Source organism: Bombus huntii, chromosome 5 (genome assembly GCF_024542735.1).
Source record: "Bombus huntii isolate Logan2020A chromosome 5, iyBomHunt1.1, whole genome shotgun sequence".
In the NCBI taxonomy this organism is placed as follows: domain Eukaryota; kingdom Metazoa; phylum Arthropoda; class Insecta; order Hymenoptera; family Apidae; genus Bombus; species Bombus huntii.
Genome location: NC_066242.1, coordinates 12,258,206 through 12,368,325, shown reverse-complemented (window position 1 = coordinate 12,368,325; position 110,120 = coordinate 12,258,206). Strand labels below are relative to the sequence as shown.

Sequence of the window (110,120 nt, the reverse complement as noted above, 5' to 3'; positions counted from 1 at the left end):
ACTAAATAAAATAAGAAACTATATTAAATTTAATTTGAAACAAAATATATATGTATATCTTAATAAAATATTAATGTATAGTTTACAAATCTTATCTGAGATTCTTTATTTTAATTAATATCAATGTGTACTAGTTTATTCGATATTATTGTTGCCTCACACAACTATCAATGTGTTTCCTTTGTTTGCTAGACGTTAGATCGTAGCGTCATCTGTGCATAAGTAATAAAATTTGATATTCAATAAATATTGGCAAAAATATATAACCATTTACAAACGAAAATTGAATAAAATTTATTTGTACATATACGATACATATTGCTATTTTAAGTAAACTTATATGTCGTGAAAAATTCGTTATACGTTCTCACAAATGCAATCAGACGTGGCGCTGCAAGCAGTGTACGTTTAGATCCATTTTGATTCCAGCGACCAAGCTTGAGTAGCAAACAGACAGTAGCGTCGTTACAAGTTGCAGTAGGATTGCCAGTAAATGTTCTGATTTGGTGTTATACACGCCTAACAGTATGAATAATGTTTTTGTGTTCCTGTTTTTATTCATTACATTAGTAGATACTGGATATTGTACGCAAAGGACTGTAAGTAACATGATATATTCTTGTTATTAGTTTATTAATAAGAGGAATTCGATTCGATTAATTTGGATCAGCATCTTTTACGAATGTAAAACAAAGGTCGCGCGTAATGTGATTCATCGTCTGATTGTTTTATCTTGTGGGTAGAGTCGATTTAGAAATTATTGTCATGTCTCAGTTCATTGAATGACAATTCGGTGGTAATTGGAAGCAGTACCTTACTTAATGAGGAACACGAGTTCCCATAACCCATTTATTAATTAACGTGAGAACCCTAATAATCAAGCGATTAATAATGATATAATGTATGGAAATTTAGTAATAAATTTGCTTAAATGATAACAATAACAACAACAATAACATTCAATATATTATACTAAACAAATAGATGTTTGTATTTTTTCATAAAAATAAAATAAAATTAAAAATTCTACTAATGCTTCATTTAATCATATTGTAGTTAATGTAAAATATGATATATAGAATTTATAATTATATTAATGCATTACTTAATTATTGAGTTGCAAACAATATATTTACATTTTTTTATATAAAAGAATTTGCCTGGCACTAGTTACGATCATGGCTGAATCATGACTGTGGCGCGATATGTAAAGACAGAAATTTGACAACAGTTTATCTAAGAGCTGATGGCCCCAATGACACTTTGCACTATCTGTGGGATTTTGATGGTAATCCATCTGTACTGTTAGCACTTACTTCGCGTTCAGCTACTATAAACATAAGTTGGAAGGACTTTCTTCTTAAGAGAAAAAACTCTGTAACATTTACAGAAGAACCTATTTATACTTTTGGAGTAGTTTTTAATAAGGTCAGTATATATGATATCGTAATACATATTGTTTTGTTACTATATTAAACCTTAATAAATTAAGAAAATTAACAATGTTTTTAGATTATAGAATTCAATGACGCAAATGACACAGCATTAATAAATATTGCTAATCTTGTAAATACCAATAGTTTACATCCCATGTTTTTCCAATGGGACCGTAAGACTCTAATACAAAATAATGAATTTGTTACATTAAATATGGAAGGTAATTCCTATAACGACAGTATTATGAATATCAGCAGAATGGGAAGCATAAAAGTATCGGTAGGTTATTTTATTATATTAAAAATATACATAAAATTTATAGTTTATTGATGTGATCTTTATTTATTTTTCAGCTGATGGGATTTTGTTCTCTTGATCACTCAGAATTTATGCCTCACATGTTACATACTGAGAATTCCACACAAGTTGATATCATTCTTGATCATTTACAAACTAATAAAAGTTTCACTAACAGCAGATTTGCTATCGAGCTGTTGGTAGTAGGTGAAGGAAATCCTGAAGTTCCTATGTTTATTAATCCAAAGAAAAGTTTGGACGATGAACATACACCTGGTATATTTGATGTAATGTATCATGATTTGTTTTCTTTACTAAAATAGATTAATTACGAATTTAATATTGTAATAATGTTAATATTATATGTTTTAGGTTGTTGAAGTCAGAACACCACCTTACAAAAGTATGGATAATTATGAGACAGAGGGAGCTTATTTACAATGGAGACCAGTTTCTTACACAACTATGTCTAGAGATATAACAGATTCTACAGAAACAATGCAATACCCACCACTAAAAGTATCTAATCACACGAGTACTATCATAGATTCTATGTTATACTGTTACTATGGAGATAAGGTTGACAATTTGCTCACTCAACGAATCATTGTGTCATTGGGGAGTAAAGGAGATGGTTTCTACAAAAGAACGTACTATTCTACATGGTAATTTTATTTCAATAAATATTCTTGCCTTTATCTTAATAAGATTTTGAAAATGAATACGTGACATTAATATCCTTTCCAGGACATTCTTGATTGGGTATGGTACACCACCTGAGGAACAATTTTCTTATTTAGTAATCCTGATCATATCAACTGGTTTTGGCCTTCCGATAATTACTTTGTTAGCAATAAGCTTATATTTTTGTATTTGCAAACTGCCGAAACAAAGTGGCCAGGCATATTTGAATCAGTGAAAATGTGTATGTGAATTGTACAAAATTTTTAACCGCGTGATATTTGATAGAAATCCGTGCACGTTTAGTTGCATTATGGACAAACCATCGTTAAACATGACAGAAAGAATTTTCCTATATTTATACATAGCACATATATTTTTTACACACATTTTCAAATTGATATAAATCAATTTGAGGTATATATTAATGCAATGCATATAGATTATTCTGTACAAATTTATACATAGGTCATTAATAAACTAGAAAAAAACAATTTATAAGGATTACTTTTTAAACCAGAAACTTGTATACACTCCATATATGATACTTTACAACACTTCAAAACATTTAAATGGAAATTTTATTAGAAAGACATCTAAAATGTAAAATACGGATAAAACATAAATAAAAAGGATTATAAATCAATACCAAACAATACATTTTTCGAAAATACTTTTGTGGAAACGTGAAAAACTGCACGATATCATAATGGCGACGCGTGTCGAGGTGACAGTAAGATTGCAGCACGATCGGTGGTCAATAGGTAGTTCCTTAAGGAAAGACTTGCAGCTTACGGTACGGGTGAGCTTGTAGAGACGATTGGTTACTGTGAAAGGCGGCAAGCGAATGTTTTTAGGCGAAGGTAGTAAGGGTGGTGCGGTGTGGTACCGTGTTTTTCGCTATCACAGGGGTGGCGGGTGAGGTGCTGTCAGTGGAAGGGTAAATTTTCATTGATCCATTCGTGGTACGGAAGCAAGGGGCGTACGAATTTACGAATCCTAACCGTGATATTGACTTCGTACCATTTTTTGTTTCGAATCGAAGTTACGATCGAAAGAAAATTTCCCTCCGCCGAGCTGTCGTTTCCATCATGGACCGCGCTCGCGCGAGAACGTCATGGTGGAGGAACGAGCGGAACGCCGAGGAACGGGCTCGATCAAAGGTTCATAGAGAAGAAGCGTATACCGCAATTGTCATTGGGTGAGTACGGATTTGTAGTTGCGACAGTCTCTCGCGCAGGTTCGTTGAGCGTGGTGGGTGGTCAGATAGGGTGGGGGGGTTGGTTCATGTAGAGGCGTTGCGAATGGTGCGGATATATAGTGGGGCGCTTCGAAACTAGTTCTCGTGGAGTCCGCTGCGCGAGATTGGCGCGTGGCGGTGCAATAACGTCCGCGTCGGGTTTGTCTAATCGTGACACAGTCCTCGAGAGAAGCTTTTCATCTAGTAAAAAGTGTGCACCAGACAGGGAGTGTTCTAAGAGACTCAGACTCAGTGTTAACGGGGGACTGGTGAACGGTAGTGAATTCCCGTGGTCAGGTTAGCTGGATAAAAGTAAAGGGGGTGAAGGTAGGAACGCGGACGAAGAAGAGACGTCGACAAGCGGGGGAGAGTGCTAGTGGCAACTAAGTGAGCGAGATAGGTTCAACAGAAAGGAAAAGGGTGTGAGCGGGAAAGAGACAGACAGTCAGTCGAAGGGGAAGGGGGGATTTACAGGGGGTGAAGAAAGAGTGAGAAAGTGTTAGGTTGGTATATAGCGGTAAAGGGAAACAGAGGAACTGAGACGCGCGCGCGCGTCTATGTGCCAGAAGGAACTGACAGACAAAGGAAGTGGAAAGGACCCGGTCGGTCCTTCGGTCAGGAAAGTTAAGGGTACGAAGGACGGTAGGAAGGCAGGAAAGACGGAAGGATCGTAGTCAGACGAAGCTGCGTTACGGGGTGACAGAATTACGAGTGATAGAACGCGTCGGGTCTGTCCCCCAGGAAGGGACCGTCGCGCGCAACGCGATCAATTTTCGTTGCGACGCGGGCGGCGAGACTGGAGGAAAGGAAGAAATGACGACTGCAGCAAGATACCGATAACCGGCCAGATAATGTTGTCGCAGAGCAAGTTTTACGCTCTCTTTATCCACTACACGTTTGTGTAGCGCGACACGGGGCGGGTCCTTGCCGCTGCGGTGAAGAACAGAGGTGCCGGAAGAGGAGGTGGAGGCGCGAGGAGAACAAAGGATACGAAGAAGAGGAAGAAGAAGAAGAAGCGGAAGAACGAAGAAAAGCAGTAAGAGAATCGAAGATATAAGATAAGGGAACGGAGATATTCGTTTGGAATTTTCCGAGGAAAGCCACGAAGCCTCGTCGTGATTCGTACGTCATTTATAATTATCGCGGAGGAAGAAACAGAAACGAGGAAAGAAACGAGCGAGAAACGAAAGAGAAAACGAAGAGAGCAAGAGAAAGGAAAGAGACACACACTACACACACGCACGCATACAGAAAAGACAGAAAAGTTTGTCGTCGTACGGTGTGTTCAGTTTACAGTGTCGTTGCTTGGTAGTGTGCTACCCTTGCCGAAGCTGAACAAGTAAGGCCCGCGGAGGTATCTCAGAACCCGCCCCTCCTCGACGTCGCAGTGCCTCTTCTCCATATCGCTACGTCGTGCTTCTTTTCGTTCAAGCCGCGACTATCCCTACGCTACCGGAGAAACTCCTCGACCGTAAGTGAAAAAAGATTCGAACAGTTTTATTATATCTCCTCTGTGCATCTGAATCGATCTGAACTTTCCTTTTATTCGATAATAATTGAAGTTATCAGGACGGTTCACGTGAGTGGACGAGTTGGCTAGGGTAAACAGCGTGTAAGATATTTCGTTGATTTTACTACTTGGTGACCGCGTGCGCTTCCTCTGAGGAGGCGCTAATGGCGCTACCTTGTAGCCCAACCACATAACGAATAATCGTTGTCGCAACATCATTTCTATACATCTGTCTGTTACTTTTTTCTATGCTTTAATCGCCAATGAAATTTTTCATTTCACCGCCGTATACCATGACGATCCGTGCTGTGACGTAAAAAATATGTTCGTCTCTCTCGTTCTGTTCCTCTTACTTCCTCTCACTATATGTATATACAGACATATATGTATAATCAATTACCGTGACCACCGTACAGTTTCGATTAGGTTGGACACGATAGCACGAATCGAATTGTAAGGTGACATATACGTATACGGCAGCAGACATACATATACACACACAAAGCACGCACATACAAATGACATATATCTACGTATAGCGTGACGCGCGACTGCTGTTCCATTCCCGATATATCGATCGATAACTGCCTCGGTCAGGGATCAGTCAGGGGTTCACTCTCGCGATGACGATAAGCGCTTGCTCTTCTTCTTTGCTCTCTCTTCTCGAGATTAGTCGCACGTGAAATAGCTTCGGTTGCCTTTGTGTTCGTGGTCGACGAAGGTCGTATTTGCCGGCGCGCACACTACACATCGGTTATATCGTGTTCTTTCGCTCCCGTCTATGCTCGACTTGTGTTCTTGTGTGTCTCGTGATGACCTTCCTCCGCGCGAAAATTGCCGGTCAATACGACGTGCACGATCCGCTTAAAAGTCGTGCCATGGTATCGATCACCGCCTCGTGCACGACCACCAGGCTCATTGGGACTTTCCTTGATGTGAAGGAAACGCGTGAATCGTGCCTACTTCGGATGTCGATTCTTCGAGAATGATCTTCCGCGAGTCCTCAATCGGCGAACATTCAATCTTTCGGTAGAAATTCATTGTATTCCTATATTGCTTATGCACGTTGAAAATGTCACTGCTATATTTTTATGTTTGTTTCTGTCATTAAAGATAGGAATTTGAATTGAGTTAAGAAATACAGAGATATTTGGATACGATATATTACGATATATCAGTAAGAGGTTATTATTAATCGGAATTGAATTAGAGATGGTATAAAATCAGATGGGTTAAAAATTAGATTATTTTTATGTTCGTTGGTTCGTTGGTTGCTCGTGAAGTTCTGAATATGTATATATAAAATTAAATGCTACACGTGTGTCTCGTAGAATCATATATTCGCATCGTTTAAAATTTGATGAACTATTTAGCTTAATAAATAAAAGATCGATAGAGTATAGCCGTGTAATGTCAAAGGTCGTATCAAAGCTACATTGTCTGTAGCTCAAAGGAAGCGTATTTTCCCGTCCGTTCGTCGTGCGAGAAAAGCGTGACGTCAAAGTCGATTTCTTCGACTTAAACGTTCCCTTGCGGTCTGGAAACCCTCTGCCTTTTCTTTTATCATATTGATATTTCGATTCATTAATGCAATTCTCGTAAACGTGTTATTTGGCATTTGGCATGCAACAGTTTAGCAGTTCAATCAGGTGCTTATTATTATAAATGTATAATAAGAGTCACTGTGAAAGTCGAAGAAAGAATTGCCATTTAAAAATTTGTAATCTTGAGAATTCTTGCTACTTGAAAATGACAATTATAGACTATATAGCTTTCGAGAAACATGGTCTTTCAGTTCGTAATTTTCTAGGACCGTGATTTCGGGCTATACAATCTTCCAGAATTGTGATTTCGAGGCTTTCAATATTCTGAAATTACTATTCTGAGATTAGTCTCTATTCGAGAGTCGTAATTCTGATACTAATGATTCTCAGCGATTCTAATTAAAATTTGTGCAGCTTTGGAATATATATATATAAGACAGTCATTATTCTTAAGAACTTAAATATCAAAGTTTATAGTTTTTGCTAAAAGTAAAGTTTGAATTTCAAAGTTTATAACCGTAACTAAATTTTACAAATTTTAAATATGTCCTAAATATTATCCATTATTATAAATATGTCCTAAAAAAATCCGAAATACGAATCTAAAAATTTATCCTCCACGAGAATCCTAATTACTAAGTTCTACATAATCCTAATAATGCCACTGCTAATCACAGTTATTAAATTACCAGTAATTACCAGTAATGCTCTATATCTCTAGCCATACTAATTACTGAATTTGTAATCGAATTATCAATCTGAAAATCTTCGTTTCTTAAAAATCTCAGTCAATCCAGTCGAGTTCGTTATCCTTATATCAGCGATTAGAGAATTTCTCAATTTTCCGCCAGGAGCGATGATGATTCTGCAGGAGGCCTGTAAGTAGGATATAACTGGAGGCCTCGCATAGAAATGCTTTGATGGAACGTACAAAGCGATTTTTGTCGTAGTCACGTAGTCACGTTCATGGTAGAGGTAGTATCTAGAATAGGGAGTTTAGAGGTAACCTCTTTCGACGGTGATCCGTATCTCTCTGATCCTGAATGCGCCATGATAAGCAACGGCGCTACAAAAGCGCGCGCATGCGCAATACGAACGACGAGGGTAAAAGAAGGAGGAAGATTTTGCAGGGCAAGCGTTGAGCAAACGCAACAGGTGCGATATGCTCCGCATGACGTTTTAAGTAGAACTGCATCCGAAACGAGTATGCGTGGACTTTTCTGAAGCTTATAATATGCATATTAAAGCATTTCTGGGATTTCTGGCCCTTGTGTATCCATGCTCCTATGTAATTATTCGTAGAATTGGTATCAGACTGAGCGGAGTTGATCTTTTATAATCTGGTACATTTGGAACTAGTCCAATGTCGAATAAGATTAATAAACGTGAATAATTGTTGAGAGACTAATTTTAGAATTTTTACTTATTTTCAATACTTTTTTGGTAACTTCTTTAACATTTTAATATTTTCAGTAACTTTTTAATATATTTAATTCACATTTTGTTACTTTTTAGTAAATTTAATTATTTTCAAGTTAGGGTTTCAGTACGAATATTGATTAGTGGCCAAATAGGAATTAGAGAATGTTGATAATTAGATCGTTCTTTATAAAATAGCTTTCGAATCGTGTAAGATATTAAAATATCAGTCATGTTCTCGATGCCTAAGTTTAACTTAATGGGATTATTGAACTTGTCATTTCGATCGAGTATAATATCGAATGTAATATAATTATAACTTGGAAAAATGACATATCACAATTTACTGTGATTCAATCGAAGATCTAAATGTTCTATCATATTCCTTCAGTTCTATAATAAGAAAAACGATAACTTGGTTCGCTTTTTCGGTCGATCTAATATTAGCCCATAGACAAAGGGGGCGAATTGTCCAGGAAGGGCTAACATACTTCCTCTAGGGGAGGAAGATATCGAAGTATATAGAGAAAATGATGCAGGGTTCAAGGTTCTATCGATTGATGAAGAACACTTGATCGAGATCCCATCTCGTCGTAGACTAGTGTTCCGAGGTGTAATGGCAAGTGAAAATCCGTAAGAGAAGTCAGGCGTTAGGCAGGCAGGCAGGCAAACGGGCAATCGATCGATTGTCCTCGCAAGAACGCATGGCCCTGTTCTGCACTATACTTTAGCTTCAGATATACTTTGTCTTTTGTGGGTCGTGTCAGTGCAGCTGATGCCGTGAGAGCAACAATTTGTATTATGTACTTAATATTTTTGTTAGTATCGTGACATACTTTTGAAATAGTACACACGTAGTAGTATACACGTCATTGAAATATGACAATATTATTTCTGGAAATATAAGTTTAGATATTATATTATATTTTTAGCTATACATATATTCTACTATGATTTCTTTAGTTGGATTTTTTATTCGATGAAATATTCTATTTAAATGAAAAAATAATTCATAATTAATGTGTAATATATAATTTAGTACTATGTTTTTAAAAAAGGCACAGTAACTTATGTAATTAATACTTTTATTACTTAAATTTCGTTTTCGTTTAAGTTATAATCAATTTTGTGGCAATTTTATATAACTGAATTTTTTATATTAATTATTGTAATTGATTTTGAGATACTTGAAGGTTTTGAAAATTTGTTTAAATGTCGGTCGAAAAGTTAGTTGTTGCGAACCTATGTATGCGTTAATGATGATCGATTCTGGCTTCTAATACGACTATTCTAGCGATAATAATCTTTTAGATGTCACGCTAAAACAGTAGGCGCACCCAATAGTTATCGCTATTTTGCCGTCCACCATTGGCGGCGCAAAGTAACTTTGTACTACTGCCACGCGAACTTTTATCATCTTCTACTTGCAACTTGTTCTTCGCAGCTTGTGAAGCAAAAACGCTTATGTGACTCTATTATACTATAATACAGTACTCTAGCTATAGTAGAAAGCTTAAGTAATTTCTTAACGTTGTTTACTATATTTTAAAATTATAAGGCAGATTAAAATCATATGGTTCATATCAAAATCATATGGTTAATTATTGCGAATGTTTTTCTTATCGGCAACATGATCTGTAATGCTAATTTTACTTCAAACATTACGTTTTAAATTTTACGATTTCAATTTTCTATTCTATTGAAGTTTCATTCAAAATTTTACGATACGAGTTCTTCAATCGTTTGTATTGTAAATTTAGGAATTACAATCTTTTGCTTTCGTAAGTCCAAAAATTACAGTATCATAATTTCAATTTTTCAGAACTTAATAATTATGTAGAATTGGTGAAATTTTTATGATGAGGAGTACAAAAATATTAGGTGATTATATCAATTGATAAATTCAAAATTGTGAATTGACATTTCAAATTTCTGTATAACTCGTGTACGACGTATGAGCAAATTATGTATTTATAGAATCTAAAATCTAGAATTTAGAATCTAGAATCTTCCAACTTATGTGCTACATATTTATTTAAATCCATTACAGAGAAAAGAACAGTTTTCAAATTTCCCATATATCGTTCCCGCACTGTACTATGCGCTTCTAACTGTATCCGAATCATACCCAATTCCAAGCATCAAATTCTTCTATTCCAAACTATATACCATTTCTTAATTACTACAAATTTACAATTAAAGACGTTTAAAATGTACAGTTTTTTCGCGATTTCAAGATATCACAGCATAATTATTCTCATTTCCCAGTTTACAATCACGTGTAAGCTCTCCAATCCTCTTTGTAGTCACGATGTATTATTTCTTCCAATTTCGCTCAATTCTTCCCAGTATCGTTTCCAGTTCATGCCAAACGACCTACATACATCGTCCACTTCCGACTCATCCGAGCGTCCGGTAGCCGGAGTTTCCGCCACGGATAGGAGGATGATATACCATATATGGAATTAGGTGTTGGAGAAAATTCCTAAAAATCATGTGTAATAAATACATATATGGATACAGATCATTCTTATTCAGCCTTCAGACTGTGTTTTTGCCATTTTCAATCCTTGGCATTGGCGGATGTGGGTTCGAGGAATAGCCTCCAAGGATGGTGGTGGTAACGACGGTGCGGCGACGGTAGCGTCAGCGCTCGTTGTCATGACAACGTTTTTCCGCAACGTACCCGGCCTGGTTCGTGACGTCACGCAACGTCGGTATCGGTGTCGGTGTCGGGTCGCTGCTGTGCCACATCACAACGTGGAGAAAACGGTTTCCCGTCGCCGTTCCTCTTCGATGGCGCCACTGTGCTCTCTGGTGCTCCATCAAGATGGCAGCCGTGCAATTACAGGGAATGCAGTGGTCGCCACCAATTGCACGATACCTATCGTTTCACGTGCGATGGAACAAGTTCCACAGAGAGATTATCTTTCTCTGTTCGACTTCCAACCACGACAAGAGTTTGTTTCGCCTATGGCGGTTTAAGAAAGAGGGATATGTGGAAGGAGTTTCAGGCGATCGACTTTTTAAACCACGGGTTAGGGATTTACACGGCCGAGGTTTGGCTCGATTCATGCCAGCATTCGAAGTAGATCATGCATTCGTTTCGGACCACTATATGCATCGGGACTAGCTTATTGATCCGTGATTCGAGCTTTCGAAAAGACCGTTTGGAACAGTTTCTCCCGACGACGTTTCTGTTACATTCGATTGTTCATACAATGGTTTTATATAGAGAGTAATCTAGATGGCTTACATTTTATAAAGAATAGAATTCGAGACTAGAATATTTAAATATTTGGGATATTTTATTTTAAACATCCACTAAAATACTCAATTTTAGATATTTATTATCATATTATATTATGGTATATCGATAGAATTTTTGTTAAATTTTAAATATTTATTCCTCGATGAATATACACGATGGCGTTAAAGTTTCCACATGTATAGGATAATGATTTTTCGAATATCTATAATTTTCAGCGAAAACTTGTAACGTTTTCTTATGTATAGGGGACTTTTTCTCTATCCTATAGCGTTTCGATCTACTCTATAAATATTTGTAATGTGGCAATTCTTATAAATTGTCATTTCTGAAGCGTCCTTGCAATTCCATACTCCGTACACATACACAGACTCACACAAAAAAACTGAGTGTTTAGACTCTTTAACGGGGAGCTCTTGTAACGTCGAATGCTTTTGTTGATTTCTCGATGAAGGCTGATTTACCGTAGACATACCTGACCCCGTTTCTCTCTAGCCTGCGTGTTGGCAGAGTGCCGTTTTTATTGTAGTCATATATCCGCAGGATAAAAGCTGCAATAAGCAATTAAATTGAGCTTCATCGCATTCCATGTCGCCGGATTATGTATCTTCTTTTCCATAATGTTTATTGCACTTTTCATGATATGTCCAGTATCGTAGCATGTAGGTACCTCGACTTCTTTACACACAAGTTATTTACTTCAAAATTTATTCAGGCCAAGGAAGATAATTATTGTGTATCTTTCTGAAAAAAATAATGAGTACGTATGTGAGCATTCGATGTTAAGAAATTTCGTATTCTTGGAAATATTTATTAATGTTGAGATCTATTCTATCTCTTGAATAAAAGAAAATCTAGATATATAGGCGTTTCCATTCAGAAGTCTCAGAGTGATTCCCGTTTATGGTAAAAATTTAATAAAAATTGGGAATTCGGATTGCGTGTATTTTTCATTAAAATTTTTAATAAATCAGTAGTTTGTATTTCCTTTCTCACATAAAATGTAAAGGCGAATGATATTCCTTTATATTTCCATAAATGTTTTTGTATATTTCAATTATTTTTTAATTTTCAAACAAATATAATAGATATTCCAAGGTTTTTTGAAGTTTCTGTGCTGACATTAAAAAATTAATTATTATCTGTCTCTTATTTTTCCAACTGGATTTAATTCTTTAGTATTAAACTGAAATGATGATAAAAACTTAACGAAACAACGGAAGTCTAAATAGCTTTTACAAATAATTTTATTAAAAGTATTGTAAGATTAAAAAATTTCTGTACGTAATTCATATATAAGATTGTTTGCAACAAATAATCAAATTGTGTTGAGGTTATACCTACTGCTCTTTTACATAGATATATTACAACGTGTCAAATTGAAACAAGGAACGAACGAGGATTAAACTATCCATCATCCGGATTAAACATTTGCATGATATCGAACGTTATATATGTGATAACTAGTCGAGCTTTTCTATAGATCGATGTTGCTAACCTTCTTTGAAACGCGTGACACCCTTTTATAATAACCAACTAACCTGCAATTCCTTACATTTGCATAAAATGAACATTTCTAATAAGTTTATATACTATCGACTACGATCGCTAGTAAAATATCTTAAATGCAATCGTATTAAAGTAACCATGAAGTTTCGACTCTCTTACTTGCGATGCTTTTACTATAGCAAGCTTCAAGAATATCTGAGAAAAATTCCGCCATACTTACCAACGTTGCTACTCTATTATTTCTTTCTTAAATCATATATATTCAAGATATTTTTCAATAAAAACAAAACTTCTTTTTATAGTATTAAAAAAATTTCATTTCACAAAGAAGGGTAAAATTCCTCTTGCCTACGGATAGTTAATATTACAATCTTGCGTAAAAGTAATTTCTACTGGAAAGAAAGAAACTCAAAGGGATTCAGACGTAACATTTCGTTTGTCTGCAGAGAATTAATTAACATTTTTTATAATTACAAACCAAAAATGCCCGTTAGAAAATCTCACGTTACTCCCTTAGAACTTCGCAATCGTCAGATTTAGCGGTCCGGAATTAAAACGAACAAAATTGCACGCTGGTGCAATTAGCATAATCGAATTAAGTTGCAATTCTCCTGTGTGGTACGTATCGTTAGTTGGTGGCCGTCCTTAAATTGCCTCGGGCATCTTCGTCCTTCCTCGGGCGGCTACTCGGCGCTGTCCGATCCTGCGTATACCCGTTCCACTGGCAATCAACCGTTCACTCTTACTTTTCCTGGTTTGCGTATGGGCGCGCGCGGGTTCGCCCGTTGGCGCCGCGACGACGACACCGATGCATAAGCGCGTGACCGAGTTCCGGCGGAATATGATCGACCGCACGAAACTCGGTCAAAGACCACCGACACCCTTCCTCGAGCCGCCTCTATATCGCATGCTCCGTGTACATTTTTGTTGTCGTGAATATGCGTGAACACGCCGCACTCTTTCACGAACGACAAAATTCTCGAGTGGCCGCTCGCTGCCAAAAGATATTCCGCCCGAAAACGTCGTGTATACGTATACGATCCTCGAGGCTGATTTAAGTTTTTTGTTTCTCATGTTCTTTCCTTTTTTTTATTATTATTTCTACCTTTATTTTTTTATGAGCTTTTTGTTTGTTGAATTATAGATTGATGGGATGTTAGACATGGGAAGTACTTTTTGCGGGATTCTCGTTATTTGGAGGGGTTCGGAGGAAAAGTGATACGAGTGATGAAATTTTCGATTCGAGGAAACCGTGTTAAATCTGTTGCAAATGTTTCGGTCTAATGGTAAAATATCTTTCTTCCTGATGTTTTGCGATATATGTATAAAATTATACTTTTGGTACATACACCTTTGGTATGTAGGATTTTGTCACGTTAAAGAACTAAAAACTCGGGATTTGATATATTATAATATCTTCTCTAACAATTAATATTAGATACCTTATGTAACTAAAAATATTATAAGATCGCGTATACCATCCAAAGTATGTATTACAAAATTCCGATACTATGATTAAAATTTTGTTTCCAATGTTAAAATAGCTATACCTTGTCTGTGAGAAATCTGTATGCTTGCAAATACTAAGATACCTTTCTGTATGTAATTATAAAGATTTGAAAATTCATAACTAAATTCTCTAGATAAATATGGATATTACAGTCCCTTGTATCTGTATATTATTACTTCTTTTTGGAAAATATACCACTTCTCAAGTTTTTCATTCATTGTAAAAATATATAAAAATTTTTATCATGTATCGTAACAGTTTGGGTATGCTGAATGTTATTTGCGAATTTCTATGGGTGTATTATGGGTGGTTATTAAAGAGGTGCATTGAATTTTGGTTTCTGACTCAGATTTTTGCTTCTGTTGTAGATAAGTATCGATCGACTCGAAGATCAGACTATGTTATTTCGAATAACGGATTGATCACACCCGTCGCTTCATTCACACGTGAGTATGACACGAATGGGTATATGAGGAATGTGGATGTGATCTTATATGTTTTCTATGTGCACTCTTTAAGAAAATATTTGATAAGTAATTTGGAGGTACATACTTGGAGATAAATATATAATCTTTCTTATCAATAATTCTAACAAATAATTCTTGTGCAACTATTTAAATGATACATGAGTCGATTCTTTTGAACGAAGTATTGTGTCTGTTCACTGATGGTACGAATCTACTTGCACTTAACAGTGAACAACAGTCCACAGTAGTTTACTCTCCTCATCAGACAACGCGAAATGTTAGTTGCAATATTAGAATAGCCTTTTCGCAAAAAAAAAAAAAAAATTATACATTAAATGACATAGAATTCTGAAAGTTTTTGACGTAATATTAAAATAGCTTTTTTCAGGATATTATTCACTATATAAACTTAGATTTAAACAAATGTGTATCATAAAATTCCTAGAGAAAATCTATAGGTACAATGTTAATACAACTGTTTCACTGTATTATTCAGTACAATATCTATATATACGTGTACCATATGTAGCAATCCTAAGAGAATTACAAATTTTTTCAGAAAATTTCAAAATTCTTAAGACTACATTAGAATACATTAAATATATTACTTTCTACGTGTATTTTTACAAACACGTACCATAAAATTTCATGAAAATTCTCCTCATAAAATCCCCAAAACTGTTGGTACAACACGGTCATAACATTATACACTGTATAATCTCACACTTCTACAAACATAATACCATAAAATTGTGTAGACTTTTGCTACATTAGAAAATTAAAAACCAAGAACCTTATATTACAATACTCTTTTTAACAATTAACATTGTACGTTCTATAAACCTAAAAACACCACGAAATTGCCTATGCTATTACAAACATATACAATGACTACAAAAAGTATTTGCACATATTCTTATCTTCCAATAATGCGATTCTTACCAAATTCTATTATTACATATTTTCATAATATGTAATCATGAGAGAGTACTGCTAAATGGTACGAAATTTAACATACTTGGACTTTATTGATTATTATATTGATACAATAAATACAATAATATGTAAATACTTTTCGTAGCTACTGAAAGATTTCTTATCATATATTCATACATATTAATTGTAAAAATACAAGAATTCCTTAGAAGATTCTAAAAAATTCAAACATCAAGAGAGCGTCCCGTCTTCCCCGAAGCAAGAAACAACAAAAGACCAAATCATTTTAGAAGTAACTGAAAAATACAGTGGTGTATTCGAATCGTAGGTCGGACATGAAAAATCTTGGTTCGCGTTGGACGGTCCCCGACATAGCACGCACTGCCGCAGCGCGTTCGTCATTTCTCGTCGCCATTTCGTCGGAACGAGATTCAGGTAGCAGCAGCAACAGCATCATCATCAACGATAGGAGCAGCAGCAGCAGCAGCAACAGCAGCAGCAGCAGCAGCAGCAGCAGTATTAGCGTTAAAGTCAGAAGAAGCATCGTTAGAAGTAGCGGTAGTGTGCGCAGTAAGGAAAATATTATCAGAGGCGTCACGGCGATCGAGAAGAATAAGAGGGAAACGAAGAGCATCGGTAGATCGGCAGTCGACGTGCTGCACGAGTCGCATTTATCCGTCCGATCGTACGTAACGGCGTCGTCAAATCGGTTCGACGGCACGACGCATTCCGAATCGACGCCCACGTACCGGCCTCTAGCCGGCAAGTCGCGCGGTTCCCAGCATCGGTCTCGTCCTCGTCAGCCGCAGCCGCAGCCACCACAGCAGCCACTCTATTACCCCCCCGCATCGTGGGACACGCGCACATTACACTTCAGGAACTGTTAGCACCGATCAAAAGTGAGTATCTTCTGGAATTGAAGCACGTTAGATTGGAAATGATATACAATCAGAGTTAAAAGCGAGTATATACCATACTAAAATGAGTAGAATATTAACTTGCCTGTATACGATACACTTATTTTGTACTGTTATATGTTCTTGTACTATTCGTTTGTATTAATACATACAGTGTATATGTTCTCATCGAGTTTCAATTTATGCAGAGTACGTGTAAGAGTTTTTGAATAAATTTGGCAACTTCAAGGTGTATACTCACTTTTTACAGAGTATTCACTGTTTCCGTGTTTCGATCGGTCGTAGTTTTAGTGGTACGTTGCTCTTTGTTCAGAAACCCGAACAATATTTGTAAAATAAACGATAGGCTATTAAGAGGCTCGTCACAGTCTCGTCAGTGTATGAAGTGGAATTGGTGCGCTGCTTGAGAGACTATCTCGTTCGTAATGTTTAAAGGAGCGTTCAGGGAATCAGTATTATTGTCAATATTTAAGGTTCTTAAATTATTATCGATACCCTCGACGATCAATGTCGTATGTTGTCGATACACCTTGTTGAGAATCTTAAATATTGTCAATGATATTGACTGTTTAAACGTTCTTTAGGTTGTTAATATACTTTTTTTTTACCATTAGTCTATGTTATACTGTTTGGAAATTTTCCAGTAATCTTCTAAATCTTTTCACCAGAATAAGCGATAGTTTATATTTATAAGTTTGAAGGCATCAATTTTCTGGTGCATATTTACTAAGAATTTCCTCTTCTATTTGATTGATATGTACTCTCTTCCTTTACAATTCTCAATCCTCATCTTTCCTTTATCGTATAAGTCGAGCTTCATTCGTTTGTTGCATTTGGGGGATATGGTTTATATGACTGGAATTCATATAAATTTATTTATTTTTTCTACTGATATAACAGGAGTTAACGTTCACATAATGAGATTCAATCGGCAGGAATTCCTTTAATAATAATTACAATAAATAAATACTCGTATACAGACTACTAGAAAAAAGGGCTCCGAATTTGAAAGGTAGTTAGTACTCTTCAAACGTCCTGATAAATATATATTAAATAACTATGTATAAACAAATTTTTGTTCAGATTGTGGATTATTATAAAATGAATTGTTTTACTATTTCTTTTTTTAATGATTATAAAAGATTTTCCAACCACGTAACATATTCGAATTAAAAAAAGAAAAAAATACAAGAGGCCAGTAAAATAGTCAAAACAGGATAAAAAGTTTGTGATAGTATAAAATAGTGGTAAAAAATTTCGAAAGATTTTGAAAACTGGTAAGGAACATATTAAGAGGAGCAATCGATGGTAGTTGGTAGTTGGTTCAAACTAGGTTGAATATTGAGGTATGGTACAGCTAGGATGAGAGATATTTCAGAATCTCAAGGTTGCCATCCCCATCACGTGCTAGAGGCGATTTTCTGCTCACGTTTTTGGAATTCTGTTGTGTATATTTTAGAGTTCTTATCTGCCATCTTTTGTTAGCGTTTTATTTAAAATCGTAGATAACTGTATTTAGAACTGTATTTTAGTGTCTCTAAAATTGAAAAGGTGGTGGAGGAACTGGATTAATGTCCTTGAGTTACCGAAATTTTTGGCCCTGACTATACAAATGTGGAGCGTTATAATATAAGAGAGAAATGGAAATGGGACAACGTGATAGCAGCCAAGAGTAATTACGCGTTAATGCTATATAATACTATAGTACACGATTGTATACGATTGAAAAAGAAATATAGATACATTTGGTTTCGTCAAATAATAATTTAAGAACTACGAATATCGTAATGTGGAGCAAAAAGTTTAAGAAGTAAATTTTCTTATGATATTAATGTTTCTCGTCTCTGTTTTAAAATATTTTTAACGTGTACATAGAATATATCCCTCTGAGTGAAATGAGTTTATTATTATATAAAACGAACACACATAGTTGAAATGCAGAATAATAAATTGTCTTTATCTTGTTATCTCCTATGATCTGATCGTTCCAACACGATTTTGAGGACACTGAATGAGCTTGAAAGTTGACTGTTCGATAAATCTCATGCATACTTAATGAGCTTTCTATTTCCGTTTACAGGCGTCCTCAGGAACTAGATATTAGTATGTCTATTTAAGGTATTATATTGTCCATTTAAAGCGAATCTGAGACGTCACGTGAATTGATGAAACTTTACATCGAATCACAGAAATTTATTAAAATTTGTTTAATTCTCTTAATAATTTTTACATTTATAAATTAGTCTAATTAAAATGCATTTTTTAAATAATATCAAAAAGCCTCAAATATAACGTATAAAGCATTATAAATTCTTGTTGTATCACTGAAACGAAGCATTCTTTAGTTGAATACGGATTTACAACCTTATATTTCCGATCTAATTCCTTATTCACAAAAGCATTCATCAGATTCAACTAGTGTTTTCGTGCTTCATTCTTGTGACTTAAACTCGGTCTTACATTGTTCATGGCTTTTCAATAATACAATGTTTAATAATTCAGTTCTACAACGGGGCTTTTCGTTTCAATGCGATAAAACTCGTGTTGGCGGTGCTCCAATTTTTAAGCGCACCAGACAAATCAGAATGTCGCGACAGATCCTCAGATCGAAAAAAGTTGGACTACTTCGTCGTGCACCGATGCCTACCATTGATAAATAATAGCTTTCCGTACAGTTGACTGATTCGAGAAATTGTAAAAAATTTTAGTTCTACATTAAGTTCGAATTCCACAGGAATTTTGAAAGGGGGAAAGATAATTATACGGAAGAGAAATTTTTTGGCAATTACACGGTAACCTAGCGTTGATAAATAGTACTTTTTCATATATTTAAATAGTCAATTAATTAGAAAATGTAAAAAATTCTGATTCCATATTAGACTCTAATTTTATATAAATTTTGAAATAAAGAAAGAAGATTTTTGGATATTATAGATAATATATTAATTAATATTAATAAAATATCAACGATATATAATATATAATAAATAATATCGTAGATAACATATATAGTTAGTTGTTTCACGGTTAATAAAGATTTCTTAGAGGTATAAGAGCGGATAATTCCAGTTTCATGGATAATTACGGATAATTTCAGTAAAAGAGAGCAAGGATTGAATATAAATCCAAAGTTTGAAGCGTTTTAAGTTATAAAAGAGCATACTTACATATACTCTCAATTCCTCGCATTTGAGACAATTTAACACGAAATTCTACGATATCGTAGCATCGTGAAGTTTATTACTAAGTGGTCTGAGACATAGACCTGGGTAAGAGGGTCTCGAAGTGTGCCATCCCATTATAGAAATAAGTTCAGCCTACAATTTCTTTAGAGTCGTGTATAACCCTGGCTTCGCGAATATCCATCCACTTTAAAGGAATGCCTACAAACACTTTCCATTATTGGTTTTTCCACTTACTTAGTAATTTGTTATTATCAATTTATAATTACAGCGGTACAATCTATGGTCAATTATGGTCAATAGAAGTGAATAAAAATAGAATTATTAGATTGGTTGAACTACTAGCGTCGGCCATAATAGAACTCAAAGGGAGAGAAAAGAATTTATTGACATCTCTTCGATAACTAAATTTAAGGTCAATTATAGATATTTTAAAACTTTGAGAACTCTTTTCTCGTTGTAATAGGTGAAATATTGATTACTAAAATGCAATTCTTTCTGCAAGGAAATATACCGATTTATTCATTTTTCTAGATGAAAATAATCACGCAAGAGATAAATTTTAGGCTAATTACCGTTGGAAATACGGGGATAATTTGAATCCCGATTTAATGATAATTATATTAATTATATTTCCTTTCGCATGCCTGAAACATCCGATAGAAACTGAATATCAAAGCACAATGAACGAAAACCCCAATATTAAAACCTAAACATTAAAAACGATATTATCTAAGACTAATGTTATTAGTATCAAAAAACGTGCAATACTCTTAGTATCAAATTAAGGATGTTATTTAACGCGTTAGGATGATTAACATCGAAGAATAATATCCTTAATGATCAAATTAAGAAAATTACTTAATACGCCAGAACGAAGAACATTATCTTACACACCTAGAATGATTAATATTAAAAAACAGATATCTCTAATATCAAGTCAAAAACATTATCTAACTTCAGAAATAAATATTCTCAATACACCAATATAGATGAACAGTATTTTTAATAACAAATTCGCAACATTATCTGATATACTGTAATAATTAATATCAAAACAACAATATCTTATCAATGTGAAATTATTTAATGGAAGAATTATTAATGTTAAAGGACGATAATTGACAGTTACATAATTAAAAAGCTACAATTGTCGTGTCCAGGAAGGTGGCTCAGCTGTGTGCAGCTTAGACAATGTCCGAAGATTCTGACTCTGTATCAGAGGAAGAAAGAAGTTTGTTCCGTCCGTTCACGCGGGAGTCCCTGGCAGCGATCGAGGCTCGCATCGCCGAGGAACATGCCAAGCAGAAGGAGCTCGAGAAGAAGAGAGCGGAAGGCGAGGTAAGAACGCGGCCGTGTTTCCTTCAGTCTACTTTATATATGTAGAGTCGCGAGCATCGATTCGAAAGGACCGTTGCTGGCTAGAAACTAGGATTCTTTCATTTTTCTTTTGTCTTTTTTTTCAATATATTTTACATTTTCAATTACCAAACAATCTATACTATTCTTAAGTTTCAGTTCTATTTCCATGTTTGGCGATTTAATCGACGAACAATTTTCACGAGTGTTTCTCATCCAATGACATTTCTTTATTCATCTTTTTTTTTCTATTGAGAAATTCGAATGATTTATTGACTCCTACAGTTGAATATGAGATAGTATGATTCATTAATGGATCTGTATTCTTTGGTAGAAGCAGAAATTTCAGAGAAATTTAATAGTTAATAGTTCGCAGAAATTTCGTGTTGCAACAGCTTGTCTGATTTACATAGAACTGGAGGAGTTTGTATGATTCATACAATTTAACGAGAATTTTTCAACTGTTATTTTAATGGACGTGAATCATTTTCGTCGATTATTCGAGCAATCGTTCTTAGCATCCAACTCAATCTCCCATAAAACCACATGTCCCTTTTACGTGCTACCCACATACATGGCCAAAAATATGTGACCATTGACACTGTAACGTGAACGATAAATCTCTGGATATAGCGTAGGATGATGAAAATCCGATTGAAAGAAAAAGAACGACCGTGTTATATTCGGTGATTCGCGTTTCCAGTTAGACGAGTTCCAAGAAGACACATACGACCGTTCTACGTAACGTGCTTATTAACATCGATACACAGGTTGTTCTACTTTACAGATCTCTATAGCGAGACCTCGAACGTACAAGCATCGCTGTTAAGTGCGTTACTAATGATTTTCTTCACCAGTAATCACGTTTGTTTACTTAAGAACCGATTGATATCTCTTCATAGAAAAAGAAATTACATTCAAAACGATTATCAGAACGAGCATCGATAGCAACAAAGAATGTCATGAAAAATGAAAAGTAATCAGACGATAACATTTTTAATAACTTTACTTGCGTAATAAATTTTATACTCACGGGCTGGTCAACGATTTTTCAATGATGAAATATTAATCGATCTTAAATATGTTAATTAATCACGGTGTTGTCCGTGAGGCTCGATGGACGTTTACAATTATTGTTCGTCTTTTTCTGTACTTTTTTTTCTTTTTTTTTTGGACGTACCTTTATTTTGCGTAGCTGCAGTGCCGTATTTTGTGAGATCTGTTTCTTCATGTTCACAAAACCATATCTCTATCTACCTATATTATATATATACATATATAATTATACGTCAAGCTGCGGTGTTTCTACCTAATCCTCTTGTGAACAACCGATTGTCGCTACCCGTCGCGTTGATTGTTTGCTTGATTTACTGCTGAACGTAGTGAAAATACATGCCTATCCTATCGACGACTTTTGTCTGTATCTGTCTATATACGTCTATATATATAATATATATGTATGTAATATATAATCTATATATATATATAATATATATATATTAAACACGACTGTCGTCGACTAATGTATTGTTCTCTGTGTTACCAAAGATATGTTCGCGTACGAGCTCGATGTCTGCAGTGTCACTTATCTGTGCCTGTTTCTATACGTACATATACATATAAATATCGCTGTGTCGTAGTTCTCTCTCTCCCTCTATGCTCTTCGTTGTATTGTAGTATTTCCCGCCCCTTAACCGTATACTTACGTAGCCACCGTATATAGATAATATTAATTGTGCTGGGTCTTTCACTGGTAAGTTCATTATGGAACGATCTTTTCATCAATGTACTTATCGTATCGGTGTTAATTCTCTTCCCTTTTCAAGAGATTTTATTTGTTTGCCGAGTTTTATTCGAATTTCTTCTTGATCCAGAAATTCATTTGTTTAACGAATGTATCAGTTAAATGTATTTTTCAAATTAAACATACTTTAATCTTTTTACCAGTTTTACACGTATAGGAAATGTTAGTTAAATTAATTTTCGATTTAATGATTCGTCAATTAGAGGTACTACAATTAATTAGAAATATTAGTTAAACTTGCCTTTTCGTTCAATCTGGTTTGAACGTTATTTATTTCGAAAAAAGATACTCATTTATACATGATGCTAAATGCGTTTTCATTTAGTTTTAGAAATTTATCGCGTGGCACAGTAATGAACTGAGAATTTTTATTCATCTCCTTATATTGTTAATCAGACACTCAGGAGTTTTATGTTTATTATTGATTTTTTTCTTCATTTGCTTTTATAATGTTTAAAGATTATGTTAATATTGTCATTACTTTTATTAGAAAGAAATCTTAAAATATCGCACGTATAGAAAATTACAGGAAAATGTATTTCTAGTCATGACGTTCTTATAAGCGCGTCTGACTATAGACGGTTTGCTTCCCCTTGCATTGTTCCACGCTCTCTCCGCTACATTCTAGTAGTGTGGGTCAATAATATCTCTCTGTATCTTGCTTAGCTTCGTATACGTGCGTTATCGTTAACATTTTTGCAATAAATTTTACTAAGTATCCTTACGTTCTATTACCCTCTATTCTATTACCAAAAATCTTTTTTATTTTTCTTCTATTAGAAACTGAAAAAGAAAAAAGGAAGGTAAACACTGATATTATGAATACATTTGAGGAAAGAATTCCGTAACAAGATTAGTGAAACATCCTCGATATTAATCCAATTTCTCGTAGTATTATAATAACTTTATTGTCACTACGTGAAGCAAAAAAAGGGTGATTAAGTGTTTTGAAGAATTTTCGTAGAAAATGTTTTGCTAGAGAAAGTTTCTTAAAACTTATTTGGAGTCTGTTATACGATCGGAAAGACCTTAAAAATGTTCACACACGCTTACCATAGCTCTAATTACAATAACTCGTATATTTACACGAATGTGTTCGTTTATAATTAATTAGAAAATATTCTTATATATTTTTCATATCTCATGTAAAATATGGATCGCATTTCTCGATTTGAGACCTACATAGTTAAGAGTGTAAAATTCGATCTTCCCGATTAATTAACAGAACTTCTTTTCACTATCTCTTTTATATAACCCCGTAGAGTAAGACTAGAGAGGGAAAGAGAGAAGCGAGATGGTATCAATTGGTACGCTTCGATCTCTATATCCTCCTCTCTCACCTAGCTTGCCTGATCCCGCGATCCTCTCGCTTGAATATCCTTCGTATCGTATATATATGTATGATCAGATATATATATATATATATATATGATATATGTATAGATTTCAACGAATATAACTCCGCATATGAAGTTTATATACATATATCTGTCTTTATATTAATATGTATGCACACTACTGTTTGTAAGTATTGGATATTTATTTATGATGATAGAATATCGCTCAGTTATTTAATGAAGGAAGAGAAGAATTACAATTACTATCCAATAGTATAATTTTCAGTAATAAAATTGAGAAACTCCTTATAGTCAAATTATTTAATTTTCTAATTATGAATTACATAAAGATTTTTTAGAAATATATATATATATGTAGAAAGTACTGGAATTACTTCAGGCAGCGATATTTAAAATCGACACACACATTAATTAATTACGTATCTTGTTAGAAAACAATTATACTATTGCTAAATTATTTTATGAACGGCTTGAATCTATAGTCTGTCAATTCCATTAAAAAATTAACAAATACTGCTTTTGATCGTTAAGAAATTTCTAATTAATTTAGACTAAATTTGATAAAATTCAATGAAATTTTGTATTAGTATAAGGAGTGCGCTAAATTGTCCAGAGGCTTATGAACGGTAGTGTAATTTCTGTTTCGTATTCTCACTTTCTATTATATTTCTCAATCAATCCCAGCTTTATGATTCAATCCCAGTCCTCTACGTTTACGTATAATATATATTAACTGTATAGTTAACTATTACTCCTTCCGATAATCGTGTATTAGCGAGATTTAGTATTTTTTTATAGTATTTTTGTATCTTCTTTCTTATCCCAAACCTGGTCCCCCGTCACTGTAACTCTCTACATCCGTATTCTGTGTTTTTTCTCTGTGTGTAACGACTGTTTCTCCGTTTCTCCAATTTCAGGGAGGTTTTGGACGGAAGAAAAAGAAAAAAGAAGTAAGACGTTACGTCACGCTAAGTAATAACTGCACACACATACACCACACACCAACAAACACATGCACGTACACACCTATACAAGTATTCTCTTTTCGTTCCAACTTTCTATACACCTCATGATCATGGCTACGATTAGTGTACATACACACATATATTGTATATAAGGTGAAGTTGGAAATATTGTGCAAAAGATGATTCTTTGTACAAAATTAAGTCAAAAATGGGGACCAACATTTTTTTTGGACATTTAGATTTGGAGGAAAGCAATTTTGAAAACTCATGCATCTATACAGTTAACAATTATCGTTATTTCAATGGGAATTTGGAATAGGACAGTTTTTTGAAAAATATTTCACACGTGTTTCTTTTTATTTTGCTCTGATATTTAATATATAGATAACGTATTTGTGTCAATAGCTCGGCAACTATTGCAAATCACGACAATAAATGGACGAGCTTAATATTTTTAGAGGTTGAATTGGAACACGTAAGCAAATTAGAAAAGGTCCATTTGTTTAAATGTCATATTGAAGCTTATTTATCTCAATCGTATCGTTGATGAAATTTTCCTTTGCACTCTTCTGCATCTAATAACACGTAAAAGTTATGTAAAACCATACTATGAACGTATATATCTACGAATACGTAACAACGAGTTTCCAATATGAATTTCCTGAAAAAACTAAACTTCTGCCAAAAAAATGTTCTACATTTTGAATCTGTTATTGCACGTAGAATCATCTGCTGTCAGTTTGTACATAGCTTTGACCTCACCCTATATACACACGTGGCCCACAAAACGTATCCTATTTATACGTGAACGAACAATACGCCGTGACATTACACAATTTCTACTTTGCATTGGTCGAAACGACCATTCGATTGGCCACACACACTTCTGTCACTCACTTGCCCGATGGTGCGCAACGTCTACCCACCGAGACACCTAATTTTCACCAGTGCCACGGTGTACATCGATTCCCTTGCGTTTGTTTCGTTGCCACGTGTCGATATATTCACCAGATTATTCCTGACAAGTCGTTGACTGGAGTTTTCTAATTAATAACACGGGATAGCTTTCCATCTGTGTCTCATTTAGACTACAGTTCTCGCTTATTTCGTATCGACACTTGTATCGATTTAATCTCGTGTTTGAGAAGCGTCAGCTTTTTTTGGAAGTATCGTCCAGTTCATTTGTTTGGTCTCTCGTGCTGGTACGTAGTAATTTGTGTTGCGATGAAAGTGATTTTCATGAGTTTATGCATTCGTTGGAAATACAATAACATTGCACAGAATGTATATAATATACGAAAATATATAATACATATTTAGCAGGTAAAGGAAATCTCGGTTGAGATCCCATTTCTATGTCTGTGTGTATAAAAATCCACAGTCTAATGATTACATTGCGGATATGTTTATACAAATGTTTATATAAATTCATATTCTGTATGAATTTGCTCTCTAATAATGTTACGTATTGTTCCACCGTGTATTTCTTAATATTAAATAATTAAATAATTTCTATAAGTTTTAAACGGTACATATCAACCTTCTTACGTCTTTATGAGATATAATCTTTCTCGTTTACATCGAGAAAAATTCTTACTTAAAAAATTGACCATTTGTATCACTTGAAAATTTCTGTTCGTTTATCAATATACCTAGCAATTTCTAAAAATCATTCGAGACATCACTTTCACCGCAACGTCCTCACACGTACACGGCTTTTTTTCTTGTCAAATTGCGTCGATTTGTGAACCTATTATCGCTTGTTGCGTTGTTATGTAATTAAAGATCGTCGTTGCTACACAAATACCATTTATCAATTAGTCGAGAAAGATCTCTGTCGAGGCTACATCGTGGTCACAGAGGAACACGTATCACACTCATATGTGTATATACATGTATCATACATAAGTTGTATCACGCTGGACACACCATTTGTCAAAGAAACAACGCGCTTCTTGTGGTACTGCTATGACACACGCTATTTCGCGAGTTGTGCTCGCAACGTCTTGCAACAAAAACGAAACGAGCCCTGCCTGTGCTTCGATTCTGTCACAGTCTGCTCAAAGATTGCTCGATCTTTAACATCGACGATATTTGAGTTTAAGAACGTTCGTTACGTGTTTTTAATAGAAAGAGAACATCGAGAATAAAAGTTTCGTTCACTGGGTCAGGTAAATATGGAGATTTCCATGATATTTCAGCGAATACACCGGTCAAACGTGATCATAACGAGTTGTTCGCGTTCGTTTGGTGGCACGATTCTGTACACACGCATTTCGAACGGGCTTTTTGCTAAGAACTACGCATAATTATACACGGTACTTGACGTGACAAGTTGGACGAGTCGCGGTTATTAAGCGCTCGTAGGGAACTATTTGCGGAATGAAAAGTTGAAAGAAATGAAAAGGGATCGATATTGAGACAAAGATTAATTAAAAGATACTATTAAATTCTGTATAGTAACATCTTTTATACTATCTAATTGCAAATAATATAGCAGTAAATATAATATTTTATTTTTATCGAAGATAAGCAAAAACTCATAAAAATTCGATAACTAAAGGTTACAAACTTGCTATACAATTTAAATAGAGAAACAACATTAAATTCGAAATTTCGCTTCTTCGTGTAAAAATCTATGTTCAACGATAAAGTACTCCGATGTACGATTAAAAACGAACTTCGTCGAAATTCGATAACACCAGATAAAAAGTAAATTTCAATTCTATTCTACATCTAAATGGAAAAGATAAACGAAGTAAAAAAAAAATTCACTGTAGCTCCAGTTATAGCGTGTATTTTCCGTAATGAAGCAAGCACGATACATCATTAAAGACGAATATATTCAGAAAAATCCGTCGCGGACACGACATTCGAAGAATGAAGAACGCGAACGCGAGAAGCTCGCAGAGTCCGACTTGTTTTTCTCGTCAAGTGCTGCACGTCTGGTTTAGAGCTCGCAGTCGCCTGGAAACGCTTCTATAGATCGTATGCCGTATATCCGCAATGCTTGGAGCTGACATTCTTTGTACGTAATCCTTTTTCTTTTTTATTCATTAAATTGCGCGCTTCGATAGTAGCAGCATAAGCGCGTGCAAGCGAATTCGCAGATGATCGCAGCGGCGTGGCCATTCTCCTGGAATCGTATTGATTTATCGTTGATACGTCGCAATACAGTCATCAGGCGAGACGATGCTCTCTCCTATCGAAGAACATTGATCGCGGCCGATTTTCATCCGCGGAATTTTTCTGATTCCTCAATACAGAGAAAGTCAAAATATCGCGTCTCCGATATGTTTGATTTTCGAGATGATTGAATCTTTTGGCGGAAAGCTTCGAAAGATAAATCTCGTGATCGTTCATCGAACGAAATTCTTTCTCCCGATTTTTCTTTCCTCTATCCTCGGTTTTGTTCTTTGTTACAAAGATGAGTATTCGTTTAAGTGGTTCGAGAAGTTGATTAATTGTCGCGAAACTAGAATTGATACGAAAAACAGAAGATAACAATGGAATTGACATGGAAATAAGCGAGTATGATTGAGATTTTAGAAACGTTTTCATTGAAGATAGCGTCGTATTGTTTTCAGTATGCGCAGGTTTCAGAGGTCGTGAGAGATCGATTTTTAATCTATTAAGGGCCAATGTCGACGAAACGCTTCCTTTGGGATTTTTTTTTTTTTGGTAAATTTACATTATTAATTCCTGTTCTTTAACATTGTGGTGATGAAAAGGAATTCCAAGGATATCGTTGGTTATTTTATACCTACTTAGATTTACGTAGATTGTACAATTTCATAAAGTTCGACGAATCTTTACAGAACTACTTCAATTTATAGTGCCACGATAAATCAGTATTTCGCCGATTCATGGAAATTTTAACTTACAACGCTATAATAAATTATTGTTTCTTTAAATAATGAACATTTCCGTTGTGTATCTAATTTGTCCAATATATGTTTCTCTAAAGAATCTCTAATATCTTGATAAAACAATGTGTAAATTACTTGTACACGTTATTTTATCACGTGGTCCTTAATGGGTATTCTCAAAGCAACTTGCCATGTTTTCATTCAACTTCTCGAACAACAAAGCAAGAGGAAAGAAAACAGAGGGAAGAAGAAAGGAAGGAAAAAAGAAAAGAAGATCAATGAGGAACGTGTTTTGCTGCACCGTGTGTTCTGCTCTGGCCGTGAAGTTCAGCTTGAATATTCATCAACAGACACTTCTCGCTTGTGTAAATTAGATTTAGGTAGATCTTTATACATATATATTTAACGACCATAGTATATAGTTGGTTATTAGTAGTAGGTTCGTGTATGTGCATCTATAATAGCTTCAGAGGATACTATTATCTATTGGAATTTTTATAAAATGCTTTCCAGATAATCCAGCTAGATTAGGTCACGATCTAATTAATTTTCAATCGATTTTTACAAAAGCCGTGGCACAAAATTTTCAGCAGACCACTGACATCGAAAGAATTTTTATTCTTTGGCTTTGTATAAATGTTTCGTTTGATCGATACGTTTAAAGATTAAAATGTCTTCGCGGAACACCGTTTAGTATCAAAACATCGATACGTAGAAAAAGGATTACACTGGTGGTGAATATACATTTTTCACATTTCTTTCTTCGTGGTGCTAATTATTATCGCCAGCCGAAGGTTGCTGGTCACGCGCTGGTAGTTAACACTAAAACCCTAAACGCTGTCATTTTGATGTCTTCTTCTTCGTTATTTTAGTATCCTTATTCATAGAACTCTCTGATGATCTTTTAGATATTTTTAAATATATAAAATTTTGAATACTCTACAGACAAAATTATCCAGTTGTAGATCTTTTTTTAAGCAATCAAAAATCGATCGTACGTGAATTTAAATTTCTACGAAGTATGGTAGAACGTAAATTGAAGAGAATGTTCATGTTCTCTTAAAATCTCCATTTTATTTCATTCTGTCCATGTATCTTATTAACACGATCGATAATTCTTCCATAGAATAATTAAGAAGTATTTAGTAATGTTAAAAGAAAAAAAAAAGAAAGAAAGAAAGAAAGGAAGAAGTATAAAACGAAGAAAATCGTACACGATCAAAGTGGCGTTCAACGAGTATCTGTGAAATTCCCGGGGTTCTAGTGTTAATGAAACGAGAAAAGAAAAGAACCAACGTTAAAGGCAGGTGGGCATACTTCGAATTTCTAATAATCGCTCGGCAGAAAATTCGCGGAGAGAGAGCGGAAACGAGCAGATCACGTGGACCTTACTCAGGTTCGTATGTTCACGACCCGCTTTTAGCACCAATTTCGTACTGTACACACGTATATGTATATAACATGTACATATAGCCGCCTTCTATACGACTAGTTGCCATAGCTGCTTTTCAGACTAGACGCGGAATAGATGTTCCCGATGCTTCCAAAGTAGGAGAGAGAAAAAAAAAAGGAAAGAAAGGAGAAGAAGAGGGGGGAGAAATGTGGGGCAGCGTCGCACTATCGGTAAAATACACGTAGTACGTGCAAAAACGAAAACCATCTCCGTAATATTCGTGGCGAGTACCATGAATATTTTATACTTTCGAACGTGCAGCATAATGAAACTTGCTACGTACTTCCTGATAATTATTTAATATTTTAAATTGAAAGGGATATTTTTTGTATAACTTGGAGTATCACAGAGCAAACTTGGTAAGCTGCGCGGTGGTTGTTTAATATTTCAGCCGGAAATTGGCACGTGTACGTTCGAGTAACATTATCGAACTTCGAGAAGCACGTGACGACTATTTAATTAATATTTAATAGCGGAGAATATTTAATACGTTGGAGACCGATGACACTGGATATAAACAGTTTGACACTTCGAGTTAACGACGGATAACGTCAACTTTATCGGGCAAATTGGAATTTTCAATCAAAATCATCTCCTTGCGACTAAGATTTTATTTAATGGATTAATTGGCTAATTTATGTTCTATATTGTATGAATTATTTTGTTTCGTAAGACCTTTTCGTAAAAACTGTTCGTATCTTACCTGTACGGCATAGAGATTTATATAAAACAATTAAGACAACGATTAGGACAGAAATTAAGTAATCGTAACAGTTTTGAATTCTGTTGCTTCCCCTAAATTGTATTATCACGATTATAAAATCATAGCTACATTCTAATTATTTCATTTCTATGTAAAAACATTTTCTGATTCATATTGAACAAATCGTTCTATTCTAATACTCGAACGTATTAAAAATTGCCTTTGCCAATAATCAATGACGCTAATGCGGTAATGAAAGGTGCAACATGCGACGGATTTCACGGAGTTGGTTATATCCTCGGATCAGCATCTAAGAAATGGCGATAACTTTGATCCAGAAACGCCTGCCAAACGAAGCTCGGGACGTTCTTTTGCGATGCATAATAAGCTGTGGAACGATTAGGAACGCGTAGAGCTGATCTAGAAGCGGGTTATGAATAACACCGGTGCACACATAGCGGACAAGTATATATACAAAATGAATATTTCCAATAGATGAATAAATAATCACAAGACAATTCTCTGTTTCTAATCTTTGCATAAATATACATAAACACTATATCAAGTTGTACATTTCGTACGGTTAAACTCTCTCTATATATATGTGTATATCTTGGAAATATTTATTTCATTAATCACCCTCGATGATATCTCGTTAATATCATTTTTTTCTCTTTTTTTTTTCAATACAAATCTATATCCTCGCGCAAATAATAATACGTAGCGGGGGTGTAATTATTTATTTTCTTTTATCTGTATATAATTTCTAGCACGTCTATACGAAAGAAAAGATTATGGCAATGATGATTCGATGCAAGACGACAAGCAAGACGGAATCATATGAGAGAGACAGTGGTGTTTAGATGTGTTTCGTTCGCAGGTTCGGTATGACGACGAGGACGAGGACGAGGGTCCTCAGCCGGATCAGATGCTCGAGCAAGGAGCACCGATTCCGGTCCGACTGCACAACGAATTTCCACCCGAGTTGGCCTCCACACCTCTCGAGGATATCGATAGCTTCTATCATAACCAAAGGGTATCGATATTTTATTACGAAACCGGAAAAGATAGAATCGTATCAATTTTACGAACGAGAGATGTCCTTATCGGATATTATCTTCTATGTATTGCATGGAAGGTTTTAGTTATTTTGTAAGAACGTCCTGCACCATTTTCTAATAATTACGTGTTTCTTCTCTAATGTTAAAATTGAATGTTCCTTATGCGGAATATTGTTTGTTAAAATCATATTTAGAACAGGAAGAAATTTGCGTTTGACGAAGGAAATTTTTCATAAAATCAAGGATCTATTTTGCGATTTAATGTGCTGTTTAAAATATCTATCATGATCGCTCCCGATTGAATCCCAATCTTGTATAACTCGCTAAAGTTAGTTGTTAAGTAAGTAGTAAGTTATTAATTAAATTAAGTTGTTCAACAGAGGTTTTAATATCTCGTTTGAAAAATTCGAATTTTACCAAGATACAAGAAAGGAAGTTCTTCCTGCTACTTGTATCCTTCTTCGTTCAATTTAGAATATTTATTCGTTATTTCGCAATAATCTGTACGATGTACCTCTATTTGAGAAACAAGAACGCGAAGAATCTCAAATATTTCAACGCATTTTAAAAATGAGAAACAAAAGCTAGATAAAAGAGGTTTTAACTAAAAACTCTTTTAGCAACTCTTTGCGTATGCTAATGAAAACAATTTTTATCGTTGTATGCACTGTGTAACGATCGCTAATGGGTCTATTACTTTTGCTATTTTCCTACTGTAATATCCTTTGTTTTGTTATCTTTCCGACCAGACCTTCGTCGTCATCAGCAAGGGAAAGGACATATTCAGGTTCTCAGCGACAGATGCGATGTGGATCCTCGACCCGTTCAACCCAATACGACGTGTGGCCATTTACATATTGGTTCACCCACTGTTCTCCCTCTTCATTATCACTACAATATTGGTTAACTGCATACTCATGATCATGCCCACTACGCCCACCATCGAGTCTACGGAGTGAGTATCGTTCGTTTTTCTCGCCCTCGATCTAGTGAAACAATGGCGAGAACATAATTTACATTTTGCCTACGTTCTCCTTTTTTGTCTTTTATTTTACGCGTGTAACGGCTGCAACGTGTGCACGAGTATCGGTCTTTGCGAAAGCCTCTACTTCGTCTTCTCTTTGCGAGCGACGAAAATTATTGTTTATCGTATTCGACTTTGAAAGTCTGAAATTTTTCCATGTAAATTTCACAAATCGAGCGTTTCATATTTTTCTTTACGAATTTAAGGAATCTAAGATTTTCAGCTTCCTCTTTGCAAACTTAAAAGGCTGTCAGTTTCGAAACTTTATCGTATGTTTCAGAAATTGAAAGTTTCAAACTTTACCTGGCAAGCTTCAAGAATCGGAAGTTTAAAATTTTTCTTTGTAATCTTTCAAGATTAAAGGCTGCCTATTCGTGGTGACTAATATGTATCTTTTTCTAGTAGCAAGAATTAAAAACTGATCTCTTCGTGGAAATTGAAATTCCTTTTGTTAACTATCGATTAACTGACCTCTACTGTTACTGAGCTCTACTATTTGTATTTGAGTATTGCATCTTGAAGTTATGTTATTTATTAAAGAAGATCGACATTCGTGCGCTGATTTGAATATTCCAAGTCTTCGATTTTGTATGATTCTTGAGTGGATGGAAGCGAATCAGTAAAAGATGTAGGAACAGGAGTTCTGTATTTTATTTCAACAATCTTATTGTACCTTCGAATCTTTAAACACTATAACTGTTTGAATAATTTCACAATTATCTTCGAGATGAAACTCGTGTAAAGCGATTAAATGACGCAAGTGTCGGAAGTGTCGGAAATTACAATCAATTTTTTACTTACATTTTTGTTAACTTTATCGGACAATTATATATTTACGCTTGCTCTGCAGTGATTGTGAATCAATGTAGCTTAGCGTGCTTACGAGCCTAAGCCGGAGATGAGTCTCGTACAATTCTATTTTGCTCCTTCTCGATCATTTTTTTTTTTTTTTTTACAACATTCCTAAAATTTTTTCGTCTTTTCTCTCTTTGTTTTTTTTTTGACTCGATAAATAAGATATTCGTTGAATCAAATTTTAACTACGAGTCATCGAAAGCTTAGGGCGAGTACACGTTGCTCAAAGTCTATCTAGATATTTCAAGCAATGTTCTACGTGTTATAGCTCTAAATATATGAGTAGACACTGTGATAAATATGTATAACCGTTGGTAAGTTTTGTTCTAGTCTCTCTAGAAGTAGCTTAGAGACGTGCGCGACCTGTGCGACCAATAAAACTACAATGCAATTAGACTGCGGATGTTTGTGCAAATATCGATTAACATATTTTCTATAAAATTGCTCCCAAATGTCAGTATATCGTGTCTTCTTAACAGAGACGCGACTCTGCAATTTTTTTAAGAAAAATGTGACTCTGTAATGAAATTCTTTTATGATTAACAGAAAAATAATTCTTTTCGCAATAAATAAATGTAAATCTCTGTTTAAGTTTCGTTCGCGAAACTATAAATTTGTATAAATATCCGTGATCTAAGTACAAAAGGAAAAGAACAAAGTAGAAAAGAGGAAATAAAAGAAATAGAGAAACCGTATCGAACGTAACATCTGCCTTGTGTGAACGTTTCGTTCGTTGGATGGAAGAAAAAAATTGTTCGCTCGGGTCCTGCTCGACGATAGCTGACTTGTCTACGGCGATTTGTAATCGATTAGACGCCGATAGATAGCGATCGGATGCTATCGCTTAGTTTAGCAAAGACTCGTGTGTGTGTGAGCGCGCGCGCCAAAGAAAAAGAAAATCGCATTTAAAAGCTGAGTGGTGTGTTTGTTGTTTTCAGAGTGATATTTACGGGCATCTACACATTTGAGTCCGCCGTTAAGGTGATGGCGAGGGGTTTCATTCTGCAGCCTTTTACCTATCTTAGAGATGCATGGAATTGGCTCGACTTCGTAGTTATAGCTTTAGCGTGAGTAGTTAAAAACTTATTTTTTAACTAAAAAAAAAACACAAAAAAAAAGAAAAAGAAAGGAAGGAAAAATGGAAAAACAAACGAAAAGAGACGAACGAGCAAACGAAAACCGAGAGGACCATACAGGCAGAGAAATGATGTAAAGAAAAACGAAGGAAAAGAGAGAATACCATAAAAAAACGGTAGAGTACAGCGTGTGACGAAAGAGAATATCACGAGACTTGTACAAATTTGAATTTACCTTAAGAAATTAATATTTTGCAAGTAATTGAAGCAACGATAATCGAAAGAAAGGAAAGTATTTTTATACTTGTATAATAATCTAATTTTTTCGATTTAAATATATTCCATCTTTTCAATCAGACAAAATGGAATAAGAAGTAGAAAAAAGAGAAGAACGATAAAGAAGTACGAATATAGGATAACTCTACTTAGGCTTGACGAAAGCAGAATCTGTGACGTTAATGAAAAAGAGGATAAAACATTGAGCACAGTTTGGCCGCGTTGTAATAATCGACGCGTCGATTCGAATCGAAGAAGAGAAAAGTCGTGAAATCGATATGTCGTCCGGTGGTAAGATCTGTTGGGTCTCGTGAAAGCGTGAGTTCTTCCCTTTCTTCAATCTCGATTGATTCTCGGAAAAGTTCACGGCGGAAGTTACGAGACAAATCTGATTTTCTTCACCGATGAAAAAATCCATTCTGAGCAATCTACGTTTGGAATCGAATTGTTTAAAAAACCAAAAGAAACCTAACGATGTGGAGACAGCGAAGTGTAATTCACGCTTTTCCCGGTGAATCATTCACGAATCTACCTGACACTGTTAACGATGTCTCTTGCTAATTTCCATAAATGATTTAGTCATAGATTGTTCATTATTTCTTCGGTCTTCTATCGTCGTGTAATTATGAAAAATATTTTTAATGTTTTACTTTAATCGTTACATTGCAAATATTTTTCGTATTCTGAATATTTTCACCCCGACTATTAACAATATTTTATGTCGATCACCGAAGCTGTGTCGTGAGAATAATAATAAAAATAATAAAAATATTGCTACGTAGAAATGTTTTATAGCAGGCTTTGTTTCGAACAGCCTGAGAGACACTTTGTGTTTTTTTCCCGTGTCCCTTAGTTCCACGGGTAGATTCGTATAACACGATGACGATGATCTTAGCCGTACCGCGTCGACAGGACCGATTTTGAATGAATCACGTCGTCGACGTCCGTACGACCAGAGTTGGTGCAGTGAAGCGTTTATCCACGAGAACGCTAATTAGTATACAAGATTAGAATGTGTTCAGGTTATTAAACGTAGATCTTATTCATCTATACAATACATATACTTATATAAAATACATAATATTTATTTGCTAGATACCTTGGCTAACGCTATCTGTTTGAAACAAAAATAAAAAAAAAAAAAAAGAAAGAAGAAACAGATTTGTGTAGCGAGACGAATCTTAACTCTTCAAACTCTCTTTTATCACACTTACACACACGTACTTCTATACAATATATTACATACAAAATATATACTATATGTATATACCTACATATACATGATATATACATATATTATACAATATTATGTATTAACACGTATTGTTACACAATTACATCGAATATACATATAATAGATAATGAATTAGTTTACTTAGATAGGGATTAGAGATTTTTTATTATTACATTATCATCATTATCATTATTATTATTATTATTATGTCTAGTTACCACAATCAGAGTATTTATTGATTAATTTATTTATTTATTTATTATCATCGTAATTGTTGATTAGAATAGCGTAATTATATCTATACTATATATATATATATATATAAACGTCGATTCGATCTAATCCATTTATTATTAATTGTTGTAGATTTAGTACATTATTATTATTATTATTATTATTATTATTATTATATATGTGTGTGTGTGTATATATACATATATATACATCGTATTATATCACATATACATATATATTACGTAATTGTTGATAGATGGACAAATTACGTGTATCTTACAACATTAACGAGTATCCGTTTGCGACTCGGCATCACGAGAACGATATCACTCTCATGCTCCATTCACATTAATTAAACTAGAATTTAATCCTGTCATTATTACTACTACTACTACTATTACTACTACTACTACTACTACTACTACTACTACTACTACTACTACTATTACTACTACTACTACTACTATTATTATTATTATTATTATTATTATCATCATTATTATTATTATTATTACTACTATTACCATCACTGTAACAAGAGAACAAAAGAGAAAAGTAACGACAGTAAAAAAAGAGGAGGAGAAGAACGTGATTTGCAATTACATTCCCGTGATACCGTGGCATATCGAGCAACATCGAGTGCATGCAGTAATAGCTACCTGTAAAATATATATAAAATATATATTAACGTATATATTTTATATATATATATACCTTTATTTTTATTATTATTATTATTATTATTATTATACAAGCAGTTTTCAAAGCAGACGTTTTTTGGTAGGCAATAGAAAAATCTGGTAGCGAGTAATCGTTTGAGTATTATATTTAACTTTTTTACTTATTCTCTTCGATTCTTTCTCTCTCTGTCTCTTTCTCTCTCTCTCTCTCTTTCTCTCTCTCTCTCTCTCTCTCTCTATCTCTGTTTTTTTTCTATAAAATCGTTTTGTTTTTTTGTTTGTATCACTGTAATGTGTGTGATGTTCGGGTGTATTGCAGTTATGTGACGATGGGCATAGATCTAGGCAACCTTGCCGCTCTCAGGACATTTCGAGTCCTCCGAGCCTTGAAGACTGTCGCTATTGTACCAGGTATGCTTAGAGAAATAGATCAATTGGGTGTAGTCGCAGATTATTAGAGACTATTTCATTTTTATAGACACACTTTTGCCGCGGCTCGCTGTTTACACACACATTCTCTCGCATCATCACCGACAACGCCTATTCTCTGTTAATAATATCAAATCTCTCTATTTCAAACTCTATCCTTTATCAAAATGCTACCCTATACCTTCATATAATACCATTTCGTGTGCCACATTTTTTTGCTCGCCAGCCCCCTCCATCTTTTACTCGACTATCGGTTCAGTGATCATTTTTACCAAATTGAACGTTCGTCTAAGGATCGAACTTTTCCAATGTTGATCACTGAAAACAAAAAAAAAAAAAAAATAAAGTCCCTTATTATTTTTTGCCAGCCACCTATCTCGTCCTTCGTCCCTCGTCTCCCTCCATCGATGTTTCTCCTTTTAATAAAATAGAGAAAAAAAAGAAGCTCCTTCCATCTGTTTTTTTCAGTCAGTTCATCATCTCTCTTTTTCTCTCTTTCCACACGCTGAAACGAAAAGCGGTGTATTCTTTATTAAGATAAAAAAAAAAAAAAAAGAAAAAGAGAAAAGAAAAAGAACACATACGTAAGAAAGTTTACGTCCACGCCCGCCACTTGAACGTCGTCGTCGTCGAAAGTGTCGCTTATTTACTGACAAATCCATCTGGTTCCCTTTTTTTTTGTTTCGCTCGCCAGGTCTGAAAACCATTGTCGGCGCTGTGATAGAATCCGTGAAGAACCTGCGCGATGTGATAATCCTGACGATGTTCTCTCTTTCCGTCTTTGCGTTGATGGGCCTCCAGATTTACATGGGGGTGCTCACGCAAAAGTGTATAAAGAACTTTCCCGAGGACGGCTCCTGGGGCAATCTCACCGATGAAAACTGGGAGCGATTCGTTAGCAATGAAAGTACGTAATTCATTTCATGTTGATTGCCTGCACAGTTTGATATACTACAAGATTCAAAAGTTAGAGATTGGTAGGTGTTTCAATGGAAGTATAATAATTTTCGGAGTTTTTCCTCAATTATTGGGTAGTTTATTATAGCGATCATTGGGTAGTTTATTATATCTACGCTATCGAGGATAATATTAAAACACTGAAATAATAACGAGATGATTTAACATAATCGAGATAATCTTTATCAATATAATATTTTTGGATCGTTTTCTTTGAAGATATATTTTTACTTTTTGACGATTACTTTTTACACTGTATGCATAATATTCGCAAGTTTTCAATGTTTCGTGAAACTTTTCTTTACTAATAGGCTCCATGGAAGCATGAATAATTCTCCAAAGAGTTTTTCTTCGGCCATTCAGAGTCGTTCGAACGTTCCGTCTGAAATTTTGTCTAAATAAAAACTAAAGTCCTAAATAATTTTGCATATGGTGAAGTTCATGAACTCTAATTAATCTTGTTTGTTATTTCGTTTAGCTAATTGGTACGTGGACGAGGCGAAAAACATGCCTTTGTGTGGAAATTCATCTGGAGCAGGGTAATTTAACCATTTTTTTCTAATTCCTACATTATCGTACATCATTTATTGCACGTTACCATATTTAATGAATATAATTTGTTGAATGTAGGCAGTGCCTTCCTGGCTACACGTGTTTACAAGGATACGGTGAAAATCCGAATTATGGTTACACGAGTTTCGACACCTTTGGCTGGGCTCTACTCTCCGCTTTTCGTTTGATGACGCAAGATTATTGGGAAAATCTGTATCAACTGGTTCTTAGATCGGCCGGTCCATGGCATATGTTGTTCTTTATCGTGATCATTTTCCTCGGCTCCTTTTATCTGGTTAACTTAATCCTCGCTATTGTCGCGATGTCTTATGACGAGTTGCAAAAGAAAGCTGAAGAAGAGGAAGCTGCCGAGGAAGAAGCCATAAGAGTACGTATCCCTAAGAAAACTATGACTTTGTAAGTGAACAATTTATTTTTGAGATAAAAATCGACTGTTATCGACTATTGGGTCAACTCTATTTTCTAACATAAGTACTCGATCAATATACAGTTCTCAAAAAATAAATGATTCACTCTTGTAAGTTGGTTTATCAGAACAATTTCTGAACTATAATTAATAAATCTACTTGCAAAAATCGATGGAACTATAAATTTTACGTATTTGTATTGTAACAGGAAGCCGAGGAAGCAGCTCTAGCGAAAGAGAATAAGCTGGCGGCGCAGGCGGCGGCTCGGGAGGCGGCAGCCGTTGCGGCGGTGGCCGCCGCCGATCAGATCGTCAAATCACCGTCAGACTTCTCATGTCATAGCTATGAACTGTTCGTTGGTCAGGAAAAAGGGAACGACGATAACAACAAGGAGAGGATGAGCATACGTTCGATCGAGTCAGTCAGCGAGCATAGAGTGAAACAGATCAACAATCACACGGCAACCACTAAACCACGAAAAGTCAGCGCTGTAAGTGTCTGACTGGCCGATGTCTCCCTCTTTCGTACCATCGATTTATCCTCCTTTGACGTAATGTACTATCTTTTGCCTCCTGTTATCGAACTTGTCCCCCTTGACCTCGCTTCTACGAGAGCGATTCACGCGAGGCTGTTCGATCTCGACTCGACTCGTCGGTAAAACTTACGAAAGTACACGGTTTTTGTTCGATTCCTTCCACTTGTTACAGAACTACGTTTTGATGATTGTTCTTATGGTCTACAGGCCTGTCCACAGGAGATTATGTAATCCTTAACCATCTGTGTTGGAACTGAAGTTACTATGATAGGAATATCAGAAAATTAGCATCATTCAGGGGTAAATCTTACAGCGTAGAAAAATTTACAAGACGAGTGTACTATGCATAGAGAGTGCAAAGAACATATTTTTTTTTCAAGTATCGAGTATTACGTTATATTAACCATGTCACATATCGAAAAGTTTCGGAAGCTCTAAACTTTCAAAATTCCAAAATCTAAAAATTGCAAAATTCCCAAAATGTATTGAGTAACAAATTTACATAAAGACAATGGAAAAAACATATTTGCAATGGAATTAATTTGTAACAAATGGAGCAGGATGAAGGAATCCTCATGTGGACAGCTCTGTTCTATCAATTTACGTATGTACAATGGTGCATTGCAAGCCGTTTGAAGGACAGGGTTGGCGTAGATTCGTCTTGTTGAGCGTTCGTCAACCGATGATGGTAAACTGAGTAGGAATGGTGGATTTATCATGGTGTGGTTGATGGCAGTTTAGGGAAATGGAAAGGAGAATGCCTTGAGAAACAAGGACGGTTGATGAATTATGATGAGGAAACGTCCTACTTAGGCTCAAGTTAGCGTTCGAAAGCGACGAGTCGAGCCCCTTCATAAAAGTCTATCGCTCTGTAGCATGCTTGTCGTACATTACTGTAATCGATTGTTAAGTAATGATCAAATTTGGTAAATCGTTAGGACGCTTATTGAAATCCTTGCTTTTCGTTGCGTTGAATTTTCTTCACTGATTCTGTCTTGGTTTCGAATGGTGTTTGATGATTTTTGACAGCGTTGCATTCGTTTTGGTTTCATCATCACCGATGTGGTTTCTCGCGGACGCGTGTTAATTACAAATAGGATCATCATCGTTCGTCGACGTAAAGTAACGTTTCATTCTGTGCCGTCTTGCATGGTAACGCATGTGTGTAGTAGAGAAAGGAGATACGAATTTTCGGTTCAAATAGGAATGTGATTGATAAATCACACAGAAAATATGCAGGTCTGTTTTCAATAAACATCTTTTAACGCTTTCAACATTTCTGTAATCAAAGATGTTACTGGTGGAGAAATGGTTAAGAAGGTTGACAGATGGATAAGATTTCCATCGTATGTATAGTAAGACACTTTATTTCCATTTTATTATATGTTGAACAAGATACTTGATTTCCATTTTATTCTATATCAAAATACGTGAACACAAATTGTTAGAGATTTCCAAGAGTAAGTGTGTATTTCTGGAGAGTGAATCTGTTGTTCATCAAAATCTTGAATATAATCCGTTTTATTTTATTTAGTACTACTATTAGTGGCATTATGGTACCAATATTAATAGTTTATCATATTTATAGCAATATCGATACTGGCATGATAATATTGGTACCAAGAAATACTCTGTATCAAGATATCAGATTCACATTCCAAAGAAACATACTTTAGACCCAGAAATCTCTAATAACTCAAACTGCAAGGACCAATAAAATGAAACCACGAAAGTAGCCATGATAGCCAAGTTATACTATGTAGATACCGCGGATCTTCGTGTCTCCCTTACATCCGTTTCAACAACGACGACATTTGATCAACATCGTTTTACCCTGATATGTTGCGACGACAGTTGTTAACATCATGCTCTATCTTTTTATCTCTCTATCTCTATCACTTCTCTGTGTATGTAACGCTTTTGCAAGTATTTATATAAACATATATATCCGTATGGAGTGCCTCCTTGGTGTACACATTAGACAACGTTACGAGCCGTTTGGTAGGAGATATCTTTTCTTGTTTTTTTCTTAAGGTCTCTCGCGCCGCTAATGGCCAGTTTACTTATGCCTACCAGGAAAGCCTGCGGAAGGTATGTGTGTCACGACGTGTCTGTCACCGCCGACCGTACGTACTAAATAGTTGTACAGGATCCATGATCCGAAACTTCATGTCGATACACCATTCGATCGTCGAAGGTTTCACGCGTTCGGAACGATTTTTATCAAACCGCCAAATTTGCCATTAGAGGACCATTATTACTGTCATTCAAGAATGCTTGAAGATTCGATCGACCACTAGTGCAATGTTCTATGTGACAAATATATTTCCTTTTTTATTTGCATTCGTTGCCGTGAAGTCGATCTGAACAAAATTAAAAATGTTGGAAATTTTTCAAAGGATATTTTTAAAAAAGGAAAATGCAGTGGTCATTGGTTTATTCAAAGTAGAATACCTAATTAAATTAGATAATTATTTATGAAATAGAATACTCTTATTAATCGTTAACTTCATTAAAAATATTTTAATTAGATTGTGGATATCTCTGCAAACTCATATTTTATGAACACAACTTTTTATTTTATGAAAAGAGCAGGACTTAAGCAGGTCCAGGATTGATTTCACTCGAAAAGTGCAACTGCAGAATTAATATATTCTTACATTAATATATTCTTAATATATTCTAGTACGGTTCGATTTAAGATCTTTAGAATCTCAAACATTCTTTGTTACGAATTTCTCTAACAAGCTGTCTCAATATTTAGAACCATCGAAACTACCATATCAATTCATGAACTTCACCACTGAAATACTATGTTGAGCTTCGCGTAGCCTTTAAGCTCGCAATAATAAAATTAGCAATGTCAGAATTACTAGATAGGATTTGTCTCTCCATGAAGGCATTGAGCTTCCACCTTAATCTCAACATGGTGATCATAACTTCAACGTTCGTTGTAGGGATTAAAACTCAGATAAAAATGGTTACCGGCTTTCGTGCGACCATTCTCATTTCATAGACCCTCCGAAGACTCGTCGATGAGTCCCCGTAGGAGAGTGGATTTAACCCTTTCGGTACAGATTGCTTTTTATACCACACATTAAACGTCGACAGAATGTCTTAGAGTGTCTTCGTAGCCTGAATAAGTTTTTGGTATTTTTATGGAGACTGTGAAAAATAATGAAAAAGTAAGCTGATTTTCACATAGTGGTATGCAGTATTAAAAGAAAACCAGATTTTCTCAAGATAACCTGCATACGTATCGCGTAGAATTACTTGAGCAATAAATACAAAAATCAACAACTACTATTAAATTTTTCCACATAATATGTACAGCAACAAAAGTGCATCACGAACGATGTAACTATCAATTACAACATATGTAAATCTATCAACTTATGAAAGAGAACAATTCAAACTTTGCGATTATTGCAAAGAAGATTTAAATTACTGTGCATATATTTGTCCAACGAAAATGATCACAGACTTTCTGAAACTCGCATTAAACGCTTTATAAACTAATGGAATTTCTTCCATTTCGAATGCACAGATGCAAATATTAGAGAATGGACTCTGTTCGACGCACATAGGCGTTCACAAGGTTCGAAAGGGTTAACCCTTTGCGGTCGGCGTACTTTTCTAGCGATACTATCAAATAAAGCTCAAGACAATAAATATTTATCTTTAATAACAATCAACATCTATCCGATATTCAAGACATATTCCTCTTCTTCTTGAACAGTAGTCTCTAAGCCCAAAGACAGATCCACGAGCCTTGAAATTACATAATTACAAATAGTAAGTGCAAAGAGAAATTTTGAATGCGGCCACTGCGAAGACATCCGACCTTGAAGACAAATTTTAAATGCCCAAACTATGGCGACGCCTGGCCGCAAAGGGTTAATGTTAACGGGGAAAAAGAACGAGGAGGAACCCGCCTTGTTCCCTTAAACGTGTATCCCTTGACGTCCACGCTTTTCGAGAGAAACTCGAGAACAGTGAGAGAGAAAAGCGGTGGTCCGCTTTGTTGTAATTTCAGGCGAGTCTTAGCCTGCCTGGCTCACCGTTCAATCTCCGTCGAAGCAGCCGCGGTAGCCATCAGTTCACGATCAGAAATGGCCGGGGCCGTTTCGTCGGACCGCCAGGAGGCGACCGGAAGCCGTTGGTCCTGTCGACGTTCCTCGACGCCCAGGAACACCTGCCATACGCGGACGACTCGAACGCGGTCACGCCAATGTCCGAGGAGAATGGCACGATCGTCGTGCCCGTCTACTACGCGAATCTTGGGTCCAGGCACTCGTCGTACACGTCACACGCATCACGGCTTTCGTACACGTCCCATGGTGATTTGATCGGTGGGATAGCAAACGCGGGGAAACCGATGACGAAGGAGAGCCAGCTGAGAATCAGATCTGTCAGGCCACCATCCGTGAATGGCCATTTCACGGATTCTAATCAGAAGTATCATTACGTGAGTAGGCGATTTTTGGGGGGCTTGTACTAATTTCAAATGATGGAATACGATGGGGACGATTAAGGGGTTTTTGTCTATGAGCTGTGTTTAGGCGATGGTGTTTGATAGTATACACGAATAAAATGCCCTCTTTATTTCTATGTTGTTTTATGTTGCTGTATATACATATGAGAGAGAATGAATATTTTATCCAATTACAGGATAAGGCTTCGTTAATTTAGTAAATATAATTTAGAAGGTTTTAGTTTTAGTTCATTTGCTATTTATCTTCACTTCCTTATTATTTTATTTGTTCGTTCATCGTTGTATTAATATTTATTTGTCTCTGTGTTTTATAAACGTCGAATAGTAATATCCATCTTCTTTTTCCTTAAAGCTGAACATCCTTGAGTACACTTGTCGAATAGATTTTCTAATTGATTATATATTACGGAAAAATTCTGACGAAGGAATAAAGATTTTATTTTATGTTCAGGAGGGTGATCTAGAAGATCCCATGGGCAAGGCAAAGCAACAAGACAATCCGTTTATAGAGCCTTCACAACAACATGCCGTAGTTGATATGAAAGGTAAATTCATTTAATAAAAAGACAATAATTTAACGATAGTTATTTTGCATATTCGATAAACAACTTTTCTCTGGAGAAAACATAATGTGTCGTTTTTTTTTGTAGACGTGATGGTGCTGAACGATATCATAGAGCAGGCCGCGGGTCGACAGAGCAGAACACCGGAGCAAGGAGGTAATGTCGAGTTTCAGCTCCTTCGCTCACATTACTCTTCTTTCTTACAGTTTTCTATCACCCTTTATCACAGATGTGTATCTCTTGTGTGATGAGCATCCTGTCATTTTGATGTACACCGTTGTTAAGACTCTTGTACAGTTTTTCTCCATTGATATTCAGTGCTGAAGATTTTTGTCTGAGCGCCTTGTACATAGTAGACCGACTCCTACATACGTTATATACGTTATATACATCTATCTGTATCTCTCTTTTTTTTCTATTATTTAATTTCAATTTATAATTACGTCCAGACTCTCTTATATCGAAATAACCAACGAATTATTTTTATTTTATTCATTATTGGTTATTGTATTAATACCACAGTGTATTACAGTGCATGGTATAATTCCCGTTGGTCCTAATAAGTTCCATTTTTTGTTATCGTCTTACAAAAATTTAAAGGAAAAATGTATGAAATATAAAAGATAGAATTCACAGATACACGATACAAATAATCTTCTAAATCGTAATAAATAAATTCATCGAAATAATTGCAGTGCGTAAGCCCTCGAACACTTGGATGGATAAATGAAACAGAAAAGCGAAAAAAAGAAAGAAACGAATATAGATGAGAACCGTTTGTGATAGTTTCTTTTGGGGAAACAGAGTTTGTTTCCTGATGTATACGACACAGATTAAACATCCTCGCTGCAGCTACACGGTCCTGGTCGCTTCGTGCCTGGATTTCGCCTCAGCTCCTCGTCCGATCACCGACGTACACTGCAGCGAAACTTTAATTTTACCATAGTATTTTTTCGCGAAGGCACTCGCTTCGAGGGCACCACCGCGTTTACCTGCGTTGCACAATGAAGAATGTAGAATCAGAAAGCTTCATCGAGCGATGATTACTATCATTCGCCGTATCATCGACACTCAGTGCTCTAGAAAATGCGATTAGCGCTTCTAAAGTGACATTACTAGCGAGAACACCAAGCAGCATTATCGCACATTGACCTTAGGTTCTTGCAAAAGCCAATACAGCAACGTCTAAAAGAATCCAATCAGATCAATTGTTTTTATCACGTTCAATTTTTCCCTCCAGATTCTTTTATTCCTGTTATTTGTAATTATTCTTTGTTGTAATTGAGATTTTATTCCTGTGTATACTTAATGGTGTTCACGTTTTTTTATGATTTTTATCCACCAATAGTTGAATGAGGTTTTTTTTAAAATTATCGCAAAAAAAAAGAGATTTAATATTTGGAAAGATATTTTAAAGAGAAGATTGAATTTTTGAACGATCATCCGTATTTTAAAGAGGAGATTACGTTCGTGAATTTGAGTAGGTCTTTTGAAAATTATATATAGCACGTTTCTTTTATCCTAATTTCTTAAAATTCAATTTATTCCATTCTACCAGTACTATGTTCCATCAACTGAGGATTAATTGCATTTTGAACGTCCAAGAATTTTATTTGAACTCGTTCTCATCCCTTTCTTCCGCATAGCAACTCATGCAGCACTTTTATTCTCCACTTGGCCGCTTCGATTTTTCTGTTTACAACACTCTTGCACACAGCTTTTGGGCTGCGCGTGTTCTTGCTGCCTGCACATTCACGTAAAACGCTTTGAATGCGCACCATTTTTATTTTCTCTTCTCATTTTCTTTGCTTTCAGGAAAGGTCTGTAGTGTTCCTGTATTCTGAATTTTCTTCTTTTCCTTTCGTTTTTGGTTCTGTTTTGCTATGATATATATACACACACCTGCCTGTTTCTCGTATTTGATAATCTGTGGTCTAATGAGCTAAAAAGAATATATAAAGAAAACAAAAGGAATGTATAATAAAAGACTATGCAAGCTTGAGAAAGAACGAGAAAACCTCTTTCCCCAAAAAGAGTGGTGCCAGACAAAATTACTAACACGCGTTACAGTTTCGACCTATTACTTTCCGACAGACGACGATGAAGAAGGGCCAAAGTTTAAGGACAAATTGTTGGCCGCGGTGCTGCGTTGCATCGATATCTTCTGCGTGTGGGATTGTTGCTGGTTGTGGCTTGAGTTTCAAAAATACGTGTCTCTTGTGGTGTTCGATCCATTCGTAGAGTTGTTCATCACCCTTTGTATCGTCGTCAATACATTGTTCATGGCGCTCGATCATCACGATATGGACAAGGATATGGAAAAAGTGCTCAAGACAGGAAACTACGTAAGTAACATGACTTTTAATAATATATCCTATGTGTAACAAAATTTTAATTCGTTTATAAACTACCTATTTAGATATTTTATAATTTTGAAGAGATTATTTTATTCTTGATCCTTTAGACGAATAATATCGTTGTCCGCTTATAATATTATTCTTTTTTTATATTTGTAGTTCTTCACGGCAACATTCGGTATCGAGGCAACGCTGAAACTGATAGCAATGAGTCCGAAATATTACTTTCAAGAAGGATGGAATATTTTCGACTTCATTATCGTCGCTCTTTCGCTTCTGGAATTGGGATTAGAAGGTGTCCAGGGTCTCTCCGTATTGCGATCGTTCAGATTGGTAAATCATTTCATCTATTTATATTATTTGTAAAGCAATTTCGGTATAAAATATCCTGAAAATACCGAGCATCTATTTTTAGATAGATAAAGAAAAAAACAAATAATATATTGTATAATGCGAATAATAAGAATAATGAAGAATCTATTATGTTTTTCTTTTTACTTTCATTTAACAAATTATAATAAAAAGTACTGAATAATCATTCTGTTTCCAGTTAAGAGTGTTCAAACTGGCGAAGTCGTGGCCTACGTTGAATCTGCTAATTTCCATCATGGGCAGAACAGTAGGCGCGCTGGGTAACCTGACGTTCGTGTTATGTATCATCATCTTCATTTTCGCCGTGATGGGTATGCAACTGTTTGGAAAGAACTATACGGACAACGTTGATCGGTTCCCCGATGGAGATCTACCGAGATGGAATTTCACCGATTTTATGCATTCGTTCATGATCGTGTTTCGCGTACTCTGCGGAGAGTGGATCGAGTCTATGTGGGATTGTATGCTTGTGGGAGACGTCTCTTGCATACCATTCTTTCTGGCTACTGTTGTCATCGGTAATCTGGTTGTAAGTATATTTAACGAGCCTTACTCGTAACTGATACTAAATTACTTTCAATTATTAAATTACTCTTCACAAGGTTTGTCTAATATCCTTCTATTTTCTTCTTATTAATTCTTAAACGAGGTCTAATAAATTATATTTATTAGCTTATTTTCAGTGATAATTTGTAACGTTTGTAACTGCTCACGAATTTCTAGTTTCAGGCTTAATCTTACAAAGTATGTTGAACTGAAAAAACTGAAGACTGAGGAAAAGAAATTTACTAACAAAGAATCGGCAACGACACTGTATTTTTTCAAGCAGATCTGAAATTTCATCTTTAAGAAAAGTCATTAATTCTTCATATTAGTGTCCTAGCAAACTAGATCTTTTAAATCATTATTCGCCTTCCTTACGATATTCTTCACCTGCTTCTCTTTTTTTCTTTTTTCAATTTCTTCAATTCAACATACATACACTTTCAAAATATGTTCTAGAAATTCAATTCTATCTCTTTTCAACATATCCTTATCAAAAGATTAGATTCTTCCAATTATTTGGTGTTTCGAATTCAACACTTCATCTCTGAAAAATTAAGTTACACATCCATTCTCAAACCAAAGAATCCTTCGCTTCCTTCATAAAGAGCATGTACGTATTTTCCAACGCATTTACCAACATCCTTCGCAAAAGGATTCTACATTCTTTATCAAGATCAAGCTCTTGTATAATTTCTTAAATTTAACATAAACGCCCTAAAGCACATTCATTTTCAAAATCAAAGTATCTTTCAATATTATTTTCCAATACGTTTAACTTAGAATTCCCTAAATAGAATCCTACTTCCTTTATCAAAAAACGACCCTTCAATCTTCCTATTTTGACACGGTCAACCCTAAAGATTAAACCTTAGAAGTTTAGCTGCCACTTCCTTTCTTAAAACATCATATCAACTAAACTAATAGTCTTCCTTATCATCTAAAGATAGAAACAAGGCGCGAGCCCGAGACGAAATGAAAATTGTTTGATGTGCAAACGAACAGGTGCTGAATCTCTTCTTGGCTTTGTTGCTGAGCAACTTCGGTTCGTCGAATCTATCGGCGCCGACCGCGGACAACGATACGAACAAGATCGCGGAGGCGATCGATCGAATAGCACGATTTATTAAGTGGATCAAGCGAAATGTCCTTTATCTTGCTAAAATGATGCGAGCCAAACTCACCAATCAGATATCCGATCAGGCGCCAGGTGAGGGACCGTCCAACAGTTGGAAAGAAGGTTTATATCCAATCAGATCGCTTGCTGTGTGCGCTGTGTAGTTCGTGGCACTGTTTTTCAGTTCTGCTTTTCACTTTAAACGAAAAAAGAACAACCATTTTATTTCTTTAAGTACTTTTATTTCGCTGCCAGTCGACGAAACGGACAAAAAGAAATGTTCTTTTATTAAAATGGAAAATTACGAAAAGGAGGAAAACAGCGCGAAAATAGTTAGCGAGATCGATCCTTTTCTTTTTAATATTTTATTGATCTCTTTTAGATTTGGTGCTTTTTAATTATTACAATCTTTTCTTTTTTTTTTTTTTTTCTAATTTGTTCGCGACAAACGACAGAGTACATTGACTGGTGACCCTCTTCTTTTCTTTTATCTTTTTGATGCAGAGTTTTCAATCGGTTCGCCATTTTTCTACGTTTCTTCCACGAATTAAAAATGACGGAGAGAAAGAGAGCGAGAGAAAGGGAAAGAGAATAAAGAGGACAGGAATAGGATAGATTAATTTTTGCTTCGCTGATTAGCCTGGCAGTTATACGTTGCTTTGCCTATTATTTTCACGTTGGAGAAAGTAAACGTCTCATCTCCCGATAAAATCAATCATCGCTTGAAAATTATCGAATAAGATCGAGTGTAGATTTTGCAGCATCGCGCGATACATTTGGATTGATCTGACTTTCAGAGATTGTGTGGTAAAAAATCTAGATTAATCGCAAATATGCAATGAATATTATTGAGATCCAGAAAATGGTCTCGAATTATATACTGGGTGTGTTAAAATAATTTTCACTAAATATTTATTAGTAGGAAAAAATATAGAAAAAGAGAAGAGTTCATAGACCATACAATGTACGAATCATAAAAATTAATGCGTATGAACCAAACTCTACAGTTCGTATATGATAATCAATAATTAATTAGATGATTAATAAATTACATATATGAATCGTTTAATTGCTATACTTTATATGTGATTTGATCTCTTTTACATAACAATTCCAATAGTAGTTACGTGGTTTTTAAATTGACGAATTATAGATTATGTCAATTTTCCTTCCTCAAAAGTGGCTTTACCTGTAAAATGTCATTTATTTTATTGTCAAACTTGTTTCCGTGTTACATGTAAAGAGATTTTTCTACTAATATCGCAAGAATATCAAATGACAATATTAAATTACTAATAACGTGTGGTAATGTTATTTGAAATGTTATATCCATATAACAAAACTGGATATTATATTTTCAATAGTATTGAAAGGAAAATGTCAACTCTATACGACTTACTATTCGATAATCATTTTATGTGACTTTATTTTACGACACCCTGTATATAACGCCAATCATATAATATAACAACGAACGTTACAAATCAAAATTCTATTACAATTTACGTAAATTAATTGCTCGTAAATTTTTGCATTATGTTTTCAAGCAAAAGAGTGTTGTATTTTCTTCTGTTTTACAACTTCTGCTTATTATTAATATTTTGCAACAAAGGAAAAGAAAAATACAATTATACCTTCTTCGATTCTGACCTAATATTAAATACTAACAATTAAACTACAATATAATCCATCATGTATCGCGTATTAAAATTAGTCACACTTGTACACCGTCGTTTAATTATAGCATCTTACAATTAGTACAGCGTCGTAACGAGGCTAGACACGAGAATATTGCATGAACAGAAACGACGAAACAAAAATTCTATTAAGAAAAAAAAAAAAAAGAAAAGAAAGATCAAAATAGAGTAGAATATTTTTTCTATTTTTTTTTCTTCTTCTTCTTAAATATTTTCGGATCGACGATAGAAAATCGACGATTTCATAGTTTACGAATTGGTTACTCGATGAAAATCACGTCAGTTACTCTGTCCGATACAGAGAAATATTTTTTGACGAAATGATTCTGATAAGGGCGGGTTAGAGATTTTATATGACTGTGCAGATGGAATTGATCGCGATGGGGACCTAGATCTTGCAGATGGCGAGCTGGATGCGTATAGAGATAAAAAGAGTGCCAAGGAGATAAACCAACTCGAAGTTGCTATCGGAGATGGAATGGAATTTACCATCCATGGTAAGCGTATCGAGGAAAACGAATATTTCCTCGAATCAGTCATCGAGCATTTTTCTTCGATTCTACTCAATTTTTTCAAGTGTTAAACCCCTGCAGGGTGAAGGCTGGATCAATTTTGACTCGTACAGATATTTCATGTTTATTATTTTATAATTGAAAGTTACATTTACGTACTAATATTCTATCAGACTATTAGGTCATTGAATAACTTCTGTTGGAGAACATCTGCAATTACAACATGATATACATGTATATACATGATACAATAGAAAATATAGAATAGGATATATTATTATACTATTTTTTCTAAAAAAAAATCTTCTAATTTATTAGAAGAAGGACTAATCGCATCTTTTGAGAATGGAAAGCTTTTTATTTTATTTTCTGTTCGCTTTACCCTGAAGAATAAAATGTTCGATCATCGTAATAACAATGATTCAGCCTTCAATGAAAAGGAGTTAAGTTTATCGTGAATAGTATTCGCTATTTTGTTGATAATTTTGTTGATAATTAAGTGAGGCAATATTTATTTTTTCAAAGGAGATCTAAAGAATAAATTGAAGAAGGGTAAACTGTGCATGAACAACAGCAAAGTTATAGCAAATTCGATAAACCATCGTGACTACAGGCTGGACAACGATTATATTAATCAGAACGAGGAAGATACCATCAGGTGAATTTATTTTTAGATTTTAGTTATTGTCAGTTATTGTTGAAGATAATTCTTTCGGTGGAAAATTGAGTTGATTACATACGTGTTTGTCTCTTCTTTCTTTTTTTTTCTGGTACCCTTTGTGCAGTAATAAATCATATGGCAGCCACAAGAATAGAGCGTTCAAGGACGAAAGTCATAAGGGAAGTATGGACTCGTTGGATGGGGAAGAAAAGAAGGATGCGAGTAAAGAAGACCTGGAACAAGAAGAAGGTAAGATATTGAAATGTTCTAAAATAATATACTAAGTACAGATAATTAGTAATTCGATGTTTATGCAAATTCATATTTTTACCAACACAACTGAGTAAACAGAATACTTATTTCGTTACATTCTACTGTATATTTGGAGTATATTTTCAATGTTTCATATATCTTCACATATTATATGCATCCTGTGCATTTGTACGTTTTTAAATTCTTCATAAATGCATAGACATTCACAGTCTAGTAATTAATAATTTTCTAAATAAATACATACTTACTTACCAATCTGGCCAATATTTCATTAATCGTTATAATTATTATGATCATTATTGTTCCTTTTAAAACGAAAATTTATGTTTCCAAGATCTTGGAGAAGAGGGAGAGGAGGGAGAAGGCGTCCTGGGGGATGCAATTATCCAAGCAGACGAAGATCCCATCGAATCCGACTATCCGGCTGACTGTTGTCCAGAAAATTGTTACAAGAAATTCCCGTTCTTAGCTGGTGACGATGACGCTCCATTTTGGCAGGGTTGGGCCAATTTGAGACTGAAGACCTTCCAACTAATTGAGAACAAGTATTTTGAGACTGCCGTCATTTTGATGATCCTTTTGAGTAGTATGGCTCTCGTAAGTACATTTCATACATCTCATTCTTCTTTGTTGTCTTTATTGTCTTTTTTTAAATTATTTTTTATTATTGTTTTATTATCATCTGATTATATTCTTTTACTTCATGAATTTTAAAGATATATAGATTATAATTGAAAATGCGTTGTGTGATGTTTAGGCCTTGGAAGATGTGCATCTTCAACAACGACCCATTCTGCAAGATATCTTATACTACATGGACCGAATATTTACTGTGATTTTCTTCCTCGAAATGTTAATCAAATGGTTGGCTCTCGGCTTCAAAAAGTACTTCACGAACGCTTGGTGCTGGCTTGATTTCATCATTGTCATGGTAAGTCATATTTATTCAGACAATTCTCTTATATATCTCATGTAGTTTTACGATCTAAATGTGCGTAATCTCTCGTTCAAGAGTAAAAGGATAATAAGAAAAGATGTCTAATAATTTCTATTCAGATTTTTTATAAAATAAGTTAATAAGATAACGATTACTCACATGAAGGATGTTATATTAGATTATCTCCAAAAGATAGTGTCTTTAATTTCTATTTTTAACGCAAAAAGGAAATACTTTTATAATTCATATTTTTATAAAATGTCTCTAATCTACTTAATAATTTAGTTCATATCACAGCTAAACCTCGTTTACGTTCCCCAACCAGAAACAAGCTTACAATAAAATCCATAGAGGAATCTCTTATACAAAGTCCATTATACCTTGAACAATCGTCTTAGCAACTTTGTATAAGACAAGGATATCAAAATGATTAGAGAGAGGATGAGGAGTCTTTAAATAGAAGAAAACAGAAACTCTGAAAGAAACTTTCTTTAAATGCATGCAACGCTTGAGATTTCTTCCAGGAATCAAAGATTTTGTAAACTTGTTCCAAAAAACAAAAAAGAAACAAAAGTTCCCCATCTTCAAGTTTCTCTGAATGACGAAGTGCGCCCTCCACCTTCTTCTTCTTCTCCTCCTCCCAACCACCCAAAAAATCAGTTCACAAAGCGGAAGAGCTCAGCATGGAAACTCCCTCGTGGTGGATTACTGTAGTACAAACTCGTCTACGTATAATAACGTATATCTCATGTGTCATGTGTCACGTTCCATCTGATCGATATTTGATGATGATGATAGCTCTCACTGATCAACTTGGGCGCCATCTGGGCAGGCGCCGCCGACATCCCGGCCTTCCGTTCCATGAGAACACTGAGGGCCTTGAGGCCTTTACGAGCCGTGTCACGATGGGAGGGCATGAGAGTAAGTCATCGGTCGACGAGAAGCAAAAAAAAAAAAAAAAACCGAGAAAGAGCAGCCTCATCCGGTGATACGACGACCTTTGTATGATCGTGCAAATCTGACGGATTATTATTTTATCATTTTATGAAACTGAAATATAGTGTACAGAATATTTTTTGTGGAATTTAAGTGTAACTTTGTTGCAAGTTTTGAGCTTGTTCATTTACTTTTCCTGTTTAATTTTTGCAGTTTAAAAGAAATTAATCTTTGTGACGGTATCGAGCAACTTTCTATGGTATTTTTGGAGAATTCTAATTTGAATAGGAGACATTGTTATTTAAATAATATTATAAGAGTAAGTAGTGCTCCTTTTATGATCAGATAATTTTCTCTTGTACATAATTTGTTACTATTGAGTCGAGTAATAAGTTCATTCACCTTTCACTAATATGTACGTTTGATTTATAAAAATTGTTGAAAAATCGTATCTGAATTTTACCAATAGAAATATAAATCTATAGAGAAAACCAATAAAGAGGTTGCATACTTCTTTTGACAGATTTTATTCTATAAAGTAACAACACTTAACGTGCTGTTTCAATAACATGAAGAGTGGTCTTACTGCTCAACGTAATAGTAATAAATAAAGAATTAATAATATTACTATTAGTCATTAATCCTCGTAGTATTATTTGAATGATAATGTCTTCGTACTTTCCCAAAATTTATAAACCTTTTTAAACAAATGAATATCTAATGATAGTATTTTTAAAAATTAATTTTTTGATCTTCAATCCGTCACGTTTGTTCTGAGGTTTTGGTTTTTTAATGAGTCGATAGGACAAAAAAGAAAACTGAAAAAAAAAGCGATTAGAAAGAAAGAAGGGAACAATAAGTAAAAACCGAGGGAAAAGTGACGAGAGAGGACATGATCGCTACAGTGATCGTAGCCTTGTACTCTGTGGTGTGCTTTCCGGTGTGCAGAGGTACACTGGTGTCTCTACTTGGTGTCTGCACTGATATTGGAGTTTTTGTCGTACTAGCTACTGCCGATGTACGCCTTTCCTAAACAGTCTTTTTTGGCACAGTGATCGTTGTGCAAAGTACAGTGTATCTATACATATAAACTATATATATATATACATTATATACATATACATATTATATTGCTTTGTGTGTAATGTACAATCTTCCTTGTGTGTTCATGTACGCGTGTGTACTACGTAATATATTATGCGCGTGTAATTTTGGAATTTGATCATCAGGATTTTGATTTTTCAACGTTACAACGCACCACGGTACCAAGTTTAATTGATGTTACAATGAAGAAATAATATGAATTCTCATTATGAATATAATTTTTCACCCACAAATCTGAAACAACGATCGTATTTAAAAAATTGCGTAGAATATTATTATTAGAATATCTATCAATAATACGAAAATATGTGGCAATAACAAATTGCTTTGTTAGAAAGAAGAAAAACCTTCTACATCTACGTCAATTAATTCTTTTATCGAACTATCGAAAGAAAGTGCAATGTACTTTTCTATTTGCGAGACTCTTCTTAACAATCAGAATATATCGAATGGTGAGACGATATAAAATTGGTACCTAGCGCGTCGTTACTGCTGGTATGACGAACCTTTTCATCTGTTTCAGGACGAAGCCGATTATCATGCTCGCAACCGAAAATATCTCTCATCAACTCATTCATTGCTCTCTGCATTGTCGGTCGTTCTCGTCTGTATGCGTACAACCGCGTCTTTCAGATAAATAAACACTTACGTAACTTAGAAGAAATTAGCTTATCGTAATACTCTGTACGTTTTAATTTCCTCGAAATTCCTAGAATCGCAACAAGCGCTGAGCGAATTCTTAAAATTCCCTTTTACAACCACGATATTGCCAAATAGAACGCAGTAACGCATTTGAAAGCATCCTTTTAGCGAAGGATTGTACGCAAACAGGGGTGACACGACGTCCATTCTCTGTTCACTGTGAACCGCTACGTGTGCCATATCTGGTTTCTCTCAATGTCTTCGTCCCCCTGCTCTGGATATTTGTTGTATCTACGATGTGTATCATACACTATTTAAATGGAACGATTTCCACAGATGGGACGGACTCCTGTGTTACTTTAATCCGCTTCAATGGACTCCTCGATCCATCGACGGGAAATCGAGAGATCAGAAAAAAACAAAACAAAAAAAAAAAAAAAAAAAAAGAGAAATAAGACATGAAACTAAAACCATACAAAACACGAATTGACGCGTCGACGGTCAACCAACAACCTCTACTTCCTCCTAACCCTTTCTTTAGCTATCTATTTTCTTCTCTTTCTCTATTCTTCCGTTTCTACTTATCTCTTAAAATTTTTCTAGTATTTGAAAGTTTGGAAATGATTATTGATTATGATAATGATAATGATGATGATTATGATTATGATTATGATTATGATTATGATTATGATTATGATGATGAATTCGTATCGCGAGTAGCCTGTCTACCTGTTGCTGTGATCCGCTCTCGTTTCTCGCTCGCAGGTGTCACTCATTAACTTCGTAGCGTCGCTCTGTGGCGCTGGCGGGATCCAAGCCTTCAAAACAATGAGGACCCTAAGGGCCCTAAGGCCACTCAGGGCGATGTCTAGAATGCAGGGAATGCGGGTATGTAGCCCACAGTCTCAGCAGACCTTGCCGATTACTTTCTTATTATGTTCCCGACCGAATCGATCATTCTCTTTAGCGGGCGAATCGAGCTTCCGAGTTGGGCATATGTCGTTAGAAATATCGCGATCGTAGGATAATTTTGATGTAACGATAGTTTTAGACGAAATAGTATCTCTGCTATGACAAACGAGTAATCTAGAACTGTCTAATTAGAAATTTCTTGCGAAGAATGTACTTGTTATTTGTTGTTTAATATGTTGGATTATCGTACTAGAGGATAATTGTACCAGAGGAAGCAAATAACAAAGATAGAATTATACGGTTAAGGTTTGTCGAATCAAAAGCAGAGTATAGCGAGACTCTTGTCTGAGAGTGTTTGACTTGCTATATTTCCTATTCCAAGTTATTTGCGATAAGAATACCAAAATAATAATTAAAATAATTAAGTAACAACGAAAGTGGCTTGCAGATTTTGCAAATTCGTTCTTCGAAAGTATCAACATTAGGTAATTAACGCTATGACTTACGTTGATTAAACAATGCCCAACTTTGTTGATAATTTTCGATTCGTCCAGATTTTCAATTTGAATTTTCTCGGTGCCGTCGAATTATCTAGAACGAATAAGATTATTAGCCGTTCTAACAGAATTATCAATATCAGTAGTTTAAGAAAATTGTCGAAAATAATTAGAAGAAAATTAAAGATCGCATTTATGAAATAATAATGATAATAAAAATAACAAATAAAATAATAAATGAGTATGTACAAAAAAAAAAAGAAAAAAATTAGGAAGAAAATCAGTTTAACGGCGGCACCGTTTTTCTTTCATGGCGAGAATCGACAAAGAGGCCGATTTGAGTTTCATATGACACGGAATATTTTGTTTAGTTTTGTTGCATTAAAATATAGTTACTTACTTTGTTGTTAGTTATTCGAAAAATTAACGAAACAACTCTTCGGTCTCGCCGTGTCGAAGACTCGATTCCTTTTGCACGTGAACATAAGTAGGGCGATCGCGAATGCACTTGAGCTTAAAACTGCGAATGTTTGAACGGCACGTAGACTCGTTCTTTATTGAATAATTCTCGCGAGATATGCACCTTAGAGACACACGTACGCTGCTGTTCGTAAATTTTGGATCGACGAACGCTTCTCGTAAATTCGAGACAACACCCTGTTTATATAATTTCTACAAAATAGCGAGAACGATTAATGATTTCCAAGACATTCTCGCGTCTTTCGCGTTCTAATTTATAAAACGTTCTTTATATCTTTAGAAGATACGGCTAATACTTTGCAGATATTTCAAACATCAATTACGTACTATTTGAAAGGAAATCCAGGCAAAAACGTGAAATAGATTCTCAATTCTGAGTGAAGACGAAACGGGAGCTTGAAAAAACATACGACAATAGATTTGTATTCGTTTTACGTACAAAGTGTCCCAAGTGTTTTTCCAGCAAACGGTGCTAGAACAAAGTAATAAAGAAACGAAAGAATATACCGTATAAACATATAGGCTTCTAAATACTTTGTAAAAAAAGTCATTTAAGAAATGCAAATAACAAGAAATTAGTGAAAAAGAAGATAAGCAGAATTGCTTCGGTCACGGTTATATTATATTCTTATTTTCTATACGATATGTTCGCACGTGTATCTGGTAGAAAAGTCTCGAAACTATATATTTTTAAATTATCGTTTCAAACAAATTTTACCATCTACGGTTACTCGTTATTATTTGAATTATCGAAGAAATGAGAAAAATATCAAGGACTCTACTCTTCATCAGCCTAACAACTTCCATAGAAAACCACGGAAATATCAACTCGGCGATATCAACGCCTGCATAGGCGATGACCCTGTCTGCATAGATGTCGACAGATAATAAATCGAACAGCTCGGGAACGTATCCTTCGATTAAATCATTTTCAATTAGTAAGTAATAAAATAACCATGACAAGTTTAGACAAGATTTACGAACGGCGGTGTATTTAGATACTTATTGTGAAATTCAACGAGCCTGAAACAAACGTGCCTCATTTAGAAAACAGCTGGTCTCAACATACTCGAACAACACACGTATTATATACCTACATCAAACATACTAGTAACTTACCATTCTCGGATGAATTTAACAGTTTATATATCTCATTACAGACATAAAATGATTCTACATAACTGTAATACAAGGTCGCTGAGATACTGGGCGTAGAGTTACTGTCATGCCCACGCCCTGACACTATCTTACCCTATCTTATTATACAGTAGTTCGTAGCTACTAATTTTCAGCATAATCTGTCTACCTATATAAATGTATAAATACATATATATATATATTATATATAATATATAAACACGTAAAATCTACGAACCTACTATGTGATAGTATATATATTATATATATTATATATTATTTCTATTTCTGCATGGGATTGTTGCTTGCCGCTGAGGAACGCTAAAAATTTTCGCACGCCAAAACGCATCGAATATATCGAATGGAATGTCTCGCTGTTACATGCTTTGTGCGTCACTTGCTGCTGGCTTTCGTTTATTTCTCGTGTGAATATTCTATGTGCACACTTGTAGTCGTGATCTCGAAGCAACGTTAAGTATGCACCATACGTCACATCGATCAATGATCAGGCAAAGCGATACTTTGTTCCTTCTTAATTTGTCTCACAAGTCTATTGATTTCCATGAGGTTCGCGAATATTATACTTCGTGAACGCAGAGGCACTCCTTGTGTTCGCCGTGATTCTTCCTCTTCTACTTTTTTTTTTCTTTTTTTCTTTTTGAATTCTTTTTTTCTCATTGTCTGTTTGAATTTGTCTGGAGACTTGTGATTTCGGTGTTTCATTGGTATACATATATATATATATATATATAATCTATGTTCGTGCGGTGTAGTTGTACGAAATTGAACGTGATAATTATTGTGTTGAAGTAAGTATGCAGGGTTTACCTCGGTTTACTGTTCCATAAAAAGGAAAGAGAACAAATTCATGGGAAAACTCGATTGGACTCGTTTCGTAGATGTTGTTGCGAAAAAGATGAGCCAAGATATTTTATCGACTCTGTTTCCTGATTTGATCCTGTGCAATCGTGAAAAATCGGGCGAAATCGAGCAGCGATGTTGCATGCTTCTTGTTTTCAGATAAAAATTATACGAAGCTGAACATTTGAATGTGATATTACATTTTTATACAATAGATTCTTTGCCCATTTTTCGTAGAAATTGACTAGAACTGATTTCGCTCACGTGTTAAATTCAATTGAATTTCTTTTGCACTCTTATCAATTTTCATCAAGTTCGAATTATATACGACATAATAATGCGACATTCCTGTTTGCTTTCGCGCGGTGTTTTATCCTTTCGTTTATTTTATCGCAAAATACGAATCCAAGATTTACATTGCACATACGATGAATTCGTAACACACGGCGTAGACATTTACTTAGAAACGCGTAGAGATGCATAGAAACGCATACTTAAGCACATAGAGAAACAGAATTAAAAAAAAAAAAAAGAAACATTTATTGGACCGATTTTCAGATACTTTAACGAACGGTTTTGTCTCACAGGTAGTCGTCAACGCTTTGGTTCAAGCCATTCCATCCATTTTCAACGTGTTACTGGTGTGTCTTATCTTCTGGTTGATCTTCGCCATTATGGGTGTACAGCTTTTTGCCGGCAAATATTTCAAGGTAATTATTTCAAAAGCGCTTCTGTAATTAAGCATAATGCTTGGAACATATTTGACAAATGTTTGTGTTCAAATCTGATCAAGGAAAACGAGAGAACTGTACGCGAATCGCTGAAAGCTCGAGGAAGTTATTTCATCGTTCTAAATTATTTAGAATTTATTGACCGGAAATTTACATTCAATCGACTCAACATTCCACTCTTATACGGAGCTCTTATAGCTTAACAACTTACACCTGGTAGTATTAATCTTTCGATTGAATCGTATTGGTAATTCAAAACAAATTAGAGAAGTACTTTGGATTTCAAACTTTCACGATGATGAGATATTTTGATATTGCTTCTTCAGGATGAGCGATCGTGTTCCGATTTTGCACGTGCACTTGGCATTTGCATTTTGAGCTAGAAACACCATTGTCCATCCCGAAAAGCCAATATCGGAAAATTAAAGGTAGCAGAATGTTCCTATTTTTCCTTCAGCTTACCTTGAAAAATATGCGATAATAAAGGATCGTGAAACGTCGTGCGTATATTTTTCTATTTAATTAACTATATTCGTTGTCTCTTTACAGTGCGTAGATGCGAATAAAACAACACTCAGCCACGAAATAATCCCTGACCGAAACGCCTGTTTGGCTGAGAACTATACCTGGGAGAATTCTCCGATGAATTTCGACCACGTAGGAAAGGCTTATCTGTGCTTGTTCCAAGTGGCAACGTTTAAAGGATGGATTCAGATCATGAACGACGCGATAGATTCTAGGGAGGTGAGTGTATCGTTTGTAACTTGAATTAATCAACAATCATTATTTGATTCTTTAATTAATCTTTCTTTTGTGTCTACAGCTCAACAAACAACCAATTCGTGAAACAAACATCTACATGTATTTCTATTTTGTATTCTTCATTATATTCGGATCGTTTTTTACCCTTAATCTATTCATTGGTGTGATCATCGATAACTTCAACGAGCAGAAGAAAAAGGCGGGTGGTTCCCTCGAGATGTTCATGACGGAAGACCAGAAGAAATATTACAACGCTATGAAAAAGATGGGTAGCAAGAAACCATTGAAAGCCATTCCACGTCCAAGAGTATGTAGAGAATTATGTCGTTGGAATATTTGTGAATTTCTTCCTCTTCGATTCTTCTCTTGATCCTAGCAACTCAATCTGATAATCTTTTTTACAGTGCTTAAGTCCATTTGTATCAAATTTTGTGTATAGTTGAATTTTGAACATTGCAATTTCCGTGATTAGTCATCTTAAATTGTAAAGCTTTAGGGATTGGAAGTGTTTAATTGTAAAGTTTTGGCGGTGAACAACTTTTAATTATAAGACTTTAGTAGAATAAGAGTCTTTGGTCGTGAAATTTTAGTAATAGGAAATTCTTAATTATGAAATTTTACTGTGAGTGAGAATTTATAATTTTGAAATTCTACCTATTGGGAACTTCCAATTCTAAAATTTTACCGATTCATTGTGTTGTATCGTAACATTCTGACAGTTAAGTAAATCTTAAGTAAAATTTTGGTAATTATATGTTTCAAATTGTAAGACTTTAGTGAATGTCTATTTCGATAGCCGAATAGCTTATTAAGAAGTACGTGCTTATCGAATTTTTCTACTTTCTTTTTCCAATTAAAAAATCTCTATTTTAACGCAAACATTTTGTCTTTCAGTGGAGGCCGCAGGCGATAGTGTTTGAAATAGTGACGGACAAAAAGTTCGATATGATAATCATGTTGTTCATCGGACTGAATATGCTTACGATGACGTTGGACCACTATCAACAAACTCAGACTTTCAGCGATGTTCTGGACTATCTAAACATGATATTCATTGTGATATTCACCAGCGAGTGTCTCATGAAGATCTTCGCTCTGCGTTACCACTATTTCAAGGAGCCATGGAACCTCTTTGATTTTGTTGTTGTTATATTGTCAATATTAGGTAATGTAATGTAATGATTAGTTCAGTCGTATGGCCCCCGTGAAATTGATACATGATAATGGAAAAGATAATCCTGTTAGCTTTTTCATCACACAACATAGCTCTCTCTTCTTTTTTTTTTTTTTTTTTAATTAGGATGCAAATGAGCATGTTCAATTCATTATCTCTACTGCACGCAAAACTTAGCATCTTAGCAAAAAAGAAAGCGTACAGGATTAATATTTCACGTGTGCTGCAACGACTGATCAGCGTCATTATGTTACGTAGCCTTACATTGATGTTATGTGTAATCCTATCTTTCCTATCCTGTATAATCCTCGTTTCCTCATGGTTATGAACATGTGTCCAGTCATTAAAAGCAACATTATAGCTCTTTATTTATAAAGCAGATCAATATCCAAATATTTTTATATTAATTTTAAAAATTCATAAAATTTGATTCTTAACTTAATTCATTATCATTTGATTGCGCAATTTATTTATCTATTTTTTACGTACATTTCTAATAAACTTTAACAAGTCTAATATCAAGTTTTTCATAATAAACTTTCAATCTTAAATTAACGATTTAAACGGCTTTAATGGTTAAACATTTGTTGGTATCTTTTTATATTGATATAATGTCGTATTTGACTGGTATTTACACATGTTGATTGATGTAAAGACGATCATTAGTCAAAAAATCGGGTAAGAGCGGGTCTGTATTACGAGAATTTTTTTCCAAATTAGTCTTCGTAGAAAGGAGTAACCGATTGCTAGTCTGCTCATCTTTAAACTTTTGAATGCCTAACACGAAAACCTACGACAATGATACATTTTTTTTTCTTGTACAGCACCGCGTGATCTAACGAGTGATCGAGCTTTAATCAAGTTTCTGTTTTTTTTTATCAATCTATAACTGCATGTTAATTTTTTTTATAGCCAGATCTAACAAGAAGAAAAGATTAGAGAACAAGGGATAACAGTCCTTAGGACTGTATGATGCATGTTTTTTTTAAATCTATTTTTTTTTTTTTTGAATCTTGAATCGTGCATCAAACACCTTGAATCTTCTTCTTGAAGAAACAAAATAAGAAACACTATTTTCACGAAACTCTTTGTTATCATTCATTGTGCAATATTATTGCTTACAAATCAAATTAGAGTTAGAAACGCATAATTTTTCACGTACTTTATATTCAATGAATGAATTAAGTTTCATAAGACTAGTAATCCTGTGTGCAAAGATTTTCCGTTGCATGGAACTTAAAACACTTATCAACTTAGAGAGCACCGCCTTTACCTAGATCGCACAACCTAATCTAGTTGACACATAAATCTTATCCTTTCTTATTGTCTTATTAAGGATTATTGTAATAAAATGCATATGTGTTCCCTTTAGGTCTGGTTCTCAGCGATATTATTGAGAAATATTTCGTATCGCCGACCTTGCTCCGTGTAGTAAGGGTGGCAAAAGTCGGTCGTGTGCTTCGACTCGTGAAAGGTGCTAAGGGTATTCGAACTCTTCTCTTCGCCCTGGCGATGTCGTTACCAGCTCTCTTCAATATTTGCCTATTACTGTTTTTGGTGATGTTTATCTTCGCGATTTTTGGAATGTCATTCTTCATGCACGTGAAAGACAAGAGCGGACTGGATGATGTATACAATTTCAAAACGTTCGGCCAGTCGATGATATTGCTATTCCAGGTAATTATACCTACTACGTTCATTGAAACATAATTTTCCAAGTATGCTTCAGTACGAAAGACACTGCAACGTGTTTTGTATTATTTTATAATAAATTCTTTTACGTGTAATTCTTACATTCTTCTGATGAAATACTGAATCGTGTCATACAGCTAAATAAACTGGATTTTTGCAACAAAATCATTACATAAAAATTCTTGAATTCGTCTAGATGTCAACGTCTGCCGGTTGGGATGGCGTCCTCGACGGTATAATAAATGAGGAGGACTGCCAGGAACCGAACAACGAGATAGGATATCCGGGCAACTGTGGTTCGTCCACGATCGGCATCGCCTATCTTCTCTCGTACCTGGTGATCAGTTTCTTGATCGTGATAAACATGTACATCGCCGTGATCTTGGAGAATTACTCCCAAGCTACCGAGGATGTGCAGGAGGGTCTGACGGATGACGACTACGACATGTACTACGAGATCTGGCAACAGTTCGACCCAGATGGAACGCAGTACATCAGATACGATCAGCTGTCCGATTTCTTGGACGTGCTAGAGCCGCCGTTACAGATACACAAGCCAAACAAGTACAAGATCGTATCTATGGACATCCCAATATGCAAGGGGGATATGATGTTCTGCGTAGACATTCTGGATGCTCTCACGAAAGACTTCTTCGCGCGCAAGGGTAATCCGATCGAGGAGTCGGCAGAGATCGAGGTTCAGACGCGTCCAGGTGAGGCTGGTTACGAACCAGTTTCCTCGACTCTGTGGCGTCAGCGTGAGGAGTATTGCGCGCGTCTGATTCAGAACGCCTGGAGAAAGCACAAGCAACAACGTCTAGGCGGACCAAGCGAAGAAAGCGACGACGCTGACACCGATCCACGGGTCAGACAAACCGCGGTCTTGGTCGAGAGCGACGGTTTCGTGACGAAAAATGGCCACAGAGTCGTCATACATAGCCGATCGCCGAGCGTAACCTCGAGAACCGCGGACGTCTGATCGGCGTCCACGACGTCCCAAGCACCGCCACCGTCGTAGTAAGCGCCACCACGACTAACAACTATAGAATTATAACAGACGCGCTAATACTGCTCGCGGAGAGCAGCGGCCTCACGGACCTCGCGCGCGCTCTCCATCGACAGCCTTATAGTTGTATAAACAAAATATTAAAAAAAAAAAAAATACATTCCTCCAACGAGTTGCCTTTAAATCCATTGTAAACGCTACGATCGTTGGGAGACACGTCGCTAGCTGATGAACACACAAGAGCGAGAAATGGGACACATGAGGGAACAGAACACAGGATGTTTCATTTTGGTTTTTCTGGGCGAGTCGTTCGAGAATGGGGCGCGAATAGTGAGACGACAGAGAGAAACATAGACTGCTGATACCGCGTACACCCATCGTCCGTGCTCGTTGTTGGGATTGGCTCGGTTCTCTCGTTCCGCGGAGGAATATTTATGGAAGAAACCGTGATCGAATATAATAGGATTTGGCTACGAAACGAAGATAAGGATGGACATACGAAGAGGAATCGAAGGGCAAGAACTGATAACTGAGAAGAACACATAGAAAGAGTATAACGATAGTCGTTGTATAGAGAAGTGTACTCGACTATGAACAACGTAATCTTCGAGTCAACTTCCCCCCCTTCAAAAAACAAATCAGGACTCGACGGTTCACGTTGCAACGTACTCAGAATTCCTGCCCTCGATGGACTTCGTTACGGCATTCCTTACCGTTCTTCTTCTTTTAGAGATCGTACGATGACGATGACGATGACGATCCGCGCCAGCTGCGTTATATGCACGCGTACTCGAAACGCAATGAAACGAAAGCAAAGAATCATCTTTTCGCTCCGACCGACATTGAAACGAACACCTGCGTTCTACGGCGAGACAGTTAATATTGCCGCGTTCAGAAAACAGAGAAAGAAAACAAGAGATCAGCGATCGTTTCTCATCTACTCTAGAGGAAACAAAAATTAACACGGTACATAGCCGATTCGTAAAATTTTACCCGCGTATATTGGATTTTTTACATGGTTTTGAACAGCGACTCGCCAATTCGCTGATAAACACAACAAACGAAGAAGAGAAAATCTATAAAAATGTAAAAATCAATGTTGATTCGCTGCGGTCGAGGTTCGTGGGTGACATTTTGATCCGTTATTCTGGTCATCGTACAGTGGTGTATAAAGACGAGAGAGTTTTCTGAACCTGAAACTGAACAGAAAAGAAAGAAGGAGACGAGAAAAGAACGACGGAACAATGGAGAAAACGAAGACATTGATGAAGATGCTGATCATAACTGACGATAATAGTGAGGATGATCATAGAACGATTAAGATAACGATTATAAATGATGATGTTGATGATTATGATGATGATAATGATGATGATGATGATGGTGAACAAGAATGTTAATAATGTGAAATGTACGCGTAGTTTACTACATTCGCTCGGCTTGAACAAATTTTGCGCAATACGATGCGCGAACATCCGATCGCGCGGCTTTATTTTAACTGACCCTCTGCTTCTCTGTTTCTCGTCTCTGCACTTCGACATTTAATCCATATATTATAACAGTTTGACGACTTTAATATTTATTTTAATATTTGGTCATATAATTACTATTTATTTAAAAGATCTCATAAGAATTACTCGCATAGAGCGATTTAGGGAGAAATACGATTGGAGTAAGTCAGTCGGTAAAACAGTTATGTATCTAGATTCAAAATCTAACAACTCTTCTTTTTCCCTATGAGTTTTCATTGTTATGTTGATAGTTGTTGATGAAAATGTGACTATCTCTTTTTCAAACAATATTCTTGCCAAAGAGGAACAGAGAGGGGGAAGGTGTGGCGAATACAAATTTCGCAATCATCATCAGCTAGATACTTACACATTTGCAAAAATCTTACACAGACACAATCTTACACGACGTAGTGATGCGCTTTGGAATAAATGAATATACATAATAGTGTAACGTTATTCGAATAATTGTAATCGACAACCGTGCGCCCGTAAACCCGTCTCGCAGTACGCGTAGTATATCTTTCAAATGAGTAAAACGCCGCACGTTTAAATAGGCTGAAAGAATTAACGATTAACTCGGTTGGTAACGTAGAATTGGGCACAACTGTTTTTGGCTCGTTTTCAAGTTATATTTCTAATAGATATTTAACTCTCAATTATTATGGTGAAATACTTGTTAAATCAGTAATATAATTAGGCAACTTTGAGATTTAAAATTGTATTTATTTGTTAGCGAAGATGAGTATATTTTATCGAATTAAATGTTTTGTCATTTTCATATTGGAAAATTATTAAAATATTACGAATTGCGAAAACGATATAAATATTCAGTTTATCATTGTTGATGATTTTATGATTGTTATATCATTCGAAATTTTAATTCCGATCCAGTAAAGTGTTAATAAGATTATTAGATTCTGATAAATACTGAACTCGCCATATCGATTGTTAACCAGTACATTTTTTGTTAATAATTTCATATCTTCAAAGTTGTATATGTTCCAAAGCAATATAACGTCTACTTAAAACAATTTTTTATACATATTCGAATATAATTCACATTTTCCAAAGATAAAATTTAAATCTAAGGATTCATTCACGTTTTAGTTAATTCATGTTATAAATTAATTTCTCCGAGCGAGAAAGTTGTGTCATTCTACATAGTTTAACAATAGATGCCAAATCAAGACGTTAAGTTTTGAAAAAAGAAATTGTTAAGATTTTAAATGATTATTTTAATGTTGGTTATTTAAAATATTTAGTACATAGTTTCCGTTGAATTATCAAATACGAATTATCTCCATAAGAGGTAACAAACGCCCAAAAGGTATCCTAAACAATTTCCGTTTGCGATTCGAGAAGCTGCACGATTGTCCAAGGACAATAACGATTAACGACACCGACGAAGCAACATATACTTTCTTTCGGTACGAATCGCAGTATAAATATTTAAGAAGAAAATTCGGTATATTTGAAATAATTAAAAAAAGAATCGATGTTTCGTAGAAGAAAGGAATCGTCCGAGTTTGTAGCTCGATTTCGAACGGGTTTACGTGCTTAAGAACCTCGTGAAAGATCGTGTGCCTAATCTCGCGGATAGTACGATCCTATCTGCCATATGGCTAGATAGAACTGTGTCACGATTGAGAAAAGTAAATCGATACACATCGAACGAAATTCTCGATGACCGTTAACCATGGCATATGATTCTATCACGGGTGAATAACCTCAATTGCATCGTTCTCACGCAACATACGATCACATAGATCGCGTGAAATAAATCGAGAAACGCGTTGAAACAGTATGCACACGGGGACAAACGAGAGTTCGTCGGAACGCGTCTATCAACGATGATAGCGATGCACGGTTCATTTCGCCATAAAAAAAAGTACAGATCAACGTATATTATACACGTAGGTACGTACACGAAAGAAGCTAATCTCGATTTGGCGCGCAACGGGCGTGCGTTAGCGAAGCAACAACACAGAGGACAAAAATGAACTATAATGTGTGTGCGTGTGTGTGTTAACGCGGATTGCGCGATCGTTATTTTTCTACGTTTACATCCGCGTTCCGTAATGGAATAGAGAAAGTAAGAGATGATGGGAAAAGGAAAGAGGAGCGACACCGCGTTGTCCATGTTGTCTTAACCGGAAACAGGTGTCGCGCTTGCGGCGACGGAGACGCGATAATAAACGAACGTAGAATCGTTCTCGCTGGTCGAAAACGGACGTAACGTGGCAAAGAAACTCGCAGCTCGCTCGAAGGATTGTATTTGAAATGTGTGGCAGGAACGACGACGAGGACATAACGAAAGCGGTATGGTTACGGACGTTCTGTGAGCTAGAAAATGGTGTAAATTTGTTACAAGCTGGACAGAAAAAAAGAAAGAAAGATGAGGTTAAGGGAAACGTAGATATGATGAGGTTAAATGCAGGAGCAACGCGAGAAATAACGGGGAATTATGGAAAAAGCAAACAAAGAAAAAAAAACAAATGTTCATTATTTTAAGCTACGAAGGCTCAAGAGGGTGAGGATCATTGTAAATTAATCGTACAAATAATTCACACACTATCGGTGTCGAGTCCGCTTTGTCAAAGTATTTTAGAGAAGCCTGTCCGATATTAATGTCCTCGTACCTTTTCTACGTATATTATAATTGCATTTCACGATTCTCGTCGCGGGCCATTCGATGATCCTTTTCGTGAGTACGCTTCAAAGTATACGCATGCGCGTGGCTGCGTCCTCGCGACTCGTTCGTTCGGAAGAGGTCGTCGTTCTTCGTTTCTTCCGAGACTCGGCTTTCTTACGCTCTGAATCTCTCTTTGAGACGATTCCGATAATATCCCAATACAATATATCTGCACAATCACATCGATTATCAATCGGGTACTCATCCGCTCATCATATCTATTATCTTCGGTAATCTTTCTGCAACGAAAAAGCAGAAACACGGATTACGCCTAAAAACTAAAAAATGCATACATGCATTGTATCGCCGTTGCTGTTCGCGCATATACTTGACGAGAAACTTCGAATTTTTCTTTTTGTAGGCGCACGTTATTCGAAAGTTGTTTCGTAGAGGTCAAAACGATCGCAACAAACGATACGGTAAAATGCATCCGGTATAACGTATGACATAACCTAACATAACACGGAGCACGATGAACGGCGACGACGACGAAACGAAACGAATCGAGGCACGAGATCGATCGACGACGAAATTCATTCAACTCGTCGATCCTTCTTCTATCGAAGTACGACGTATCTGATGGTCCGTCCGGCTCACTGTCTAATTACTCCGATACCCCCTCTCGCCCCTTTTTATGTTTTGAACCCCTCCCGTGCTGTAATATGTGCAAATAATTCGATAATAATCAAATGGTTTGTACGCATATAATATACATATATATTTTCGATACTACTTTGTCGAATGGGCAACCGCGAACTTCTAGAAGCAATAAAATTCTCGAGACACACGACAAACGCTAGAAAGAAAGAAAGGAAGGAAGTAAAAAAAATATGTAAACAGGGCGTGACGAACGAAACGAGGTGCAATCGCGCGGAAAGTGTTCCAAAACACACTGGCCTCTTTTTAACGATAAACGGATCTTTCGGATTCTGCAGGAATCGTTCTTCCCCCGAGAGGCACGCCAAATGAACATCGTTTCTTCTTCTTCTTCTTCTTCTTTTCTCCTTTTTGTCCGGATACACATACACACAGTGCTTTTTATCTCGCGTACGTGAAGACTGTGATCTAGATTTTTCGTGATCGAATGTTCGATTGAATCGCAACTTCCCCGGTTTTCAATCGCGTTTACCGATCGTTGGTAAGCCTGTTAACATTCGGCCCGTTTAATCTACGATCGTATCGAAAAGAGAAAATCGTAAGAAGATCGGGAACACACGCGTCTCGAAGGGTTGCCAGAAAATTCGTTTGAGCGTAACGCTCGGAACAAAAACATGCTCGGGAACGGTGAAAAAAATGTTCGTTCGATAGGCCAAAACATTTGCTATGGCTGCGAAAAGGAACGAGGGGGAGGGGGGTGGAAGAGTATGCGTGGTGTGCTTCATTGATTTTCGTTTTACCAGAAACAAAAAATAAACGTACATTAAATACCAGCTTTTGCGCGACGACGGCTGTAAGATATTAAAGAACAAAAAAAATATATATATACATATAGGGCTTTCCTTCGTTAAGCGAGGTAAGACGAGATTTAAACGTACTTTCTCCGTGGACGATACTGCCGTTACGCATTGTATAAAGAAGAAATGAAACTAAGTTAACTAATCGTAAATGCACGAAATTTTCTTAAACGGATAGCGAACAAAAAAAAAAACAAAAAAGGCTTTGTAGTGTCTCGAAAACTCTCGAAACTCATTAACCTAAACGTCGTCAGATAATAAAACTAACTGATGAGTACACAAAAGCTACTAAAAAAAAAACAGAAAGAGGAGAAGATACGAAGCAGAAAAAATCCTAGAGTTGGGCTAAACAAAGGAAGATTTAAAAAAGATATATACAGAGAATAATTGAGTAAAGTGTCAAGCTGCGGAGCCTGTCGGCCAGTATAATGATCAAGCAACTGCCATGGGTCAACAAGCTAGATAGACGAAATGTGCTAAGAAACCAAAAAAAAGATCCAATTTTAACGAGCTAGCTGTCGAAAAAAACATTACGCGCGAAGGATCGTCCATTCAAATGCGTGCTCCGTGAGTGCTCGCGCTTGTGCACCGCGCCGGCGGCGCGCATGCGCAATTGCGTGCCGTGAATGCGCGCGAGCAAGCAAAGAGAGACATCGAGACAGAGTGCGTGCGAAAGAGCGTGTATGCGTGAAAGAATGAACGAGAGCGCGCGAGAGAGAGAGAGAGAGAGAAAAAGGGAGCGAGTAAGCGAGAAAAGTGCGAAAGGGCGAGAAAATGAGAGAGAGAAAGAGAGAACGTAGAAGAGCTCCTCCGTTGAATGACATTCATTACTATTAAACAAAATAAAAATATGGATTATTTGCACAATATTATAAATAATTACTATGTTTACTATGATTATTAAATTAAAGAGCAAATAATAAAAGGGATAAAAAAACTGTTGTTAAATAATTAATACGAAAGAGGGGATTGTACGAACAAAATAACGAAACGATTTAGCTGAAGACCGATATCGGATTTCAAAGAAAATAATAATAAAATGAAAATAAAGATAAAAAATAAAAGAAGAAAAATAGGGGGAAAAGACGAAGTTCAAGGAAGTGACGAGGATAATATGATGATCAAGACGAAGGAAGGATGGAGGAGGAAACGATTCGTTTGTTATCGATTAGTTAACGATCATCCTTACATTACATTATTGTAATTATATAAAGTAAACGATTATTACCATAATAGTTACAATTAACAAGTTGTTACCGCTTTGTTATACATAATATAATTAATATACTAAGATTAAACGAAAAAAAAGAGAAAAAAAGAAAAGTAAGCGAATGCATCGTTGATTCGTCCTTTACTTATGTAGATAACTAAATAACGATTCGACTCTATTATTGTTTTCAATGTCTTCACCGTATTCCTTCGTTTGCTACCCGATTTCGTTTCGTTGTTGAAAAAAAAAAAGATTCGGTTTTGTCGGCTTACCTCGCCCGGCCACAATATACACACGTTTTACAGAGATATTTTCAATAAACGAAAAAGCTTAACACTCATACGATTGTTGTCCTTGTCATCATTTGACCCTGCAAACATGGAGCGACTGCCATTTCTATAGGCTGTCTCAATTAATATCCTTAAAACTTTCACGGCTCCAGTTCTTTCGACTTGTGCTTTCTGAAATTTTTTAATCATGATGTTTTATAAGAATCCGTAACGTTTCATTGTCTTTACAATTAGCTACGGTTAAACGATATTAACAGTAATTATTTTTTACTAATATTAATGGTAAACTGCAGTATTAACATTAGCATTAATATCTTGTAGTATAACCTTCGATAATGATAATCTTGTAGTACTGATATTGACATTAATAACTAAAATGATATAGTATCTACAAATATTCATATCACACGTCATCCTCGGATATCTATTACAGTTCGCTTTTGCACTAGAAAATCGTGTGTAGTAGCAAGTGCAGGGTGTTCCACAAGAACGGGATGCTTCGAATTTTTCACCAGTACAAAACCAATTCATAAAAACGTAAAGAAATTGCTTTACTCTAGTTCTTCAAATTTCTCCCTGGCGTTCTTCGCGTTTTATAAATATGTTCTTTAAAACAATCGTCTGGTCACGTATTTGGAACCAAACATCGCAAGCTAAATAAACTCGAGATAAAAAAAAAAAAAGAAAAAAAAACAGGGAAATTCTTAACGAAAACTTCACTCACATTCCGTGTGAAATTTGTTTAAACATTATTCGACCCAGCTATCAGGCTATTATTATTTCAATGAAACGACGATTTTTCAAAGAAGCATTTATTTATTATGCTCACTAATGTTATACTTTAACGTTAAGTCAATTTACTCCGTTCCAATTTTTCAGGCATCCGAAAATTACGTATTTCCCTTCGCGTGACGATTAAACATACTTCCAGGTATAAATAGACACCCGCCATGCTATAAAAAGATCGGCACCGCTATTTCGAGCCATGTTAATCGGCGCCACGTCGATTTTTTCGCCTATGGAGTTTTTGCCGCGTGTAAAATAAAGGTACTTGTCCTGAATTAACGCTGAAAGCAGCTTTCTCCTTGCTGCATCGATGAGGTACATACGTATACATCATGTCTGGTGTCTTTGGCCAGCCGTATATGGCTCTCTGGACCCGAATCATGCAGCATGAATACCTAATTTCGAAAAATAAAACGGTCTCCAAAACGTTTGGGACATTTAACGGGTCGCTTGGCGCGCTATGCAACGAACAATTCTTGGAGACATAACTTTCACAAAACACACGTTGCACTCACCTTTTTAGCCGTTTTTTTCCTTTCTATTATTATTATTTTTTTTTCCGAATCGTTCTTAAAATATCCGCGTACGTTATTGGATTTCACGCACGTTTCGATCGAAACGCGCGCGAGAGAAAGAAAATAGAAGAGTAGATTCGGTTCTCTGAGAGACTTTGTTCTATTCTTCAGCATTTGATAAAATAGAAGGGAAAATAGAATGGATATTTGTAGATGAAGGCGGTTAAAATTTTTTAGCACAAGATATTTTTGGTTCAAGGTCTACAATAATGGTAGACATTAACTTAATTTATTAGTTCTATTAATTGTAATAAATAAATTAAACTTGATAAAACAAATTTTAACTTTTTATGCTTTCCTGCAGTTATACTTTTAAAGTTTTTTAATGATGCACGAGTAAATGGTGTTGAATACCTGAAGATACAGCTCAGTGGGTGAATCTTTTAAATATGGTGGTAAAAAATATTTTGGTTTTTCGTGTATTTCCTGGTTCAATTTCTGAAGCTGTTAATAATACGAAAGTAAGTAAAATAAGTCATTCAAATAAATAGTAATAAAGGATATGCTTAACAACAAATAATTTTTTGATAAATTTGTTTAATTAAAAGACGCATAAGTTATATTTCCCTATATTTTTTACATTGAAAATTTTATTTTTATCTCTTATAGTTAACATGATAGATACTATACGTATTATCAGAACTCTCGTAAACGATCGTTGTGTCATAGCATCAAGGCAAACGATTCAACTCTCTAAAACAGAGGAATGTCGTGTACGACGACGTTAATTCGCGTTCTACGTGACAATCGCACTTTTTCAGATGTTTCGTAGAATACTATGTGATGCTCTAATAATTCTTTTCAATTATGTCCACGTCTTGATATGATATAAATTTACCTGAATTCTGTCTACAAAGTAAACCGTTGTAAATCGTAGATCTATGCATTTATGAGAAATTTTAATTTGCAAAAATTTGCAGGATATTCATAATATGCAAAAGTATTCAAACCGTCCAAAGTATCCAAGGGAAAGTACTCCTTGTGATATTTAGATGGTAAAATAAATCTGAAGGTGAATAAAAAAAAGTAGAACAGATTAAAAAGTTTCATTTTTTTTAGTTTCATAAAATCTGTAAATCTGTAAAGCTATATAAACATTTTCGGTCTATTCTAATAACAAATCAATCGATAATATAAACAGTACAAACTAATTAATATTAAATTATTTAATGAAGTGAAAATATCACTAATTTTTTTAGACACCCTGTATACACATCAGAACAAATTGGTTGAACATATGAGAAATGTAGGTCTTATACAATTATATGCAATTTAGGGTGATGAAAGCGCAAAAGTGCTTACAAGAAGCGATTATGATTTTAAAACGAATGCTACTTGACTTTGTTAAAAAGTAATCAGTGTGATTACTCTAGAGTAAGTATATACTTAATACCTTTTTTTCTACATTATTTAATTTACCTTTATGCATCAATCTCATCTTATGGATTAATCGATATTTCTGAATATATATTAAATGTAAACTTTTCTATTTCAAAAAAAGATAGAAGTTAAAGTTCAACTCAGATTAAAATGTCAGCTAAGCATACGAAGCATTTCTATTTATAATATTGCCTCTTGGTTCATCATATGTTTCAGTCTGACGTAATTCAGATCTGGAATGCAATACAATTTGAGGCTGAATCTCAAGAACGACTCGATGTCGTAAGTTCAAGGTTCCTGTGACTTAATACGATTAACAAATCCAATTATCGCTTATCGTATATAGCTTTCACGAAAAAGATGTACAAAGTATGATAATCTTTATTGCATCTCAAGGAAAAAACAAGAGAATTATGTAACAAATATCATACTTCATTTTACAGTTAAAAAAACAAGGAATTATGTTAAAAGAACCGCTTTCATAAATTCCTCTACTTTCCTAACCAAGGAATAAGAGATTTATAAGGCGAACTTCGTATTATATGTTCTGAAATACCGACTTCGAAAAAATCAGTGTTTCCTACGCCCTCTGCGATTTATTACGGCGAACATAGAAATTATTTTCAATTCAATAGTCCGAAACAAGGAAATCAATATTATTTATAAATATTTTCAACATCAATGTATTTATTTTGTATGAATGCTTTGTGTGCGTCAGAGCTCTGTATATGTAATAAATTGAGACCAAAATCGTTGAATTCAGTACATCATGTCCGTGAGATCAGGAAGATGAAACACATCAAAATCTTAGAAGCTACACAATAGATGCCTAAGTTCATTGGATCCCATACATTTGAATTTGTATTTGGAAATCTGAATATAAATTTAAATCTGAATTTAAATTTAACATTCGTAGCGTTGACAAAATGATCCCAAAATGGTAAGGAGGCTCTGGAGTCTTTCAGATATGGCTGTGCATTGAGTTATAAGTCTATCCCGTATCTTGTCTGTGGTGATGCATAATAATAAAGCAATGCTGTCCAGAGCCTATCACGTGACTGTCACTGGAGGAATTAACACATTCTCACAAAATCAATCTTATTTCATTTAGTGCACGTACACATATCTGCTTTGTACATAACACAAGAGCATACATATATACTATGCATTATAACAATAATAAAATAGTGTAAGCATAGCAAGCAGTAAATTATTTGAAGCTAAACTAAGGCAACATTTAGCAATACTTAGCAGATGCTTATGCATTTAGTATATGTCAAAGTAAGTAAATAAAATATGTGAAATATGAAAATGTAATATGTGGATATACATGCAGAAATGTATCTACATATACATATTCATCAGTCATACGATTTATAATTTAAATTGCAATAGGTCCTGAAATTTGTTTAGATATTAACTTCTGTTAATAATCTCTATAAGTTAAAATTAATTTATAACTTGATATATATTTATATCTGTATTTATAATATAATTTCAAAATTGAAAATTTTCTCCAATATTATTAAATCTTTGATGCCATTTAATAATTATATCGGATTGGTTAATACCAATTACTCGTAGTTAGTAAATTTCAAAAGTTTATGCTCTTGTATACTTTTACATAGTGTTTTCAAAGCAAATAGTACATAGTTGAAATTATATGTACTTGATACCTGCCACAGATAAAACAAATTTCTATGCATTGCCATAAAGTGTTCCGCCTTATTACTAATTTCCCATAAGAATATGCACTAGCATAAACATCCGCAGTCATAATGATTCCAAACGATCTTCTAAGTAAATATATAAGTACATCCATGGTGCGTGGGTGCATAAGATGAGTGTAAGATTCACCGTGCGTGATTCTGCGCGAGAGTATGGGGGGAGATTGGTGTAATGGGTGGGGTCTAAACGATGAATCCCTTCTCTTCTCATATCTGATTCGATCTGATTCGAGTCAGTTTCGCGTAGTCCACCAGTATTCTTTGTGTTCGACGCGTAATACGCATTCGTCGATGTCCATGTAATGGCAGCGCAAACTGAGCGCCAGGCAAAGATAGTTACAGATCGTAGATGTCTCGAACTAGACACACTCCGCTCTAAACGTTAAACGTAACCGAGTCTCTATTCTAAATCGTTGAGAATCATAGAAACTTACTGTCGTACGAAAAAGTGAAGTCGAGACACCGCTTTTACAGTTCAACTGTCAAGATAACGAGCGTATTGCGAAAGACTGCAGAAGAGGTGTGGAGATCCTATCAGCGTTATCAATACTGCATTGGACGTACTGACCTAAGTTTAGTACCGCGTTTTTTATGCTGTGAAACGTGAACGGACTTTGTGACTGACATTCTCAATTCACACAGGGAAAAATTTTTGGCACATGTACAGAAAATTCGCCCTTCGCCTAATACTTATCTGAATCATTCAGCCGACCGTCTGCATGGAGGTTAGCAGACAATATTCTATTTATATACTACATACACGCAATGCTATATAATTGTTTATAATGGAAACCTTGCTTCAAGGTGTTCACTGTATAAACATATCGGTATCGGAAATGGAAGATTCGTCTTTTCGATAAAATGTAATCTGTTTATTGGTTATAGCAAAGTATTTACATTCGCATCTTTACACATTTTCTGCATTTATTCATATTGTGTATATATACATACCCATATATATCCGTAAGTAAAATTATTGTTGTAATTGTAATTGTTGAAATTGTGAGTGTGTATTATTAGACTGCAGATGTTTATATATTTATGAGAAATGCAAAAATACATAAAATATCCCTAGTAAAATACTCGTAATATGTATTGGGTGAAATAAATTTCTATTTAGGTTCTATTTTCTTCATTTTGTTCATAAAAATATAAACTCGCACAAATATCCACAGTCTAGTTACTATAGTTATTAATATAATTAATGTATGTTAATATCAACATACTAAAATTATAGATTAATATGCATTAAATCATAGATTCAAAAAGTAGTGTTTTTCCAAACAGTATTAAGTTTCTAGAATTTTAGATATTAATTAATCTTGAATTTTTTAGGTATTATAATATATTTAATGAGATAAATTATTTATTCATGATGGAGAAGAGAAGTATCAGTGGAAAGGACATTCTAAGAATGGATGGTCTATTACCTCCAACCCGACGCTTACCAGTCTGCAATGCAGTTACTTCTACAGACAAAAAGAAAGAAAAAAAGTGGTCGATTGGTGGAATCTTGAAACGAATATCTTCAATAAGGGATTGTGATAGTTCTTCAAACGATGAAGAAATTGTATATTGTACAAGGCAGCCGAGACCTCGAACAGTATTTAATAGGAAATCACATAACGTTGTTCTTCATCCAGTTGAAAAGAGTTCGAATCAATATTTAGATATCAATGATTCAAATGACACTGCTGCAAAATCAGTGGATACAGCAAGTATGCAAAGAGATTCTTTAAACTCCCGTAGTAGTGATGGTTCGTTAGATGGGTTAAGTAAGAAAGCGAGAAAAAATAAATTGAAAGCACAAGTAGAAGCAAAACGGGATCGCATTTGCGCAGACAGTAGTTCAGACGAAGAGTCACGTAAATCTTGTAATTCGTTGACAAGGTACCAAAATGAAATTGCTGGGCATAGTACACAAAAAAATGGTTTTTGCAGTAGAAGAAGTCGAGCAGCTCGAACAGAACGTTATATAAAACGTTTATCAAGGGATGAAGGTCACAAGTTCCCAGAAAACCTAAATAATATAGCAAATAAGCGTAATAGTCATGATTTCATGAATGAAGAACAATCATCTGTAGCTGTGGATACAAATGAATTATTTCAGCTTCCACAACAATCATCACGTTTTATCAATTATTCTAATAGCAATACCTTCCCTGTACAGAGATCTATTGAAAACTTACGACAATCTGGAATGGTTGCATCCAATTTGCAAGCAAGGTCGTCTACTGATGTTACAAATTATCCGACAGATCAATATATAACAGATTTAAACCAGAATAATACTTATGCAAAGCCAAATGTTTTGCACAAAAATAAGAACCACGTAAATAAGGAGAAAAATTATATTTTCAATTCTCCCACGGCTAATACAATTTATGCTGAACCATACGATTACACGACAAATCGTCAGTTTGCAAGTCGAAGTTCCTCTCCGCCCGAGCCTCCACCAAGAAACCCACGTTGTCGAGTTTTCACTTATAGTTGTAATTCTTTCCCATTTAATGGGAAATATCGTGCGACAAAATATGACGATACTCTACATGCTAAAATGAACGATATTCACGAAGTTACCAAGGATCATTTAAAAAGTTTAAGGTCTTACGAATCGAATAACGAAATCAATCGGTGTGACTCGATAAAACAATACCCACGGCGTCCATTGTCTCTGACTGTAAGCTCGACGCAGACTTGTAATTTATCAGAATGTACGAACAATAGACACAATTCAACTGGTAGACACATAGATGAACCATTGTTTAAAGAAACGGAAGCAATGAAATGTCAGAGGAGGAACGATCGCAATGATCAACTTACTTCAAGCTTTAAAAATTATGATACCAAATTACGTGAAAATAGATTATCTACTACTTATATAAAAAATATGCGCAATAATTCTACGTCACCTACTTTTAAGTCTTTAAATTGTTCCTGCGCAAGATCACCAAGTAAACAGATTGTAAGAGAAGATTCTTATAATTTACCAAATGTTACATTCGTAGATAATATGAAAACCGAAGTAAAGGAAGAAACACAAATAACTAGTGAACAAGACACGTTAGAAAGGAAAAGAAGTTCCAAAAATCTCGAAGAAGCTCTTTCTGAGCTAGAAGCAATATATAATAGCCTTCGTCTTGGAGACGAAGATCTCCTTGACCGAGCAGAACGACGGAGCATGGAAGAATTTAGCCTACGTCAAGCAAAAACTAATACTGTTGTTCCATTTATTTCAGAAGATTCAATAGATAGAATGAAAGATGATATGGCTTACAGAAGAATGCACCCAAAGGAGAGACCTACATCGTTGTCGGAAGTGGTCGGCCAATCTGCGCTCTCTAATATCAGCTACCTGATAGCCTCGCCTATTTTGTCACGCAAAGATACAACTGATGATTATCTGTATGGCACGAATTACCTAACACGTCGAGACGAACCGGACGTAACGCGAGATGATGTCGTTTATCGGAGCATTCATCACGCTAACAACACGTTAAAGGTGATTGATCCTCAACCTCCGTTTGGAATACCTCTAGGGCCGGTGACGGCCGCTACGGAAAGCGATTATTTACACACTACACCGATTAAGCCAGACCATCCACGTTCGTCATACATTCCGCAATGCGAGCCTGACATTGTTACGGATGACTTGGCTTACCGAGCTCTCAGGAAGGATGCCAATACGCCGAGGAGCAGCGTTGAAAGTAAATGCAGCATCACTACAGATCAGGAAACCACTTTTGGTTCGAAGAAGAAACGAGCGGTTAGATCTTTATCCGCCAATCTGTACGGTTTAATTAATCACGATAGGATTCATCTTAGAAGAGAACCTAATCTTCAAGATATTAAGGACGAGATAAATAACACATTAATAGATATCAAATCGTTACCCGTACGATCCGATAGGCGCGTCGTGAGCGATGGTGAACTCTCCGATTACGATCGATGGCGTACTGATGGTTTATTGAGGAACTCTAAAACTGATATAAATGGCAATCGTCCAATTACGAATGCGCATAGAAAGAAATTGCGTGTTTACGTTTCACCGTCGACTCGAATACAAGATGATAATAAAAATGAGGATAATGCGAGAGCACAGAATTCCGTGACATCTAATAACATGCTATCAAAGGCCTTGAACAATGAATTCTGGCAGAATTGCGAGCAGAGCAAATCAAATGAATCGTCCAATCATGATACGGAAACCGATTTCACGGCATACAGTCGTTTATGTCAAGATTTAGTCAATTTGATTGAAGGGCAAGACGATATGGAAGTGAAACTGACTGAGGAAACGAATGTTCCTTCAGAGCTTCCTGTAATAGCAGATGTCAATGATAGTAATAAAACGGAGGAATCTTCCATATTACATATACAGTCTTTAGGTAGTCATTATTCAGAAAATAATACGGAGAATCATAAAGAAGATACGGATAAAGAAAACATAGAGAAACTGACGGAGACCCTCGCTAATCCTGAGAACGAATGTTCTGAGAAGACTGACGATAATACATTCGACTTCTATCTTCGTGTCGCGGACGAAAATGTTAAACTAATTGCGGAGGCGTTCAGCAGCGTAGCAGATCACTTACGTGATAGTCGTTCAAGCCAAAAGAATTCGCTGACGTCGCACCGTTCTGAAATAGAAACCGATAGTACGACGCCCAATACTAGTACTCGTAACTCCGTTACTTGTAGTCTAGACGACACAAACGATGATGATCTGTCTAGTTCATCAAGGACCACTGATGCATTAAATGTAGTTCCTAAAGAAGATACAACGATAACCTTAAGTGATAATCACAACTTTGTGGAACCGGAAGAAACGAGAAATGATTTGCATACTAATCCAGAACTCGATCTTTCCAAAGCTGTTTATGATTTACAATTAGCAGCAGCAAGTTTATGCGAGCACGAGAAGGAAATAGAAAAACTAGAAGCTTTATTGAAAAAAGATGCAACAAATAACATTTCTTGCAGTAGTAACATCGAGGCTAAGGAGGATATTCCCTTGTTAAATATTGAGAATAATTTAATGGCGCTGAACGACAAAAATGAAAATAAGTGCGATATGGAAGAAATGATAACATCGACCGATGATAAACCACGCACTGTTGATCGTGACCCAAATAGCGAAGGTGAGAGTACAAAATGCAAGAATACTTGTGAACATGTTATCCCTCGTTCGACTGAAATGCGTATTTCATATGTTACTAACCTCATAACCATACTGATAACTACATATTCTATGGTTTTGCTGGCTTGTTTTCTTGCACTGCTTTTAGCGACCGTAGCGGCATCATGACTGGACCCTTAACGACAAATGTCTTAATGCATTTTATAATTAGAAGGTTTGATTCGAAGCGTTTTTCATTATTTTGAGACTATTATTATTTGAATCATGTTACTAATGTCGTAGGTCTCCCGGCAAATGATCATTTATGATGTGAACCATTCTATACGAGTGCATAACTAACTGATATACAACGTCGTTGAGCGACATGCGGCAGGACAATTGAGTTTTGTGTAAGATCGAGTTTCTGTGAACTGTTTCTGAAGGAATGATTTGTTCTTGTTGTTCTTGTTAATGTTGTTGGTTTTAATAAAGTTTAAACGTTAACTATGCTGTTGACTTTATTGTACATGGTATATATCATATGTATTTCATTATGAAAATGAAAATCTGTAATATCATACAATTGGATTAAATGTATATGTTAAATTATGAAAACATTAAAACATGATCTCTTTCGTGGAAATTTTTGTTTAACATTATTTAACCTTACCGTTTTTCTTATGCATTGCAAAATCATGAAAAAGTATTCATCGAAGTACATATGATAACACATGAATTTAAATGTTAAAAAATTACAATAAAGACATAAAAATTCATTGATGTGCCTACATTGAAATAAAACATTTTAAAATGGTAAATTATAGATTTTGGCTATATGCAAATATTAGTTATTAATTACACTTGTATATAAATTCATCAAGTAATAAAACAATTGTCTTTCCTCTCTGAAATATATATTTGCCGAAATTTTTGTTAACTACAGTAGAAATCAGTATAGTCGATAAAATCACTTCCTTGCCTCCATGGTAACACATCCATAGTGCTTCATCTCTTTTTGACGAAGAAGTCATAAATATCAGATATGATCTATTTTTATGACTAAAAGTGCGATTAGAATATATATTTTGGTAGTTCATTCAAGGTAGTTAACCCATTTTATCGAGGTGAAGAATGCACGATCATACCGTAAGAGTTGTGTGGTGCATTGAAGCTGAACATTGATCGTATAGTACTAGAGTAACAGGCCAGGGTTAGAAGGGGTTTGCTAAAACGTCGAGTAGTTATCGATTGCGGACTACCATGACGTCATCGTGGATCACGCCACATCCCCGCCCATTGAAACTCTGCTTGTGATTGGTTCGGGTGTAGGCCGGCTATCTATATCGAAAAGCAAAACCGTCGCGGCTTGTGAGTCAAATCCTTGAGTCTTCACATGCGCATAAATTAATTTATGCGATGTGAATCCGTATTATATATGGATAATTATATAAATCTTAACGATTATTATGTTCGTTGTGTCATGTTAACAAAATTTACGAGACTAAACGGGCAAAATCTCCGAGTATAAACTGTTCGCTATGTTAAAAAATTGGCGGGAGATTTCAAATGAACAATGTATTCAAACTACAGCAATGTTTTTTAGAAAGTTCTATTAGAAATAAAGCGAATTCTTCTTTTCATTCGTAATTTCTAATATTCTTCAAAATTATCTAGAACTTGGTGTGTGTAAAGTAATTTGTTCTATACTTTTTTCATCGACCTTTTTGGTTTCGAGCTTACGAATATCAAGATGGCCGCTATTGGATCGAGCATGTATAGAGTGGTCGGTGTTCTGCGCTGGCGTTAGTACGTGCGAGAGAGAGTAGGGAACGTTCAGTTTTGCCGAAAATACGCAGTATTCGTGAAACCTCAACGTATGATAGGTTAAAAATTTGACATGTGTACAACAAGGAGTAGTGTGTCATACATACAGAAGAAATGTTAAGATTCGAGTATTATTCGCGCGAATACTGAGCTAAACGCTCGTGTGCGCGTTATACATTATCACAAGTATAGGATCAACGGTGAATAGTACCAAGTTCATAGTATAGAAGCACGTGGTGTTAAGGCGTTCTTGGTTTATCTTATCAAGTATTCAACGAGTTATTGGAGATAATTTTTTACACCGAGTGAAGATTCGAAGGAGTTCGATCTCCACGATCGATTATCGTGACGAATGTAAGAATAACAAAATACATAATTTGAAGTGTGCTTGAAATATAAGTACCCAGAGCATTTTTAGGTTTGCATCAAAATTCTCCGCGATAAAAACCGATTTCCTTCTCGACGTAACATAAAAGCGTCTGTTGGTACGTAGATTGTAGACTGCAAGCGATCTGTCGAACAGCTGTCTTGTCGTCACATGTCGGTTTCGTTTACCCCCTGGCAGTGTTAGTCGATATCAAGATACAAAATTATATTTCACTCTCATGAAAGACAACGATCAAAGATCAAAGATCACCAGAAAATTCTATCTCACGTAACTTCTCAGTCCTCACGTTAATCGTGATTCGAATTCAGTTCGTCGTCGACCGCTACACGGAGTAGTACGTCATATCGTAGATCGACTGTCCCTCGTGTCCTTTCCTTGTCCCTCTTCTTTTACCTATATATGTATATCTACTGTACGTACAGATATTACTTATACGCATACCCATACACCCACACCATTCTCAACCCTTGGATCGCGTATGGCGTATAGTGATAATTTCCTCTTTTGATCGCAGTGGGAAAACAGACTGTTAGTCGACAAGAATCGTCGAACTCGTTGAGAAGAAGTCACGAGATCGGAAAGTTAAGATATTCGTAGTGTAGTGTATAGAAAGGTAAGCAATGAACTTGCTTCATATCTCGTAGACGAATATTATTACTAATATTCAAGTCAATCAAAATTTTGAAATTAAATTCACGTGATATAATTTTCTGCTTTATGTTGAAAATGTTCTCCCGTTTATATGAAAAAACATGTGAATCAATCGTAAAATAGACTTGATATAAATCGACATGATATACAATTAACACGCGATGGTTTAGTTGAAATGACTTTGAATTACTCTCGATTCAAACTTCCGGAATGGTACTGCTTGCTGTAACTAAAGATTGGTCGGTAACATTTTTCTTTCGTTTATCCTATCGTGTGAATATTGTCATGGTTGCGGCATTCCACAAAGAAGTAATCGATCTTTCAGTTAGATATCGAATTCACGGTCAAATTGTTCGCGGCTACTGATCAAGAACTATCGGTGAATGAACAGGTACTAGAAGTCACATGCGCACACGCATCTTGTATTATGTACAAATATTTGAAATACATATAAAATTGCATTTTGAATGTGTCTTATTGACGTTCAATTAATGTATACTATTATACGCTGCGTGTACTACCGTGACTAAGAATAGGGAAAAAAGCTACCACCAATTAAATGACGTTTACGTCGTTTATTATTCTTTCGTAACTTTTTTAAACGTAAGTAAAATTTTCAGGTTCAGTTGCATTTTTCTAGTGTTAAAAGATTTCTTCATTTTTCGTTTCAATTTCATACATACAATTTTTTATTGTCTTTTCCTTTCTTGGAATGGAGGAATATGTAATAAATGTTTAAGAGTTTATTGTGTCTATAGCAAAATGAAAGTATTCTTATCCTTTTGCGATTTGATCGAATGATTATTGTTCGAACGATGGGTACACAATTTTTAATTTATATAGCTGATGTTGAATGAGATTTTAACTAGAATATTATTATCGCTCTGATTTGTTTCCTTCTTTTGTTCTGAGAAAAATTACTACCTATTGCTATCTTCGCGTCGCACATGGCGGCACCCAGTATCACCTGATACTTTGTCAAGTAAGAGCTGCACAACGTTATATACTAATGTAGACAAAAGCAAGTGATACAGTGACGCAGCAGGTTGTTTTCTCACTGATTACTGCAATAAATTAATTATAGGAACGTGCGGTATGAAATGTTAGCGCATACGTCCATTAGGTTGATGCATTTTATCGATGATCGTGCTGTTCTATGTATAGGTTTCCTTCTATAACTTGATGTATCTGTCGATGTATAATTATTCTGCTCAATTTATTCTCAGTGTTGATCTTTAATTAATGACTATTTGGTGACTTGCTGTTACACTATATATATATATATATATAATATACACATGATTTATCTTTTTTCTTTTTTATATGTGGGGAAATCCTCATGGATACCCCGCCGTTCTTCTCGCAAGCAGCTAGATAGTGTCGGACTTACCTACTTGACCCTTGATAGAAATGCTCCGGGACCTTTTTCGAATTGCTGCCGGAGCACTATCGCGTCCTCTCCCATTTTGAGGGACCCATTCCTCTGGTCTAGTTTGGGCAGTGACAGGGACCACCCCTCTCAACGCTATCCCCTGGGCCGTCGTGTAAGTCCGAGGAGGACCCAGAACCTCCTCGCCGTGACGACCTTTATGACCACCTAAGGCGGCGCAAGGCCATCCTTCGGGACCCTACAAGAATGAGAAGTTCTTACTCTCTCCCGCTCTACCCGCATACATGATTTATCTATCGTTCCAAAAGTATCGATCGCCGCACCTTATGTATGCATTATTCAATAACTGTTTCCTCATAATTTGTAACGCTAATATGTATTAATTATGATATACATCAGGCTATTATACGTTTCGTCCACGTCCAATTACAGGTACTTGTAATTAAACTTATCAACCGTGTATTGCCATTGCATCAATTATTATACATCATGTGTTACATACATAACTACGTTTTTTCATTCCTTTTTTTTTTCTTTATATAACTGCGTGACTTTAAAGTAATGCTTACCTATCATCAAATACTTTCAATAGCGTGCCATAATAAATATAACATGTGAATGTGTGATAGATATGGGGTAACCCCGTATTCACCTTGGCATAACTTAAGCATAACATGAGTAATGCAGGGTTCGACGTGACGTTCAATGTCGTGAGACTCTTTATCTCGGGGCTTCGCATTATGGTTCATTTGTTCTAACGCTTCTTCCACGCATACTACATATCGCGAGTGTATCGATAAATTTGATTCTCGTAAATCGTAGGACAATCTTTTTTTAGTTTCTGTTAAATCTAGCTTTTTAAATAGATGGGATTTTGTGTAGTTACAATATTTATCGTATTACATTTTGCATCTTTTTTCTTTCTTAATTGATGACTAGATTCAATTAATATAAAATTCGACGTCGAAAACTTCTGTTATCTTTCCTACAATATATCAGATTTGATAGTTTTGTAACTGATTTATGTTGCACCAGACATCAGTTCATTCCTATTGTACCCTTTATGATATGAAGCTTGATAATTCTTATCATTTCTTCTTCGCTGTCTGATAAGTTCGAACCTTTATTTATTCAAATATCTAGTTGACGAAATTTATACGTGCTTCGTTGGAAAGGGGTTTTATTATCACGAGAGAAACTGGCTTTACCCGCAGCCCGTAATATTCGACGTACGTATATACAATTTGTTGTAGATATCTTCGAAGATAGCGGTATCAGAAAACTGAAAGTTCGCGTAAGATGGAAATGAACATGATAAAGTGGCTTATTCTGTAGTCATTTTGTCCACTTTTTATATGTACAGAAGGTATCTAAAGAAGAATTACCAGTTCATGAATAACAAATATCATTAATCCACAAATAAAAACGATAGATTATTAACATTATATTAATTAAAATAGCTTTCGCAGTTTTTATCAGTTTATGTTTTGTTGAAGGTTTTATAAACTTGGAAAAAAGTTTTCCGCCGAGAATAAAATTACACTTATCTTAATTCGTTGTATGGAATTAATTGAATTATCTCTTATATATTAACGACATACATATAATATGCGACTTCTCTGTTTATCTACGTTTATTTGAAAATGTTGAAGTGGGTCTCGCTTCAAGGAAAACTCCACATCTTTTCTAAAGTTTAGTTTTCTTAGTTCCCAAAGCCATTGACTATTGTTTAGCATTAAATCATTTTGAAGGGCTTCTCAGCCTCATAGTTTTCTAGGAACATGTCTTGCACGGATGATGTAGCGGGGTACAGACAGGTGTATTTGTAGAAATAACCATAGACCCATGGCTTCGAAGCTCTTTCGTAAAGCAACGTTGCCAGCGTGCGGATGTGGATTAGCATACACATTGTACTTATACTTCAACTTGCTTAAATATATTTTCTATTATACATTCATCCACGTATTTCCTCTCTCTCTCTCTCTCTCTCTCTATTACGAGATAAAACCTTAACAAAAAACAAGCTGCACAGTCATAAGTAGCTTGTGTCTATGATAATTTCAGGTTATTATGCATAATTGAGCGACGATTGTAGTTTTCCATTTTCTTCTGTATTTCCATTCATGGATTTTGTTACGCGGCGTGTAGTTCGCATCGAAATTGAAAATAGTGAAAAAGTAGGGAAAGAAAACGAGGAATTTTTTAATATTGAGCAGTCAAATGTAAAGTTCCATTTCTAAATAACTTCGTAACTCTCGGAGATAAGGAAATCTTGAACCTGTTCAAACCAGTAATGTAAATACAAATGTTTCGACTATAGAAATGTTGTTTACTAGATATTCGAGAGATTTACGAGATATTAAGCGATTTGGAAAAAAGAAAAAAAGTGGTATATTAATTAATATTTTATCAAGATCATTCTGAGCAATTAAACTTACAATAACACTCAATTTTGGAATAGGCGGTCAATAAGGTTTTATTATTCAATGAAATTAATTTTCTGTTTCGATGTAAGAAGACTAAAATGTCTGTACAATTTCTAACAATAAACGCGTCCCTTTAAGGTGATAATATTTTTTACATATAATATATGATTAAAAAAAAATATTTTCCAGCGTGTTGAGTTCAATAACCGTGAGAACGCGGATCTTCAATTCCTCAATATACAGAGTGGTTGATAACTGGTGGTACAAGCGGAAAGGGGGTGATTCTACGCGAAAAAAGAAGTCGAAAATATAGAATAAAATTTTTTTTTAAATTTTTCCATCGAGACAACGATCTACAGTGAGATTATAACGAGACGTGATAAAGTGCACGCGTACCGAGCAAAAATTAAAGTCGATTTTCTTGAAAACAAAGTCTCAAACGAAAAATTTTTATTCTATATTTTCGACTTCTACCACCAGTTGGTACCACCAGTTACCAACCACTTGTCACGTACATGTGCCCACGTTTATCTTAAATACACATTCAAAAGTCGCGATCTCTGGTTGTATCTTTGTAATACGATACATAGTTCAGTGGTCAGGCCTTGGCATAAACGATTCAGAAGCCTGTCAATATCCAGTGGAATAAAGGATCGAAACATACTGCTATAACGATGCCAAGTGGAAACAAAAAATGTATACAAAGTTCTACTAATATCCTTGTCATTACATCCCATTGTGTTCGAATCGGCTCGTTCGTGTTTTTTCCTCTGCGATTGTTATGAAACTATATACATGAAACTGATCCGTATACAATCAGAAATAATTTATCGAATCGTTTGGTATTTCCTTTCAGAATGACCTTATATTAGATTGTCCCAAAAGCTCGTTTCGTTTCATAAGGAAATAATAGATGAAAAACATTTTTTGTCTTATATTATTTTCTTAAATTATGTATGTTCCATTTTGTTCTATTACTACAAAATGAACGTCACACACAATTCAATGTAATAATATAAAACCTATTACCTTCTTAAATGTTATTGACGACGGTATCACGTATTGAACTATAGTATTGCGTTTAGTTCCTAAGTCCAAGTCATTAATAAAATAATTTCGGTTGAAAGTATGTTGAAACATCACGTGAAATGTGACAGTTCCCGTGTTTCGTTAATAAATTAACTGAACATGGCGCTCTATAGAAATCCGTTTCTTGCTCGTTTACATAATTTGACCTAATATTAGAGGATGCCAGCCATTAGAGCTTCGAACGATCGAGCCGATTTGTGCCTCGTAAGCGATCAAGGGACATATACGAACGCTTCCCAGACAGGAAGCTGACCAATAGGAACGATCCAATTTGAATCTTCACGTGCATGATTCGTGGACGCGTGATTTTATCTTTCCTGGTAAAATTGTAATTGGCAAGTTGGAACAACGCTATATCTGCTTCTAGCTCTAGTTCCATTTTACAAATCAATTTTCTGTTATGTTACGTACTTTTAACGAGGAGCAAGATTTTTCGATGCAGAGACTGTTAGAGAGAAAGTGGGAGGGAGAGGGAGAGGGAGAGAGAGAGAGAGAGAGAGAGAGAGAGAGAGAGAATTGGAGCATTAAAATTTATGTGAGAAGTTTTAATTACAGTCGAAATCCAGCTATCGTGTATGCCTTCGTTTGGCTTTAATTTCGAATCAAAACTAGTTGTACGTGCTATTAGTCTTACTAGGATATTGTTTAGCGTAAAGTTAGGATAGGTGGTTCTGTGAAACAGAGACTTCATCTGTGTGTAATTTGGAAGAATATTTACTATTGCAAGAGGAAATATTACATCACTTTGAATTTTTAGGAGGTGTTAGCAGTAACTTTCGCAACTCAATTTCGAGAGTTGAAACGATAAACATAGATTTTTCGAATAGCCCGTGTGCTGTATTAAGTTAAGATAAATGGTTTATTTAGAATATTCCTTAGTAGGTTTTCATTAATTTTTGGTTCAATTTTCTGTTATATATTACGTATTAAATCATTACTGAAGGTTGACAGCTATTACGGAACAACGTTACGTAAATGTTTCACTTGCATCTATTCTCATTAATTTTCATTATTGGATTTGTTTCCCTTTTTCAAATATCTTGGCCATGAATGGAAATTCAAAGAAATTATTATGTTATGAAGTTATGCATATCCTTTCGATTCTTTGACATGTGTAATACTGCTTTTAAATATTATAAAATATTTCTTGCATTTTCGCAAATCAATGCAAAGTTATATACACTATACAGTGATATATTTATATGCATTGTTTTTAGCTAATTTTATGTATTATTAATACGTTATACTTATCGCTTTCTAAGAAAATTCATTATAGAACGGTTTAATCCAGGCTTCAAGTTTTTAGTAGAAGATTACAGTATTATGTTGAGTCCACGATATTAAAGCCCCTTTTTTTAAGATAAACCCGTTTTCAAGGTTACATTAACGTTTCTATATAACTTAATCTTCGACGATGATAATAATAATATAGCTACCAATGTATGGAATATAATTGGCATTGAGAATATGCTTAAGAATGAAAAAATGATGCGAAATTAATTCTTCTAATTGCATAGTAATGTCTTCTTATTTTTAAATATTACAAAAAAATATGTTAATAATTTAATTGATGAAGATTGACTTGTAAATAGCAATTGTTGTAAAAGCAGGAAACAATAAGTTTGCATTTAGTAAACGATAACAAGAATATTCAAAGATTGATCGTTTGATTGTTTTAAAACAATTAAAATACGTTTATATTACACAAGGCATATGAGTAATGAATTTCTATTTTATTTTAATTGTATTTTCATTGCATTTTAATAGCATACATTATGGTATTACATAGTTTCTAATATTAGTATTAGCTATAGTATATAATGTATATAATGTAGCTATATAATATAGTATTATTGCATTTTAACAGTAATCAGTTACTAATACCCCTTGGTCAATAGCCATTACTAGAATTATCGTCGAGATCTAATTTATTACGACTTAAATCTATCGATCTATTGACATAATTGGCATTAATTGTTGTTTGAGTGACTTATCCTATTAGAAATTAGTGTTTTAAAATAATCCTCAAATTAATTGTTCAACATACACAGATGAGTTCTGATTACAACAATTTTTGCTTATATAAGTCGATAAAAAGGAATTCTTCGTTGCGAGTGAAGATAAATAGGAGAAAAATCTGAATTACTGAAATGATTGAATATCTAGCTCATACTCTACAGTATTGGTCAAGGTTGAAGTTGGGTTACTTAAATACATATACATACGTGTACATATACATATATGACGCAGCAGCTTGGTCGCTCAGTGACCCCATTGTCTATTTTCAAAAGTCTTTCTGACTTATCTGTAGTTTGTCCTTTAGCATCGTTGTTATACTGATTATCTCAACACTTTTTTCAAGTCATCCTCTTACGTATTAAAAAGCAAGTGAATTCTGTTTATCTAAGTCAATTTATTTTATGTTTATATTTTATGTTAAATATATTATGTACACTTTATGTTGTGTTAAAAAGGAATATTAAAGAATGATAATTATGTTATTGAATGAAAAGGTTAATATATTCTATCGTAGTCATAAAAAATATTCATAGATTTACATTGATTACGTAACAAAAATAGAGAGAAGAGTGGACAATCTATAATCTTTAATATCAAGTATAAACATTAAACGTTATAGGACATAGTCCCTCAGACTATATTAAATGAGCCATTGCTATTTCGATAGGAGTTACTTTAATTTCGTGAGGCTTCACAATTTGACACGTCAACGTTGATAATGTTTCAATTTTTGTGACATACATTTTCGTTATAAATCGGCGCGTGGCAGTACGTGTATAGTAAAGTGCACTTAACCAAATTACTTGCTCCACAGTTAACAGACTGTGTAAGACTTCAAGTGAATTCAATGTCATCTTAATAGTCTTTCATAGCCAATATAGGGTATCCATAATGCAAGTGCATCGAGTATTTAAAATAAACAAATTCTTTCGTTATATTCTTTAGTTTCCATTTGCCATTTATTTCTCAATGTGTAATATAATTTCATTTTCATAATTTTATACTCGAGTAATTTTATACTCGATTTTATAACTGAATATATTATTAAATTAGTATTCGCAAAAACAGATTCTTACTTGCGAGACTTCTAGAAACCAAAGAAAAGTTCAACCTACAGTCGAGAAGTATTGGAAACTATAGACACAATAGGCATTTTAAAAAAATGCAAAACAACCTCCGTTCTTTCAATAGGCATTGTTCAACATTAAGAGAAAATTGGAGAAATGGAATTGATGTAATTTTCCATTATCAATTACTATGAATAGGTGTTGTTGTTTGTGCTAGATACCGTATCTTTTTGCTTCCATGAAAGATACATCGGCTGTATAGGAGGAGGAGGATGAGTATGTACATTCTATTTATATTCAATTATTGTAATTATCTGACCTCGATGTTTCTTTAATTCAAGAGTATAAGCAGTCTACATTTCGATACAATTTAATTAAATAATAAATTACGATCGTTCGGCGTTATGCTGATAAGAATTATTATCAGCGTTCGGTTTCAAGTGCATAGTTCATCTGCCTTGTTACGGCTCCGTTGCTCTATTTATAAGCGCATATCACTCGATAAGTACAAGAAAATAGTCCTGTTGACTTAAAACAAGGAGAATCGGTATTTATGTCGAGAACGATTTTGATGATGCTCGGGTACAGTAGTAGGACATGTGCATCCTAAAATATCATTAACCACATCATTTGTGCCAACGGTTTTTATTGCAGTGTCATTAATCCGCATCAAATCAACTTCCATTAAAGTACAGGAGGTACTGATATCTATCTATTGGGTATAAAGGCGACCAGATAGTGATCCATCATGATCGTGGACGAAAAACCGTGAGTCGCAATAATTATAGAAAAGAAAAAGACAAAATCACCACGCTCTTTTTTTTTATGCTATTACGAATATTTTTAGCTACGCATGTACGTGTATTTTGCCTGCAGATTTACAATCATGCTCTTTCGAAGAACATTATGGTATAGAATTGGAATAGATCTGATGTAGTGTGATGTAAAAATCTAGTGTTAGTAAGTTAGTTCAGTGTCATAAAGTTTTGCTTCTTTCTATCTCCTATTTATGTCAATTCGATGATATTTATCAGCATGTTTGTGTCAGTATAGTGAGGGGTAAAAGTATATAATACGCTGCACATTGCTGATGTTACAAAAAACGAGAACTTTTCAGTGGATTGGTAAACAATCGAATGATAATTATAAATTGTAATGAAGCGAATAAAATGTAAGAGACACTTCAATTCTATCTGTATCAATGTGTTTTTATCTGCGTAATTTGTTTGTTATTAAATTACGGATAACGATTCCGAATTATTCCTTCTGTATTCTTATCTATAATTCAGGAATATTTGATTGTGAACTATACTATTTTACTTTACTAGCCTCTTCCTTCAATGACTAATCAGTACAGAAAAATTTTGATGATTACTTCTATCTTTCTAAGAAATTGGTCCCTATTCCAAGTTTCCAAATAGCAATTGTTAACGTTCTTTTGCTTGAGGCTGAATACAACGTGTAATTTCACAATCTCTTGTATTGCATTTATCTATTAAGTCACAATCTATATCTTAAAGAAGTTGTTACATAATTGTACATTCATCCAGTCTTTGTTATTATATGATTTATGTTTCCTTGTAATTTGTCAAGCTGATAAATCTTTATCATATAAAAAAATGATAAGTTTCTTTCTACAGTAATTTAGATTTCGTGTTACAAATTACTTACAGAACGAGGACCCTTGATTTGTCCACGTGCTGATTCATAATCAAATTGCATTTTATGATTATCAACTTACGATAACTATCGATTTTTCTATTTTTCTACGAAACATTGCAACAAGTTGTTTCTTTCTCTCCTATGCTGGCTGGAATACCATGTATAGAAAATAATGTATAGAAAAAAATGAAGTGTTATATTTTATTCAAACGTTTGCAATTATAATTGTACGTGCATTTATCAATCAACTGAAAGATTCATAGCGTCGCCGATTTTTTAGATTACAGTTAATGGTAAGTAAATTTGTTAATATCGTAAAGTATTGTTAATGTCGTAAAGTAAATAAGAAGTTTGCAAATGAGTACATATCATTAATGGAAACAGGTATGTATTTTTCATTGCATAACTACATCTCATACATAATTCGTATTTGAATAATAGTCTTATTTGTTACATGTTATTGTTCCTTCGCGCCATCTCTATTCCCGGCTCTCTTCTATTATTTCTTAATTTCTTCATTTCGAAGTAATAAAATATATTCTTTGTATAGACACGCAGAAAGAATGATACATACTAATTTTTAACAATCAAATCTGCTATTTTTTAATTGTTTATTCACAGCCGCATGAACCTCTATGATATATGTATATATATTAATTGTTGGAATCTATATTTAAATTTCATTTACAATAGATTATTAGCACGTAGAAATCAATTATCGGACATTATTACAATTAATTCATTTTAACGAGGAAACATGAACGATTGCAAATGCGTGCGGTTTATCTCAGCAAGCGAACCATGTAATTATTCTCGTTTAGTCATTCCATTATTTGTATTGAATTCGGAGACTATGCGTAACCGGCCTTGATCTTTAACGTGTTTTCGTGTATCGTGTTCCCACTGTATCTTTGCAGCTAAATAGTAGTAGGTTGCATGAAAAGTGAATTGCCCTTCGTTTGGAATCTCAAATAATGAAAAGACAATGCGAGTAGTTGGTAGCCGCATCTGGCACGAGCTAACGACGTTCAAAGTCCGTGAAGATATTCGAATCACATGCACGTTGGACGTGTAGAAGTACGTTGTCGCCAGACTGTAGTCACGCCATGTCTTTAATTGTATTTGTGTCTATTGGTAGACATAGGGTGTCGCGTGGCGCATTCTATCGTTTTGAGGCGGTACGAAACGTTATGAGCAACGATTGAATGATTTTAGGTGCTTTAATTTTTTTGTAGTACTATGATATGAATGTGTATGCTGTTGCAATTTCAAGCTACAACTTCTTCCCTTTTCCTTCTTCGTCTTTTCAACGAAGAACGCACAATGTTTCTTCTTTTTTCATTTGAATAATCGTTTAAACGAAATACTCTAAGTGGTGAAACACGTATAATAATGCAGTCATAAGATAAAAATGGCGAAAATGCAGTTATCAACATCGTCACAGTGTTTTGTCTTCCTGATATACGGAGATAAAAGGGAAGTACGTAATAAGAAAAAATGGAAATTTCTTGAAAGTTCAACAGGTTGAAATTCAGATTTATTTACCACATGTGTACACGTGTATTTACATACACAAGAAATGGACACCTTTAGTACAATTGATTATGTTCACTTTGACTGTAATCTTGCTAATACGTAAGTTGACAAGTTTGTATCAATTTACGCATCTGTTCTCAAGTTGTTAAATCTAGATTTGCATTTTAAGCTTCTATTTCACGTGTATATAAATACACATTCACACGTGTGGTAAACGAATTCGAATTTCAATTCAATATATAATATATATAATATATAATTTCAATTCAGTAGGCATGTATTCCTTGTCTAGAACGTGTAACTTGTATTTACATAGCCGTGTGCATTGTACATATATATTAAGAAAATGGATTATTTTTTTATCTTTAATAGCTTGACACGTGTTTCATATCATGCCACGTATATACGTGTACTTCACTACACCCTCAATACCGTGACCACAACTTTTTATGCACGTATGTATATTCAAGCAATTCCAGGTATCTCAGGAACGTCGCTACCAAATCTATATTTGTAGCAGCCGGTAATGTAACACTTTTAGAGCAAAATAAACTGTACAAAGCTTCAAGAAATATTTGTATTTTACGATTCTTGTCTTTCTACATTTTTGCTGTATACCTTTCTTTTTTGTAACATTTCTTTCTTATAACATTTGTGATTTTATATGAATAACTACTGTCTCCTTTACCAAATTCTTTTTTTGTTTTTATACTCCTTTTCGTTTATTCCCTTTCTGCTATTCATTCAGTGATTGAAAACAAACCCATCAAAGCACACCTTTATTACACGGCGCCGTTAAGTTTTTCTTTTAATTTTCAACATCACGCGATCGCGCAACTACGCGTACTATTTTTATACGATGCATGTTTTGGGACCGGCAGACTCTGTTTTTATCTATGTTTTAAGGTCGTTTGATCGTTTGCAAGGTTATCAAAGAATTAATATATACGCTTAACAAAAAAAAAGGAGGGATTAAAAAAAAGATAAAAACAGACAGTTCTCCGCGTTCTTTGATTATTGTTAAAAACAAGTTAAGAGGGAAGAATGAAGTAGCTCGATCTATTCACATTGGGGAGATTCATCGGGGTGTTTGTTAGATCGGCGATCGTATCGGAGCCATGAATCTTCGACTGGTAAAGTAAACATTGGTTAGATAATTAGTCTAAAGTTCGAGAGTTAGAAACGGCGCGTTATTTCGTTTTCAATTTATCATTTTATCAGCTGACGGTTAAATAATTAATCGGATATCTGAATAATCCCTAATTTTGTTTGTTATGCTTTGGTTCAAAGCTACTTCTTCTTGTTTTTCTTTTTAAATGTAATGCGTATGAATGATTTAGCCTTGAAAAAAACGTTAAGCTTGATGTATGAATGCGAAGAATGAGTTTTTGCTAAAATTATGAGCTTGATACCGAACTGTTTCAGATTAGATATATATATGTACATTTTTATGACTCGTCGTACTGTACCTCTTTTTTTAAATAATGTGTAGAATATTAGGCATGTTAATATTTTTCTGGGAAGCCTTTACGATATTTTATTTGTAATGCAATTACTTCTGCGTAGTGTATTACATAGAATTGCTATAGTAATATATTACTACTTTCATTGGTATATGACTGATGCTGATATCGAATAATGACGTGTTATACATATCCAGATATTAATGGTATGCTCTTTAGTACTAATATTGACACTGACTCCATTCCCTGCAATGCAGATAATGCAGTGTTCTGTAGCCTTGATAATGACATTTCTCTATACAGGAAATTTCATTAATTAAAATTGGTACGATAATCTTTAAATGTCTTTAGACGTACTTATACTGATATTTTGAATTCAAAATTATTTCTAAATTATCATAAACTCTTTTACGTCCCTAATGAAAATCCCTGTACATAGCGATAGTTGCATTAATATCATATAATATCAAACCTGCACTTTGCAAATCGTTCTTTATTCCATGCATCTTATCATACTAACATCCGAAATCATTATTACACAAACAATAATAGATCGTTATTATTTCAGATTTAAAATAACAGGAACAATTTGACATTAGTCGCGAAACAAAAATTTCTTTAGATTATCGGTCTACATTGATAACGAAGCTTTTTTTTAAAAGAACGCTGCTTATACAATAAGCTTTTAATTAGTAAACGATTTCGTAAGGCACTAACATACAAGAAGAACGAGATGCATATTTCGTAACATTGCGTTTTCCTGTGTAGGGAGATGGAAAGCTTTTGGGTTATCAGCGCAGTCAACGCGATCAAGGCGATTTCGTACCTGTACGATCTGCTGACGTTCCCGGTATACCTCGTGCTCCAACGACCTTGGGAGAAAAGGAAGGCTTCACGAAGGATCAAGGCTCGGCCCATTACAAAGGATGAACAAAGTATTACGTATAGGAGTGTTGATCCGCCGAGGGAGATGCACATTGCCCTTGAACGTGAAAACATCGATACGCTCGAGAAGGTGATGGGATGGATCACTAAAAAGCACGGCGAAAAAAAATGCGTTGGTACGAGAGAGATACTTGCGGAGGAGGACGAGGTTCAATCCAATGGTAGAATATTCAAAAAGGTAGAGTAAGAAGCGATTGTTTTGTTGTAATTAAAATCATAATACATATGATTTGATTAAAAGAACAGAATCGAAGAAGAAAAGAATACTTAGAGGTTCCTTAGTCGATATACAGTGTGTCATAGTGTGCGTAGTACTACGAATGTACACAAGTAGTAGGGTCAAAATAACAGTTGACATCATCAGTAGTATGCTTTTGACATCTTTGTTTACATTCGAAGTGCTAGGCGTATCTTTCAACATGTTTCGTAACATAAAATACTAAGATGAACAAAGTCAAATATCTCAGAAACGGTAAGTTTCAGGATAAATATGTGTTAGTACTTTTATACTCAGAATTAGCTATTCTGTCGCAATCAACCATAAAAAATAGGACGTTCTGTTTAAAAAAAACAAAGTTAATCTCTATATCTCCTCTATGCATCCACCTGTCGAGAAACCATTGTTACCGTGTTATGTAATACTTTGAATTCTACAGCTTTCGTTAATAATATTTTCGCGTATTATTTAAAGCAACGACGGTATCTCAGGTGGGCAGAGTTTGTGATACAGGCTATATATTACGTGCATATGAATGAATAATATGGATGAATTCAACTTAATACAATTACAATTACACTAATTACAATTCAACTTAATTACAATTTACATGAGAAAAAACTGATTACTAATTATTCTGTTACAGTATAAAATGGGAGAGTACAAATGGAAAAACTATAATGATATGGACAGGCTGACAACATCCTTTGGTCGAGGCTTAAAAGAATATAATCTTACGATGCATAAGAACATCGTGATCTTTGCCGAGACTAGGGAGGAATGGATGATAGCCGCCTATGGTTGTTTTAAACAGAACATGACTGTAGTTACTATTTATGCGACGTTAGGCGAGGAAGCTATTGCTCATGGAATCAACGAAACGGAAGTCAATACCGTGATTACTAGCCATAACCTGTTACCAAAATTCAAACGGCTCCTTAATGTATTACCTAATGTTAAAACAATTATTTATATGGAAGATCAACTGGTACCTACTGATACAAAGGGTTACAAGGTGAGTACCTTGATCCAGACTACCGGCCATAAATATTAGGACACTTACTGGTTATATTTATTGAAGAACTATACCAAATTTTACCTTGTATATTATTTTACATTATAAGTAAATTATGGATATTCATGTAAATTCATATTTTTGTGAATATAATTAATTACAGAGAAATGATTGAAGAAATTAAACTGTAGCAGAGATATGTTTCATTCACTAAATATTATAAAGAGTATATTATAAAAAGTATGCTTTGGTTCTTTTATGTATCTTTGGATATTATACGTATTATGTGTCTAAATCTAAAAATAATAGATTTATAGTAAAATAATTAAAAAATAAATGTAATGAACAGTATTCAATTTATACTAAATTTCTCAGCAGGTGTTCTATGTAGTATTTATGGTACTGTAGAATTAAAATTAGAGCATTTAACTATAAAAAACATTATATAGAAATCTTCACTAATTTGTATACCATTTTGGTACATTTTAGGCTGATGTTAGGCTGTTACCTTTTTCTGATATACTCCAGACAGGTAACAGTTCTGCAGCATCATTATCATCACCAAAAAGCTCTGATACTGCAATCATAATGTATACATCTGGGTCGACCGGAGTACCTAAAGGTGTGCTCTTGTCGCATACAAATGTGATTTCTGTGATGAAGTCATTCTGTGATGTCGTTGAAATTAAATCGGATGATGTGTTTCTTGCATTCTTACCTTTGGCTCATGTATTTGAACTTCTTGCTGAGAGTGTGTGCCTTTTAAGCGGTGTGCCTATCGGCTATAGTTCGCCTCTTACTATGATCGATTCGAGTAGTAAGATTCAAAGAGGATCCAAAGGGGACGCGTCGGTTCTGCGACCAACTTGTGTAACTTCCGTGCCAGTAAGGTTCAATAATTGTATTATATCATACTGTGACGTTAGTATATAATAATTTTGGTTTTCTGTATCTTTTATAGCTTATTTTGGACCGTATCTGTAAAGGTATCAATGAAAAGGTAAAGAAATCGGGGCCTCTGAGTCGGACCATTTTCAGATTTGCCTATGAATACAAATTGAAATGGTATAAGCGTGGTTACGATACACCTGCCTGCAATAAATATGTTTTTGGAGCTGCAAGACAGGTTCTTGGTGGAAAGGTTAGACTTATACTTTGCGGTGGTGCTCCTTTGACTCCAGATACCCAAACTCAAGTCAAAATGTGTCTCTGTGCCACATTGACTCAAGGATATGGCCTTACAGAAACAACTTCTTGTGCAACAGTTATGGACAGTATGTATTTCTTTTTCTTTTCATTTCTTATTAAACGATGTTTTGTTTGATACATTAGATTATACGATTTCTCATTTTTAAGAGCATGATAGGAGTACAGGAAGAGTAGGAGGACCAACCACTATTTGTGATATTCGACTAGAAAATTGGGAGGAAGCTGGTTACAGAGTTACAGATACTCCATATCCTAGAGGAGAAATATTAATTGGTGGTGCAAATGTTTCGGCTGGGTATTACAAATTACCAGACAAAACGAAAGAAGACTTTTTTTATGAAGATGGGAAACAGTGGTTCAGAACCGGCGATATTGGAGAAATTCATGAAGATGGTTGCATAAAAATTATAGGTTATATTAAGTTTTAATCTCCATGTTATAGCCCTCTTGGAAAAAATATTTCAGCACTTTTTTTATTTGGTCAATATACATTTTTACAGATCGAAAGAAGGATCTAGTTAAATTGCAACTTGGTGAATACGTATCTTTGGGTAAAGTTGAAGCAGAACTGAAAACCTGTCCTGTTGTGGAGAATATTTGTGTTTATGGAGATTCACATAAATCTTATACAGTGGCACTAGTAGTACCTAACCAATACTATTTAGAACAGATTGCCAATGACTTAGGTATTACAGGAAAAAATTTAGAGGAACTGTGCGATAATCCTGATATTGAAAAAGCGGTGTTACAGGAGCTGGTTGAACAAGCCAAAAAATGTAGATATTTGAAAAATAATTGTTTGTCTAAGTACCAATTTTCAAACCTTTTTAATGATATTTAAATAATCTTTATTTTTAATACAGGCAATCTCCAGAGGTTTGAAATACCTGGTGCTGTGAAACTGTGTGCAGAACAGTGGTCACCTGATATGGGACTGGTAACAGCTGCATTCAAGCTTAAAAGGAAAGCAGTACAAGAACGTTATCAACACGAAATCAATAGGATGTATGCCTCGTGATGAGAAGAAATTTGCAAGAAATATAATAGTGAAGTGATGTCGATATTCAAGGTTTCCGATGTGGCAAAATTTCGATACCCTTCGTTGGAATTTTACGAAACGTGATCGAATGTTAATTAAGAACTTCAGATTTGGAAACGTATTTTCTCTGTTTTCTTTACTGAAAAAGGTGTTGACTTTTTAATACTACGAAAGTCAACTTACAACACATCGTCAAACGTATATAAAAAAGAACTAATATATAAAGAATTTTTGTCTGCTTAAGAATATTTTATTAGTCAATTTAGAGTTTCGTTCGAGACGAGAAATGACTTTGATCTTCAATGGTGTAAGTATATAAAGAGCGTCTTGTAACATAATCGTTGTCTTACGTGATGCAAGGTATGAGTGAGAATAAACAAATGGTGGAGGTGATTATTCCGCGGAGGAAATTATTTTTCTTCCTTCTTCATTTAGTTCCATCTTAATAATATACTCATTCCTTGTAACAATTCTTGAACTTCGTGAAAGATCAATCGCTGATCGACTAGCATATTAATGTTATAAGTTCATAACTCGTACGATGTACTTATTTGAAGTATTATTTGAAATCGTCGAGTTTAATTTGTCGCTATAAAGTTACTCTGCTAATAATTACTTTGTTTTATGCATTAAGATATGTATATATACAAAAAAAATCAAGTGACGAGTTGTCTGCTCTTACTTATTCTTGATATTAAAGCGTGATGTATGGTAGGTGTTTAAATATCTCTAATTTTACGCCAACATAAATTGATCTTCTGTTTAGGATTTTCACGTAGAATTATTCTTCGTCTAATACTGTACAATACTTGCAGATAATGCCATTGTTTTGAGTTATTATTACATCAAAGCATCACAAAAAACTTTCTTTTCTTTCTTCTTTATCTATCGGGATACATTATGTGTGCGCATGTGTTGATATGTATGCATGTTTATTATTGTATGCACATATGAACGAGGAAATGAGGATGTAATGTATGTGAGCTTATAAAAAAAAAAATGAAGAAAAACTGTGTTCAGAAAAGGGAAATTGTTCTAGTAATTTTTTGTAGTCTTCCTATTTGCTGTAATGTGTCAATTCTTTGAGAAGCATGAACGGTTAAAGGATTTCTTTGGTATTTCAATTTCGTAGGCGTTACATAGGATCTATCATTCAAATATCTATTTAGCTCCAAGTCATGTTAATTTGCACGAGTTCCATTCGCGATTTGCAATTAGTGGTCTTCCTATTAATATCCGACGTTATACAGGAGATTAGTCTGCAATAACATTAACAACTTATCTTTTTCAAATGCTTCTTACCAGATATGGTTGATATGCGTATATCTTAACAAATGAACGATTATGTTTCATAGAAATTTTTATCTTTTCTTTTTCATTGAAATTTTAATAAAAGAATGGCGCATTGAATAGCGATTTTGTATTATACTATAAAATATCGTGTTGATTGCGCATTCTATATATTTAGTGTCTAAGCATTAATATTCGATGCGCAAGTAAATATGAAATTGTTTAATATTTTATTTCTATTTCGCGGCTTGTATGTCGCGACTGTATAAGGAGAGAGAGAAAGTAAGACATTTGATAAACGTGATGGATTATCAATTTGATGGCTCATTCTCCTTTTCCAGTTGCATTAAGAGTTCCTGCAATATAGCTGAACATATGCGTTATGAATTGTTACGAAACTGTGCTGATTTCCATAAATTATTAAAAGTTGTACAATATTAGATAGGAAATTATCAATTGTCGTTTGGATATAATCATATCATCAATACCTATGATTACCATTACTTATTATAATTATCGTCTTGAAATTATGAAATGCAAAAATAAATGTACAGATCTATAGTACACTTACATAGATTCTTGTGTTTTTCTCTCTAATTTGTGATCAATCGTATATACAAGCGATATGTATATTTATATATTTCACAGCGTTTTCATTTTTTATATTTCATAGCACTGACAATAATCCAGCTCGTACAAATGTTGGAAAGATTGATAGAATAAAAGTATGGGAATTCTCACTGTATATTGCTCCTTTTAGGTCCATTCATTTCCTACGCCAAAATATTTGTTTTAAAGTTATTAGAAGCAAATATATCTTTTTTGTTTACTTAATATTGCATTCTAAAGAATAGTATCTATGAATATGAATCATGATCATTACCTTTAAATTAAAAAGATTATATTCATTTTTCTTATATTAATTAAAGATATTGTTTCTGGATCGTTTAATAATTATTAGCAAATAATAGAAGCGAACATCTAACATGTTTAAATATATGGCGCCATTTTTTTAATTAGCCAGCGGATGGCGCATTCATAATCCTACATGATCCTACTCTTACAGTTTCCTATCATTATCGATTCATTATATGTGGATCAGTGTGGTTGAATTTAAAAGCTTCTTGCTAACCGCGTTTTTTTATATTTCACAAAAAATTGTTTTCGAACAGAAAAACTTATTGTTCTAGCGAAAAATTGTGTTTATACGCGTTATGAACATTATGTGTGTTTCAACAAATGCAGGGAGAACAATGCAAAAGGAACACGATGACATTGTTATATTCAAGAAGATTTTATTTGGTAAGTTTATTAATGAATCTTTCTTAAAATAAGTTTTCTAATAACTAATATCATTTTTTATTTCCTTCTGTTATATTGGTCGGAAAATTGGTCAGAAAAGAAAATACTCGTTCCAAGACATCTCTTTAATTGTTTATTTGTTACAAATGCAGAAGAAATAATATATCGTAATACATAGAGCAATCTATCAAGTTGGTCATTGCAATAGACATTTTAGTATATCGAATCGCGCCTTGTTACTGAGAAATCTCTCTCGTTCTCTGTTTTCTTACATAAAACAGCATCTACTTTCAATAGAAATACAAGTTACCCACTAAGCAGCCCTTATCACGAGCAAGTCGTGTAACATTCATAAAATCTCTAAAATCTGTCGCGTTTACGACGAGATGTCGCGATCCACCATAAAAAACATCTAAATTTCACGGTGCATAAATGCATGCGCGAGGAACATCAAAATTCCGCCATATTGTGTACAAGCCTCCAGTTGATTTTTTTTCAAACTTAAAACAATTGAAACATTTTATTCATTATTGTTAAAATATACGCTTACATATGTATTATTTTCGCAATATCACGAACGCAAAAAATATTTACATATATCTAATAAGTCTTAAAATATTTAACTACTCTATTAGAGAAAGAGAGAGAGAGAGAGAGAGAGAGGAGTATAATTTTTACGCTTTCTTATCACAAGTACGCCTTATCTAGGGAGAAATTTTGAGCGATGCGTATAGTTTTCATTTGACAATTTTTTGTTTGATTTGTTCTATTCTTTTTGTGTTAAAATAGTAATGGTTGAAAGTTAAATTATTTAATACATAATATATATTACAGTGTTTAATTATAGAACCTATAGTAGCATTCGCAATAAGAAGAAAATTGTGTCCTTGTTGTTTAACACGTTCTCTATCATGTTACTCATGCGACTTCTTTATATGAGATTTTTTATTTAAAGTCATATCGTACAGTATTTACAATATTATTCACAAAAGTTAGATTTCCGCGATATCTGAATGAATACAGCATGAAAAACTGTTCGAATCGTCTATCATCAATTTAAAATAAAAAGTACACTCGGCGCTTTGTATTTTTTCGTGAAACCATTTATTTCTCGAAAATAATTGAAAATTGAAGAGAACGAAAATAACTAGACATGTTATAAATATATAACAAAGAATTCATCTGACCCAGGACGAAGAGATTTGCATTTTGTCAATTTTGTAAATATTCTAGGCAAAGTAAACATCCAGGAATTCTCATATACAATAGCAAAGAAACGATTTTTAAAAAAAGTGTTCGAGTTATACTCAAAAAGTAGATGTTGCAATTTAAAATAATAGAGAAGTTTGGTAGAGAACTTGTCAAAACTATAAACAGTTATATGTCAATAACAATAACGATGTTCACGATGATTGCGTTTGTCAGATGGAAGGAGTGAAATTATTGAAACAACCAGGAGGCTTGTACGTTGTTTCCATGTCATCCACACTCGTCACTCACTATTATTTATGCAATAGATTTTATCCACGTTTCAACAATGTATAATAATAATAATATCTAATAATAAGTACTCATTATTCTACGGTCGTTTTCTACAGGCCATACACAATCAGATCGAGACCCTGGTATAATAATCTCAGTTCTCTGAAGTATATTCTAAAGTTTTTTGGTCAGAATCCTTACGTTGTACGTGTTAATTGTTACATTGAGACCCTTTGTACACTTAACGGATGTGACGGTAGGAGTTAAAAAGTCTCTTTCAGGAAGTGATCAGTGTTAATCTTCTCTCATTTTTTTCTTCTTTTTTGTAAACGCGTTTAGAACTCGCTTTGAAGAGATCTTGTAGGCAGCTATAGTTCTAGGCTAATTATTCCCAAAGTATTGAACGCCTCGAAAGAATTTAGAACGCCAATGTTCCAACAAATTTTCGGTTGATTTTTGTAAATTAAACTAGATCCTTTCGATGCCTCATTTGATTTCTCTTTGTGCAAAATTTGAATGTCGTTTAATTTGAATTTGTTGCTTAGTTGAATTTATAGATTTATTTTTCTTGCTTTATATCTCGCGAGACTATGCTATACAAAATTAGTATCGCGCGTTCTATGCTTTCGTGCAAGTTAATTCGATGGTCTGTATAATTTTGCAGACATCCTGATACGTCAAAATAATTGTTAACGAGTCGTGTAATTTTGCAAACATTCTTACGAACGTTCGAAATGCGTTCTATCAACGAGAACGATATCAGAGGATAGAAAAGTTTGTTTCATTATTTTAGAAATAGTAAAATTGATGTTCAATCTGTATCATAGTAGTTTCGCCCAATACTTTGTAAATGATCGCTTCGAATGAAAAATAAAACGACCTTCGGAGGCAAGAAGTGTCAGTTCGTTACGATCGATGTTTCATCGTAATTTGGCGGTAGTTTAGGCCAGACACTTCTATTTCAGAACACATTAATTGAAGTATTCCTAAAGAAATATTTCACAAGCAGGCCTTCATTAATTTCTCTCGACGCATCGTTGTTACTATCCACTTTCCGCATAAATAATTACCAGAAAGGGAAAGAGACAAAACATCAACATGCACAAACATCTAACGAATATAATTTATGATAAACCAAATATCGTTAAACTAATAGCAACGTGTTATTCTAAAAAGCAATTGCGCGATACTGTTAGGACAAATTCGAAATAAACCGAAAAGTTTAGAGTTCGATCCGTAGTTCGATAAAAATTGTTTCATTAAAATTATCGGCGGCGTTGTAACAGAAAAAAAAAAGGAGAAGAAAACGTTATTAACACAGTTAACAAGAAATAATTGTTACGCTTCTATGACAAATAGAGAAGGATTTGCGAAAACCGTAGCAATTGCATCCTAAAATATCACATTGTCCGAATTGCAATTCCTCGCCATTTTCTATTATAAGAACCGCTATTTCCAGGCGCAATCTGCAGCCGGTGCTTCGTAATGAGATCGAATTAAACCGTTCTTGGGGGAATTAATGAATGCCCCTGCAGATGTTCGCGGTAAAACACGACGATTTAGTAGACTTTCAAGCTACGTATTATATATATGCATACACCCGTGTATCACCTAATATCTCGTTAGTAATGCAATATCGTACCGCACCAACGGGTGCTATACTTTTTACTTTGCATCCACGTTATGTGCTTTCGCCTGTTTATTTACACGTTTTACACGCACAACAGCACGCCTGCACGATTCTGTTCCAACCGTCCACCTACGGTCTTTTAAATCGCAACTTTTTTTAATGCGAGTTCGCCATCTACGTTGTTTTCTTATATGGAAGTATACTCGCGCGTTTATATTTTGTTTAACGCGAAAATCTCTGGCGTATCTGCGTTCTGTTCAATTCAGTAGCCTCCCGTTTATTTGTAACTTCGCGCGATTTAAAAGTTGCTCGTATGTATCTTAATTCTTGCTCTTGTAAAATTCTGCGTAGAATTCTGTACTTCCTGCGATGTAGAAATCTTCCATATACTCGTACATCTTCGACTACGAAGATATAGAAACAAACGTGTAACTATATTCCTTTAAGTCGATAAAGTAGGAAGTTACACATTTTTGTATCCTTTTTATTTTGCAGCTTTCCTCCGTATCTGTGACTATCTTCTTAACTCGCAACCTAGTATTATTCGTATACGTATGTAGATACTCTTCGTGCTGCTCGTATATTTCGATAACTTTAGTTGAAATTAGCGACGTATCTTACAAGCGGGTTTCGTTCTTTGAATTACCGTTGGACGTACGTATTTTTTTATTTTTATCGTTAGATTTATTCTTATATCCAGATAAATCGATCTTCTCGAACGTGTAACGTCTTCGTGTGTTTAGAATGTTTCAGAGTGAAATTTCGAGTTAAGAGGGATTGGAATGCCAACAATTTTTAACGCGCGAAGAAGATCAAGGAATTGACATTTATTATGAATATTTAATATCACTATCGTTAATCTTTAACGATATTATTGGATTAAATTACCGAGTAACGGCAGGAACCTTTTCGGTTTTCAAATTGTGCAGGCATGCTCGTGCACTTTCCAAAATGATTATTACTTTCCATTAATTCTTTAATGCTCGTGTCTACTAACCGAATTTCATCCGTTCCTCGATTCCACACCCAAGAGATTCGAAATCGACGATGTTTACAGAACATCCACAATTACTGTTATAGCAGCTAATAACAATTCATCACCTAATCGAAATCGTTCTATATGTACAGGATACGACGTAGCTTTCCGTGCGAGCTGAGCTACAGTGGTTCTACAGCAATTTTAGTATTTCAAGGTCTGATTCATCAATTGCTATCGAATAATTTATTTAACGCTGGAAATTTCGACAAAAGGATACCATAGAATCATATACAGCGCTATGATTCTACGATTCGCGCGGTATAAAATTTTCTCAATAAATTACGTCGATAATAAGAAAATGATTTTCTCGAAAGTTCTACTTTCGATGTTATTTTCGTGTCTCGTGTTCTTGAAACAGCTGAACTCGTAGATGAGTCTATGCTATATATTCTGTACGTCCTAACGAACGATATTCACGAAGACACTATTGTACGCTAATGCAAACGCTTGCATTAGCTTATTC

General features: G+C 34.8%; 4 protein-coding genes across 44 annotated transcripts; all 4 read left to right on the top strand.

The window, feature by feature from the left end:
* The first annotated feature begins 408 nt into the window (after positions 1 to 408).
* LOC126865881 (glycosylated lysosomal membrane protein-like) lies at positions 409 to 3,071 on the top strand. Its single transcript, XM_050618808.1, has 6 exons — positions 409 to 599; positions 1,171 to 1,428; positions 1,513 to 1,716; positions 1,791 to 2,021; positions 2,107 to 2,399; positions 2,482 to 3,071. The coding sequence occupies exons 1-6, from the start codon at positions 528 to 530 to the stop codon at positions 2,651 to 2,653; spliced, it is 1,230 nt and encodes a 409-aa protein (XP_050474765.1). The 5' UTR covers positions 409 to 527; the 3' UTR covers positions 2,654 to 3,071.
* A 629-nt stretch (positions 3,072 to 3,700) lies between these two features.
* On the top strand, positions 3,701 to 73,437 carry LOC126865872 (sodium channel protein para). 35 transcript variants are annotated; one of them, XM_050618767.1, is made up of 33 exons: positions 3,718 to 5,126; positions 14,784 to 14,861; positions 16,147 to 16,717; positions 21,081 to 21,258; positions 25,356 to 25,388; positions 32,309 to 32,464; positions 33,239 to 33,444; positions 35,307 to 35,435; positions 38,188 to 38,279; positions 38,992 to 39,204; positions 39,733 to 39,793; positions 39,885 to 40,194; positions 40,443 to 40,724; positions 42,804 to 42,860; positions 44,806 to 45,237; positions 45,716 to 45,809; positions 45,915 to 45,983; positions 47,898 to 48,172; positions 48,344 to 48,517; positions 48,735 to 49,085; positions 50,105 to 50,339; positions 52,306 to 52,410; positions 52,951 to 53,083; positions 53,211 to 53,335; positions 53,694 to 53,956; positions 54,117 to 54,290; positions 55,095 to 55,217; positions 61,453 to 61,575; positions 62,146 to 62,340; positions 62,420 to 62,665; positions 63,253 to 63,523; positions 64,905 to 65,209; positions 65,421 to 73,437. In XM_050618767.1, exons 4-33 carry the CDS (start codon positions 21,112 to 21,114, stop codon positions 66,201 to 66,203), a joined length of 6,162 nt encoding a protein of 2,053 aa, XP_050474724.1. In that variant the 5' UTR covers positions 3,718 to 5,126; positions 14,784 to 14,861; positions 16,147 to 16,717; positions 21,081 to 21,111; the 3' UTR covers positions 66,204 to 73,437. The 35 variants fall into 35 exon arrangements, 34 of the variants coding, with proteins under 34 accessions (XP_050474724.1, XP_050474729.1, XP_050474727.1 ...); XM_050618772.1 differs by lacking the exon at positions 55,095 to 55,217 and adding an exon at positions 57,744 to 57,866 and having other exon boundaries at positions 3,719 to 5,126; positions 47,922 to 48,172; positions 50,105 to 50,309; positions 52,279 to 52,410; positions 52,954 to 53,083; XM_050618770.1 differs by lacking the exon at positions 55,095 to 55,217 and adding an exon at positions 57,744 to 57,866 and having other exon boundaries at positions 3,719 to 5,126; positions 47,922 to 48,172.
* A 4,586-nt stretch (positions 73,438 to 78,023) lies between these two features.
* Positions 78,024 to 83,478, top strand: LOC126865878 (uncharacterized). 5 transcript variants are annotated; one of them, XM_050618804.1, is made up of 4 exons: positions 78,024 to 78,580; positions 78,660 to 78,818; positions 79,191 to 82,996; positions 83,278 to 83,478. In XM_050618804.1, exons 3-4 carry the CDS (start codon positions 79,228 to 79,230, stop codon positions 83,301 to 83,303), a joined length of 3,795 nt encoding a protein of 1,264 aa, XP_050474761.1. In that variant the 5' UTR covers positions 78,024 to 78,580; positions 78,660 to 78,818; positions 79,191 to 79,227; the 3' UTR covers positions 83,304 to 83,478. The 5 variants fall into 5 exon arrangements, with proteins under 5 accessions (XP_050474761.1, XP_050474759.1, XP_050474758.1 ...); XM_050618802.1 differs by having other exon boundaries at positions 79,191 to 83,209; XM_050618801.1 differs by having other exon boundaries at positions 78,025 to 78,580; positions 78,741 to 78,818; positions 79,191 to 83,478.
* A 1,274-nt stretch (positions 83,479 to 84,752) lies between these two features.
* Positions 84,753 to 104,949, top strand: LOC126865880 (fatty acid CoA ligase Acsl3). Of its 3 annotated transcripts, none has more exons than XM_050618805.1 (9): positions 84,753 to 85,152; positions 94,483 to 94,596; positions 99,258 to 99,612; positions 100,298 to 100,666; positions 101,156 to 101,551; positions 101,628 to 101,940; positions 102,023 to 102,286; positions 102,376 to 102,651; positions 102,739 to 104,949. In XM_050618805.1, exons 2-9 carry the CDS (start codon positions 94,577 to 94,579, stop codon positions 102,891 to 102,893), a joined length of 2,148 nt encoding a protein of 715 aa, XP_050474762.1. In that variant the 5' UTR covers positions 84,753 to 85,152; positions 94,483 to 94,576; the 3' UTR covers positions 102,894 to 104,949. The 3 variants fall into 3 exon arrangements, with proteins under 3 accessions (XP_050474762.1, XP_050474763.1, XP_050474764.1); XM_050618806.1 differs by lacking the exon at positions 84,753 to 85,152 and adding an exon at positions 85,642 to 85,799; XM_050618807.1 differs by lacking the exons at positions 84,753 to 85,152; positions 94,483 to 94,596; positions 99,258 to 99,612 and adding an exon at positions 99,781 to 99,906.
* The last annotated feature ends 5,171 nt before the right edge of the window (positions 104,950 to 110,120 follow it).

What these genes read in the sequence shown, in the direction of transcription:
- LOC126865872 (XM_050618763.1), top strand. Translation starts at nt 21,112, where the DNA reads ATGTCCGAAGATTCTGACTCTGTATCAGAGGAAGAAAGAAGTTTGTTC. An exon ending in TTGTCATCGGTAATCTGGTT is followed by an intron (nt 49,086 to 50,104) that starts GTAAGTATATTT and finishes GCAAACGAACAG; the next exon opens with GTGCTGAATCTCTTCTTGGC. An exon ending in ACGCGATAGATTCTAGGGAG is followed by an intron (nt 62,341 to 62,419) that starts GTGAGTGTATCG and finishes TTGTGTCTACAG; the next exon opens with CTCAACAAACAACCAATTCG.
- LOC126865881 (XM_050618808.1), top strand. Translation starts at nt 528, where the DNA reads ATGAATAATGTTTTTGTGTTCCTGTTTTTATTCATTACATTAGTAGAT. An exon ending in GATATTGTACGCAAAGGACT is followed by an intron (nt 600 to 1,170) that starts GTAAGTAACATG and finishes GCCTGGCACTAG; the next exon opens with TTACGATCATGGCTGAATCA. An exon ending in TGGGAAGCATAAAAGTATCG is followed by an intron (nt 1,717 to 1,790) that starts GTAGGTTATTTT and finishes TTTATTTTTCAG; the next exon opens with CTGATGGGATTTTGTTCTCT.
- LOC126865878 (XM_050618802.1), top strand. Translation starts at nt 79,228, where the DNA reads ATGATGGAGAAGAGAAGTATCAGTGGAAAGGACATTCTAAGAATGGAT.
- LOC126865880 (XM_050618805.1), top strand. Translation starts at nt 94,577, where the DNA reads ATGATCGTGGACGAAAAACC. An exon ending in CTGATACAAAGGGTTACAAG is followed by an intron (nt 100,667 to 101,155) that starts GTGAGTACCTTG and finishes GGTACATTTTAG; the next exon opens with GCTGATGTTAGGCTGTTACC. An exon ending in GGTTGAACAAGCCAAAAAAT is followed by an intron (nt 102,652 to 102,738) that starts GTAGATATTTGA and finishes TTTTTAATACAG; the next exon opens with GCAATCTCCAGAGGTTTGAA.